Genomic DNA, 144,179 nt, shown 5'->3' with positions numbered 1-144,179 from the left:
GTGGAGTAAAAATGGAGAAAAAGTGGAGAAAAAGTGGAGAAAAAGTGGAGAAAAAATGGAGAAAAAGTGGATAAAAAGTGGAGAAAAAGTGGAGAAAAAGTGGAGAAAAAGTGGATAAAAAGTGGAGAAAAAGTGGAGAAAAAGTGGAGAAAAAAATGGAGAAAAAGTGGAGTAAAAGTGGAGAAAAAGTGGAGAAAAAGTGGAGAAAAAGTGGAGAAAAAGTGGAGAAAAAGTGGATAAAAAAATGGAGAAAAAGTGGAGAAAAAGTGGAGTAAAAATGTTGAAAAAGTGGAGAAAAAGTGGAGAAAAAGTGGAGAAAAAAATGTAGAAAAAGTGGAGAAAAAGTGGAGTAAAAATGGAGAAAAAGTGGAGAAAAAGTGGAGAAAAAGTGGAGGAAAAATGGAGAAAAAGTGGAGAAAAAAGTGGAGAAAAAGTGGAGAAAAAGTGAAGAAAAAGTGGAGAAAAAGTGGAGAAAAAATGTAGAAAAAAATGTAGAAAAAGTGGAGACAAAATGTAGAAAAAGTGGAGAAAAAGTGGAGAAAAAGTGGAGAAAAAGTGGAGCACCCTTTGGTGTCTTTCATGTGGCACTAAGGGGTGCTTAGCTTTGTATTTAGCCAAAAAAATGAAAAAAGAAATGACGTAGGGTTCCCCCTAGTTTTGTAGCCAGCTAGGGTAAAGCAGACGGCTGCAGCCTGCAGACCAAAGCTGGCAACCTCACCTTGGCTGGTAATCCAAAACTGAGGGCACCCCACGCTGTTATTTTAAATTAAATAAATAATTTAAAAAAGAAAACAGGGGTCCCCCAAAATTGGATCACCAGCCAAGGTAAAGCAGACAGCTGGGGCCTGATATTCTCAGACTAGGGAGGTCCATGGTTATTGGACTCTCCCCAGCCTAAAAATAGCAGGCCGCAGCCGCCCCAGAAGTGGCGCATCCATTAGATGCGCCAATCCTGGTGCTTCGCCCCAGCTCATCCCGCGCCCTGGTGCGGTGGCAAACGGGGTAATATATGGGGTTAATACCAGATGTGTAATGTCACCTGGCATCAAGCCCTGGGGTTGGTGAGGTCAGGAGTCTATCAGATACCCGACATCACCAACCCAGTCAGTAATAAAAAAAATAGACGACAAACACATTTTTATTTGAAAAAACACTCCCCAAAACATTCCCTCTTTAACCAATTTATTAGAATGAAAAACAAATCCAGGTCTTGTGTAATCCAAGGGGTTGCCATGACGATCCACACTGTCCCAGTCAATGAAGAGCAGGATGTTCACCATTGGCTGGGAGAGCAGTGCAGTGACCTGAGCTAACATCAATGGGTCAGCCCAGGTCACTGCAGGGGATGACAAGTGCTGCTGTCAGCAAGGTACATTACCTGCGCTGATCTCCAGCACACTGACAGCCCCTGTCACTGAGTTCAATGACCGGCGCCTTCACACCAAGTATCGCGAGAGGCCCGTGACGTCACCGCTAGTCAGTCTCGGGTCGGAAGTGAGAGGTGATGTGACAAGCGGCGGCCATGGAGGACAGTGACAGCGCTGAGGTCGGGACTTCATCACCGCAGGTAAGCCGAGCGGGACCATGTGTGTGTGTGTGTGTGTGTGTGTGTGTGTATGTATGTGTACATGCCGCGGGCAGGAGGGGGCGGAGCGAGCTGAGCGGGGAAGTGTGGGCTTCCTGCACGTAACTAGGATAAACATCGGGTTACTAACCAAAGCGCTTTGGTTGGATACCCGATGTTTATCTTGGTTACCAGCTTCTGGCAGGCTGCCAGCGATGGCTCCTGCACACTGTAGCTGTAAAAAGCCCTGCTTTTTGCTGCTAGAACCGTTCTCGAACGTATCTAGAACTATCGAGCTTTTGCAAAAAGCTCGAGTTCTAGTTCGATCTCGAACAGCCCCCAAAATCACTCGAGCCTAGAACTGGAGAACCACGAACCGCAAACCGCGCTCAACTCTACTCTTTACTCACAGTCCTGGTTTACCCGGGAGATGCCGGTCACCACCGTGATGGGCCCCAGCCGATCCCAAGCAATTTGAGGTCACTGCCGGTGTTCCCACTGTGAGTCCTTTCTGGTCGGAAACCCTCCAATCCCGGTGTAAGTGGAATATGGAACTGGCTGTGGGTGTTTCCTGCACTTGCCGCAGACCCTGGAATCCCATGTAGCTGTAGAGAACCCAGGCCAAGCTATTTGCTCCAAGCTGCGGGTCCTATGGCGCTCCCAGAAGTGTGAGGTAAAAAAAGATTGGACCGAGGTCTTAAGTGTGTCTCACCCCAAGCTGTGCTCGGGGCTAAGTAACTATGTGTGAAGATGCTCCTTCCCTTTTCCCAAGTGGTGCCCGCCCCCCAGGTGGTTGTCCCAGTGACCGGGAAAGTCCCATGCTTCCACCCCCCTGTCTACCACAGGCCACCCCCCCCGGTAGGAAAGCACCTAACTGTTTATGGTTTGTGAATGTGATAAACACCAGCATTTAACCTCTCCTTACCCAAGATGAGTACTACATCTTAAGGAGATGCAGTACCCTGTGGCGACTGAAGCCTCAGGGGTGTCACACATGTAAGTCGGTCCACTGCACTGACTGACAGCCCACTCATCATTAGACTGCTGTCAGTCAATGTAGGGGGCACAGTTGCAGATGCTGTTCTAAATATACATAGCGGTGACTAAACCCACTTTGTCACCACACTGCAACCCAAACACTGTAAGGGGAAGAAAAGATTTTTTTCCTTTAGGTAGCAGAGTTCAAATTGCAGACACCAGGGAGGTTCAGAACGCCATTAACCTTCAAAATTATCCCATATTACAGGTTAATAGCATTTTTTTCCAAGCGACAGGTTCCCTTTAAATAATAATGCTAACATGTAATTTTCGCAAAAAAAAATATTAAAAAAGATTGTACTCCTTGGAAAATATTATAGTGATATCACCTTAGTCAACTATCACTGATCTTTCTCCTTGAACATTTACTGTGTAATATTGGACTTACAAGACTTGTATCCTCAGTTTAGAAAAGAAAGCCATTTCCATAGTTCACAGTTACACTTTCCCATCATTTGGTGGTCTGTAAAATGCCAATTAAACAAATATCTGAGGATACGACTTCTATAAATTGTATTTTTCTTTTCATTTACTTGGCAGGGAAATAGACAAACCAGGAGATTTTATGTTCTGAGAAAATGTCAGTATTTTGGTTCACATGGATGACCTATTTCATTTTTTTTTTCTTAAAATCATCGGAGATTGTGTTTTTCCTTGTCCAGTAAAACACATGTAGTGAATCACCTTCTTAATTCTGAAACACTTAAAAAATCTGTATGTTAGTGATAATTAATACAGCATTTCCAAATTATATTTTCTCACATTCAATAGAACTGACAATTCGGAAAATAACTGACCCTATATAAACACTGCATTTGAAGCATTTTTAAACTACACTATTAGAGATCTGACTTAATTCCCACTCCCCCAGAAACACTCTCCTCCTCTCTCCCCTGAAGTTAAAGTTTTTAACTTTTAATGTATGACTTAAACTTTCTAATATAAAATAAATGACTTCCACGTGTTTCTTTAAGGTGTAATTTAATTACTGCATTTCACTGTCACGTACAGTAGGAGAACATTTTAATGACTTTGGTTCTTTACTTTCTCCCTGCTGTTCTCAACGGCATTAGCATTTACCTAGTAAAGATGAGTGAATCAATTGTAAAAGAATCAGTTTTGCTACAATGTTCTCTAAAATTCAGACCCTAATTATTTTCACTCATTTGTTTAAAAAATTGTGGGGAGCACCTGGTCGTGGCTTGTTTATAGTGAAATGATGTTCTTTACTCTTCTAGATTTTGATCCAAAAGTGCTCACTGGAACCTTAAGTAGTTAAGAAATTCTATAACCAATGCCATCATCAGTATATTTTGCAACAATAAGGTTGTGAAAATCTTCAGACAGCTCACTGGTTTTACCCATCATGAGATGTTTCTTGTGCAACACCTTGGTAATGAGACACCTTTTTATAGGCCATCAGTAGAGATGAGCAGACCCATCGATGTTCAGGTTTGCCGGATTCCGCCTGACTTTTGTTAAAAAGTTGGTTCAGAACTCGTACTGAAAACATCTACGGTCAGCTTTCCCTGTCCTGGTTATCGAAATAGAGTGCCTCCCATGCCCGTTTTATAAAAACAGCTTTTCCCTATTGTTCATAACCAGCCAAGGTAAAGCAGACAGATGGGTGCTAGTATTATCAGGGAAGTCACATGGTTATTTGACCCCTCCCATTAAATGTGCCAATTCTGTCGCTTGACCTGGCTCTTCCCAATTGCCCTGGTGCAGTGGTAATACTTCTAGGATTGATATCACCTCCATCAGACACACCCATTACTAACTAAATTCTCGACGCTCCAATATAATCCACTTGGTGAATGAAAACTCCCCCACACACCCTCGTTTACCCAGTTATTAATTTCAAAAAATCCTCAAAGTTCTGCCATAATCCAATGCAGCAATGTCTCATGATGCCTATCAATTTCTGTGGAGCTGCATTCTGAGAATGTTGGGGCAGCTGCGGACTGCTATTTGTTAACTGGGCCTTCCCAGCCTGGTCACACCAGACCCTTAGCTGTCCTCTTTACCTTGTCTGGTTATCAAAAATAGGGGAAAACCCAAGGGAGTTTTAAAGAAATATATATATTTATTTAAATATTAATTTTATAGTTTTTTAAAAACTGGGTAAGATCCCCTTTATTTTTGATAACCAACGAAGGTAAAGCAGGCAGCTAAAGTTTGCTTTACCTGCTGGTTATCAAAAATAAGCAGGAACGCATGTAATTTTTTTTTTTTTTTAATTCTTCACAGCAGCGTAGAGACAACGTTCGCTGAGCAATCGGGGTAATAAAGGGCTAATAACAGCTCACAGCTGCCACTAAGCCCTAGATTAGTAATGGGAGACACCTATGAGACCCCCTCATTATTAATCTATAAGTGAAAAGAAATAAACACAAACACTGAAAAAATCCTCAATTTGAAATTAAATACAAAAAACCCCACCCTATTTCACCACTTTATTAACACCCAAAACACCCAGGTCTGACAAAATCCACATGAGGTCCCAAGACTGCTCACTGTGAACTTCAGGCAAAAACTAAGCCTCGCAATGAGTGGTGACATCACTCAGGTTATTTATGGTCACAGGTCGTGGTTTCCATGGTCCTCCATCTGTGATCACAGGTAACCTGACCTCGGGTCACCTCATTGAACAGAGTGACCTCAGGTGAGGTTACCTGCAATCACAGGTGGAGAACAGTGGGAACCTCCAGCTGCGACTGCAAAAAACCACAGTGACGTTACCGCTCATTGTACGGTTCATTCTCTCCCTATAGCTCATAGTGGGCGATTATGTTATACTAGAAGGTGGCCCGATTCTACGCATCGGGTATTCTAGAATTTACGTATTGTGTAGTTCATGTATGATTTTTGTTATATATATATATATATATATATATATATATATAGATGTTGTTGTGTGTAGTTACCAAGTGTTTGTGTAGGGCGCTGTACATGTTCTGAGTGTCGCGGGGGGTGAGAGCGGTGTTGTATGTGTGTTGCGTGTGTTGCGTTGTTTGTGGAGCGCTGTGTGTCTGTAGCGTTGTGTGTGTGTGTGTGTGTTGTGCGGTTTGTGTGTGTGTGGTGTGTTTTGGGGGAGGTATGTTTTGAGCAATGTGTGTGTTGTGCGGTATGTGCGTATATTTGTGTGTGCAGCGTTGTCTGTGTGTGTGGGTGTCTGTGTAGGGCGTTGTTTGTGATTCCTAGTGTGTGTGTGTTGTGCAGTGCGCGTGTGTGTGTGTGTTGGGGGGAGGTGTGCACCTCTCATCGTGCTCCATCCCCCATGCTGCGCACCCCCCATCGTGCTGCATCCCCCATGCTGCGCACTCCCAAACGTGCTCCATCCGCCATGCTGCGCACTCCCAAACGTGGTCCATCCGCCATGCTGCGCACTCCCAAACGTGCTCCATCTGCCATACTGCGCACTCCCCATCGTGCTGCATCCCCTATGCTGCGCACTCCCAAACGTGCTCCATCCGCCATGCTGCGCACTCCCCATCGTGCTCTATCCGCCATGCTGCACACTACCAAACGTGCTCCATCCGCCATGCTGCGCACTCCCAAACGTGCTCCATCCGCCATGCTGCGCACCCCCTATCATGCTCCATCCGCCATGCTGCGCACTCCCAAACGTGCTCCACCCGCCATGCTGCGCACTCCCAAACGTGCTCCATCCACCATGCTGCGCACTCCCAAACGTGCTCCATCCGCCATGCTGCGCACTCCCAAACGTGGTCCATCCGCCATGCTGCGCACTCCCAAACATGCTCCATCCGCCATGCTGCGCACTCCCAAACGTGCTCCATCCGCCATACTGCGCACTCCCCATCGTGCACCATCCGGCATGCTGCGCACTCCCAAACGTGCTCCATCCGCCATGCTGCGCACTCCCAAACGTGCTCCATCCGCCATGCTGCGCACTCCCAAACATGCTCCATCCGCCATGCTGCGCACTCCCAAACGTGGTCCATCCGCCATGCTGCGCACTCCCAAACGTGGTCCATCCGCCATGCTGCGCACTCCCAAACGTGCTCCATCCGCCATACTGCGCACTCCCAAACGTGCTCCATCCGCCATACTGCGCACTCCCCATCGTGCACCATCCGGCATGCTGCGCACTCCCAAACGTGCTCCATCCGTCATGCTGCGCACTCCCAAACGTGCTCCATCCGTCATGCTGCGCACTCCCAAACGTGCTCCATCCGCCATGCTGCGCACTCCCAAACGTGCTCCATCCGCCATGCTGCGCACCCCCCATCATGCTCCATCCGCTTGGGAGTGCGCAGCATGCCGGATGGTGCACGATGGGGAGTGCGCAGTATGGCGGATGGAGCACGTTTGGGAGTGCGCAGTATGGCGGATGGAGCACGTTTGGGAGTGCGCAGCATGGCGGATGGAGCACGTTTGGGAGTGCGCAGCATGGCGGATGGACCACGTTTGGGAGTGCGCAGCATGGCGGATGGACCACGTTTGGGAGTGCGCAGCATGGCGGATGGACCACGTTTGGGAGTGCGCAGCATGGCGGATGGAGCACGTTTGGGAGTGCGCAGCATGGCGGATGGAGCATGATGGGGGGTGCGCAGCATGGCGGATGGAGCACGTTTGGGAGTGCGCAGCATGGCGGATGGAGCACTTTTGGGAGTGTGCAGCATGGCGGATAGAGCACGATGGGGAGTGCGCAGCATGGCGGATGGAGCACGTTTGGGAGTGCGCAGCATGGGGGATGCAGCACGATGGGGAGTGCGCAGTATGGCGGATGGAGCACGTTTGCTCAGCCTCTCTCCTTCCAGCCTCCCTCAGCATCAGCCTCCCCCTCCCAGCCTTCCCCAAGATCAGCCTCTCTGCTCCCAGCCTCCTCCAGCACGCCGTGCTCCTCTGCCGACACTCACCCACACCCGATCGCATCCACTCACCCACACCCGATCGCATCCACTCACCCACACAACCGATCGCATCCACTCACACACACCCGATCGCATACACTCACACACACCCGATCGCATACACTCACACACACCCGATCGCATACACTCACACACACCCGATCGCATACACTCACACACACCCGATCGCATACACTCACACACACCCGATCGCATACACTCACACACACCCGATCGCATACACTCACACACACAGACACTGACGAAATCGCACATACGCGCTGATACTCACAACATCCGGGAATATCACATGCTTCTGGCCATGTGATCCCCCGGCAGGTCCTGGAAGCTCACAACAGCACAGTATCGCTGCCGAGAAGCAAGCGATATTCCAGGATGTTGTGAGTATGTGGATGCGATGTGATGTGTGAGGTGTGTGTGAGTGTGATCTGATTTGTGTGTATGTGTGTGTGTGTGTGCTGTTATGTTATGTATGTTCCGCAGCTGCAGGACCTTGATGTGTGGATGCGATGTGATGTGTGTGTGAGGTGTGTGTGAGAGTGAGTGTGAGCCGGTGTACACTGGTAACTATGATACACATCGGGTAACTAAGGGACCTTAGTTACCCGATGTGTATAATGGTTACCAGCTTTCACGGCCTCCGTTAAGATGCCAGCATCGCAAGGTTATGTGTGGCGCTGCTGGGATCCTGACGGAGCCGGTGTAGAAGCAAGCGATATCCCAGCATGTTGTGATGTGTGAGGTGTGTGTGATCTGATGTGTGTGTGTACTCACCTGGGAATCGGGGCTCCGTGTCAGTTGGGCCAGAGCGAGCGTGCATTGCGTGAGGGGGGCGGGGTCTGCAGAGAGCCGGGGCGAGAGGCCAATCCGTGTGGGGGGGTGGGGCCATGGCGAACCCAGCGGCCAATCAGCTTTGTGTCACCGTAAGGACATGTCACGGTGACACAATTTTGGAGCATGACAGACAGACAGACAGAATAAGGCAATTATATATATAGATGGGCATGCGCTGTCAGTTCAGATGTAGCAGAGCTGGAATTGTCTTGGGACCTGGTGTGGAAAGCATAAGACCTGGGTGTTTTAGGGGTTTATAAAGGGGTGAAAGAGGGTGGGTTTTTTTTGGTAGTTTATTTCAAATTAAGGATTGTTTCAATGTTTGTGTTTATTCCTTTTCATTTACAGATTAGTAATGGGGGGTCTCATAGATGCCTCCCATTACAATATTTAGGGCTTAGTGACAGCTGTGAGCTGTTATTAGGCCCTTATTACCCCAATTGCCTCTGTACCAGGGCAATAGGAATAAATTAGGTAAAGATTTGGGATTATCGCATCTAATTGATGGGACAATCCTGGGCAGTCGCAGGCTGCTATTTTAATGCTGGGGGTCCTCCTCAGCCAGAGAATCCAAGCTCCAAGCTGTTGGCATTATCAAGGCTGGGTATCAAAAATGGGGGGACCCCACTCCATTTTTTAAAATTGTTTATGTAAATGTTTGGGGGTTTGTTTTTAAAAAAAATTTCCATGCGGTTCCTCTTATTTTGTTACACAGCCAAGATAAGCACACGGATGGGGGCTGCAGCCTGTAGCTGTATGCTTTAGGTGTTCTTGGTATCATAATACGGGGGGATGTAAGCCATTTTTTTAACTTATTTATTTATTTTTACAGCAATAGAGATGCACACACAGCACCTCTGATTGGTTGCAGTCAGACACGCTATCACACATGGAGGGGGCACGTCGTCTGACTGCAACCAATCAGAGATGCAAGAACCGCCAGTGGGCGGAGAAGCAGTGAATATGTATGAAGGATTATGAGCGTTTCCGGAAGTAACATTAGTAGAGACTCGGTAAGTATAATGCACCTGCTCCAATCCCCCTATCCCTTCTACGACCATTTTAAAGCACCTGATTCTGATCTCCATGGACATATATGGGGACCGGAGTCCAGCCAGATATCCAGGATCAATAAAGGGCCTGAACTGTGTTGTTGTTTTTTTAACCTAGTTGGACCAGGTATCTGTGAGTCCACCCTGAATTTGTTGAATTGGATGCCAAAAAGTTTATGAGGTTTTTCACCTCTGATTCTTTTTTTTTTTTCATTATGCATCAATTCAGTGCTACTTGCTTCATGATGTTGATGAAGAATGTTAGAGCACAAAGCGTATGTTTCTCTCCTCTAAAATAGGATCCAATTTTATTGGTACCCTGTTTATGCTGATGTGGCGCCCTGGACTAGCCAGGTAGCCACAGACAAAACACACACAAACCCCCATCCACCAGACAGTTACATTAGTCGGACAAAAAAAACCTTGTTGCCTCCCTCCAGGGTCTAATGTCCACACCAGGCGGGGCGGAGCCAGGTGGTTGGCCCCACCCACTGAGGAGTTCACAGGCCTGGAGGCGGGAAAAGCAGTAGTTCAGTTCAGGAGGTGAAAGTGAGAAGTCACGTACTGCGAGTGTCTGGGTTGGAGCCCAGGCACTGAGAGCAAGGTTGGCAGATGGTGGTGGCCGTCTGCAGGAGTTGGTGGAACTCCACAGAGCTGTAAGGACTGGGGCTGGGTGGTGGCCCATTGGTACCGGACCGGGGAACGAGGGAAGCTAAGCACACAGGCAGGGCCATCGGACCCGACCAGGCTTGGAGCCGCCGTCAATAGTCAAATCCGAATGTGACAGGAACCCCCGGGGTTCCCTAACAACCAAGTCCTGATTGAAGGCAACCGCTCACACTGTGAGCATATAAAGCCACCGGCTAGAAATCCGAGGGCCAGCGCCTGCGGGCAAAACGGGCTCCTCCGGTATCTATACATCGGGGAGCGGACTACACAGTACACAAAGGTGCAGGGAAAGACAGCCACCATCACCTGTCCAGGGAGAGACACTGCAGCCGGCTGCGGGACCCATCCATCCAGCCGTTTGGTTTACCGGAGACTTTGTGTATCTATTGTTGAGTGAGTACACCCGTGCCATCCAGCACTGCGCTGCGCTGTCCCTGCAACCCGGCACCTCACCAACCCTGCCTCCCCGTCACACCACCGGGTCCCGGGACCACCAACTCCTACCCACGGAGGGGAAAACAACATCCCAGCTGCTCCCTACCATCGCTCCCGGGATCCCCGTCACCAGCAGCGGTGGTGCCCATCTTCACCACAACCCGTCGGTGGCGTCACGGACTAAATCCCCAAACAAACCACCCCCTTTTCACTCACAGTCGAGGAGCGCCGCTCGAGTCCCTGGATCCGGCCCACCGCTCGAGCCACTGAGCAGCAGCCGCAGCGCCGGACCCGGGGGTTAGCAAGCGCAGCGCCCCGCCGCCCTTGACACTGACACAGTTGATAGTGGTGTTTGCCTAGAGGTCTGGGGCAACAGGCAAGAAGACTTTAGCATATGCCCTGGATGTTTGGTGATAGTTGTGATTTTGAGTCCTGTACATAAAAATATGCACAAATTTGCCCTTATAGACATACTCATGAGACAGATTTGGGGATCTTTTTTAGATCCAATGGTAACATCAGCACATCATATTATCACAGGGACCAGAACTACCCTAAACAAGGGAAATTTACACCCTTATTCATTGCCAAGTTCATTTTTTATCCCAGCGCTAAAGTCATTAATTACCAGGATCTGACATATTTTTTCATCCGACATGACATTACTGTACAATCATGATGCATCAATTGATGGTCACCCATGGTGGACAGCTTCGTCTTCGGTTAGCAAGCGGTTAAATATTTTGTTTTAGCTTTTTCTTTGTTAATCTTCTCTGGTACATTACATTATATTCTATTTTTTTCTTTTTAGTTTCTTCCCTCCAGACAAATCTCCTCATTAAGCAAAATTATATAAATTACGCTCATCATTTTCTGAAGCTGGTTGAAAATAACAATACTTTGCAAATAAAACTGAAACTCACAAAATCAAGTTGGATTTAATAGATTATTTTTTCTAATTAGAATTCCAAACCTATCGTCTTCAGCTCAAGTTTAACAACTTTGATTATTGATTTGCTTAATATTACTTTGTATATATACTGTATATGTGTGTATATATCTAATATATAAAGCTGAGTGTATGTGTGTGTGTTTATGTTTGTGTGTGTGTGTGTATGTCCGCTAAAGGAATCCACACCGTCGCATTTACAATCAAGAAATTTTGCACAGACACCCCATGTGACTCAGGGAACGTCATATACTATGTTTGGGCGGGAAACCAAAAATCCTGCCTCTATTAAACTGAATGGAGGTGGGAGCTACAGGCTATAACTAGCACCTGTCAGTGGTTGCTATAGGAGCAAAATAAACTATTAGTATAAGAAGCTTATGTGTGAGGTAATAAGATGTCGGTGGTGAGACGGATATAGAGAGACAGAAAAAGACAGACAGACACAGACAGAGATAGACGGGGAAAGAGACAGGCAGACGGGGAAAGAGACAGAGAGATAGACAGCCAAAGAGAGACCTGGAAAGAGACAGCCCTGGAAAGAGACAGCCCTGGAAAGAGACAGACCAGGCAAAGAGACAGACCGGGCAGAGAGACAGCCCGGGCAAAGAGACAGCCGGGCAAAGAGATAGCCGTGCAAAGAGACAGCCGGGCAAAGAGACAGAGGGGCAAAGAGACAGAGGGGCAAAGAGACAGAGGGGCAAAGAGAGAAACAGACAGACACACACATAGAGACAGACACAGAGATAGAAAGAGACAGACAGACAGACAAGGAAAGAGACAGACAGAGAGACAGTCAGACAGCGACACACAGACAGAGACTGGGAGAGAGACAAAGAGACAGTTACTATCCCGGGAAACGCAGAGTACTACAGCTAGTATATATAGATATAGATTTTTATATATATATATATATATATATATATATATATATATATATATATATATATAAAATATATATTTAAAAAAGAAAAAATAATAATAATTGCTGAAGTTCCTGAAGTTGGCGGAATAAACTCAAGTCTAAATTTGAAGAAATCATGGGATTTTATTTTCTTCAAATGAATTTTTGATCTGCCTCTGCTAATTCCCTGTACCATCCAATGCTGTTTTCTACAGATGGTGTTTTCAACCTTGATAAAAGTATGTAGGACTCTGGAGGCAACTAGCCTGATAAGTAATAATTAATAGCAGAGTAAAAATGAAGCGTGACTCCGACACGGAAAATGAGTTAAGAATAGGTAAAGCCGTGAAGCCAAGTGCAGCGCAAAGTGACAATTGGGCACAGGATCAAATGTGAATTTCTAATCAACAAGAATGTCCCACGGCCTTTCCAAGATGTAACTTACATAAAAATCAAGCATGTCAGATACTTTCACGGCTTAGAAGAAGGAATAAGAATGACAAAACAGGCACAAAATAAACAATCTGTAGAAAAAACAAAAACAATGATACTATCCTAACAATGGAAAAATTACAATGGTTTGTTGGAGAGCTGTTGATATATATTAATGATGGTTGATGGGCAGTTCTACTGCTTTATTTTATTAATATATTCACAAATAAATATAAGCGTGACAGCACAGTGCGGAATTTTGAGAAAAGGTCCTGGATGTTACCAGTTGGGTATTTGTACTGCCAGGGTCCCGGGCCGTTTAGTAGCCATGACGTGCCACAAGAGAGACCGTAACTGATCTGGATTACATTATTTCTGCTCAATATTAATATTAACACTTTAAGTAGAATATTTTCTTTTTATATTAATATTAATTGTATCACAAAATATTAAGAATAAATTATACTGATACCCCCTATATATAGAGTGAGCCCACATACAGCACGTTCTGTATACAGGATGAGCCCCCATAGCCCCTTTATACAGTATGATTCCCACACACAGCCCCCCAATATACAGTATATACAATATGAGCCACAAAAAAACCCCTATATACATTATGAGCCCCCACATAGCCCCTATATACAATATAGGCAGACAAACATCTCCCCTGTATACAGTATGAGCCCCCACATAGTCCCTATATATAGAATGAGCCCCCACATATCCCTTAAATACAGTATGACCAACTCACAAAGCCCTCTATGAGCCCCCATATTGCCTCCTATACACAGTATGAGCCCCCACATATCCCCTATATATTGTATGAGCCTCTGCATAGCCCGTATATACATTATGAACCCTCATATATACCCCTATATATTGCATAAACCACCACATAGTTCTTTATATAGAGTATGAGCCCCCACATAGCTCCCTATATACAGTATGAGCCTACACACAGCCCCCCACATACAGTTTGAGCTCCCACATAACCTCTATATATCGTTTGAGCCCCCATATAACTATTGTGCACAGCACAAGCCCACACATAACCTTGTATATAAAAGATGAGCGCCCACATAGCCCTTATATACAGCATAAGCCCCACATAGCCCTCTATATACAGCATGAACCCCATATAACCATATGTACATAGTATGAGTTCCATATAGCCCCTATAGAGTATGAGCCTTCTCATAGCCCCTATGTACAGTATGAGCCTCCACATAGCCACTATATACCAAATGAGCTCCCACATAGCCCCTATATACAGATCAAGCCCACACATAACCCTGTATATACAGCATGAGCCCCACATAGCATCTGTAAACAACAGAAGCCTAAACATAACCCTATATATACAGCATGAGCCTCCACGTAGCCTTTATATGCAGCATGCGCCTCCACATTGCTCTCTATATAAAGCATGAGCCACACAAAGCCCTTATATGTATTATGAGACCCCCATATAGCCCCTATATACATTATGAGACCACACAAAGCACTCCATATAGACAGTATGAGCCCATACACATGCTCCTATATTCAGTATGAACCCCCACATTGCCACTCATATACATTATGATCCCCCTCACAACACTCCCTATAAACAGTATGGGCCCCTACACAGCCCTCTACATACAGTATTAGCCCCCACATAACCCCTATAAACAGTAAGAGCCTGTACACAGAGCCTATATACAGTATGAGCCCCTACATAACCATTATAAACAGTAAGAGCCTGTACACAAACCCTATATACAGTATGAGCCCCTACATAGCAACTATAGTGTAAACCTCCACATAGCCCCCTGTATGAGTATAAGTCCCTACATAACACTCTATATACTGTATGAGCCACACATAGCCCCTATATATAATATGAGCCTTCACATAGCCCCTTATAGACAGTTTACAGCTGGTGCTGTATCATTGGAGCAAGACATGAAGGGGCCCATTTTTACTTCCAAAACATATGGAATTGTGCATTATGATGAGTTATTTCACTTCAAATATATTGTTCCTGCTGATCAGCCCTTTTCTGACTGTGTCCACCAGGGATATACACTATGAGCCCCAAAATATCCCCTATATACATTATGAACCTTCACATAACCACTATATACAGTATGCATCCATACACTGCCCCTTCTATTTAGTAAGATTCCAACAGATAGCCCCTATATAAATTATGATACCTCACACAACACTCCCTAAAACATTATGAACCCCCACATAGCCCCTCTATACAGTATAACCCACACACAGCCCCCTCTAGATAGTATGATCCCTATACATAGCCCCTATATAAAATAAAAACCCTCACACAGCACTACCTGTATATATATATTACAAGCCCACTTATAGATTCTACATACAATATGAGCACCCATCTTATACATCATGGAGGTCTATTTGAGGGACAATATATTGAAAGCAAGTAATTATACAGTATGATGGTTTGTGTGGGGTTTATCATCTGTTTTCTGGAGTTGTTGCAAGAGATGTACTGAATAATCCGAGCAAATCTTAAGGCCACTTCACACTTAACGAGATCGCTAACGACATCGTTGCTACGTCACAGTTTCTGTGACGAAACGAGGACTTCTCCAGCGATCTCGTTATGTTTGACACATACCAACAATCTGCCCCCTGCTGTGAGATCGTTGGTCGTTGCTGAATGTCCTGTGCCATTTTTGGCTCGTTGGAGTCCTGCTGGGCAGGATGGATCTGTATGCTTGACACCTACCAACGATCTCGTTAACGACCTAGATGAGAACTTAAAATTGTGACACGTAGGCTTGTAGTGGCGTCACCTTTTCCGCGCCCCCTCTGCACCGATTGGTTGGCACTGAGAACAGTACTGTGTTCTGATTGGGTATCACTTCATTCTTTGTTCCTTTTTGAGCCTTGCTTTGAGGATAGAGCCTGAGACTACACCCGGATTCATTCATTCTTTGTTCCCGATTGCTTGCTTGCAAAGGGACAAAGGATGAACTGATACAAAGTTGCCTTCTAGGCCGCCTGATGAGAATGCAATATTGGCCACCAATCAGAGCGGAGGGGTGTGAAAAAGGCGACGCATATGCACGCCTTTGTGGCTCACAGCGTCAAACACTTCACCCCTATTTGAGGTCGGAATCGTTACATAGCTGCTGTGTGACAGGGTCCCAACGACCAATGAGATTGTTATACAGGTTGCTGTATTGTTACTAAAGTCGTTGGGAAAATGACTGTGTGACATTCTCACCAACGATCTCACCAACGATTTAACAATGATTCGGAAACTGTGATGTAGTAACGATTTCGTTAACGACATCGTTATGTCTGACTGGACCATTACACTTCACATACTGTTTGCCATCCGCTATCACAGTATGTAGCATCAAAGACACAGAGAATACAGTGGCATGCAAAAGTTTGAGCACCCCTGGTCAAGTTTACTGATATTCTGCACAATTAAGAAAGTTGAAGATGCAATTATCTGTAAAAGCCATACAGTTAAGGATAACACATATCCTCTGCATTTTAGACAAAAAAAAAAAAAAAATATATATATATATATATATTTTTTTTTTTACATTTTTAAATTCACAACAAAAAATAAAGTTGGCCAATTCAAAATATTGGGTACCCTGCATGGTTAGTACCCTGCAGCACCCCCTTTGGCAAGTATTAAAGCTTGTAAATGTTTTTTGTAGCCAGCCAAGAGTCTTTCAATTATTGTTTGAGGGATTTTCATGCTTTGTTCCTTGGAAAAGTCTTCTTGTTCTGTAAGATTCCTGGGTCCTCTTGCATGCACTGCTCTTTTGTGGTCTAGCCACAGATTTTCAATGATGTTCACATCAGGGGACTGTGAGGGCCATTGTAAAACCTTCAGCTTGTACCTTTTGACATAGGCTAATGTGGATTTTGAATTGTGTTTAGGATCCTTATCCATTTGTAGAAGTCATCCTCTTTTCAACTTCAGCTTTTTTACAGATGGTGTTATGTTTGCTTGAAGAATTTGTTAAACTTTAATTGAATCCATTCTTCCCTCTACCCGTGAAATGTTCCCAGTGCCATTGGATGGAACACAACCCAAAGCATGATTAATCCACCCCCATGCTTAATGGTTGGCGAGATATTCTTGTCATGACTTTCTGTCTCCTTTTTTTCCCAAACATTTGGTTTGATCATTGTGGCCAAGGAGTTCTATTTTAACCTCATCAGTTAACACGACTTCTTTCCAAAATACATCAGTCTTGTTTAGATGTTATTTTGCATACTTCTGATGCAAACTTTTATGGTTAGGACGCAGGAGAGGTTTTCTTCAGATGACTCTTCCATGAAGGCCATTTTTCTGTAGGTGTCTCTGAACATTAGAACAATGTACCACAACTCCAGAGTCGGCTAAATCTTCCTGAAGGACTTTTGCAGTGAAGTGAAGGTTCTGATTTGCCACTCTAGCAATCCTACGAGCAGCTCTCACTGAAATTTTGCTTGGTTTTCCAGACCTTATCCTGGCCTCCACAGTTTCAGTAAGTGCCATTTCTGAATTACTTTTCAAACTGAGGAAAGGGCAACTTGAAAACGCTTTGCTATTTTCTTCTAGCTTTCTTCTGCTTTGTGGGCCTTCACCATTTTGATTTTCAGAGTGCTAGGCAGCTGCTTTGAAAAACCCATGGCTGATGTTTTATTTGCACAAGGTTAGAGGAAGTTGGGTTTTTATAAAGCTGTGAAATTTGCATCACCTGCCCTTTCCTAACTATGATAATGAACAAGCCACAAACCTAACAGGCTAATTAAGGTCTGAAATGATAGTCAAAGTTATCTGAGCACACAAATCTCCAAGGGTGTTCAAACTTTTGTATTGGCCCATTTTCATTTTTTGTAGTTTTTAAAATGTTAAAGAAGAAAATATTTTTTTTTGTTCTTACCTAAAATATAAAGGAAATGTGTTATCTTTAACTGTATGCCTTTTAGAGATCATTTCATTTTCAACTTGATTAACTGTTCACAATAACAGTAATTTTGACCAGTGGTGCTCAAACTTCTGCATAGCACTGTAACTGCAGCTGCATCTCCCTCCTCCCTTGCATTCTTTTTTATTGTTTTGTATGCCAAGTATTTGGGGACTAAAGAACTTTTGAAACACTCTTAAAGAGCCCTAGGGCAAAAAAGGGGAACTACAGGATGATAAAAGGTATAAAAGGTTCCAGTTTGACGTGTTGCTAAGTTTCATATTTTATTATGTGCTTCTAATTCACACAAAATAACAAGGTGTACCTTTTAGGTACTTTGCATGCAATGCTGCAATGCTGAAGACTAGATGTCAGATTAAAAGTTCTTCTAATGTTTTACCTTTCTTATTTTCTAGAAATACAAGGTTATAATCAGTAAAGAATATTTTGTAATTATGGGGGAAAAAGGCTTATTTTCCATTATCAGGATTCCAAAGCCATCCTTAAAGAGGTTTTCCCACAAATAAAGTTTGTTTAAATCAATAGATCTTAGAATAATTGATGATCCACATTTGCATGTATTTAAAAAAAAATAAATAAAATATGTTCCTTTGCTGAGATAAACATATGCATTTGTCCCTGCTGTGTACTGTGTAATGGCTGTAATGACCGTACACAAGGACATTGTCTGATCATACCACAGCTCCTGGGCAGGGGAGAAAGTAAAAAAGTATATAAACATTACAGTACAGGATTGCAAATAAGTCTTCCACTGAGGTAAAACATTTTTTTTTTAAAAAAACTGGCAGGGAAATGCTTTACCTCACAAAAAGAATCCGTAATCCTGTGCTGTGCTATCGGTATACTTTTTTGCATTCTCCCCTGCCCAGGAGCTGTGATGTGATCAGACCATGTCCCTGTACGGTCAGACACAGCCATTACACAGTGCACAGCAGGGGCACATTTATAAGATTTTATTAGCACAGGAACATCTTTTTTAAACACATACAATTGTGAAAATGTTTATTATTCCAAAATCTATTGATTAAAATTAACTTTAAAACTAACTTTTTTTTGTTGGGAAAAGCTCTTTAAATAAATTTTGTGTATGCCTAAGCAATCCCTTGTGTGTTACAATATATCACTAATCTGTCACTCATCATCATTTAAACCAAAAGGAGAGAAGGGGGTCCTCCGGGCTGTGCCCTGATCACAGCTGAGCCATGTGGTACTGTCCCTGGGAGAAGTGGTAAAAAAAAGACTTTGCAACAACTGCAAAAAAGCATCTGGGGGGCACCCATCATCTACTCTAGTCTTCACCTATCTGTCCAATCTCAACCTGAGGAGGAGAGCTTGATACATTTATTAATCCTAACACCACCATCATCAGTAAACCACCAGGAGCACCACCAACAGATGGCTACTAGGGGGATGCAAAATTGTCCTGCAAACATGAGGATGGGGAGTTGATTACCAGTGCATGTAAAGCTGACGGTTAGTGGTTGCAATTCTCAGCTGTTTTCTTTACCTTGGCTGATTATCAAAAATAGAAGGGACTCTCATGCATAGGATTTGATCTGGTAGGCTCCATTTCCCTATCCACTGAGCCACAGTCAGGTTCAGTTGCTGTCCTGGTTCTGAACATTTTGTTGTGTGTGCATTACCTTTCTGCCAACAAGTGTCTCCTATTATGTAATTTAGTCTGCCCTATCATCCGCCGGCTGTAAATATTTAAAGCCTCCCCAGGCCTCCATTTCCCACAGGTGATATTTCTGAAGTAGACCCTGCTTGGAACAATAGCCTGTTTGTTTGTGTTTCTCCTGGCATTTTATAACTTTAGTTTACTTCATTTTACTTTACACCCTCCCTCAGATTATTAAAGTCATACATGGAACCATTAACGGCTGCTTAGAAAGCAATAGCGGTCATTTGAGTCATTTAGTTAGGGTTGTGCAGGGACCATTAGGGATTGTGCAGCTGGCATCTCTAGTCTGTTAAAAAAAAACAGGCAGGTCAGGTGCAGTACTTTGAATCAAGACCTACTGTTACATTATTTACCATGTGTGCCTATTAGTGTGCATAACAGGGATCCCAGGCCATTTTTTTTAAATATTTATTTTTCCTAACCAGCCAAGGTAAAGCAAACAGCTGGGTGCTGGTATAATCTGGCTGTGGAGGCCCTTTTGTTATTTGGCCCTTACTAGCGTAAAAATAGAAGCCTGCAGCCATCCTGGAGTGGCACATCCTTTAGATATGCCACTTCTAGTGCTTTGCTCTGCTGTTCCTGATTGCCCTGGTGCATTGGCCTTTGAGCTAACATCTAACAGATACCTCCATTACTAATGCAGTAAGAATAGAGTTAAAAACCACAGACACTAAGAAAAAAGTATATTTGAACAAAGACTCTCTCATACCCCCTCATTCATCAATTTAAAATAAAACCTGGAAGTTTTGACGTAATCCAGTGGAATAAGGTCCCATGACGTCCATTGATTCCTATGAAGCTTCGGTATGAAAATGAGGCTCAAGAGGTCACTGCTGGTCAGTTGCAGGCCCAGAAATTCTCAGGCTCTTGAAAAACAGGGGAGACTCCACACTGTTGTGTTTTTTTTTCTTTAGTTAAATCAAGTCAAAAAATGGCGGTTTGCCTGCTCTACATTTAATAACCAGCCAAGGTAAAGCTGAGAGCTGAGGGTTGCGGCCAGCAGTTGTCTGCTTTACCTACGAAAATCATTATATATTTATTCCCTATATTTACAGGGCACTTGTTCTGCTCATACCACCATTTTGCTTACACTGCAAAAAAAAAACCTAAAATTTAAAATATTAATTTTGAACCAGCAGGTGGAGGTCCAAGTGGAGGATGAGGTGGACGTGGATATGGCACTGTAGGTAGAAGAGGAGGAGGTAGCTAACGCATTTTTTTGGTTCTCAAATTAAAAAACACAGAGACACTGGGAAAACATATATATTTGAGTAAAGACTGCCCCACATTTCCTCGTTCACCAATTTATTAATTTAAAATAAATCCTGAAAGTTCTGATGAAATCCAGTGGAGTAATGTCCCACAATGTCCATTGACTCCTATGTAGCTTTGTTCAGAGAATCAGGCTCCAGAAGTCACTGCCGGTGAGCAACAGGCCCAGAATTTCTCAAGATCTTGAAATAATTGGGATTCTGGACTTGGTTTTTTTTTATAAAAAAAAAATTAAATTATTTACAAAATGGCATTTTATCTCCTCTATTTTTGATAACCAGGCAAGATAAAGCAGACAGATGAGGGTTGCAGCCAGCAGTTGTCTGCTTTACCTGCACTGGTTATCAAAAATAGAAAAAAATAGGGGGGACCCCAAATCATTTTGCATTTATTTATTTATTTATTTATTCTCTATCCACATTTGTTTATAAGGCAATTGTCCTACTCATACCATCATTTTGCTTCCTTTTTCAAAAAAAAAAATAAAATAAAATGCAAAATATTAATTTGTGGAGGAGGAGGTGGACGTGGACGTGGACATGGCGGTGTAGGTAGAAGAGGAGGAGGTAGCCCACATATTTTTGTTGTTTTTCTTTTCTTTTTAATTTGGTGAGGCTCCAAAACATTGGAAATTACAGCGAGTAAAATGCGGTGAAGTATAACAATGGCTAGGGGCAGCTGGTATAGTTCTCTATTCATTCAAAGGTATGGACAAGTCCTGTGTGATGCTCACCTGGTTCATTTTAATAAAGTTCAGCTTGTCCATGTTACACCTGTCTGTGACCACAACCCCTACCATGCTAAACGCACATTCTGACAGTGCACTTGCCGTAGGGGAGACCATCACCTCTGGGACATAAAGAGCAAGATCTGGCCATGTGTCTAATTTGGAGACCAAGACGTTATATGGGGCAGACCCATTGCACAGTATGGTGAGATGTGTGGATACATATTCTTTCTTCAACTTGTTGAAACGCTGCCTTTTGCTGCTACAGACCGTATCACATGATGGTGCTGGATGTTGTGGCCTACTGAGGATATTTTTACACGTTCCGTCCATGTTAACCCTCCCTTCAAGGGGGTATCGGTGCTCCAACTACTTTTGCGGCATCATCCTTCTCCTCTGCCTTGTTCTTTCACTGAGCCCCGCTGTCAGGTGGGAATACCGTCAGTAGTGCATCTACCAGCGTGCCCTTGTATTCCTGCATATTCCAATCATGCTCCAGTGAAGAAGTAATGATAGTACATTCTCCTTGTAGCGGGAATCCAGCAGGGTGGCCAACTAGTAATCTGCAGTGGTAACAATCCTGGAAACTTGGTTTTCATTTTTCAGGTAATGCAGCACTTATTGGCTGATGTGTGCCGAGCTCCTCAGAGGCAATGACAAGCTGTGCTCGGTGGGAGATGTTTGGTCTGTGTCCTCTGTATCATCCCAACCATGCACCAGTTATGCCATTGAGCTACTTTGAGTTTCACCCTCTTGTGAACACGGTTCCTCCTCCTCCTCCTCTAAATGGTCCCCTGGCTGGTTGATTGTGTACCTAATAGTAGCTAGGTAACCCAGCAGTAACAACGCCTAAAATATAACTTTTAATGGGATAAGGTTAAAAATATTCCACAAACAGACAAACATGCGCATTAGCGCCTTAAAAGACGTCACTTTCTGTGTTGTCCTATCTAAACTGTAATAGGAGACAGTCATTTCACAGGGAGACAGTCATTATAAAGTAGCAGACAATCCCACATAACAAATGTTGCATAGGGAAATAAAAAAAGGAACATTCTCACCAGTCTTCAAAATACTGTGTGTATATGTTCCTCAGTCATCATCCAATGTCTAAGTGGGACCACAAAAATAGATCCCCCGGTTAAACCAGGTATTCAAAAGGATCCACTACATAGGTTCCAAAATATAGACATGCAAGGAATTCTCTCAACGCGTTTCATCTTATCCTCAGGAGAGTGTGAAATAAGTCCAAGAGATGACTAGTATCCATCAAAGGACCGGTATATCAGCCACTATATAAACAATGAAAAATTGACCAAGTCACCACTAAAAAGTGAAGCAGGTATTATGCCACATGGCACAGCTGCAGGCAGCGTACTCACCAGGGTCCGGACACATGGCACGCATGGATGCTGCGCAACCATGTCAATCGCCGGCGCTGCTCATTTTAAACGGCAGTTCTTGCCGCTCTGGCGTGTGACGTCACGTCCGCATCACGGGTGCCCGCCCACTTCCTGTGGGCCGCCCCGTGCTGAAGCGCACACATAGTATGTTGGACGGAGTCTTGGAGCGCCAGAGCGGCAAGAACTGCTGTTTAAAATGAGCAGCGCCGGCGATTGACATGGTTGCGCAGCATCCATGCGTGCCATGTGTCCGGACCCTGGTGAGTGGCTGATGATGACTGAGGAACATATACACACAGTATTTTGAAGACTGGTGAGATTGTTCCTTTTTTTATTTCCCTATGCAACATTTGTTATGTGGGATTGTCTGCTACTTTATAATGACTGTCTCCCTGTGAAATGACTGTCTCCTATTACAGTTTAGATAGGACAACACAGAAAGTGACGTCTTTTAAGGCGCTAATGCGCATGTTTGTCTGTTTGTGGAATATTTTTAACCTTATCCCATGAAAAGTTATATTTTAGGCGTTGTTACTGCTGGTTACCTAGCTACTATTACTTTACCTTTTGTATCCCTTATCCAGTGGCTTTTTTGTGTTGATTGTGTACCTGTCCGCTGTTGGGACAGTAACCTACTCTCCGAGCCCATGTTGGTCATGTTGATAAAAAAAAGCAACAAAAAGAGGGACAAAAATCTCTTCCAAAAATTCAGCAATTATTTACAGCAAATAGGGGGCAGCAGTTATAACCTGCCCAGGCCAAGGAACTAATGCACTACCAGGATGCAGCAAGACCCCCAATAAGGTGGAGGCATCACAGGTGCAAAAGAAGCAAATCACTCACACAATCTATGGAGGGGGCAATTGCTGGATGATAAAATTGCACACAGACGGCTTGTATAGGGAGCCATTCACACATGTAGGTGCACAGTATCTGGCTAGCAGCCTATTAGTTACACCCATACTATTTGACTAGGCGGGCTGCCCGATACTATCTAAGTACACCATACAGGGACGGGGATTCCAGTATACAAAGCCTACATTAAGGGGCCTGGCTGCATCCTGTATAAAATGTTATGTGCAAAAAAATATAGAAAATATATATGAGGTATTGGTTGGTATTATGGCCAGAATACGGTTGCCCACAACTCATGTCACGGGTCCTCATGCTTGTGGGTCCCTATACTGATATATCAATATAAAAAAGCAACAAAAAGAGGGATAAAATCTCCTCCAAAAATTCAGCAATTACTTACAGCAAATAGAGGGCAGCAGTTATAACCTGCCCAGGGCAAGGAACTAATGCTCTAGCAGGACGCAGCAAGACCCCCCAATAAGGTGGAACAGCGCAACACATCACACACATCCTGCATGGCAGCCCAGTGAATTTAAACAGAAAACTAGCAAGTTAAGAGATACTTTCCTATTAATTTACCAAATAATGTGTTTAGCATTGCTGGAAACATTGTATTTGAGGAATTTGCTTTCATAACTTTCCATTTTTTTTACTTCCTTATATAGCATACGAGGTGAGAATTTAGGAAATCATCTGTTTGACTTGGATTACTTGCGAATTTTGGGCAAAAAGAATCTTTTATCAATGCCTATTGTATCAAAGAACATAAGGTTTTGAATTCCAACTAAAGGAGTTTGTCAGGTAGGAAAAGCAATTTGCTTTTTTGTGTAGGTAGATAGGAAATTCTGCCCTTAATGAGTATCTGTTATATTTCATAATACAGTCTATCAAATCAAACTCTGTTTTTTGCTCAAAAGGTTATCACAAAAATATTTTTTTACCTGTCCACAGAACTAATCAAAGGGAAGCCCACAAATTATGAAAAGAAGGGTCTTTTGTGGAGGCAACGGTGACCTCCACCCAGTGGCGTAACTAGATTTCGATGTGCCTTGGTGCAAAATTTTGATATGGGAAATCCCCTCCACATGTTGATCGGATGTACAGGTGCTTGTCATGTTCTAAAAGCTATAAAGATATAAGTGTTCCCTCTTCATCCTGTACTAATGTCCCTCATCCTGGTATATATGTCCCCCATTCAGGGCCACTTCCTGGTAAATATGTCTCCCAACTTGGTGTATATATATCCCCCATCATGGGCCCCAACCATGTGTATATATATATATATATATATATATATATATGTCCCCCATCCGGGTATATATGTCGCCAACATGGACCGCTTCCTGGTATATAAGTCCCCTCATCCTGATATATATATATATATATATATATATATATATTTTTATATATATATATTTATATATATATATATATATATATATATATATATATATATTAGACTAGCTGTACTACCCGGCTTCGCCCGGGATAATAACTGCTGTTAACAAAATAGAATATATTAACAAAAATGTATTCTGCACACAAAAACCACAAAACAAATAGATAGAAATGTAATTATTAAATTGTTGCCTATATTAACCAATCAGAGCTCATATTAATTAACTGTAGCAAAATAGAAGTTAAGCTGTGATTGGTTGCTATTGGCAGCCTGATAATTCTCCAGGCAACAGAAAGCCCTCCCCCTGACAGTATATATTAGCTCACACATACACATATAGACAGGTCATGTGACTGACAGCTGCCGTATTTCCTATGTGGTACATTTGTTGTTCTTGTAGTTTGGCTGCTTATTAATCAGATTTTTATTTTTGAAGGATAATACCAGACTTGTGTGTGTTTTAGGGCGATTATGTGGCGAGGTTGGTGTATGTGTGAAATGTGTGCTGAGGGTGGTATATGTGTTCAAGTGCATGGTAGCGTGTGGTGCATTTTGTGTGTGTGTTCATATCCCCGGGTGTGGTGAGTATCCCATGTCGGGGCCCCATCTTAGCAACTGTACGGTATATACTCTTTGGCGCCATCGCCTCATTCTTTAAGTCCCCCTTGTTCACATCTGGCAGCTGTCAATTTGCTCCCAACACTTTTCGTTTCACTTTTCCCTCATTATGTAGATAGGGCAAAATTGATTGGTAAATTGGAACGCGCGAGGTTAAAATTTCGCCTCACAACATAGCACCCAGCACTGCCCGGGATAGTAACTGTCTCTCTGTTTCTCTCCCATTCTCTGTCTGTCTTCCCCTCTGTATATATCTCTCTGTCTCTCTCGCTATCTCTTTGTCTGTCTGTCTCTTTCCCTGTCTGCCACTTTCTCTTTCTCCGTCTGTCTCAATCTCTTTCCCTGTCTGTCTATCTATCTCTTTCCCTATCTGTCTATCTATCTCTGTCACTTTCCTTGTCTGTCTTTTTCCCTCTCTTTCCCTGTCTGTCTCTTTCCCTCTCTTTGCCTGTCTGTCTCTTTCCCTGTAAGTCTGTTTTTTTGTCTGTGTCTATCTCTTTGTGTCTGTCTCTTACCCTGTCTATGTCTGTTTCTTACCCTGTCTGTGTCTGCCTCTTTCCCTGTGTCTGTCTCTTTCCCTGGCTGAATTGTGACACGCCAGCATTCCATATAAGGGCGTGGCTGCGCATTCTTCTGAATTTCTGGCTGCATTGTGGCTCCCAGCTCCATTCACTCCTTTCACTTTGGAGGCAGGTTTTTTGGTGAATAACTGTAAAAAGCAGGGTTAAAATTTCCCCTCAAAACATAGCCTATGACGCTCTCGGGGTCCAGAAGTGTGAGTGTGCAAAATTTTGTGACTGTAGCTGCGACGGTGCAGATGCCAATCCCGGACATACACACATACATACATACATTCAGCTTTATATATCAAATATATATATATGTCCCCCATTCTGATATAAATGTTCCCCATCCCGGTATATATGTCCCCATCCTTGCATATATATCGTTATACTGGCCCCCACTCTAATATACACTGTGTGCAGAAATATTAAGCAAAAGAATATTTTGATCACATGATACTTTTTATACATGTTGTCCTACTCCAAGCTGTATAGGCTGAGAGCCAACTACCAATTAAGTAAATCAGGTGATGTGCACCTCTGTAATGAGGAGGGGTGTGATGTAATGACATCAACACCCTATATAAGGTGTGCTTAATTATTAGGCAACTTCCTTTCCTTTGGCAAAATGGGTCAGAAGAGAGATTTGACGGACTCTGAAAAGTCCAAAATTGTGAGATGTCTTGCAGAGGGATGCAGCAGTCTTGAAATTGCCAAACTTTTGAAGCGTGATCACCGAACAATCAAGCGTTTCATGGCAAATAGCCAACAGGGTCGCAAGAAGCGTGTTGGGCAAAAAAGGCGCAAAATAACTGCCCATGAATTGAGGAAAATCAAGCGTGAAGCTACCAAGATGCTATTTGCCACCAGTTTGGCCATATTTCAGAGCTGCAACGTTACTGGAGTATCAAAAAGCACAAGGTGTGCCATACTCAGGGACATGGCCAAGGTAAGGAAGGCTGAAAAACGACCACCTTTGAACAAGAAACATAAGATAAAATATCAAGACTGGGCCAAGAAATATCTTAAGACTGATTTTTCAAAGGTTTTATGGACTGATCAAATGAGAGTGGCTCTTGATGGGCCAGATGGATGGGCCAGAGGCTGGATCCGTAAAGGGCAGAGAGCTCCACTCCGACTCAGACGCCAGCAAGGTGGAGGTGGGGTACTGGTATGGGCTGGTATCATCAAAGATGAACTTGTGGGACCTTTTCGGGTTGAGGATGGAGTGAAGCTCAACTCTCAGACATACTGCCAGTTTCTGGAAGACAACTTCTTCAAGCAGTGGTACAGGAAGAAGTCAGTATCGTTCAAGAAGCACATGATTTTCATGCAGGACAATGATCTGAATCCCGTAAATAACCTGTGGTCCCTCATAAAATGTGAGATCTACAGGGAGGGAAAACAGTACACCTCTCGGAGCAGTGTCTGGAGGCTGTGGTGGCTGCTGCACGCAATGTTGATCGTAAACAGATCAATCAACTGACAGAATCTATGGATGGTAGGCTGCTGAGAGTCATCATAAAGAAAGGTGGCTATATTGGTCACTAAGTTTTTGGGGGTTTTGTTTTTGCATGTCAGAAATGCTTATTTTTAAATTTTGTGCCATTATATTTGGTTTACCTGGTGAAAATAAGCAAGTGAGATGGGAATAGATTTTGTTTTTTATTAAGTTGCCTAATAATTCTGCACCGTAATAGTTACCTGCACAAACAGATATCCTCCTAAGATAGCCAAATCTAAAAAAAAAAAACACTTCAACTTCCAAAAATATTAAGCTTTGATATTTATGAATCTTTTGGGTTGATTGAGAACATAGTTGTTGATCAATAATAAAAAAATCCTAAAATACAACTTGCCTAATAATTCTGCACAAGGTGTATGTGTGCATATAGATATATATATATATATATATATATATATATATATATATATATATATATATATATTTATATATATATATAAATTGTGGCAGATCCACTCACACAGTATGAGGAGGAATGCTTCTTGGTTTAAATTTCAGCTGGTTTATTAACTCCATGAACCAGCTTGAACAAAATAAAACAAAAACAGCCTTACCAGCATAAAAGAAAACAAAACCTCATGTACAGTATCAAGTCCATACACTGCGGGCTCAGCCCGCTAAAGTTTAGGGTTCCACGCCGTTCACAGAGAGGAGGAACTAGTTCCTCCAACACAGAAAAACACAGAACAGTGAGTGTATCTAGAGGCCTGGCTTTTACTTCTTGGACCACATCCTGAGGTGGAGATATGGTGAACAGCCGTCCCACCCATCTCTTTAGCTGTTCACAAAAACCCGGCCCAGTTAAAAGCAATTTAACCCTCTCAGCGCCTAGAATGCGGGAACATTACATCCGGGTTCACATTTTAGTAGTCTCAGCAACACATTCTTGCACTTTACCAGTGATCATACTGCATCACAGTGCTGCAACGGTTGCCTCCAGGACACTGCGGGGACTTCTCATTAATGACCCTTCTCTGGCAACAGGTATGTGGGGTTTATTTACATGGGAATCGTGACGCCACTCTAGGTGTGAGGTCAGGGTAGTGACCGCCACTGCAGTTTAACGAGCGTCTGGGGCTGATGGTGTCTGCAGTCTGGTGGTATGGCCTCCCGAGAGTGAGGCTGGCCTCAGGGGCTCGGGTGTAAGTTCGTGGAACTACAGGTTGCAGAATGACTCAGTCTCAGTCCAGAGTGTCTTTCAACTTGTTTACTCACTAGTTAGGAGTTTGCCTGAGAGTGTCCTGGTTCACTGCTGATAAGTCTCTGGTTATCTGGTGCAAGTTCCAGGCGGTTAATGGTGTCAGTGTAAATGTCCTGTTTGTCCTCGCTGTCAAGCGACTGGCAGAAGGAACCTGGGCTGAGCTCCTGCTCCCAAACCCCAGGCACCGTAACAGAAAGATAAGGTGTCTGAAGTCCCACCAGCACTGGTTCTCTCCTGCACCCAGTCTGGGCTCAGGGGACTTCCCTCCAGCAAAGCTCACTATGTGTCATGGCTACCTCCTCTTATACCCCATGTGGCACCCGCTCCCCCGGTGGTTGTCCTGGTGACCGGGAAGTCCCATACTACTGGATGGCTGACTTTCCCTGCCCACCCCAGTCCACTCCCCCCTGTGGGGAAGGCACCTAACTGCATGTGTAATGTGTATCTGTGGTGTGAGCACCGGTAAACCTCCTGTCACTTTCCCCAGATAGATACTGCTCCTTAATTCAGTTGCAGTACCCTGTAGTGACCAGAGCTTCAGGGGCGTTACAATATCACTATATTTATATATATATATATATATATATATATATATATATATATATATATATATATATATATATATTCTCTTTTTCCTGGGCCACAGCTTGGTATACATACTTCCCACTTTGCTTCTGCCTCTACTTTATTCACTCAATTCACTCTGTGCACTAATACTTCCATAGATATTGAATGGAGCAGTGGTCACATACAGTATATAAACCACTTTTCCACTCAGATTGATGACACAGAACTCCATATTAGGATAAAGAGCAAACTTACATTTACAATACAGTAAATCACAAAAGTGAGTACATCTCTCACATTTTTGTAAGTAGTTTGTTATATGTTTTCATGGGACAACACTGAAGATCTGACCCTTTGATACAATATAAAGTAGTCAGTGTGCAGCTTGTATAACAGAGTAAATTTGGTGTCCTCTAAATAACTCAAACACAGCCATTAATATGAAAAACTGCTGGCAACAAAATGAGTACACCCCTAAGTGAAAATACCCAAATTGTGCGCATTAAGCTATTTTCCCTTCCTGAGGTCATTTGACTCATTAGTATTTCAAGGTCTCAGGTGTGAATGGGAAGCAGGCGTGTTACATTTGGTGTTATCTCTCACACACTCTCCCATACTGGTCACTGGAAGTTCAACATGGCTCCTCATGGCAAAGAATTCTCTGAGGCCATCTTTGCTCTACATAAGATGGCCTAGGTTACAAGAAAACTGCCAATACCCTGAACCTGATCTGCAGTATGGTGGCAAAGACCTGAACAAAACAGAGTTAACTCATCACAGGCCTTGCCATAGTCGATCAGCGTCATATCCAGAGGTTGTCTATTCAAAATAGATGTATGAGTGCTGCCAGCATTGCTGCAGAGGTTACAGGAATGGGGTGTTAGCCTATCAGTGCTCAGACCATATGACACACACTGCCTCAAATTGATCTGCATGGCTGTCATCCCAGAAGGAAGCCTTTTCTAAAGTTGATACAAAAGAAAATACAAATTTTCTGAAGACAAGAAGACTGAGAGGACATAAATTACTAGAACCAACTCCTGTGGTATGATGAGACCAACATAAACTTATTTGGTTCAGATGGTGTCAAGCATGTGTGGCGGCACCATGTGAAGAGTACAAAAACTTGTCTTGCCGAGTCAAGCATGGAGGTGAGAGATCATGGTTTGGGGCTGGTACTTGTCAGGCCTCAAACTAAGTAACGTCTGTGATTGGACAAGGGCAGGCACAGATTGAGAGGCACAGTGTATTTAATTCATCCTTCCATTAGGGGAGGTGCCTGTGCAATGCCTCTAGCTAGTCAGTCAGTGTTTCATTTGACTACCTAGCTAGTTTTCAGGTCATAAGCGCCTGTCCTGCCATCCTTGTGTCCGTCTCCAATACCTGATTTCCCTTACCTGACTATCCCTGCCGTACCCACCATTCCTGTTAGTACCTGCCTGTTCAGCTTGCCTAAGTCACCCCACTTGTACATGTCTATTCCTGTGTCCGCCACCTGCCCTGGGAGTCAGATACTACAGTCCAAGTCACTGCCCTGTGAGTGGTATCTGGCGTCTTTCTTGCGGTGGGCTCTTAATTAAGCCCTTCCCCCTAAAGGCTATGCCTGGGTCCCCCCTGTGTTCCAATGGGTCCACTAGTCCCGTTTGCTGCCTCTACACTGGTCATGAGTGTTACAAATGCTTTCAATTGCAAACACAGCCTTAGTAATGTTAAAGTGACCTCACCATCAGGATGGATGGCAACTGAGTAGTAACAAGCAGCCCATTAAAGAATATTGTACACTGACACACTTTTCATACATTTTTTACTAAAAAATTAACCAAAATGTATTAATTCTAGTTATTTATGATCAGTCAGACTATTCTGTACTAAACACTGACTCAAACTGATGATGTCGCTATCAGAGGTAACATCATCTTCCTGTGACTGGGACAAGTGATTTGGCCCTTATTTTACAATGCCCTTTATTTCTTTCCAACTAATTTACTTTTCAAAAGTAGAGGAGTCAGTGGCTAACCTAACATTTGGGCTGCTCAGGGGTCAAGGAGGTAAGGGAGCACACAACCACCTCCAAAGAGGTAAATAGCTTCGTCACTGTCATAATATTGGACTGCAAAGGGCTCATATATTACCAGCAGTCTGTTCTGTCTATGTGTGCCCCTGAAAAAGGGCCAATTGTGGGCTACATCTGGAAGTACTATTGCCAGTGGTGGATGTGTTTCCACTGCTCTCCACATTCTCCGCCTTGGTATCTATATTTTTTTACACTATCTACTACATTTCCATTGCCGTTGCTTTGATCTTTTTTTGCTCAATGCTATAATTAAGGTGGTTGTGATCATTTGGAAAGGTGAAAAACACAACTCTATTAACTGCATAGTGGTCGGGGCGCAGCTGGGTATAGCAAATTTGTCTCTATTAAAATGAATATTGGGGAATCTGCAGTATCTATCTGCGGCTGCTATGCGGTTGACTTAGCTGTGCTGTTCCTCTCCATAACTAATTGAATTCTGCCATAAGGTATTGATGACTTATACTAAGGTTAGGCAATCAATGTTAAAGTATCGGACAACCCCTTTAAATTTTCACAATCTATTCAGACACAAATATTTATTTAGGTGGCTACATATACAGAAAACTAAATGTGTCAGCAGTAGAGTTGAGCGCGGTTCGTGGTTCGTGGTTCTCCAGTTCTAGGCTCGAGTGATTTTGGGGCATGTTCTAGATCGAACTAGAACTCGAGCTTTTTGCAAAAGCTCGATAGTTCTAGAAACGTTCGAGAACAGTTCTAGCAGCCAAAAAACAGCTAAATCTTAGCTTGGTTTCTGCTGTAATAGTGTAAGTCACTCTGTGAATCAAACTATTATCACATTTCAGTGTATAGTGTGCGTGAACAGCGCCTTCAGATCACTGCTGTTTCTATAATGGCGATCGCCATTTTTTTTTTTTTTCTTGTCTTCCTTCCCTAAGCGCGCGCGTCTTGTGGGGCGGGCCAGCATGTCAGCCAACCCCAGACACACACACAGCTAAGTGGACTTTGAGGCAGAGAAGCAACGGCATGTGTGATAGGATCTGCATGTCACATGTCCCTGCATTATAAAACCGGACATTTTCTTCACGATCGCCATTATCTGCCTTCTGCGTCTTTGGTGTCAGACATCACTGTCGCAGTTCCGTCCTTTGTCCTATCGCCGATACAGCTGTATGCGCTGCATACACAGCGTTAGACAGCTTAGGGAGAGCACATTCTAGCAGTCCTTTTAAGGGCTCGTACCGGCAGGGTCAGAGAGCCATAGGTGACAGGTCCTGCAAACAGCAACAGCGTCTGTGTAGCCAAGGTCAGGGATTTCCTCCCTGCATTTCACCATTAGGAGGGAATAGAAAGGCAGGCTTCCATTCCTCTACCCAGAGCACCACAATCCTGCCACTGTACCCTCTTGTCCTCTGCACACTCCAACTCATTCTAAGTAAGCCATTATACTAGCAAACACTCAGTGTACCTAGTGGCATCCTATCTGTGGCTATTGGACTTTGCTATAGTCCCACTAGTGCAAAGACATTAGCAGAGCACATCTGCCTGCATTGCACACTCCAAGTTTTTTAAACTCAGCCATTATACTAGCAAACACTCAGTGTACCTAGTGGCATCCTATACGTGGCTATTGGACTTTGCTATAGTCCCACTAGGGCCAAGACATTTGCAGAGCGCATCTGCCTGCGTTGCACACTCCAACAAATTATAACGAAGCCATTATACTAGCAAACACTCAGTGTACCTAGTGGCATCCTATACGTGGCTATTGGACTTTGCTATAGTCCCACTAGTGCCAAGACATTTGCAGCACGTCTGCCTGCGTTGCACACTCCAACGAATTATAACTAAGCCATTATACTAGCACACACTCAGTGTACCTAGTGGCATCCTATACGTGGCTATTGGACTTTGCTATAGTCCCACTAGTGCAAAGACATTAGCAGAGCACATCTGCCTGCATTGCACACTCCAAGTTTTTTAAACTCAGCCATTATACTAGCAAACACTCAGTGTACCTAGTGGCATCCTATACGTGGCTATTGGACTTTGCTATAGTCCCACTAGTGCCAAGACATTTGCAGAGCGCATCTGCCTGCGTTGCACACTCCAACTAATTATAACGAAGCCATTATACTAGCAAACACTCAGTGTACCTAGTGGCATCCTATACGTGGCTATTGGACTTTGCTATAGTCCCACTAGTGCCAAGACATTTGCAGAGCGCATCTGCCTGCGTTGCACACTCCAACTCATTATAACTAAGCCATTATACTAGCAAACACTCAGTGTACCTAGTGGCATCCTATACGTGGCTATTGGACTTTGCTATAGTCCCACTAGGGCCAAGACATTTGCAGAGCGCATCTGCCTGCGTTGCACACTCCAACTAATTATAACGAAGCCATTATACTAGCAAACACTCAGTGTACCTAGTGGCATCCTATACGTGGCTATTGGACTTTGCTATAGTCCCACTAGTGCCAAGACATTTGCAGAGCGCATCTGCCTGCGTTGCACACTCCAACTAATTATAACGAAGCCATTATACTAGCAAACACTCAGTGTACCTAGTGGCATCCTATACGTGGCTATTGGACTTTGCTATAGTCCCACTAGTGCCAAGACATTTGCAGAGCGCATCTGCCTGCGTTGCACACTCCAACAAATTATAACGAAGCCATTATACTAGCAAACACTCAGTGTACCTAGTGGCATCCTATACGTGGCTATTGGACTTTGCTATAGTCCCACTAGGGCCAAGACATTTGCAGAGCGCATCTGCCTGCGTTGCACACTCCAACTAATTATAACGAAGCCATTATACTAGCAAACACTCAGTGTACCTAGTGGCATCCTATACGTGGCTATTGGACTTTGCTATAGTCCCACTAGTGCTAAGACATTTGCAGAGCACATCTGCCTGCATTGCACACTCCAAGTTTTTTAAACTCAGCCATTATACTAGCAAACAGTCAGTGTACCTAGTGGCATCCTAAACGTGGCTATTGTACTTTTGTCAATTCACAGTATTGGAACGTTATTTGCAGCACGTCTGCCTGCATTGCACACTCTAACTTTTTTAAACTCAGCCATTATACTAGCAAACACTCACTGTACCTAGTTGTATCCTAAACGTGGCTATTGTACTTTTGTCAATTCACAGTATTGGAACGTTCTTTGCAGCACGTCTGCCTGCATTGCACACTCAAACTTTTTTAAACTCAGCCATTATACTACCAAACAGTCAGTGTACCTAGTGGCATCCTAAACGTGGCTATTGTACTTTTGTCAATTCACAGTATTGGAACGTTATTTGCAGCACGTCTGCCTGCATTGCACACTCTAACTTTTTTAAACTCAGCCATTATACTAGCAAACAGTCAGTGTACCTAGTGGCATCCTATACGTGGCTATTGGACTTTGCTATAGTCCCACTAGTGCAAAGACATTTGCAGAGCGCATCTGCCTGCGTTGCACACTCCAACAAATTATAACGAAGCCATTATACTAGCACACACTCAGTGTACCTAGTGGCATCCTATACGTGGCTATTGGACTTTGCTATAGTCCCACTAGTGCCAAGACATTTGCATAGCACGTCTGCCTGCATTGCACACTACAACTTTTTTAAACTAAGCAATTTTACTAGCAAACACTCACTGTACCTAGTTGTATCCTAAACGTGGCTATTGTACTTTTGTCAATTCACACTACTGCAAATCTATGTGCAGCACCTCTGCATGACAACCTCGTGCTCTGTTTTTAATAAGCTATAATGATAGCACAAAATACTGCCATTTTGTGGCATCATAGAACTGGCTGTTGTATTCCATTAGTGCCCCACTGGTGACAAGCTATTTCTAGCACCTCTACATCACACCCTCATGCACATTTTGCTACGCTAATGTTATAGCAAACTCATGGAATTCATTGCTGCATTTCATAATTCGGAGGGATAGAAAGTCAGGCTTCCTTTAGCTTTTCCTTCTGTTCATAGACAGCATCTCCAAGACAAATTTCCCCTCCACGTCTAAGTGTGGAGAGGCAGCTAGTGCGCATGCGTGTGCCGATGTACCCCAGCTGCAGCATAATTACAGTGTTTCGCCTAGTGAGTATGCTCAGCCTGACTGTGCCATTCCTGACGCTAAGTTTTCATTTCGGGATACAGCGCATGCTCCCACACTAAGTGTGAAAAGCCTCTTTGCACAGGTGCTTGCATTCCGTGCCGGGTCTAAGTCCTGTTTTGGGCATAGACACCATGCTAAAGCTGATAGTCTTTTTTCAGAGACTGTATTTCATGCTACTGAGCATGCTCAGGCACTTCCTGCATCAGAGACTAGGTCCGGTAATGAACTCTTTGGCCCTGGCCCTGATGTGGGGGTCCCATATAGACCACAGGGCATCAGGTGTCCTCCCAAATGGCTTGCAGAGGCCCACACCTATGACTTGTCACCGCATTATTGATGCTCAGACGATGACTGGTGAGGTGTTTGGGTCATGGCAGCCATGAGGTCATCATTGAAGTTGCGTTTCCAAATAGGACGCTAGTTATGCCACTCATGACGTGTCACTCTACTTTTGTCTCCAGGAGGTGCATTGTGGTTCACCCTGGTTTGGGGCGGACCCAGGTTATAAAAGGGGCTGGAGCCAACAAGGAGGTGCGCAGTCTTCTATTATGCTCCGAAAGAGCACACCTCCATGTGTTGAACCCATTGCGGCTTTAGGCCAGAGGTAGGCAGGGATCGGGTGGTGGATGCAGGCCACCACCACAGTTGGTAACGCAGAACGGTTAAGACCAGCTCCTGTCCTAACAGTCCTGCTTGTGCAGCCCAGTGGCATTAACAGGCCTGCTGCTGCTGATGCGCCTGCTGTCCACAGGTGTGGCCCCTACGCACACGGTCAGCGTACTCAATGGCCCCTGTGTTGTTAACAGGGAGTTCCTGGGCTGGGTGGGCATGTGGACCCTGTGACGCTAACAGGGCTCACAGTCTCCAGATCCGAATGGCGTCTAACTCGGTTCAGGCTACTATTAGTTTCATAGCCACAGAGATCTGTATCCTCCACCAAACCTTCAAGTTGCCAACCTCTCCTTTTCCAACTGGGAGCACGGTGGACACTGACTGCTGATGGGGATATATACCTTTCTCTTTCTTTTCTTATTAATTTTCGTTATATAGCGGTCACAGATTATATACCACTTTATCCAAATCTGCCAGTCCCACTGTAACAGATGTTGTTTCTTCAGCAAATGTTACAGTTGCTTAACCACCAAATCCACGGACCAAAACTTTTTTCCCCTTTCCAACACACCTGTTCCCCTTTCCAACAGCATCTGTCCTTTTTCAACTCATTTTGGGATATGACCAAAAGTGCAACTGTGCAGGGACACCGTACTCAACGCCATCTCAGCACAGCAGCCATCCCTCGGCCCCTCCGATGTGGACAAGTAAAAGACCATTTCCTCCTATCCATGACAAAGCGTTGAGATTCACTCTGTGCAGCACTGGTGTTTAGTGGACAAGTAGATCTAAGATTGCGTACCACATTCTGCAGATACTCCTGTATACGTGCGTCTATTTCTATGGCAGGAATTAGTTCGCCAAATTTTGTCTTGTACCGGGGATCTAACAGTGTGGCAACCCAGTATTCAGGATTAGTTCAAATTCATACAATCCGAGGGTCATGTAGGTAGTGCAGCAAGAAGGCGCTCATGTGTCTTGTGCATCCAGGAGGACCAAGTCCTTGGTGTGTTGGTGGCAGAGAGGTGAGAATCGTGCATCCTTCCTCTGCCCTCTCCCCCCAACCTCGCACAACCGAAATGTGAGCAAGCTCTCACTCATCTGCTGAGTCTTCCATGCCCATCGCCAGTTCGTCCTCCATTTCTTCATGGGCTCCTGCACTTTCATCAACACTTTTTGCTTATACTATGCGCCCTTGTTAATCCCTCTCCCTCACCATGAATGCCGCATAGGTGCCGCTGACCATCTGGACCTCGTAGATCTTGTTATCCCTTCCGCATATGACTCCTCCTGTACTTCCTCCCCTTCCTCTTGTCCCAACACCTGACTCAGAATAATAATTACAGTGTGCTCCATCATGTAGATGACCAGAATTGTCACGCTGAGAATGACATTGCCAGTGCTAAACATCTTCGTCGACATTTCAAAACTGTGTAGCAGGGTGCATAGGTCCTTGATCTGACACCACTCCAGCAGCGTGATCTGCACCACCTCTGGATCAAGTTATCCCAGGCTATATGTCTTACCGTATTTCAGCAGGGCTCTGCGGTGCTGCCACACACGCTGCAACATGTGCAGATTCCAATTCCTGTGTGTCGAAACATCGCATTTACGGCGTTTAACTGCCAGACCCTAAGACTTCCGGAGTGATGAAAGTTGTTGAGCTGCTGTGTGCGCACGATGGAAGTGAGCACATAGCGAGCGTGCCCGCTGCACAAGGCCATGTAGGCCGTGATGGTGTTTTAAAAATTGCTGGCGAATTCGGTTCAACACGTGAGCCCTAAAAGGCACGTGTGTCACATTGCCCTGAGGATGGCCCGCAGCCAGGTTTGCATCATTGCCGCACACGGCTGTTAAGTCACCAACGTAGTCCGCTCCGTCAATTTGTACTCCGGTTGCCAGGTGACAACGTGTTCCTTTCATGAATAGTGCTGATGATGTGAGAGTAGTCGATGCCAGCGGCGCAGGTGGACGCAGGTTATGCTCACCCACTGGGCTGCATTACCTTGACAGATGCAGAATCTCTGGCTGAATGTAGCTGGTGGGTATCTCACAGATGAAATACCATCATTCAGCTACAACCAATGGGAAGACACCACACCCTTTTTTATGCCCATCCTGTCTGCAGACCACTGCCAGACATAGCTATGAACCTCTGGTTAATTTTACCCCCAGTTCAGTTTTATGATTTTGTGTGCTTGTTACCTGACTACTTTTCCTGCTTGCTGTTTATGTACCTTGTTGGCCGATACGCATTTCAACTCTGCTTGTTTTCTGATTCTTTCCTGGCCGTCCCATTCTGTTCCTGTTCCTCAATTAATGTTTTGACCCTGCCTGACTACTATTCTCTGTAATAGCGGTGTGACTCACATTTCCCATACATTTCAAAGTAAAGCTTTGACCGCCTGATGGCATTGAGCTCTGCTGCCAGCATAGTAAGGAGGTGTGTGGTAGTCCTTGTGCGCAGTTGCAAGGAAGGGTGGCCTGACCACACAGGGTTTGCGCCAAGGTAGAGGACCCACACGAGGTTGAAGAGGCAGAAGCAGTGTATTAACTTCTACATACAGAACAAGGATTGAAACAACTCGTGGGGACGGCAAGACTTGTACAGCAGACCCTTCTCCATCTCTCACCATAGTTTGCCAGTGCCCAGTCAGTGACATGTAATGACCCTGTCTATGCTTACTGGTCCAAGTATCTGTGTTGAAATGCACCCTGTCGCACACAGATTTTCTCAAGGAAGTGGTGATGTTGTGTGCGACATGCTGGTGTAGCGCGGGCATGCTTTTCTTGGAGAAGCAGTGGTGATTGGGCATCTGGTACTGGGGCACAGCGACAGACATAAGGTCTGTAAAATCCTGTGTGTCCACTACGCGTAAAGGCAGCATTTCGGTAGCCAACAGCTTACAGAGGGATAGAGTCAACCACTTAGCTTTGTCATGGGTCGCAGTAAGTGGCCTTTTATTTGACCACATCTGAGGGAAAGAGATCTGGCTGCTGTCTGTAGACGGTGTTGAGTAGGGTGTCCCTGGAAAAATGCAGGTTTGTGAGAAAAGTGCAGGCGGAGACATGATGTTGCCTTCATCTTGCCTTCAGATCTGTTCATCTTGTATCATTTTTAAAAAACACATCAAGCAAGGGTTACTCCAAGCGGAGTCTACCTTTTTTCCCAACATTGGGCACACAGACACCCCATCAGTGGCAGCACTTGTGCCCTAGTTGCAAACAGGATGTTTTGATTTGCATCAAGCACATTCCAAATCCACAAGCATTTACTCTCCCCAGGCTGACACAGGGGTAGTAAATTCCTTCTGGATCCATGACTTGTTCATTTTGATGAACGTCAGTGTGTCCACATTGTCACTGGACAGACGCGTGCGCTTATCTGTCAGCACACACCCAGCAGCACTGAAGAAGACACGTTCAGAGACAACGCTGGCAGCTGCACACGACAAAATCTCCAAGGTGTAACTGGAGAGCTCTGTCAATTTTTCTAGATTTGAAGCCCAAAAGGAGCAAGGCTCCATTTGCAAAGTCATGGCATCGATGTTCATTTGGAGATTTTCCTGTATCATCCTCTCCATCCGTTGACTATGTGTCAGACTTGTTGTCTCTGGTGGCCTTGCAAAGGAGGGTCTAAAAAAATTATGAAAATATTCCATAAAATTGCTGTTACCAGCACCAGATACGGTCCTACTGGTACGGGTAGACTGTTGAAGATGACGATGCCGTCCCATGTTTGTCAAGTTACAACTGGGAGAATCACTCCCTTCACCTGCACGGTTGTTTGGTGTAAAAGCCGAGCTAAGATCGAGTAACAGCTTATGCTGATACTCCAGCATACGTGCGTCCCTTTCTATGGGTGGAATTATGTCACAAAATTTGGACTTGTCCCGGGGATCTAATAGTGTGGCAAGCCAGTAGTCATCATCACTTCTAATTTTGACAATCCGAGGGTCATGTTGGAGGTAGTGCAACAAGAAGGCACTCATGTGTCTTGCGCAGCCATGCGGACCAAGTCCACGCTGTGTTTGTGGCATAGAGGTGCTAACCGTTCTTTCTTCCTCTGACATCTCCCCCCAACCTCTTTCAACTGAATTTTGACCAAGGTCTCCCTCATCCGCTGAGTCTTCCATGTCCATGGACAGTTCGTCCTCCATATCTTCATGTCCTCCTGCACCTTCCTCAACATCTCGCCTGCTACCATGCGCCCTTGTTGATCCCTGTCCCCCATGGTCCCATGCCTGCCGCGTTGGTGATGATGAACGTCTGGACCTTGGTGATGTTGTTGTGTCTTGTGCATATGAATCCTCCTGTAGTTCCTCCCCTTCCTGTTGTCCCACCCCCTGACTCCGAATAGTGTTTAGCGTGTGCTCCAGCATGTAAATGACTGTAATCGTCATGCTGATAATGGCATTGTCAGCGCTAAACATATTCGTCGCCATGTCGAAACTGTGCAGAACGGTGCATAGGTCCTTGATCTGAGATCACTCCATCAGGGTGATCTGCCCCACTTCTGCATCTCGTTGGCCCAGGCTATACATCATGACGTATTGCACCAGGGCTCGCCGGTGCTGCCACAGTCGCTGTAACATGTGGAGAGTTGAATTCCAGCGTGTCGCCACATCGCATTTCAGGCGATGAACCGGCAGGCCGAAAGACTTCTGGAGCGATGCAAGTCGCTCAGCTGCGGCGGTTGAACGGCGGAAGTGAGCACTGCAGACAGTTTACGTGCCCTGGTCAGAAGGCCATCTAGGCCGGGATAGTGTGTTAAAAATTGCTGGACAACAAGGTTCAACACGTGAGCCATACAAGGCACGTGTGTCACCTTGCCCAGGCGAAGGGCCGCACCCAGGTTTGCAGCATTGTCGCACACGGCCTTACCAGGCTGCAGGTTGAGTGGAGACAACCATTTATTAAACTCGGACCGCAGAGCTGACCACAACTCCTCAGCTGTGTGACTCTTATTCCCAAGACATGTCAAGCTAAAGACCGCCTGATGCCGTTGCGCTCTGCTGCCAGCATAGTAATGAGGGGTGCGTGATTCCTTCTGCGCAGTGAGAACGCTGGTGGCCTGACCAGGCAGGCTTGGGGCGGAGGTGGAGGACCCAGATGAGGTGGAGGATGCAGAAGCAGTGGCGGAACTTGGACAGACAGAGGATTGACACACAAGTCGTGGGGACGGCAAGACTTGTGCAGCAGACCCTTCACCATCTATCAACATAGTTACCCAGTGCCCAGTCAGCGACATGTAACGTCCCTGTCCATGCTTACTGGTCCAAGTATCGGTGGTGAAATGCACCCGTTCACACACAGAGTTTCTCAAGGAAGCGGTGATGTTGTGTGCGACATGCTGGTGTAGCGCGGGCACACCTTTCTTAGAGAAGTAGTGGCGACTAGGCATCTGGTACTGGGGCACAGCGACAGACATAAGGTCTCTAAAATCCTGTGTGTCCACTAGGCGGAAAGGCAGCATTTCGGTAGCCAACAGCTTACAGAGGGATAGAGTCAACCTCTTAGCTTTGTCATGGGTCGGAGGAAGTGGCCTTTTATTTGACCACATCTGAGGGACAGAGATCTGGCTGCTGTGTGTAGACGGTGTTGAGTAGGGTGTCCCTGGAAAAATGCAGGTTTGTGAGGAAAGTGCAGGCGGAGACATGATGTTGCCTTCATCCAACGTAGGTGCTATCGATGTCTGAGAGAGCTGTACACACTCACTTGTTTCCCCTTCCAAACCAACTGACGACCTACCAAGCAAACTGCCTGTTGCGGTTACAGTGGTGGAAGTTTTGCGTGGAAAAACAGGTGTGACAGCTGTCCCCACAGTCCTAGAAGATGAAGAGCGCGCGGATGCACTGGAAGGGGCGGGCGGTGGATGGTTCGCTCCGCTAGGCCGCATTGCAGCACAGTGAGCTTCCCACCGGGACCTATGATATTTATTCATGTGACGATTCATGGAAGAAGTTGTCAAACTGCTGAGGTTTTGACCTCTACTAAGAGAATCATGACAAATTTTACATATCACATGATTTGGGCGATCTTTTTCTATGTCAAAAAAGGAACAGGCTAGGCAAGGCTTAGAGGCCATGCGACCTGTTGATGCACCCCGAATAATGCTCATAGGCAGAGTGGTGGCTGAGGATGCAGTTGTAGACGTGCTACCAGTGCTCCGACTCTGTCCAGGAAGGCGCAAGGTAATTTCGTCGTCGGTTGCATCCTCCTCCACCGCCTCTGTTGACCTCCTCGAGTGCCTGACTGGGGGTTGACAGTAGGTGGGATCTAGAACTTCATCATCAATTGTTGTGTTTGCACTCCCCTCCCCCTCAGACCGAGCCTCTTCTTGCCCTGACCGAATATTTAAGTTGTCATCCCAATCGTGTATCTGCGTCTCATCTTCATCAGTATGTTCCTCATTGCCTATAACCACAGTTGTTGGAAAGGCAGCATTTTGGTAGCCAACAGTTTGCATTTTATGAAAGTCAACCTCCAAGCCATGTCATGCCCTTCTAAAAGCATGTATAACACAGCGAGGGGACTCCAACCACAGTCTCCCTCGTTTCCACTCACTGGGCCACACACACCCCACTTGACTGGCATCGGTTGAGCTCCCTTTTGAAAAAGAAAAAGATGCTTTGCATGAAGCACTCTCAAAAATACGCGTGCCTTTCCCGTCCCCTGGCTGACCCAGGGGAAGAAAAGTCCTCTGAGAGCCATGACTTGTTCATCTTGGTTCTTTTAGAGACACAGCGAGGGGACTCCAACCACAGTCTCCCTGGTTGCCACTCACTGGGCCACACACACCCCACTTGACTGGCATCGGTTGAGCTCCCTTTTGAAAAAGAAAAAGATGCTTTGCATGAAGCACTCTCAAAAATACGCGTGCCTTTCCCGTCCCCTGGCTGACCCAGGGGAAGAAAAGTCCTCTGAGAGCCATGACTTGTTCATCTTGGTTCTTTTAGAGACACAGCGAGGGGACTCCAACCACAGTCTCCCTGGTTGCCACTCACTGGGCCACACACACCCCACTTGACTGGCATCGGTTGAGCTCCCTTTTGAAAAAGAAAAAGATGCTTTGCATGAAGCACTCTCAAAAATACGCGTGCCTTTCCCGTCCCCTGGCTGACCCAGGGGAAGAAAAGTCCTCTGAGAGCCATGACTTGTTCATCTTGGTTCTTTTAGAGACACAGCGAGGGGACTCCAACCACAGTCTCCCTCGTTTCCACTCACTGGGCCACACACACCCCACTTGACTGGCATCGGTTGAGCTCCCTTTTGAAAAAGAAAAAGATGCTTTGCATGAAGCACTCTCAAAAATACGCGTGCCTTTCCCGTCCCCTGGCTGACCCAGGGGAAGAAAAGTCCTCTGAGAGCCATGACTTGTTCATCTTGGTTCTTTTAGAGACACAGCGAGGGGACTCCAACCACAGTCTCCCTCGTTTCCACTAACTGGGCCACACACACCCCACTTGACTGGCATCGGTTGAGCCCCCTTTTGAAAAAGAAAAAGATGCTTTGCATGAAGCACTCTCAAAAATGCGCGTGCCTTTCCCGTCCCCTGGCTGACCCAGGGGAAGAAAAGTCCTCTGAGAGCCATGATTTGTTCATTTTGGGTCTTTTAGAAACACAGCGAGGGGACTCCAACCACAGTCTCCTTCGTTGCCACTCACTGGGCCACACACACCCCACTTGACTGGCATCGGTTGAGCTCCCTTTTGAAAAAGAAAAAGATGCTTTGCATGAAGCACTCTCAAAAATACGCGTGCCTTTCCCGTCCCCTGGCTGACCCAGGGGAAGAAAAGTCCTCTGAGAGCCATGACTTGTTCATCTTGGTTCTTTTAGAGACACAGCGAGGGGACTCCAACCACAGTCTCCCTGGTTGCCACTCACTGGGCCACACACACCCCACTTGACTGGCATCGGTTGAGCTCCCTTTTGAAAAAGAAAAAGATGCTTTGCATGAAGCACTCTCAAAAATACGCGTGCCTTTCCCGTCCCCTGGCTGACCCAGGGGAAGAAAAGTCCTCTGAGAGCCATGACTTGTTCATCTTGGTTCTTTTAGAGACACAGCGAGGGGACTCCAACCACAGTCTCCCTGGTTGCCACTCACTGGGCCACACACACCCCACTTGACTGGCATCGGTTGAGCTCCCTTTTGAAAAAGAAAAAGATGCTTTGCATGAAGCACTCTCAAAAATACGCGTGCCTTTCCCGTCCCCTGGCTGACCCAGGGGAAGAAAAGTCCTCTGAGAGCCATGACTTGTTCATCTTGGTTCTTTTAGAGACACAGCGAGGGGACTCCAACCACAGTCTCCCTCGTTTCCACTCACTGGGCCACACACACCCCACTTGACTGGCATCGGTTGAGCTCCCTTTTGAAAAAGAAAAAGATGCTTTGCATGAAGCACTCTCAAAAATACGCGTGCCTTTCCCGTCCCCTGTCTGACCCAGGGGAAGAAAAGTCCTCTGAGAGCCATGACTTGTTCATCTTGGTTCTTTTAGAGACACAGCGAGGGGACTCCAACCACAGTCTCCCTCGTTTCCACTCACTGGGCCACACACACCCCACTTGACTGGCATCGGTTGAGCTCCCTTTTGAAAAAGAAAAAGATGCTTTGCATGAAGCACTCTCAAAAATACGCGTGCCTTTCCCGTCCCCTGGCTGACCCAGGGGAAGAAAAGTCCTCTGAGAGCCATGACTTGTTCATCTTGGTTCTTTTAGAGACACAGCGAGGGGACTCCAACCACAGTCTCCCTGGTTGCCACTCACTGGGCCACACACACCCCACTTGACTGGCATCGGTTGAGCTCCCTTTTGAAAAAGAAAAAGATGCTTTGCATGAAGCACTCTCAAAAATACGCGTGCCTTTCCCGTCCCCTGGCTGACCCAGGGGAAGAAAAGTCCTCTGAGAGCCATGACTTGTTCATCTTGGTTCTTTTAGAGACACAGCGAGGGGACTCCAACCACAGTCTCCCTGGTTGCCACTCACTGGGCCACACACACCCCACTTGACTGGCATCGGTTGAGCTCCCTTTTGAAAAAGAAAAAGATGCTTTGCATGAAGCACTCTCAAAAATACGCGTGCCTTTCCCGTCCCCTGGCTGACCCAGGGGAAGAAAAGTCCTCTGAGAGCCATGACTTGTTCATCTTGGTTCTTTTAGAGACACAGCGAGGGGACTCCAACCACAGTCTCCCTGGTTGCCACTCACTGGGCCACACACACCCCACTTGACTGGCATCGGTTGAGCTCCCTTTTGAAAAAGAAAAAGATGCTTTGCATGAAGCACTCTCAAAAATACGCGTGCCTTTCCCGTCCCCTGGCTGACCCAGGGGAAGAAAAGTCCTCTGAGAGCCATGACTTGTTCATCTTGGTTCTTTTAGAGACACAGCGAGGGGACTCCAACCACAGTCTCCCTCGTTTCCACTCACTGGGCCACACACACCCCACTTGACTGGCATCGGTTGAGCTCCCTTTTGAAAAAGAAAAAGATGCTTTGCATGAAGCACTCTCAAAAATACGCGTGCCTTTCCCGTCCCCTGGCTGACCCAGGGGAAGAAAAGTCCTCTGAGAGCCATGACTTGTTCATCTTGGTTCTTTTAGAGACACAGCGAGGGGACTCCAACCACAGTCTCCCTCGTTTCCACTAACTGGGCCACACACACCCCACTTGACTGGCATCGGTTGAGCCCCCTTTTGAAAAAGAAAAAGATGCTTTGCATGAAGCACTCTCAAAAATACGCGTGCCTTTCCCGTCCCCTGGCTGACCCAGGGGAAGAAAAGTCCTCTGAGAGCCATGATTTGTTCATTTTGGGTCTTTTAGAAACACAGCGAGGGGACTCCAACCACAGTCTCCTTCGTTGCCACTCACTGGGCCACACACACCCCACTTGACTGGCATCGGTTGAGCTCCCTTTTGAAAAAGAAAAAGATGCTTTGCATGAAGCACTCTCAAAAATACGCGTGCCTTTCCCGTCCCCTGGCTGACCCAGGGGAAGAAAAGTCCTCTGAGAGCCATGACTTGTTCATCTTGGTTCTTTTAGAGACACAGCGAGGGGACTCCAACCACAGTCTCCCTGGTTGCCACTCACTGGGCCACACACACCCCACTTGACTGGCATCGGTTGAGCTCCCTTTTGAAAAAGAAAAAGATGCTTTGCATGAAGCACTCTCAAAAATACGCGTGCCTTTCCCGTCCCCTGGCTGACCCAGGGGAAGAAAAGTCCTCTGAGAGCCATGACTTGTTCATCTTGGTTCTTTTAGAGACACAGCGAGGGGACTCCAACCACAGTCTCCCTCGTTGCCACTCACTGGGCCACACACACCCCACTTGACTGGCATCGGTTGAGCTCCCTTTTGAAAAAGAAAAAGATGCTTTGCATGAAGCACTCTCAAAAAAACGCGTGCCTTTCCCGTCCCCTGGCTGACCCAGGGGAAGAAAAGTCCTCTGAGAGCCATGACTTGTTCATCTTGGTTCTTTTAGAGACACAGCGAGGGGACTCCAACCACAGTCTCCCTCGTTTCCACTCACTGGGCCACACACACCCCACTTGACTGGCATCGGTTGAGCTCCCTTTTGAAAAAGAAAAAGATGCTTTGCATGAAGCACTCTCAAAAATACGCGTGCCTTTCCCGTCCCCTGTCTGACCCAGGGGAAGAAAAGTCCTCTGAGAGCCATGACTTGTTCATCTTGGTTCTTTTAGAGACACAGCGAGGGGACTCCAACCACAGTCTCCCTCGTTTCCACTCACTGGGCCACACACACCCCACTTGACTGGCATCGGTTGAGCTCCCTTTTGAAAAAGAAAAAGATGCTTTGCATGAAGCACTTTCAAAAATACGCGTGCCTTTCCCGTCCCCTGGCTGACCCAGGGGAAGAAAAGTCCTCTGAGAGCCATGACTTGTTCATCTTGGTTCTTTTAGAGACACAGCGAGGGGACTCCAACCACAGTCTCCCTCGTTTCCACTCACTGGGCCACACACACCCCACTTGACTGGCATCGGTTGAGCTCCCTTTTGAAAAAGAAAAAGATGCTTTGCATGAAGCACTCTCAAAAATACGCGTGCCTTTCCCGTCCCCTGTCTGACCCAGGGGAAGAAAAGTCCTCTGAGAGCCATGACTTGTTCATCTTGGTTCTTTTAGAGACACAGCGAGGGGACTCCAACCACAGTCTCCCTCGTTTCCACTAACTGGGCCACACACACCCCACTTGACTGGCATCGGTTGAGCCCCCTTTTGAAAAAGAAAAAGATGCTTTGCATGAAGCACTCTCAAAAATACGCGTGCCTTTCCCGTCCCCTGGCTGACCCAGGGGAAGAAAAGTCCTCTGAGAGCCATGTCCACATTGTCAGTGGACAGACACGTGTGCTTATCTGCCAGCAGACCCACAGCAGCACTGAAGACAGGTTCCGAGAGAACGCTGGCTGCAGGACACGACAAGATCCCCAAGACGTACCTGGCGAGCTCAGGCAATTTATCAAGATTGGAAGCCAAGAATGAGCAGGGCTCAAGTTGCACATTAATGGAATCGATGTTTCCTTGCATATACTCATATATCTGTGTGTCCTCCTCTTTTTCCTTGTCCAGCTCTTTTGTTTTCGCATGAGTATATGTCCTTGTCACTTTCCCATGTGTTGTGAGTTGTTTGTGACCTTTTGGACACCTTTGAGGGTGTTTTCTAGGTGTTTTTCTGTGTTTGTGATTGCCTGCCATTGTTTCCTATGCAGTTCGAGTTCGGTTCGTCGAACGTTCGACGAACCGAACTCGAACGGGAGGTCCGTTCGGCGAACCAACCTCGAGCCGAACCGCGACCGGTTCGCTCATCTCTAGTCAGCAGGGAGCAGTCTTTATGTATTGCCAAATTGGACTAGTAAAACAAGTGTGCAAAAACAAACATGCACAGTTAAAGGTAAAAAATATATATATTTTTTCTCTCTTTTTTTTTTTTTTTTAACAAAATCCACTTTCCAAAAAATACCAAAATAATGCTAGATAGGTACAGTACATGATTAATGATAAAATACAGCACCCGCAATGAGGGGGGTGTAAAATTTAATTACTAGAACAGGCGTGTTTTCAGTGCTATACTTACACTTTGTGAGGTTAGACAACCACAATGTCTGGATTTAAGGGAATTTTTTTTTACGTTTTTTAAAAGCAATTATTCCCTCTGAGTCTGCACTGCTGCTGCTGACATGTCTGCTTTGTTTGTCTACCCCCTATTATTTGAATCTCTATATTATTCAAGGACTACTATGCTCCTCTTCTGCAAGTGCAATTTTTAGTAATACCATATATTTTTTCTATGCACCTTTGGATCACTTAATTCTAATTTTGTGCTTGTGTTTTGTTTTTTGTTTTTTAATGGCATTCATTATATGGGTTGTGATATGGTTTTATAGCTGGAATAATTACAGATGTTGCAATAACATGCACTTTTTTGTTTTTTTGTTGATACAGTCAGGTCCAGAAATATTTGGACAGTGACACAAGTTTTGTTATTTTAGCTGTTTACAAAAACATGTTCAGAAATACAATTATATATATAATATGGGCTGAAAGTGCACACTCCCAGCTGCAATATGAGAGTTTTCACATCCAAATCGGAGAAAGGGTTTAGGAATCATAGCTCTGTAATGCATAGCCTCCTCTTTTTAAAGGGACCAAAAGTAATTGGACAAGGGACTCTAAGGGCTGCAATTAACTCTGAAGGCGTCTCCCTCGTTAACCTGTAATCAAGGAAGTAGTTAAAAGGTCTGGGGTTGATTACAGGTGTGTGGTTTTGCATTTGGAAGCTGTTGCTGTGACCAGACAACATGCGGTCTAAGGAACTCTCAATTGAGGTGAAGCAGAACATCCTGAGGCTGAAAAAAAAGAAAAAATCCATCAGAGAGATAGCAGACATGCTTGGAGTAGCAAAATCAACAGTCAGGTACATTCTGAGAAAAAAGGAATTGACTGGTGAGCTTGGGAACTCAAAAAGGCCTGGGCGTCCACGGATGACAACAGTGGTGGATGATCGCCGCATACTTTCTTTGGTGAAGAAGAACCCGTTCACAACATCAACTGAAGTCCAGAACACTCTCAGTGAAGTAGGTGTATCTGTCTCTAAGTCAACAGTAAAGAGAAGACTCCATGAAAGTAAATACAAAGGGTTCACATCTAGATGCAAACCATTCATCAATTCCAAAAATAGACAGGCCAGAGTTAAATTTGCTGAAAAACACCTCATGAAGCCAGCTCAGTTCTGGAAAAGTATTCTATGGACAGATGAGACAAAGATCAACCTGTACCAGAATGATGGGAAGAAAAAAGTTTGGAGAAGAAAGGGAACGGCACATGATCCAAGGCACACCACATCCTCTGTAAAACATTGTGGAGGCAACGTGATGGCATGGGCATGCATGGCTTTCAATGGCACTGGGTCACTTGTGTTTATTGATGACATAACAGCAGACAAGAGTAGCCGGATGAATTCTGAAGTGTACCGGGATATACTTTCAGCCCAGATTCAGCCAAATGCCGCAAAGTTGATCGGACGGCGCTTCATAGTACAGATGGACAATGACCCCAAGCATACAGCCAAAGCTACCCAGGAGTTCATGAGTGCAAAAAAGTGGAACATTCTGCAATGGCAAAGTCAATCACCAGATCTTAACCCAATTGAGCATGCATTTCACTTGCTCAAATCCAGACTTAAGACGGAAAGACCCACAAACAAGCAAGACCTGAAGGCTGCGGCTGTAAAGGCCTGGCAAAGCATTAAGAAGGAGGAAACCCAGCGTTTGGTGATGTCCATGGGTTCCAGACTTAAGGCAGTGATTGCCTCCAAAGGATTCGCAACAAAATATTGAAAATAAAAATATTTTGTTTGGGTTTGGTTTATTTGTCCAATTACTTTTGACCTCCTAAAATGTGGAGTGTTTGTAAAGAAATGTGTACAATTCCTACAATTTCTATCAGATATTTTTGTTCAAACCTTCAAATTAAACGTTACAATCTGCACTTGAATTCTGTTGTAGAGGTTTCATTTCAAATCCAATGTGGTGGCATGCAGAGCCCAACTCGCGAAAATTGTGTCACTGTCCAAATATTTCTGGACCTAACTGTATATAAAAATGCATTTTTTAATGGTAAAAACATTAACATCCTTTAGTTAAAACTTTTTTTTTTTACATGTTATACCCATCCTGTAGTGATGTGCCCCATCCTGGTCCCCATCCTGTAGTAATGTTTCCATCTTGTTCCTCATCCTGTAGTAACATGTTCATCCTTGTCCCCTTCTTGTAGTAATTTGCCCCATGCTGCTCCCCTTCTTGTAGTAATGTGCCCATCCTTGTCCACATCCTGTTGAAATGTGTCTGATCCTTGTCACCTTTTAGTAATTTGCCCATCCTTGTCACCTTGTAGTAATTTGCCCATCCTTATCACCTTGTAGTAATGTGCCCCATCCTTGTCACCTTGTAGTAATGTGCCCCATCCTTGTCACCTTGTAGTAATGTGCACAACCTTGTCTCCATCCTGTAGTAATGTTCCCTTTCTTGTCCCCATCTTGTAGTAATGTGCCCATCCGGTCCCCTTGTAGTAATTTGCTGATCTTTGTCCCCATCTTATAGTAATCTCTCAATCTGTAGTAATTTCCCCTTATATGCCGTTCTTTATATACACATATTAAAAAAAAATCTCACCTGTCCTCCGTTCTCTCAGTGTCCTTCTTTTCTGCTTCTTGCGGCCCACAGGCCCGTAGGACCTCATGATGATCGCAGCTGGTGCCAGGGGCCACAGTAGTCAGTGCTTTATTTAATTTGAATAAACTGCAGGTGAAGTGCAGAGCTCTCTGCAGTACTAAACCAATTTCAGCTGCCGGCCAATCCGAGGCCAGCAGCTGACGTCATATGCCTACGTCAACTGCTGGTCTGTGATTGGCTAGTGGCTGCCTTAGGTATCGTTCTGCAGAGAGCTCTGTGTGGTGCCAGCAGTTTATTCAAATTAAATAAAGCACTGAATACTGTGGTCCCCGGCACTGGCTGCAATTGTCATGGGGTCTTCAGGCCTGTGAGCCGCAAGAAGAAGCCGTGGGCAGCATGTTTGGGACTCCTGCTTTGAGGCTTCCTTTTCTTATCTCTATTCCTGAGCTGTGAGTTCTGACATTCTCACAGTATCCTAAATCTGGGGTCCTCAACTCCAGTCCTCAAGACCCGCCAACAGTGCATGTTTTCAGGGTCTCCTTAGTATTGCACACGTGATAATTTAATACCTGCACAGGTGATGATTCCTGCACCTGGGCAATACTAAGGAAATCCTGAAAACATGCACTGTTGGTGGGCCTTGAGGACTGGAGTTGGGGACCCCTGTCCTAAATCACCCACAAATGGCTGTTGCAATCTCTGCCTTGGCTTTTATACAGGTCTGTGGTAGATCTTCCTGATTGGCTGCTCTATATCATGTGAGGCATTAAGGTGAAGTTTGCACGGCCTTGTGAGACTTCAGTGACGGATGCAATTTTCTGCAATGGACATTTTTTTTGGCAATTGGTGCGAATTAAATGGTCAATTTTTCAAAATTGCCGGATCTAATAATGTTAAACACTAATTAGACTTGCATCTAATCAATCAATCATCTCCAGTGGACATTTGTACTGTCATATGTAACTTCCACCATTCATTAGTATATTGTAATTCAAAAGGCTTTTAAACATTATGGCATAATTACAAATTAAATTATGGGATACCCTGTAGTGTAATAAAAAAGCTATAAGTAAGAAGAGGCAAGTACAGAATTCTATTTAGAGCATGCTGTATACCTCTTGCTAATAATTAGTTGAATGTGAAATACAACAGTTTTTAATACAAGATATTTCAAGTGAAAAACGAAGCTGCCGCTGTCAATTTCTTAAGGGAAAGACAATAGCGCCATCTATGCAGCTATCAGTGTAATTACATGACCCAAGTTATTTTTCTTCGGCAAAGCCTGGAGTTGTGACGGAAATATTCATTACACCGAGAAACATATCTCAGGATAAGTTGACAGTTTCATAATGTAGACGGTCTCATATCTCACGGACTATGAAAATATATTTGTTTGTTCACCTTCTCTCCTGTATTATATGGCAGATGAAAAAGTACATCTGAAGGCATCTACAGTGATTTTTCTTTTTAGGTTCGTCCAAGAATGGAGATTTAATGCAAACATCAGAACAATGCTGACTGTACGGCAATAAAATAACTTTTTAATCTTTTTACTACAAACTTTTGGTTAAAACTTTTATATACTTTTTTGTAACTATAGGCATATGGACAAAAGTATTGGGACACACCTTTTAATCATTGTTCTGTTACACCCAGTTTATAACATCCGGCCACTCATCATGTCATCTGCTTTTACTAAGGCGGGCTTTGCACACTACGACATCGCAGGTGCGATGTCGGTGGGGTCAAATTGAAAATGACGTACTTCCGGCATCGCATGCGACATCATAGTGTGTAAAGCCTAGATGATACGATTAACGAGCGCAAAAGCGTCGTAATCGTATCATCGGTGCAGCGTCGGCGTAATCCATAATTACGCTGACGCGACGGTCCGATGTTGTTCCTCGCTACTGCGGCAGCACACATCGCTGTGTGTGAAGCCGCAGGAGCGAGGAACATCTCCTACCGGCGTCACCGCGGCTTCCGTAGGTTATGCGGAAGGAAGGAGGTGGGCGGGATGTTTACATCCTGCTCATCTCCGCCCCTCCGCTCCTATTGGCTACCTGCCGTGTGACGTCGCAGTGACGCCGCACGACCTGCCCCCTTAATAAGGAGGCGGGTCGCCGGCCAGAGCGACGTCCCAGGACAGGCGAGTCCATGTGAAGCTGCCGTAGCGATAATGTTCGCTACGGCAGCTATCACAAGGATATCGCAGCTACGACGGGGGCGGGGACTATCGCGTGCGACATCGCAGCATCGGCTTGCGATGTCGCAACGTGCAAAGCCCGCCTAAATGTGACAGAATGGCTGGTGGTGCAGTGGTGGTGGTACCAGCGGGTTCCTGGAGTAGAAGCCACTTGTGTAAAAAGTCCATCCATGGCATGTCTTCCCTCTTAATTCTTCCCTCATCACCTTTGAGTGATATTGGGAAGTAAGAAAGAAATGCAGTGTCACGATTCCTCTGTGCAGAGCATCTTGCACACAGTTGATGCTCTGCTGCACTACAGAGCCAGCAGTGAAATTATTCCTTTGTGCAGGTTCTGGGAGGTGCTTATTACTCAGGTGTTCCACCTTCCTGGTAATTGCTGTTTCATTACTGAGCATGCTCTCCATGATCCTCGCCAGTCGTACTTTCTGGTTCTGCAGTTGTGCTCTTGGCTTGAGTTTACGCTTATGTTCTGATCTCAGTTTCTCAGACCAGCTAAAAGTAGGAATGTTTAGTTTGCAAATGAGAAGGCTGAGAGGAGATTTAATAGCAGTCTATAAATATCTGAAAGGAATTTCCAGTGCAGAGGGAACTACCCTATTCTCATTAGCACAAGGAAGTACAAGAAGCAATGGGATGAAATTAAAGGAACGAGATTCATATCAGACATTAGGAAAAACTTTCTGACAGTGAGGGCAGTCTGGAACAGACGACCAAGGGAGGTAGTGAGCTCTCCATAATTGGAAATCTTCAAGCAGAAGCTGGATAAACATATAGCTGGGATGTATTAGGTGAACCTGCACCGGGGGGTTGGACCTGATGGCTCTTGAAGTCCCTTCAAACTCTACCATTCTATGATTCTATGATTCTTGACCCTGGACCTTTATTTGACTCCTCTTTGCCCACTCCCTGTTTTTGTCATGACCTTCTGGCTTTGGACCTTGCACTGCTCCCTGACGACATCTCTGTCTGCTCCCTGAATCTATATGTACTCTCCTGGAATTCTGACCTTTGGCCTGTGACTTGACTGTGCTTCTGTTTACTCCCTGTGTGAGGTTTTTGGACTTTTTGCCTTGTTTTGTCATTTTGCTTTAATCTGTTTTTTCTTCATTGGCCATCTTGCTTCCTGTTCTGTTGCCCTCACCTTTGCCCTCAGTGAATATGGATTCCTTAGCTTCTATGTTCCCGCCCTGTTCCCTGCCAATTACCTGCTTAACACTAGAAGTCCCAGAAATTTCGAGCCCCCCCCTCCCCCATGAAGTTCCGAAAGAGGGTCAAATGACCCTTAGTCCAAACTGACAACTCTGATGGCTCCAATTAGCATCCTTTCATTTGTAAGTGTGGCCATTGCCTGAGGAATCTGCAAGGGTAAATTGTGTTGATCCACCTCAACAAAGGTCTTGTAAGAGAGTCTAAACAAAAGAATGTCATTCAACTCCTCTGGGTTCCAAAGGTAGAAATGTTAAATGACCCCTTTCTGGGACTTCTAGTGTTAAGTCATCTCAGCTGATGGACCAGTGTGTTACGGGGGGACCGGCAGATTAGGACCAGGGGTATATATCCCAATCGCCAGTCGGGGCCCACCGTGCTCCAGATGGTAATGGAGCTGCTGGCACCCTGTGGGTTAGGCGGAGACTATAGAGCTGGATGGCTCTGAGATAACTCAAGGAACCGGTCACGTGTGTAGGGACACGTCAGACCTGACGACAACCCAGTTAGCGTTTCGGTGGAGCGGACGCTACTCCGACCACGTGTGTAACAACATGTCAGGCCGGATGGTAACCAGTTAGCGTTGACCGAAAAGACCGCTGCGACAGCGCCCTGTCGGCCACGTGTGTAAGACACGTCAGGCTGAGCGGTCCTCCGATTAGCATTTCTGGCCACCACTCGACTGGCCACATGTGTAAGACACGTCAGGCCGAGCGGTCCTCCGATTAGCGTTTCTGGCCAACACTCGACTGGCCACGTGTGTAAAGGACACGTCAGACCAGGTAGTCACACCAGTAGCATTTGACTGGGAAGCCGAGGAGGATAATAGGGTTCACACACCCAATCCAGGAACACCCTGTTAACTTCACAGGGGTTCTGGGGTGCGCTGTCCGTGCGCGTAGAGGGCACAACCGGACTGGTGGCGCAGCAGGTACACTGTCCGTGTGCGTAGAGGGCACTCTCGGACAGGTGACGCAACAGGTATTCTGTCCGTGTGCGTAGGAGGCACAACTGAACGGGTGACGCAGCAGCCGCAGTCCAGTTAACGCCACTGGACTGCTCTAGCACAACAGGAACGGTAGCAAGGAAGCACGGCGCCTGACCCTATTGTGCTGAGCCACGAATCTTGGCGTGACAGGCACCGTTCGCCTAGCCCTACCTACTGCTTCCAACAAGGCTTATGCCACCAAGAATTCTAAATAAAGACTTCTCACTTCCATATTGTCTCCAGCCCCTTTTATAACCTGGATCCGCCCCAAACCCAGGGTGGAACCACCAAGGTCCAATAGCAGAGTGCCATGTCATCAGTGACATCACATGCGACCTATCCGGAACCGCCACGTCATTGATGACCTCATGACAGCCACGCCCCAAACACTTCACCAGTCATCGTTTGACGACCAATGGTGAAGTGCCAGATTATAGGGGCGGCCCTCTGTGAGCCAGTCCAGAGTTGCCACGTCATCAGGACACCTGACACCGTCTGCCCTATCAGGGCCTACCACCTCACGGACATGCTCAGTGAGGTCCTTACCGGACCTAGTGTCTGATGCACTACGTGCCTGAGCATGCTCAGTAGCCTGAGCAACAGGCTCAGAAAGCAGACTATCAGTTTCAGCATGCTCAGTAGGCACATCCCAGAACTTAGACACAGCACGAAGTCCAAGTACCTGTGCAAAGAGGCTGTTAGGGTTAATTGTGGGAGCATGCTCAGTAGCCTGAACTGAGGACTTAGTCTCAGACATAACACAATCAGGCTGAGCATGCTCACTAGGCAAAACACCGGGCTTAGACTCTGGCTGGGGTAAATCGGCGCACGCATGTGCACTAGCCGCCTCTCCACACTTAGACGTGGTGGAAGGAGCAGCCAACTGGATGGCCCGAGGCACAGCCAAGAATGGCAGCTAGGCGCAACAGGAACCGCAGCAGGCTGCTTGCGGCTATGGCGGTGCCGGTTCGTAACACAGTGCTTCTGAATCCTGTTTGCAGTCTGCCTGTAACCTGGTCTCCTGAAGTCTTTGGAAGAACTACTTTTCTGCCATCCTCTGTTTTGGATCCCTGGAACTCGTGTCCACACAGGACCCTTCTGCTCTGCCATGGACATTTACAAGTACAGTAAGAGAGACTGAATTATACTTTGACACTTATGCTGAACTTGGAGGATCCATTCTTGCTTAATTTGTTCCCAGCCTCTGCATCCTGCAACTGTTTAACCCTTCATGTTTTGTGCACTTGTATGAAGTAATACAAGAACTGTTTAGCAAACCTGTGTCTGCCTTGTACCCTTGCACTAGACTCTATACAAACAGTATTTAACACCTTACACCCTGTGTCCTGTCATGTCGTCCTGTTACCTGACTCCGGCTTGCCTGACTACTCTTCAATCTATACTAACCATAAGTGGAGACTAGCATCACATGCAGATATTCATTCATGAGGTTAAGACCACATAACGTTACAGAGCAAGGTCACCGAGTGATGAGGAGCAGAGGGCAGAAAAGTAACCAACACTCTGATGAGTTGGTCAACTGCAAAGTCCAGACCTCCACTGGTATTAACATCTACACAAACCCTTAGTGCACTTTACATGCTGCGATATCGCTAGCGAGTGTACCCGCCCCCATCGGCAAATCGCTGCCCGTGGCACACAACATAACTTACACCCGTCACACGGACTTACCTTCCCTGCGACGTCGCTGTGGCCGGCGAACCGCCTCCTTTCTAAGGGGGCGCTTCGTGCAGCGTCACAGCAATGTCACACGGCAGTCATCCAATAGAAGTGGAAAGGCGGAGATGAGCTGGCGGAATATCCCGCCCACCTCCTTCCTTCCTCATTGCTGATGGGAGCAGGTAAGGAGATGTTTGTTGTTCCTGCGGTGTCACACATAGCGATGTGTGATGGCAAAGGAACGACGAACAACCAGCGGCATGCACCACTAACGATATTATGAGAAGGAGCGACGTGTCAACGATCAACGATTTTTTACATTTTTGCGATCGTTGATCATCGCTCCTAGCTGTCACACAACTTGCTAATGACGCCAGATGTGCGTCACAAACACCGTGACCCCGACGATATATCGTTAGCGATGTCACAGCATGTAAAGCACCCTTTAGACTGCTGGGAGATTCATGGCCGAGCAACAGCAAACAGCAAACAGCCTTACATTACCATACATCGGATGGAGTGGTGTAAAGCCACCACTGGACTCTCGAGGAGACGTGTTCTGTGCAGTGGCAGATCACGCTTTTCTGCCACCTGATGGATGAGTCTGGGTTTTGTAAATGCCAGGAGAATGTTATCCACCTGATTACATTGCGCCATATTTGAAGACTGAAGAATAAATAATAATTCTATGGGCTCAATATTCAGAGGTTGATAAAGGGTCAATAGGTCGCAGTGAAGTGAAATTGTAATGCTTCTATCTACAAGATATTTTGGACAATTGTATGTGCCACGTTTTTGACAGTAGTGTGAAGAAGACCTTTTCTATTCCCCATGACAGAGTCCGGTTCTCAAGCATCATAAAGGCAAAATTGCGTGAGTTTGGTGTGGAGGAACATGCCCAGCTGCACAGAAACCCAGACTTCAGCACCATTCCACATCGTTTGATGAATTAATACAAAGATTGTAACACCGATCCTCTCCTTCAACATCAGTGTTTGACCACAAAAACATACTTTTAGATGATTTGTAAACATTTCCCACAGATTCCTCTAAAATCTTTACGAAATCTCTACCAGAAGAATGGAGGCTGTTGTTTCTGCAAGGTGAGGACCCACTCTGTATTGATGCCTGTGGATTTTGAACAGGATGTAATTTTTAGGTGTTCCAATATTTTTTCCATATAGACTACATTATATACACATTACAAGTGAAAAGTTTGGACATGCAATTGTTTTCTTGTCATTATTAGAAAGTGCATTTTGTATATTTAATCAGCTTTATAAGGTATTCACCTGGAATGACTTCCAATGATCTGATATGCCTCATCAAGTGCTTATTTCTTGAATCACTGGCCTTAAGAAACTGTTTGCCACCATTAGCTGTATTTTTTAGTGTGGGTACTCTGCTCCACACAGTGTTGAACCCTATTCCACAACTTTTCAATGCCAGAATATAGCAGGAACCAGTCAACTATGTAAAAGATGTAAAAGATGACAGTCCATTATTACCTTAAGACTAGAGATGAGCGAACCGGTCTCGAACTGCATAGGAAACGATGGCAGGCATTCACAAACACATAAAAACACCTAGAAAACACCCTCAAAGGTGTCCAAAAGGTGACAAACAACTCACAACACAACACAAACACATGGGAAAGTGACAAGGACATATACTCATGCGAAAACAAAACAGCTGGACAAGGAAAAAGAGGAGGAGACACAGATATATGAGTATATGCAAGGAAACGTCGATGCCATTACTGTGCAACTTGAGCCCTGCTCATTTTAGGCTTCCAATCTGGATAAATTGCCTGAGCTCGACACGTACGCCTTGGGGATCTTGTCGTGTCTTGCAGCCAGCGTTCTCTCGGAACCTGTCTTCAGTGCTGCTGTGGGTCTGCTGGCAGATAAGCACACGTGTCTGTCCACTGACAATGTGGACATGGCTCTCAGAGGACTTTTCTTCCCCTGGGTCAGCCAGGGGAGGCGAAAGGCACGCGTATTTTTGAGAGTGCTTCATGCAAAGCATCTTTGTAAGCTTGAAAATGGGGGTCAACTGATGCCAGTCAAGTGGGGTGTGTGTGGCCCAGTTAGTGGAAACGAGGGAGACTGTGGTTGGAGTCCCCTCGCTGTGTTTCTAAAATAACCAAGATGAACAAGTCATGGCTCTCAGAGGACTTTTCTTCCCCTTTGTCAGCCAGGGGACGGGAAAGGCACGCGTATTTTTGAGAGTGCTTCATGCAAAGCATCTTTTCCTTTTTCAAAAGGGGGGTCAACTGATGCCAGTCAAGTGGGGTGTGTGTGGCCCAGTTAGTGGAAACGAGGGAGACTGTGGTTGGAGTCCCCTCGCTTTTGAAAAAAGAACCAAGATGAACAAGTCATGGCTCTCAGAGGACTTTTCTTCCCCTGGGTCAGCCAGGGGAGGCGAAAGGCACGCGTATTTTTGAGAGTGCTTCATGCAAAGCATCTTTGTAAGCTTGAAAATGGGGGTCAACTGATGCCAGTCAAGTGTGGTGTGTGTGGCCCAGTTAGTGGAAACGAGGGAGACTGTGGTTGGAGTCCCCTCGCTTTTGAAAAAAGAACCAAGATGAACAAGTCATGGCTCTCAGAGGACTTTTCTTCCCCTGGGTCAGCCAGGGGACGGGAAAGGCACGCGTATTTTTGAGAGTGCTTCATGCAAAGCATCTTTTCCTTTTTCAAAAGGGGGGTCAACTGATGCCAGTCAAGTGGGGTGTGTGTGGCTCAGTTAGTGGAAACGAGGGAGACTGTGGTTGGAGTCCCCTCGCTGTGTTTCTAAAAGAACCAAGATGAACAAGTCATGGCTCTCAGAGGACTTTTCTTCCCCTGGGTCAGCCAGGGGACGGGAAAGGCACGCGTATTTTTGAGAGTGCTTCATGCAAAGCATCTTTTCCTTTTTCAAAAGGGGGGTCAACTGATGCCAGTCAAGTGGGGTGTGTGTGGCCCAGTTAGTGGAAACGAGGGAGACTGTGGTTGGAGTCCCCTCGCTTTTGAAAAAAGAACCAAGATGAACAAGTCATGGCTCTCAGAGGACTTTTCTTCCCCTGGGTCATCCAGGGGAGGCGAAAGGCACGCATATTTTTGAGAGTGCTTCATGCAAAGCATCTTTGTAAGCTTGAAAATGGGGGTCAACTGATGCCAGTCAAGTGGGGTGTGTGTGGCCCAGTTAGTGGAAACGAGGGAGACTGTGGTTGGAGTCCCCTCGCTTTTGAAAAAAGAACCAAGATGAACAAGTCATGGCTCTCAGAGGACTTTTCTTCCCCTGGGTCAGCCAGGGGACGGGAAAGGCACGCGTATTTTTGAGAGTGCTTCATGCAAAGCATCTTTTCCTTTTTCAAAAGGGGGGTCAACTGATGCCAGTCAAGTGGGGTGTGTGTGGCTCACTTAGTGGAAACGAGGGAGACTGTGGTTGGAGTCCCCTCGCTGTGTTTTACATGCTTTTACAAGGGCATGACATGGCTTAGAGGTTGACTTTCAGCATCTGGAAACTGTTGGCTACCAAAATACTGCCTTTCCAACCTTTTTAACCGAGGCTTTTCGAGACCTTATGCTCATCGCAGTGCCCCAAGAGCCGATGCCCAGGCGCCACTCCTTCTCCAACAAAGGCGTGCACGCGCTACACCAGCATGTCGCACTAAACATCACTGATTCCTTGAGAAACTCTGTATGACAGGGTGCATTTCACCACAGTTGGCCCAGTAAGCATGGACAGGGGCGTTACATGTCGCTGACTGGGCAATGGGTTACTGTGGGGAGAGATGGAGAAGGGTCTGCAGTACAAGTCTTGCCGTCCCCACGAGTTGTGTCAATCCTTCTGTATGTAGAAGTTAATACACTGCTTCTGCCTCTTCAACCTCGTGTGGGTCCTCCACCTTGGCCCAAACCCTGTGTGGTCAGGCCACTCTTCCTTGTAACTGCGCACAAGGAATACCACACACCTCCTTACTATGCTGGCAGCAGAGCTCACTGCCATCAGGCGGTCAAAGGTTTACTTTGAAATGTATGGGAAATGTGAGTCACACCGCTGAGAAGTTGTGGACGGTTAGCTCTGGAGACCGAGTTTCATCAATGGTTGTCTCCACTCAACCAGCAGCCAGGGAAGGCCGGGTGCGACAATGATGCAAACATGGGTGCGGCCCTTCGCTGTGACAATGTGACACACGTGCCTTGTGTGGCTCACATGTTGAACCTGGTTGTCCAGCAATTTTTAAAGCACTATCCTGGCCCACATGGCCTTCTGCAGAGAGCACGGTGTAACGCCTTCCTTGATCCACACACTCAGATGGGCTGTAAATGATAGGCTAGAGGGAAGCCACTCACCAAGCAGGACCCCTAGAACCCTGAAACCCTTTAACCCCTATACAGGGATTAGGAATTACACAGGGCCCAAGGTGATTAATACCTGTGGAAGGCTGCAGTTCCAGAGAATACTAGTCAGGCAGGGTCAAAACATTAATTGAGGAACAGGAACAGATTGGGACGGCCAGGACTTAATCAGAAAACAAGCAGAGGTGAAATGCGGATCGGCCAACAAGGTACATAAGCATCAAGCAGGAAAAGTAGTCAGGTAACAAGCACACAAAATCATAAAACTGAACTGGGGGTAAAAGTAACCAGAGGTTCATAGCTATGTCTGGCAGTGGTCTGCAGACAGGATGGGCATAAAAAACGGTGTGGTATCTTCCCATTGGTTGTAGCTGAATGATGGTACTTCATCTGTGAGATACCCACCAGCTACATTCAGCCAGAGATTCTGCATCTGTCAAGGTAATGCAGCCCAGTGGGTGAGCATAATCTGCGTCCACCTGTGCCGCTGGCATCGACTCCTCTCCCATCATCAGCACTATGCATGAAAGGAACACATTGTCACCTGGCGACCGGAGTACAAATTGACGGAGCAGACTCCGTTGGTGACTTAACAGCCGTGTGTGGCAATGATGCAAACCTGGCTGCGGGCCATCGTCAGGGCAATGTGACACACGTGCCTTGTATGGCTCACGTGTTGAACCTAATTCAGCAATTTTTAAAACACCATCCCGGCCTACATGGCCTTGTGCAGCGGGCACACTGCTATGTGCTCACTTCCATCGTGCGCACACAGCAGCTCAACAACTTTCGTCGCTACAGAAGTCTTTAGGTCTGGTGGTTAAACGCCTGAAATGCGATGTGCCGACACGCAGGAATTTGAATCTGCACATGTTGCAGCGTTTGTGGCAGCACCGCCGAACCCTGCTGCAATACGTTATGACATATAGCCTGGGATAACTTGATCCAGAGGTGGTGCAGATCACGCTGCTGGAGTGGTGTCAGATCAAGGACCTATGCACCCTTCTACACAGTTTACAAATGTCGACGAAGATGTTTAGCACTGGCGATGCCATTCTCAGCGTGACAATTCTGGTCATCTACATGATGGAGCACACTGTAATTATTATTCGGAGTCAGGTGTTGGGACAAGAGGAAGGGGAGGAAGTACAGGAGGAGTCATATGCGGAAGTGATAACAAGATCTACGAGGTCCAGATGGTCAGCGGCACCTAGGCGGCAGTCATGGTGAGGGAGAGGGATTAACAATGGCGCATAGTATCAGCAAAAAGTGTTGAGGAAGGTGCAGGAGCCCATGAAGAAATGGAGGACAAACTGGCGATGGGCATGGAAGACTCAGCAGATGAGTGGAGATTGCTCACATTTCGGTTGTGCGAGGTTGTGGGGAGAGGGCAGAGGAAGGAGGCACGATTCTCACCTCTCTGCCACCAACACACCAAGGACTTTGTCCTCCTGGATGCACAAGACACATGAGCGCCTTCTTGCTGCACTACCTACAACATGACCCTCGGATTGTACGAATTCAAAGTAATCCTGACTACTGGGTTGCCACACTGTTAGATCCCCGGTACAAGACAAAATTTGGCAAAATAATTCCTGCCATAGAAATGGACGCACGTATACAGGAGTATCTGCAGAATGTGGTACGCAATCTTAGATCTGCTTTTCCACTAAACACCAGTGCTGCACAGAGTGAATCTCAACGCTTTGTCATGGATAGGAGGAAATGGTCTTTTACTTGTCCACATCTGAGGGACCGAAGGCTGGCTGCTGGGCTGAGATGGCGTTGAGTACGGTGTCCCTGCAGAGTTGCACTTTTGGTCATATACAAAATGAGTTGAAAAAGGACAGATGCTGGTGGAAAGGGGAACAGGTGTGTTGGAAAGGGGAAAAAAGTTTTTGTCCGTGGATTTGGTGGTTAAGCAACAGTAACATTTGCTGAAGAAACACCATCTGTTACAGTGGGACTGGCAAATTTGGATAAGGTGGTATATACTATGTTACCGCTATATACTGAAAATTATTAAGAAAAGAAAGAGAAAGGTATATATCCCCATCAGCAGTCAATGTCCACCGTGCTCCCAGATGGAAAATGAGAGGTTGGCAACTGGAAGGTTTGGTGGAGGATACAGAGCTGTGTGGCTATGAAACTAATAGTAGCCTGAACCGAGTTAGACGCCATTCGGATCTGGAGACTGGGAGCCCTGTTAGCGTCACAGGGTCCACATGCCCACCCAGCCCAGGAACTCCCTGTTAACAACACAGGGGCCATTGAGTACGCTGACCGTGTGCGTAGGGGCCACACCTGTGGACAGCAGGTGCATCAGCAGCAGCAGGCCTGTTAATGCCACTGGGCTGCACAAGCAGGACTGGTAGGACAGGAGCTGGTCTTAACCATTCTGCGTTACCAACTGTGGTGGTGGCCTGCATCGACGCCCTATCCCTGCCTATCTCTGGCCAAAAGCCGCAATGGGTTCAACACATGGAGGTGTGCTCTTTCGGAGCATAATAGAAGACTGCGCACCTCCTTGTTGGCTCCAGCCCCTTTTATAACCTGGGTCCGCCCCAAACCAGGGTGAACCACAATGCACCTCCTGGAGACAAAAGCAGAGGGACACGTCATGAGTGGCATAACTAGCGTCCTATTTGGAACCGCAACTTCAATGATGACCTCATGGCTGCCATGACCCAAACACCTCACCAGTCATCGTCTGACCATCAATAATGCGGTGACAAGTCATAGGGGCGGGCCTCTGCAAGCCATTTGGGAGTGGCCTGGCCACATTGTCAGGACACCTGATGCCCTGTGGTCTATATGGGACCCCCACATCAGGGGCAGGGCCAAAGAGTTCATTACCGGACATAGTCTCTGATGCAGTAAGTGCCTGAGCATGCTCAGTAGCATGAAATACAGTGTATGAAAAAAGACTATCAGCTTTATGGTGTCTAGGCACAACACAGGACCTAGACCCGGCACGGAGTGCAAGTACCTGTGCAAAGAGGCTTTTCGCACTAAGTGTGGGAACATGCGCTGTATCCCAAAATGAAGACTTAGCCTCAGCAATGGCACAGTCAGGCTGAGCAAAATCACTAGGCGAAACACTGTAGTTAGGCTGCGGCTGGGGTAAATCGGCACACGCATGCACACTAGCTGCCTCTCCACACTTAGACGTGGAGGAGAAAGCAGCCAGCTGGACAACCCAAGGCACAGCCCTAAATGGCAGCTGACGCCTGGGCGCAAATGAAACCACAGCAGGCTTCAGGTTACAGGTTTTGTAGCAACAAATACTATCCAAAAGAACAGGTGTACTTCTTCCCATGGATAATCTGATATGATCCTTTTTTTCACGGACACAACCATCGCTAACAAATGTAGATGAGGCCAAAACAGCAGCTGCTTCAATGGATCTGAAGTGCTCCATAAAGTGGCCTCTCCTCCACCCCAATTTCAAGATCCCAAATACTCCATTCCTCTGTGGTGTCAATCCAATCGCACTTGCTTCCTAACAGCTCTCAAGTTTCCACCAGCCCTGTTGAGTATGGGGTAACAGAGATGGTTGAGTTTGCATAGCTGTTCAGTCGCACTATAGCCTGGGAATCAGAGGTCTGCTCCAAAGCTGCAATGAGTACAGACAAGGAAGTTATTATTATTTTTATTATTATTGATTTATAGAGCACCATTGATTCCATGGTGCTGTACATGAGAAGGGGGTTACATACAGAATACATATACAAGTAACTATAGACAGACTGGTACAGAGGGAAGAGGGACCTGCCCTTGCGGGATTACATTCTAAAGGATTTTTGGGAGGAGACAGTAGGAGTGGTGTAGGTTGAGCGTCAAGTATGTATGGTGGTGGTGTCATTGAAGGTTATAGTCATTTCTGAACAGATGAGTTTTCAGATTCAGTTTGAAGCTTGCGGGTGTAGCAGATAATCTGACGTGTTGAGGTAGCGAGTTCCATGAGACAGGGGAAACGATCTGCGCAGATGGCCAGAAGCTTTGTGAGTGGGATCCAGGCCCCGATGAAGAAGGTGCTGAGCCTAATCTACACCCTCATTTCCAAAAAGTCAATCCTCCTGGTGGAGACAATGGGGAACATGATGAGGAGCACAGATACCTGATTGGAATGACAACTTTACTATTCGGTCAGGGCAGGAAGAGGTTTTCTCGGAGGACTCAGGACGAGGGGAATGAAAACACACAGGGTTATTGATGAGGTTGGAGACCACACTTACTGTCAAACCAAAGTCAGCCAGTCGATGAGGTCAGCAGAGGAGGTGGAGGAGGATGCTACTGACGACGAGGTTACGTTGCGTCTTCCTGGCCAGAGACAAAGTACTGGAAGCACGTCAACAACTGAATCCTGGACCACAACTTTGACTCTGAGCAGAAGTCGTGTTGGCTATGCAGGTCGCATGGGCTGTAAGCCTTGCCTAGCCTGTGAATTTTTGGACATCGCAAAGGATCACCCAAGTCATGGAATCTGTAAGATTTGTCAACAATCTGTAAGTAGAAGGCAAAAACTCACACCTTTGAGTAGTTCCTCCTTGAAGTGTCACATGGATATGAATTGATAGCGTGAAGGTGTATTGCTCAGCTTTAGCCACTGTCAATGCAACATGCTTATTTACCATTGCATGCATTGTTGCAGACTACACACAAGGGGCTGCTGTTTTTTTGGATCTGCCTTGGTTTGGTCACTATAGCAATATCAAATTGCTCTTCGGATGTGGACTTGGAGATGCTGTCTATGAACAGAAGGAAAAGCTAAAGGTGTGTGTTACAGCAAGGAGCCACCGCGGAAACACTTCGTTCAATTGTGAGGGGAGTCATGTTGTACTTTGATGATGAGCCCCGTAATGCCAGTGAGCAACATCCTGTGCCACAGACCAACATTCTTACAGTGCTGTCTATACTGTTTACCGTGAGAGGAGCGTAAAGTCTGTATTTCTGGAAACTGGACATCACAGTACCCGGGTACGGTAGGCTGTGCCCAGACAATAATGCGGGCACACAACACTTTGTTTTATTAGCAAAACACATATCTGTTCTGGGAAGGCCGACTATTTATAGACAATAAGACTTGCTGCCTCTGCACTGTCAAATTGTCACGTACAGTTTAAATCATAGAGGGACAGCAACACATGTTTGCATTGACTGTTGCTTTTCAAGATTTCCATGACTGTGTTGCAGAGCTGTGTGGTTTGCATTCACACTGTTATCATCTGCATTATCTGTGAGGCTTCAGCTAACAAGGGTATTCAGGGGGGGTAATGTGTTTTGACTATGTTTAGGTAGATAACTTGGAAGGTCTTGTGATGCGCCACTGGTAAGTCGTGTTTGCGCACACAATCACACACACACACGCACAAACACACAATTACTGCTACGCAGAGGGATTAGCAGGTAGTAGGCAACAGAATAGATTGTTCAATTATTTAAATTGTATGCATGGTTCTAATTGTTTGTTTTGGTAAAGTTAAACAATCATTTATCAACCCAACTGCCTAGAGTCCTTTTCCTGTTGCCTGGTTTTGCTGCATACTGGGGAGCCCACCCTGTACACGACTTAAAATGAAGCATAAGTCGCAATGTGAATTTCACTGTGCTACAATGCAGCCTAGCGTGCCTGTGCAATCACCGCCTGCCCCATCAAGTGCATCTGCGTGCTCTTCATCCTCTGTGACTGTGGGGACAGCAGTCACACATGGTTTTTCACACTGAACTTCCACTCCTTTACCCGCAACAGGGAGTGTGATTGGCAGGTCATCACTTGTTTTGGAAGTGGTAACAGAAGGTATTGTTGAGCTGTCAGACATCGAGAGAACCATCATTGGATGCAGGCTACATTATATCCACACCTGCACCTTCGTCACAGATTGCCTGGACTACCTGCAGTTAATAATTGCATTCCAGAAATGGAAAGGAGTGTAGAATGCACATGTGTTGTACCTTGCTTGGCAGCAAAGGAACACTAACTTAGTATTCCAGACAATTTTAGGATGGCAGAAAAAGAGTCAGCTATTTGGGCAAATTAAATAGCGTGGCTAAAGTGGACAGATGGGTACAGTGGCCGTGTTCTGTGGGTACCAGGACAGTAAAAGAAGCCTCACTTTCTATCCCTCCTAATGATCAAATGCAGCAAGGAATTCCCTGAGTTTGCTATAAAATTAGCATAGCTAAATGTGCATGAGGGTAGAATGCAGAGGTGCTTGAGATTGCTTGGCACAAGTGGCACAATAAAGGAGTCCAACAGCCACTTTTTGTATGCCACTAAATGGCAGTATTTTTTGCTATCATTATAGCTTATTAAAAACAGAGCAGGAGGGTGTCATGCAGAAGTGCTAGAAATAGCTTGGCACCAGTGGGGCACTAATGGAATACAACAGCCAGTTCTATGATGCCACTAAGTTTACTCAATTTTTGGTATTATAACGTCTTAGTAAGTAACAATGAGTTTGAGTGTGCAATGCAGGCAGACGTGCTGCAAATATCTTTGCACTACTGGGACTATACAGAAGTCCAACAGCCACGTTTAGGATGCCACTAGGTACACTCAGTGTTTGCTAGTATAATGGCTTAGTTATAATGAGTTTGAGTGTGCAATGCAGGCAGACGTGCTGCAAATATCTTTGCACTAGTGGGACTATACAGAAGTCCAACAGCCACGTTTAGGATGCCACTAGGTACACTCAGTGTTTGCTAGTTTAATGGCTTAGTAACAATGAGTTTGAGTGTGCAATGCAGGCAGACGTGCTGCAAATATCTTTGCACTAGTGGGACTATACAGAAGTCCAACAGCCACGTTTAGGATGACACTAAGTTCACTCAGTGTTTGCTAGTATAATGGCTTAGTAACAATGAGTTTGAGTATGCAATGCAGGCAGACGTGCTGCAAATATCTGTGCACTACTGGGACTATACAGAAGTCCAACAGCCACGTTTAGGATGCCACTAGGTACACTGAGTGTTTGCTAGTATAATGGCTTAGTTATAAAGAGTTTGAGTGTGCAATGCAGGCAGACGTGCTGCAAATATCTTTGCACTAGTGGGACTATACAGAAGTCCAATAGCCACGTTTAGGATGCCACTAGGTACACTCAGTGTTTGCTAGTATAACGGCTTAGTTATAATGAGTTGGAGTGTGCAGAGGACAGGAGGGTACAGTGCCAGGATTGTGGGGCTCTGGGTAGAGGAATGGAAGCCTGCTTTTCTATTCCCTCCTAATGGGGAAATGCAGCGAGGAAATCCCTGACCTTAGCTACACAGACGCTGTCTCTGTTTTCAGGACCTGTCACCTATGGCTCTGACCCTGCCGGTACGAGCCCTTAAAAGGACTGATAGAAAGTGCTCTCCCTAAGCTGTCCAGCGCTGTGTATGGAGCGCATACAGCTGTATCGGCGATAGGACTCAGGACGGAGCTGCGCCAGTGATGTCTGACACCAAGGACGCAGAAGGCAGATAATGGCATGCTGGAGGAAAATGTCCGTTTTTATAATGCAGGGACATGTGACATGGACATCCTATCACAAATGCCGTTGCTTCTCTGGCTAAAAGTCCACTTAGCTGTGTGTGTGTCTGGGATTGGCTGCCATAATGGCCCTCCCCACTACACGCGCGCGCTTAGGGAAGGAAGTCAAGGAAAAAAAAAATATACAAACATTATACAAACAGCAGTGATCTGAAGGCGCTGTTCCCGCACACTATACACTGAAATTTCATAATAGTGTGAGTCACAGAGTGACTTACACTATTACAGCAGAAAGCCAGCTAGGAATTAGCTGTTTTTTTGCTGCTAGAACCGTTCTCGAACGTTTCTAGAACTATCGAGCTTTTGCAAAAAGCTCGAGTTCTAGTTCGATCTAGAACAGGCCCCAAAATCACTCGAGCCTAGAACTGGAGAACCTCGAACCGCGAACCGCGCTCAACTCTACTTAAGACATGAAAGTCAGTCAGTCTGGAAAATATTTTGAAGGTATCCTCAAGTGCAGCCTGACAACCATCAATCACTATGATGACACTGGCTCTCATGAGAACCGTACTAGGTCAAGAAAACCAATAATTCCTTCTGCTGCAAAGGATAAGTGCATCATAATTACCAGATTCAGAAAGCAATACCTCAGATAACAAAACTCATAAATAATGTACAGAAGTCAAATATTATACACTTCTTAACATATACTGCGATAAGCAGACCTTTATGGTTGAATTCTGCAAAGAAGCAACTACTGAGGACCACAGACAGCAAAAAAAAGGAAATCCGTACTGTTGTCTGATGAGTCAAAATGACAGATTAATGGAAAAGATGGTTATGCCTTTAGCCCTTAAAAGGTATCAACCATTGAGGACTCTCAATTTTTAAGATTTTTCTATTTACTGACCAAGACGGTAAAAATATATATTTTGCCTGTAACAGGCTTTTGGACTTTTGGTACCAACCACCATGTCTTTGTGACACAATGAAAAGTTGAGCGGATGGTTTGGGAAGATACTTTTGGTAATTTATTCTAAATTCAAGACACATGTATTCAGCATGGCTACCACGGCATTTTGCAATGACATGCTGACTGGAAGTAATGGTTCAGTTGGATGCTACACCAAAACAGATGTTTCTCAGTCTCTGGTTCTCAAAGACCTCTTCTAGTGACAGTGTTTGGGTTTTCAGGTTCCTTTGGAGATGATATTCGGTCTTCGGGTTCCTCAGGTGACAGTATGCAGGATTCAGGTTCATCTAGACTCAGTGCTCTTCTAGATGATTCCTCTGCAGAAGTCACGCAACCTTAGATCCTCACAAGATCTCCTTCTCTGCTCCTCTCTTATCTCCTCTTCCCACAATCGTGTACAAGATTTCTCCCGTGCATCCCCCATACTCTGGAACGCTCTACCTCAGCACATCAGACTCTCCCCTACCGTGGAAAGCTTCAAGAGGAACCTCAAGACCCACCTCTTCCAACAAGCCTACAACCTACAATAGCCCTCAGCCCAGTAGACCACTGCGCAACCAGCTCTGTCCTCACCTATTGTACCATCACCCATTCCCTGTAGACTGTGAGCCCTCGCGGGCAGGGTCCTCTCTCCTCCTATACCAGTCTGTCTTGTACTGTTAATGATTGTTGTACGTATACCCTCTTTCACTTGTAAAGCGCCATGGAATAAATGGCGCTATAATAATAAATAATAATAATAATAATAATACTATGCTGTGCACACGTCTGTTTCCTTGATGATAATGGCAACAACTCTGCCTTCCAAGGGCCATCGCAGCCATTTATATTTGGTAAGTTTGTCATAGTTGTCACCTGACTCGGCGATTCCTTCTAACGTTTCCCTTAAGGAAACACATTCCTCATAAACTGGTTCCTAGTGACACTGATTCCTCGAGAGATATTGATGTTCGTGCACAAATACCATGGAGCACTGAACCTGAGTATCTTTGTCTGGTCAACCTCTTAAAGCTACAGATGAGCAAATCTCATGCAATTTGTTTTGGTCAGATTCACTTGATTCAGAAAGATAGAATAAATTCAATGATTAATGAAATTGCCCCAAAAAGACATTTATTATGAGATTTCTTCAGACTCCAATATTTAGGGGAATAAAAGGATTAAAAAGTAATAAAATATACTTACCTGTCGTTGACCTGCCTCTCACCAAACTTGCTGCCACAGTTCTCTACCTAGTGTTTTGCTTGTTTCGTCCAGTTTTAGTATTTTCCAAAGCTAAGTAGTATCTCTGCAGTCTAAATGTATGCAGCACATGTCAAGTGGTATGTTGCCCCCCCATGTGACTGTTTGAAGCCTAGTCAGCACTAAAAAATCTAGACACCAGAGGGAGCAAGCAGAAGATGAATAGAAAAGCTTTATCAAAAGGGCAGGTGCCGCACTGGACAGGCAAGTATAAACATATTGTCATGACTGTATCTTGACTCTGACGGGGTTAAGTCAGGTGGGAGGGTGTTGTGAATGTCATGCGAGTGGGTGCTGGTATGGAGCTCCCTCTGGTGGCCAGGAATGGTAATGAAGCTGAGTCTGACTCTGTGACTCAAACAGGTGATGGAATTAATTAGGAATTCAGGAAGTGCTATTGTAGATCAGCCTAGTGTATTTAGGAGAGCATTTTCTGCCTGGCGGCTGCCGATGTTAAATGTTTCCTGCTGTTTCTGATGAATGCTGGGAGTTTTTCCTTCAGTTTCTCCCATTTATTCTGTGCCTGAATCTACTCCAGATAAGTCTACTAGTTTCTGTGCATAACTACTGGAATTGCACTTAAGGGTGTTTCTGCTTATTCCGTTTTGGTCTGTGTTTTGGTTCTTGTTTGTGAGGATCTGTCTCTCTGCTTTTGTGAGCAGGGCAGTTCCTCCAGCAAGAACGGGAGCTTGCTCCCTGTTCATGTTTGGATTATTTTCACTTTACAATATTATTTGGTCTGTGATTTTGTTTCTTACCATTATATCTGCAGTTTTGTTTAAAGTGTTTGTTACAATAGTACCTGATATAGTGGGGGAGAGACCGTGTAGTCTCAAATCTTTTTTCTATCAGGAGTTTGGTATTTTTTTCAGGGTTTTTTGCTGGCTGCAATCAGTTATCTTCCCTGACCTGTCGTATCTAGTAAGTCGGGCCTCACCTTTGCCTCACATATATTTTCTGTGTATTGTGTTTTCTTACATCACCGTCATTGCATGTTGGGGGCTTGCTATTTCTTTGGGTACTGCTCTAAGGCAAGTTAGGATTCCTCATTTCTGTCTTTAAGGTGTACCAAGTTTCTCTGGCAGTGACGAGGTGTCTATGTATGTTAGGAACATCCCACAGCTACTTCTAGTGTTGTCCAATAGATAGGGGATTGCGATCAGGTGACTTTCCAACTACTCTTGTGGTTTTGTTTTTTCTTGATTGATGGGATTTTTTGTGATCATCCACAGTTACCAGTTCATAACAGGAGGGGTCTGTTCTGTGGTGCTTCGTTCTGGGGCACACGCCACTTTATTATGGTGTGGAGACCTCTGGAACGCCGCCAGTAATAGTTCCTGCTCTGCAGCGTGCACAACTGGTTCTTGTGAGTTAGCCCTGATCCATCCAGCTTCCCAGCTTACCTCTCCCTGACCTCCATCTCCATTGTACTGCTTGTCTTCCCTGTCTCCCAGACCCAGGCCCCGTTCTGTGTCTTGGTCCCCTCCCCCCTTTGTAATTACTTGCTCTCCCGGTCTCTGACCTTGGTAGCGTTTTCCTGACCACGACTCTGCTTCCCCTTTTGGCTTTTGACGTGACTTCTTGGCTCCTGACCCTTGTGCTTCCACCTGTATACGGCATGCTCACTCTCCAGTTCAGACATGACTTACTGGTTTGACTTTAACTTGTCTGACTACTGTTAAGGAGGCTTTACACGGTAGTGATATCGGTACCGATATCGCTAGTCTGACGCCCTGGACTAGCCAGGTAGTCACAGATAGGTCCCGCACAACACCTGTCCCCTAAAAAGGTAACAGCAGTCAACCACATTAAAAACCTAGTCACCTCCCTCAGAGCTTAATGATCACACCAGGGGGCGAAGCCAGGCGGTTTGCCACGCCCACCAAGGCGTCCAGAAGGCCTGAGGCAGGAGAAACAGTAGTTGTTAGTTGACAGTGGTCAGTTGGAGTTGGAAAGGAGAGTGCAGCAGGCCTGTGGTGACAGGTCTGCAGCGGAAACTGACAGATATGAGGGTCGTAGCCCGCACACCTTGGCTAGGAGGTAGGCGGTGGCCTTAGCCTGCAGGAGCCGGGAAGATGGCCAGGTGGAACCGTAAGGGACCGGGACAGGGTAGTGGCCCGCCGGTACCGAACCCTGAAACCGACTGGAAACTGGAGCACCAGGGGGGTACTCAGACCCGGAACGAGGCCCAGAAGCCACTGTACCACGTCGAATTTACTGATTGAGGTCTGGACTTTAGGTCAATTCCCATCCCAAGTCCCGACTGAGAACAACAGCCCACCGAGGGGAATAGAAAGCCACCGCACAGGCAGAGAGATCCCACGGGCCAGCGTCTGCGGGCAAACGGACTCCACCGACACATACATAGCCGGGGAGCGGACTCCCGTTGCTGAAGCATAGGCAGTCTACACAACACGGTGCTGGGGAAAGGCCAAGACCACCAACCCGGGTGGGGGACCAGACGCAGCCGTCTGTGGGCACCGACCACCATCAACTTTGTTTACCAGAGACTTGCGTGTGTCAATAATTGTGAGTACAACAGTGCCATCCGGCTGCGCGCCGCCCTGCACCCCCCAGCCACTACTCTGCCCAAACAGGTCCCGGGGCCATCATCCCTGCCCACGGAGGGGTTAACATCTTGCTGCACGACCAACTCCCCCGGGTGCCCCAGTAACTGCAGCGGTGGTGTCTACACCTTCACCACGTCCCGTGGGTGGCGTCACGAACTCAAACACGGCTCCGGCCGTACACCTACCTAACCACCCTCCATCGAGATCGCCAGCAACCCCCATGCAGAGCAACGTGACCCCCGGGTCCCGAGGTGCTCGAGCCACCCACCAAACGAGCCCGGATCCTAGCGGCTCGGCTGCAGTCGAGCGCGGGGCGGTACACTAGCGTGTGTACCTGCCCCCATCGTTTGTGCAACATGGGCATATCGCTGCCCGTCGCGCACAAAATCGTGCTTCCCCGTCACACGGCTTACCTGCCCTGCGACGTCGCTATGGCCGGCGATCCGCCTCCTTTCTAAGGGGGCGGGTCATGCAGCGTCACAGCGACGTCACACAGCAGGCGGCCAATAGAAGCGGAGGGTCCGGAGATGAGTGGGACGTAAACATCCCGCCCACTTCCTCCTTCCGCATTGCCGATGGAGGCAGGTAAAGAGATGTTCCTTGCTTCTGCGGTGTCACACATAGCAATGTGTGCTGCCGCAGGAAAGAGTAACAACATCGCTAATGAGAGGTAAACGATTTTTTGTTTTAGGACGACCTCTCCGCGAAAAACGATTTTGGCCGCTTTTGAGATCGTTTTAGGTCGCACATAAGTGTCACTCACTGCGTTATCATTAATGACGCTGGATGTGCGTCACTAACGACGTGACCCCTACGATAAAACATTAACGATATCGTAGCGTGTAAAGCCCCCTTTACTGTTGTACTAGCGACCTCTGGTGGGCTTTTTGTGTTACTACACTTAGAAGTTCAATCTCTACTATGTCCCTGCACCCCCTAGTGGAAGCTTGACACTTATAATGTTTATTCAAATATGCTTGAGCAGGTTTCTAGTCTGGTCCTCCATCACAATCGTAATAGGGCAATCTTCACATCTGATGGCATCACCATATATGCAGGAATTTACTAGAGGCGCCCAAAATGCCGGCTGCAAAAGTGAAGACTACATTAGTCCGGCTGTCACAGAGGAGTGGACTGGATGCCATACTAGGGAAGAACAAGTCTTTTTTTCTCAACTCTAATTTTAATCTTTAACAAAATTTTATAATGAAGTTTACAAATCGATGTATTTAACTGTAGTCCAAACATCCACAAAAAAGGGGACAATATGTTTGCCTTGGCTTTGATGGGTTTAAAAGAATTAAATGGATGGCACCAAGAAACTTTATTCTTGTAGGACCATACTAAACTTCATTACAGAGACCAGAATAATGGAGCGTCTATATTACAGATGAGACAATTCATTGTGAAATTAATATATGAATCGTTCTTGGTAATTGTATACCGGTGACAAATTTCTCTTTGAACTTTGACTATTAACAATGATTTCTGGCAAAAGCTTCTTATTTTGTGACAACATAATGAACATATAAATAATTCCATTTACCATTCTACAGAATCAATGCTATCTACAGAGAGATGCCAGGGCTGCTGGACGTTCAATAGGAGATTTCTTTATCTATTCCTGGCAGTTACTTGAACTGGCATAATGCCACAGCTGGGATTGTCTGGATGTCTGGTCAGAGCTGCAGAGGAGACATATATTGGATATATTTTCTTATATTTGCAGCAGATTTTAATAAAAGTAATCTTGGCAGCAGCTGTGGGCTCCAGGGCTTCATGAAAATTAACCGTGATTATATATTACCCTTGCTAAGCTTTCTATCTTTAATATTTTCCGCATAGGAACCTTGCATAACAGTCACCTTGAGGTCCATTTACACTGGAAAAATTGTCGTGAATGAAGGTTTTTAAGAACACTCTTTAAGAGTGAACAAGCAAAATTCTCATTCATTGTGTGAAATGATCTTTTGATTTGAACAAAAAAAATCATCATTCTTAGCAGCACATCTGTCACGATGATTAAGGAAAAAGCAGGGGAAAGGGGTTCCTAGACTGGCTCTGAGGCTAGGGGACCCTAGCAATCCCTGAACTCAGAGATACTTCTGAAGGTGAGGATGTCTGAGCTGCCTCCCTGACCCTGCTCCTGACCAGCCCTGATTTTAAACCTCCTCCCCTAACCCCAGGGGAGGGGCAGGGCATGAGTGATTAAGCCAACAGAAATAGACAAATGGGAAACCAAAAACAAAACTCTATTGCCTTGACATGCTCACACAGATGTATAAGACAGTAAGAGCTTAGAAGGAAAATAAGTGCAGGGAGGAAACAACATGATAACTGCAAGCACAAAGCAATACAATTACCAGCAGAACTGAGACACAATAGCACACAGACCAACATAGCAATAAACTATAGTCGGCATTAGAGGACAGATTCCACCTCTTTAAATAGGAAGGGAACCAATGTGATACAACAACATGGGACCCCAGAAGTAACAAGCTAGCTAGAAGAGATTAACTTCCGCTAGCCTGATCATGAATGGGCGCACAGCAAGTCAATGCCTGAACTTGCCTGTGTAGCTCTGAAGCACGAGAGAAACCATAGGGTGAAATGTCAGGATCTGTAATGGGAACTGTGTCTGATGCCGACATGACAATTGGTGAGTTTTGTGCAAAACTCCTAGTGACAATATCATACTGTCTAAACAAGACACACTGCCGCAAACAATGACAGCCTATACACACTAAGCAATCTATTACAGATCATTAAGTGCCCATTGTCAAACATAGCCGCTTCTGTAAATAATCTATTAAAGTAATTATTTGCAGATCAAGATTGTTTCATACTACAAAATCAGGTATGGTGAATTCACATTTAAACATCACCAAAACATACACTGATTAAGCAGCTTTGACCAAGACATATCATTGTAGATCCAAGTAGCCCGAACATCTACCACTGGTAAAAAAAAGTATTGAACATGTCACCAATTTTCAAATAAACATTTTTCTAAAGGTGCTATGGATAAGAATTTATCACCAGATGTTGGTAACAACCCATCCAATCCCCACAGGCAAAGAAATCAAACCATAGAAGTCCATTATTTTAATGATGTGTAATAAAGAAAAATAACACAGGGAAAAAGTATTGAACACATCATGATAGAGAAGTGCAAAAGGATATAGAAAGTCATGACACCAGCTAAAATCTGTCAGTAACTGGAAAGCAATCCTGCCAGTTAAGGCCCTGTCACACACACAGATAAATCTGTGGCAGATCTGTGGTTGCAGTGAAATTGTGGACAATCAGTGCCAGGTTTGTGGCTGTGTACAAATGAAACAATATGTCCATGATTTTACTGCAACCACAGACCTGCCAAAGATTTATCTCTGTGTGTAAAGTGGCCTTTAGTGAAAAATAACATCACCTGATTCAACTAATGGTCTCTTAAAAAGTTTCTCATTACTGAGGTGCCACAAAAGAAACATCTCATGATGGGTAAAACCAGTGAGCTGTCGCTAGACCTTTGCAATTCTATTGTTGCAAAACTAAGCTAATGGCATTGATTACAAAAGAATTTCTAAACTACTTAACGTTCCAGTGAGCACTGTTGGGGCCATAATTTGGAAGAGGAAAAAACACAATTTCACTATAAACCCCGCCACGACCACGTGCTCCCCAAAAGATTTCGGACAGGCGAATGCAAAGAATTATAAAGAATTATCAAAAATTATGTCCAAGAGTAAGTACAGTTGTTTAATTGTTTCAAAGAAAGCAAAGTACTGTACTCAAACTTCATGGCCTGTCTGCACACTCACCCACAAGACTCCATTGATGAATAAAAAGCATACTCAAGCTCGATTAATTAAAATGTTCAACAACATTAAGACAAGCCTGTGAAATACTGGGAGAAAGTAGTCTGGCCAGATGAGACCAAAATTCAAATCTTTGTATGCTATAATACATTCCATGTTCGGAAGTCATAAGCACTACATAGTCCCTCCAAAACACCATACCTGTCATGCCAGGTATGCAAGGAAAGGGAAGGTAAGGGAAACCCTGTTTACAGGGAAAGGGGAAATGTTGACCAACCATGTCTACCGCTGGGCCCAGGGGTCCCTGACCTCTCTAGATAGCTTCCGCACATATGCGCCGAGCCAGATACTTGACCCTAGACTGACCCTGATCTGGGCCCTAGGTAGGAAATGGATGGGATGAGCTCTTCATCAACCCCACTAGGCACTAAAGGACACACAGGGATAACAAATAAGAGAAAGCAACAAACAACGTATTTTTAGTTGTTTCAGGGAGAAAAGGTGCAACCAACAACCACCAAGATTCACCTGATCTATGCAAGCCACCTGCACCCTCTCGGATTTAAATAGGCCATTGCATGACCTTTAAGTTACCCTTTGCTGACTTTGAGCTCTCCACAAAAAGAAGCTTTAGAATCTTGGTTAGACCTATAATGTAATGCACATTGTGTCAGCCATTGATTCATCAGTGAATTACCATATGTGGAAAAGACTTGTATGAGTGTGGTCATGTACAAATCCAACAAAGGTTATCTTCATCTGGATTACTCAACACAATGATATCACAGCATAAAACCTGTAATTTGACTCTTAACTTGACATCAGTTAATGGCTTGAGAAATATTAAATTGTCTTAGGGACACTTTGCACACTACGACATCGCAGGTGCGATGTCGGTGGGATCAAATTGAAAGTGACGCACATCCGACGTCGCAGGCGATATCGTAATGTGTAAAGCCTTTTTGATACGATTATCGAGCACAAAATCGTCGTAATCGTATCATCGGTGTAGTGTCATTCATTTCCATAATTTGGAAATGACCGATGTTACGATGTTGTTCCTCATTCCAGCGGCATCACACATCGCTGTGTGTGAAGCCGCAGGAGCGAGGAACATCTCCTACCTGCGTCCTGCGGCTCACGCCAGCTATGCAGAAGGAAGGAGGTGGGCGGGATGTTTACGTCCCGCTCATCTCCGCCCCTCCGCTTCTATTGGCCGCCTGCCGTGTGACGTCGCTATGACGCCGCACGACCCGCCCCCTTAATAAGGAGGCGGGTCGCCGGCCAGAGCGACGTCGCAGGGCAGTTGAGTGCATGGGAAGCTGCCGTAGCGATAATGTTCACTACGCCAACTATCACCATGATATCGCAGCTGCGATGGGGGCGGGGACTATCGCGCTCGGCATCGCAAGCATCGGCTTGCGATGTCGTAGTGTGCAAAGTGCCCCTTAGTCCTCTTAAGTTAGATAACCTTCTCTGACAAATTATCAAAATTATGTCTTTATACGTTAATGTTTAGTAGATCTGTTGCTGTTTGCGGGCAAATGATTGTGTGTCTCTATGGTGAGAGTATACTTATGAGTGAGCAAATTTATGCTGTGAAATGGCAAATTAATATATTCATAAGTGTGTCCACACTTAAAGGGTTTCTTCAATTATGAAATAAAATGGTATCCTAGTTTACTGTCAGTACAGGCTGAAGGTGATAGACTTAAAGCTCCCGAGACCTGGGTTTCAACTGACAGAAGCTGTATCACACATACCTAAGGTATAGGGTGGGAGCAGAGGCTGATGTATAAAGAAATATGTTTTATTCCACATTGTGCTTAAGAAGGGGATCTTCAACTGCACCCTCTTCTCATCATTCTCACTGTACGTAAATTAGTAAACAGTAATAGTACATATACAGTTAGGTCCAGAAATATTTGGACAGTGACACAAGTTTTGTTATTTTAGCTGTTTACAAAAACATGTTCAGAAATACAATTATATATATAATATGGGCTGAAAGTGCACACTCCCAGCTGCAATATGAGAGTTTTCACATCCAAATCAGAGAAAGGGTTTAGGAATCATAGCTCTGTAATGCATAGCCTCCTCTTTTTCAAAGGACCAAAAGTAATTGGACAAGGGACTCTAAGGGCTGCAATTAACTCTGAAGGCGTCTCCCTCGTTAACCTGTAATCAATTAAGTAGTTAAAAGGTCTGGGGTTGATTACAGGTGTGTGGTTTTGCATTTGGAAGCTGTTGCTGTGACCAGACAACATGCGGTCTAAGGAACTCTCAATTGAGGTGAAGCAGAACATCCTGAGGCTGAAAAAAAGAAAAAATCCATCAGAGAGATAGCAGACATGCTTGGAGTAGCAAAATCAACAGTCGGGTACATTCTGAGAAAAAAGGAATTGACTGGTGAGCTTGGGAACTCAAAAAGGCCTGGGCGTCCACGGATGACAACAGTGGTGGATGATCGCCGCATACTTTCTTTGGTGAAGAAGAACCCGTTCACAACATCAACTGAAGTCCAGAACACTCTCAGTGAAGTAGGTGTATCTGTCTCTAAGTCAACAGTAAAGAGAAGACTTCATGAAAGTAAATACAAAGGGTTCACATCTAGATGCAAACCATTCATCAATTCCAAAGATAGACAAGCCAGAGTTAAATTTGCTGAAAAACACCTCATGAAGCCAGCTCAGTTCTGGAAAAGTATTCTATGGACAGATGAGACCAAGATCAACCTGTACCAGAATGATGGGAAGAAAAAAGGTTGGAGAAGAAAGGGAATGGCACATGATCCAAGGCACACCACATCCTCTGTAAAACATGGTGGAGGCAACGTGATGGCATGGGCATGCATGGCTTTCAATGGCACTGGGTCACTTGTGTTTATTGATGACATAACAGCAGACAAGAGTAGCCAGATGAATTCTGAAGTGTACCGGGATATACTTTCAGCCCAGATTCAGCCAAATGCCGCAAAGTTGATCGGACGGCGCTTCATAGTACAGATGGACAATGACCCCAAGCATACAGCCAAAGCTACACAGGAGTTCATGAGTGCAAAAAAGTGGAACATTCTGCAATGGCCAAGTCAATCACCAGATCTTAACCCAATTGAGCATGCATTTCACTTGCTCAAATCCAGACTTAAGACGGAAAGACCCACAAACAAGCAAGACCTGAAGGCTGCGGCTGTAAAGGCCTGGCAAAGCATTAAGAAGGAGGAAACCCAGCGTTTGGTGATGTCCATGGGTTCCAGACTTAAGGCAGTGATTGCCTCCAAAGGATTCGCAACAAAATATTGAAAATAAAAAATTTTTTTTTGGGTTTGGTTTATTTGTCCAATTACTTTTGACCTCCTAAAATGTGGAGTGTTTGTAAAGAAATGTGTACAATTCCTACAATTTCTATCAGATATTTTTGTTCAAACCTTCAAATTAAACGTTACAATCTGCACTTGAATTCTGTTGTAGAGGTTTCATTTCAAATCCAATGTGGTGGCATGCAGAGCCCAACTCGCGAAAATTGTGTCACTGTCCAAATATTTCTGGACCTAACTGTAAATAAAATAGGGCACTTAGTTGACACTATTTTGATTATAAAATGCCTATTGAGACTTGTTGGCACTGAGAGACGTGAATCATTAAAGATAGGACCATCTTGATTAGGTACACCTTGTCACAGTGGGATGGCTTTTACACTTTCTTTTTAATGAAAACAGTGTCAACTAAGTCTCCTAAGTTATTTCTGTGTACATTTAATACATACTCATTTACTTACTTCAGGGTATGTGCTTACTTTGCTTTTATCCTAAGTTATGTTTGTTAATGGCCACAGTATGAGCATACACCAACACATTGTTCTTATACTAATATGTGCTCCAGCTCATGTCTTTGGTTATTATTTAGTGTTTTTGTACTTTGTACTTACTGGGATGTGCCACAGCCATACTCTTTTTAGGCTTGCTTTCCAAGGGAAGGTGTCTAAACAATCAGGGCTGGGTTCTGCTTTGTTTTTGTTTATTGAGGCCTCCTAGCACTTAGGTGAATCATTAGAGATAGATCCATCCTGACTGGGTACACCTAGTTGCGGTGGGATGGCTTTTACACTTTATTGATCACAACTGTGTCAAATACGTACCCTATGTTATTTACATGTACTATCACTATTTACTCATTTATTTACCGCTCAGTTTGTTTTTATTATGTTATGTTTGTCAATGGACACAGTGTGAACATGAGCCAATGTGACACCCTGGCAAAACCAGGTAGTCACACAAATTAGGCCCCCGCATAACACTGCTCCCACACAGAGTTAAAGCAGCCAACCTGAAACCCTATATATAAGAGAATAAGGCTGCACATCAACTTAGATAATGGTATAATGCCTCAAGCATATGGGAAAATATTGGAATATACAATGAAAAATGCTACTTGCTAATTTGAACATGTGAATAATGAATTGCATACCTGCTATGAATATTAGGAAAAAGGAGATATTTAGCAATCGCATTGATCAATGTAACTGAGCCCCAAAACCTCGTCAAGGTATATCTCTATATTGGGGTCCCTAGCTCTGTGACCCTAACTGTGTGTCATCTCATTGCAATTAAAAACTGCTATGGGTGGAGAGGGGTAACTAAGGACTTTCTTATATAGGAGATGGAAAAAACATGGCCGAAAGGGGCGGAGCTGTGTTCACATTCAGAAAAAAAACTACATATAACTGAATAGGATAACTGAAGTGAGCACTAATATATATATATGAGTGCAAGCCAAAAATACATACTATATATAAGAGAATAAGGCTGCACATCAACTTAGATAATGGTATAATGCCTCAAGCATATGGGAAAATATTGGAATATACAATGAAAAATGCTACTTGCTAATTTGAACATGTGAATAATGAATTGCATACCTGCTATGAATATTAGGAAAAAGGAGATATTTAGCAATCGCATTGATCAATGTAACTGAGCCCCAAAACCTCGTCAAGGTATATCTCTATATTGGGGTCCCTAGCTCTGTGACCCTAACTGTGTGTCATCTCATTGCAATTAAAAACTGCTATGGGTGGAGAGGGGTAACTAAGGACTTTCTTATATAGGAGATGGAAAAAACATGGCCGAAAGGGGCGGAGCTGTGTTCACATTCAGAAAAAAAAAACTACATATAACTGAATAGGATAACTGAAGTGAGCACTAATATATATATATGAGTGCAAGCCAAAAATACATACTATATATAAGAGAATAAGGCTGCACATCAACTTAGATAATGGTATAATGCCTCAAGCATATGGGAAAATATTGGAATATACAATGAAAAATGCTACTTGCTAATTTGAACATGTGAATAATGAATTGCATACCTGCTATGAATATTAGGAAAAAGGAGATATTTAGCAATCGCATTGATCAATGTAACTGAGCCCCAAAACCTCGTCAAGGTATATCTCTATATTGGGGTCCCTAGCTCTGTGACCCTAACTGTGTGTCATCTCATTGCAATTAAAAACTGCTATGGGTGGAGAGGGGTAACTAAGGACTTTCTTATATAGGAGATGGAAAAAACATGGCCGAAAGGGGCGGAGCTGTGTTCACATTCAGAAAAAAAAAAACTACATATAACTGAATAGGATAACTGAAGTGAGCACTAATATATATATATGAGTGCAAGCCAAAAATACATACTATATATAAGAGAATAAGGCTGCACATCAACTTAGATAATGGTATAATGCCTCAAGCATATGGGAAAATATTGGAATATACAATGAAAAATGCTACTTGCTAATTTGAACATGTGAATAATGAATTGCATACCTGCTATGAATATTAGGAAAAAGGAGATATTTAGCAATCGCATTGATCAATGTAACTGAGCCCCAAAACCTCGTCAAGGTATATCTCTATATTGGGGTCCCTAGCTCTGTGACCCTAACTGTGTGTCATCTCATTGCAATTAAAAACTGCTATGGGTGGAGAGGGGTAACTAAGGACTTTCTTATATAGGAGATGGAAAAAACATGGCCGAAAGGGGCGGAGCTGTGTTCACATTCAGAAAAAAAAAAAAAAACTACATATAACTGAATAGGATAACTGAAGTGAGCACTAATATATATATATGAGTGCAAGCCAAAAATACATACTATATATAAGAGAATAAGGCTGCACATCAACTTAGATAATGGTATAATGCCTCAAGCATATGGGAAAATATTGGAATATACAATGAAAAATGCTACTTGCTAATTTGAACATGTGAATAATGAATTGCATACCTGCTATGAATATTAGGAAAAAGGAGATATTTAGCAATCGCATTGATCAATGTAACTGAGCCCCAAAACCTCGTCAAGGTATATCTCTATATTGGGGTCCCTAGCTCTGTGACCCTAACTGTGTGTCATCTCATTGCAATTAAAAACTGCTATGGGTGGAGAGGGGTAACTAAGGACTTTCTTATATAGGAGATGGAAAAAACATGGCCGAAAGGGGCGGAGCTGTGTTCACATTCAGAAAAAAAAAAAACTACATATAACTGAATAGGATAACTGAAGTGAGCACTAATATATATATATGAGTGCAAGCCAAAAATACATACTATATATAAGAGAATAAGGCTGCACATCAACTTAGATAATGGTATAATGCCTCAAGCATATGGGAAAATATTGGAATATACAATGAAAAATGCTACTTGCTAATTTGAACATGTGAATAATGAATTGCATACCTGCTATGAATATTAGGAAAAAGGAGATATTTAGCAATCGCATTGATCAATGTAACTGAGCCCCAAAACCTCGTCAAGGTATATCTCTATATTGGGGTCCCTAGCTCTGTGACCCTAACTGTGTGTCATCTCATTGCAATTAAAAACTGCTATGGGTGGAGAGGGGTAACTAAGGACTTTCTTATATAGGAGATGGAAAAAACATGGCCGAAAGGGGCGGAGCTGTGTTCACATTCAGAAAAAAAAAAAAAAACTACATATAACTGAATAGGATAACTGAAGTGAGCACTAATATATATATATGAGTGCAAGCCAAAAATACATACTATATATAAGAGAATAAGGCTGCACATCAACTTAGATAATGGTATAATGCCTCAAGCATATGGGAAAATATTGGAATATACAATGAAAAATGCTACTTGCTAATTTGAACATGTGAATAATGAATTGCATACCTGCTATGAATATTAGGAAAAAGGAGATATTTAGCAATCGCATTGATCAATGTAACTGAGCCCCAAAACCTCGTCAAGGTATATCTCTATATTGGGGTCCCTAGCTCTGTGACCCTAACTGTGTGTCATCTCATTGCAATTAAAAACTGCTATGGGTGGAGAGGGGTAACTAAGGACTTTCTTATATAGGAGATGGAAAAAACATGGCCGAAAGGGGCGGAGCTGTGTTCACATTCAGAAAAAAAAAAACTACATATAACTGAATAGGATAACTGAAGTGAGCACTAATATATATATATGAGTGCAAGCCAAAAATACATACTATATATAAGAGAATAAGGCTGCACATCAACTTAGATAATGGTATAATGCCTCAAGCATATGGGAAAATATTGGAATATACAATGAAAAATGCTACTTGCTAATTTGAACATGTGAATAATGAATTGCATACCTGCTATGAATATTAGGAAAAAGGAGATATTTAGCAATCGCATTGATCAATGTAACTGAGCCCCAAAACCTCGTCAAGGTATATCTCTATATTGGGGTCCCTAGCTCTGTGACCCTAACTGTGTGTCATCTCATTGCAATTAAAAACTGCTATGGGTGGAGAGGGGTAACTAAGGACTTTCTTATATAGGAGATGGAAAAAACATGGCCGAAAGGGGCGGAGCTGTGTTCACATTCAGAAAAAACTACATATAACTGAATTTTTCTGAATGTGAACACAGCTCCGCCCCTTTCGGCCATGTTTTTTCCATCTCCTATATAAGAAAGTCCTTAGTTACCCCTCTCCACCCATAGCAGTTTTTAATTGCAATGAGATGACACACAGTTAGGGTCACAGAGCTAGGGACCCCAATATAGAGATATACCTTGACGAGGTTTTGGGGCTCAGTTACATTGATCAATGCGATTGCTAAATATCTCCTTTTTCCTAATATTCATAGCAGGTATGCAATTCATTATTCACATGTTCAAATTAGCAAGTAGCATTTTTCATTGTATATTCCAATATTTTCCCATATGCTTGAGGCATTATACCATTATCTAAGTTGATGTGCAGCCTTATTCTCTTATATATAGTATGTATTTTTGGCTTGCACTCATATATATATATTAGTGCTCACTTCAGTTATCCTATTCAGTTATATGTAGTTTTTTTTTTTTTTTTCTGAATGTGAACACAGCTCCGCCCCTTTCGGCCATGTTTTTTCCATCTCCTATATAAGAAAGTCCTTAGTTACCCCTCTCCACCCATAGCAGTTTTTAATTGCAATGAGATGACACACAGTTAGGGTCACAGAGCTAGGGACCCCAATATAGAGATATACCTTGACGAGGTTTTGGGGCTCAGTTACATTGATCAATGCGATTGCTAAATATCTCCTTTTTCCTAATATTCATAGCAGGTATGCAATTCATTATTCACATGTTCAAATTAGCAAGTAGCATTTTTCATTGTATATTCCAATATTTTCCCATATGCTTGAGGCATTATACCATTATCTAAGTTGATGTGCAGCCTTATTCTCTTATATATAGTATGTATTTTTGGCTTGCACTCATATATATATATTAGTGCTCACTTCAGTTATCCTATTCAGTTATATGTAGTTTTTTTTTTTTCTGAATGTGAACACAGCTCCGCCCCTTTCGGCCATGTTTTTTCCATCTCCTATATAAGAAAGTCCTTAGTTACCCCTCTCCACCCATAGCAGTTTTTAATTGCAATGAGATGACACACAGTTAGGGTCACAGAGCTAGGGACCCCAATATAGAGATATACCTTGACGAGGTTTTGGGGCTCAGTTACATTGATCAATGCGATTGCTAAATATCTCCTTTTTCCTAATATTCATAGCAGGTATGCAATTCATTATTCACATGTTCAAATTAGCAAGTAGCATTTTTCATTGTATATTCCAATATTTTCCCATATGCTTGAGGCATTATACCATTATCTAAGTTGATGTGCAGCCTTATTCTCTTATATATAGTATGTATTTTTGGCTTGCACTCATATATATATATTAGTGCTCACTTCAGTTATCCTATTCAGTTATATGTAGTTTTTTTTTTTTTTTCTGAATGTGAACACAGCTCCGCCCCTTTCGGCCATGTTTTTTCCATCTCCTATATAAGAAAGTCCTTAGTTACCCCTCTCCACCCATAGCAGTTTTTAATTGCAATGAGATGACACACAGTTAGGGTCACAGAGCTAGGGACCCCAATATAGAGATATACCTTGACGAGGTTTTGGGGCTCAGTTACATTGATCAATGCGATTGCTAAATATCTCCTTTTTCCTAATATTCATAGCAGGTATGCAATTCATTATTCACATGTTCAAATTAGCAAGTAGCATTTTTCATTGTATATTCCAATATTTTCCCATATGCTTGAGGCATTATACCATTATCTAAGTTGATGTGCAGCCTTATTCTCTTATATATAGTATGTATTTTTGGCTTGCACTCATATATATATATTAGTGCTCACTTCAGTTATCCTATTCAGTAACCTGAAACCCTAGTCACCCCCTCAGGGAAGGACAGACACACCAGTGGGCAGGACCAGGCGAAAAGGAAACACCCACCTAGGGGTCTGGAGAGCCTGGGGCGGGAAAAACAGTGGTTGAGTTTGGAGGTTCAAGTGGAGAGGAGTGAGGAGGAGAAGCTGACAGGTGTCAGGGCCGGAGCCCTGACACATTGTCTAGGTGGCAGACGGTGGTCACCGCCAGCAGGAGACGGGAAGACGGCTGGGCAGATCCGAGATGGACCGGGGCAGGGTTGTAGCCCGCCGGTACCGACACCGGAGAACTGACCCGGAAACCGTGCACACAAGGGGGTACTCGGACCCTGAAGCCAGGACCGGCACCGATGGCCTAGCTAATTAACTGATTGAGGGCAGGATTTTAGGTCCTGTCCCAACCTAAGTCCTGAAAAGTAGACAACCACCCACAGAGAAGGATAGGGCATCCGCCAGGGCCACGGAGATCCCACGGGTCAGCGTCTGACGGGCACGGATCCCAACCAGAGGACCTGGAGCGGACTCCTGTGTTACACACCGGGAAGTCTACATAAGAAAACACCAAGTGCAGTGGAAAGGGGTAGTGACCATCAGCCCGGGTGTGGGACCAGATACATCCGTCTGCGGCAGCCGGCCACCATCACCTTGGTTTACCAAAAGACTCGTGTGATTGATTCAACAGTGAGTAACTTTCCCGGCCTGACCGGGTGCGCCGGCCCCTGCCGTTATCATCCCCTGTACAGAGACACTGGGCCCCAGGGCATCTATCCCTGCCCACGGAGGGGTTAACATCCAGCTGCCAGCCCATCGCCCCTGGGAGCCCCATGACAGCAGCGGTGGTGCAACATCTCACCACACACCATGGGTGGCGTCACAGACAGTTTTAACAACCCCCGTACAAATACGTCCCCCTTTTTGTATTCGAAGTGTCCGTGTGACCCCCTGGTCCAGTAGAGTCCCTCGAGCCATACCGCAGATCCGGATCCGAGCAGCTTGGCTGCTGACAAGGGGGCGGCACATCAACACGTTGCACTTACATAAATATGTCCTTCAGATCATCTCCTTGTTTTTGTATTGTTCTGTTTTTATTGTAGCTTTATATCAATGCAGAGACTGACTGTGCCCAATTGGAAAACAATTAAACATTAAGGAAGATGAACCTGGAGATAACAACCCCACCACCCCTCTCAATGTATTAAATGAGAAAGAGATATATGTCTCCACATATGACAGCCTTACCGACTGAAGTATGTGTGATACAGCTCTTGTGAGTTTAAACACAGGTCTCGGGAGCTATATATACTCAGTCTTCAACCAATACTGACACGTGACTAGGAATGGCTGCTAAATTATAACAAGGATGTTATTTTATCTAATTTTCAGAAATTTTCTTTAAATTTCCACACAATTACAATGAATGATAGCAAATTAATAGAAAGAAACCTTGACAGAGAGCTGTTTTCATCACGATCTCTTGGTGGCTATGTGACGCCCTGGCCTATGAGGTCGTCACAGGGTATTGTGCAATCTGCCCTTTAGCACAGTATCCAAGTCCTCCTTGGTTATGGATCACTGTTCTTTGGTGTTGCTAAGATCAGAGGCAGTCAAAACCCTATGAACACTTTGCACCACACCCACCAGACACACCATTGGGGGGCCTGAATAGGGCCATCAATTTGGGGGGTAGGTTGGGGAAAGTGAAAAGTGAGAGGAGAAGTGAAAAGGAGTGGAAGGAGTAGGAGGTAGAGTGCGACTCTCTGAGAGGCAGAGGTTACCGGTTCGGAGCAGGGCTCCTGAAGTCTACTAGGTGGCAGACGTTGGTCTGGGCCCGGTAGGAGCTGGAACGCCGGTCACAGGGTATCGTGTCAAGGGGCACAGATTGCCAAGGAGGGCAGCCAGCCACCTTGAGCCGTCTCTGGGCAGGGGCCAGGGCACGATGGGGTACGCGGAGCCTAGGCCGGGAAGTAGCTTCAAGCGTCCTGGTAATTTATCCGACGGGGGTGAAGTCTTCAAGATTCATCCCTCACCCGCTCCAAAATTGGGGTACTAGCGCACCGATGGGATAAGACTTTCCCCACAAACACAGTCCATCAAATCCCAAGCGTGAACCCTGAGAGCAAGCTCACTCAGTTAGCCATACAGGTGAGCGGGACCCGATTAGTTCCACACTATAGGGTCCAAACAGTGAACAAGGTGCCACGGAAAAGATCGCAGGCTAACACGCAACACCAAAGGCACAGATCCAAGCGTGCTCCCTCCTTGCTGCAGCGGTGCTCAGAATTCTGGTTTACAAGCTGTCGGTGTCAGTATTCTTGGACTGAGTGAGTACTCAGAAACCCTTTCCTTTCCCAACAACACCCCTCCACTGCCATCACTGGGACCGGGGGCAGAACCCCCTACCCACGGAGGGGTTAAACACCTTGCTGTCATACCACCACCACCGGGCTCATCAACAGCAGCGGTGGTACTCCACCTTACCACGCACCGTGGGTGGCATCACGAACTTCCTAATCCCCTGTACATAATCCCCCTTTTTAAATTCGTGTGTCCGCAGAAATCCCTGAGTCCGGATACCCCTCGAGCCACCGCGGTTCCGGATCCGAGCGGCTCGGCCGCTGACACGAGGGCGGTACACCTCCATAGAGAAATTTATAGCATAAACATCTTCTGACAGAATATCATAAAATTGATTTTATTTTTAAATCTGCTCACCTTTTGCCACTTATTCCCATGAAATGCTGAATCAATAGGAAAGGTAAAAAAAGGGCACATTTGTATATAAATTTAAAGGGGCACTCTAACCATAAAGGAAAACCAGTCCTCTTTGGTCACATCCTTATTGCTTGGTGATGGAAATCAAAGGTTGTAGAAATGGCATAGAAATAGAGCCACAAACACAAAAATGGGGGCAGATTTTAAAATTTTCTGTTTTGAGAATTTCACGGCAAATTTACTGATTCAGTTAATTTGTTTATGTCATATCACTCATTGTGTCATGAAGAATGTTATATTCAGCCTTTGGATGCACTTAACACAAACAAGGTTTTTGAGCAGTTTTTTATATTAATGTATATTAGATATTTTTATGGTTCATTATGTTACCCAACATGTCATCAGAAATGTTAAAGTAAATGGACACCTTCTTGCACATTTTTTTGTCTTTAAATGTATGTGTTTTGGCCTAAAAAGTTATTCTTGCAATTGGGTTTTAGAAAATTTTTTTACACTATTTCTCCTCTATGGGTTATTTATTTGTGGGTACATTGCTGACTGCAGAAAGAGTTAACCTAGAATTCTTCAGTGAGCTCTTTCTGCTCTGGAGTTTTTAACTCTGTTCTGTCTGAACTATGACCTCAGACCACATCAAAGTTGAGCTGAAATTTAATGTGGTCATGAATCAGTTGTCATGCTAGTGACAATGGAAGTATGACGTACAATGTGATACACAATACAAGAAAGGATACACAGGGGACCTTACAACAATCGTGGGCCCTTGCACTAATGAGCGGTAAGATGGGACACTTCCTTCACTCACCTGCAGCTGTACCCTGCACTCCTGACCAGTCCCTATACAGGTTCCACACCTGTCGTCAAACAGGATACTGAGACCCTGGCAGAATATGTAATAGCCCTGGCTAGTGAGCTGGCAGATGAGGGATGCTAGCCCCACTGCTGCACTAATACGCACCAGGGGAAGAAAGACAGACAGGGCGAAAACAACAACAGATAGCGGCAGTTAGAACCAGCACTGCAGCCTAAACAGCAATGTGCAATCATTGCTCCACCAGCTCCTTCCACCTCCAGGCCAAGCATCCAAATAAATGAGAATAACTGGCACCCTCTACTGGGAGCAGAGGGTATATATAGGGACTGAGAGTGGTCCCAAATTGGAAACACCTGAGTCCAAGAGTCTGATGCTACTGGAACGCAAAACTGACGTTAACCCTTAGACCGCTGAAAGAAAGGAAACAACATTTAAATTTGAGAGTCTTGCATGGAAATGACTCTTTAGTAGAGTTGAGCGCGGTTCGAGGTTCGAGGTTCTCCAGTTCGCGGCTCGAGTGATTTTGGGGGCTGTTCTAGATCGAACTAGAACGCGAGCTTTTTTGCTAAAGCTCGATAGTTCTAGATACGTTCGAGAACGATTCTAGCAGCAAAAAAACAGGTAATTCCTAGCTGGCTTTCCGCTGTAATAGTGTAAGTCACTCTGTGACTCACACTATTATGACATTTCAGTGTATAGTGTGCGGGAACAGCGCATTCAGATCACTGCTGTATGTATAATGGCGATCGCAATTTTCTTTTTTTCCTTGTCTTCCTTCCCTAAGCGAGCGCGTGTAGTGGGGCAGGCCAGCATGTCAGCCAATCCCAGACACACACACAGCTAAGTGGACTTTTAGCCAGAGAAGCAACGGCATGTGTGATAGGATGTCCATGTCACATGTCCCTGCATTATAAAACCGGACATTTTCCTCCAGCACACCATTATCTGCATTCTGCGTCCTTGGTGTCAGACATCACTGGCGCAGCTCCTATCACCGATACTGCTGTGTAGGCTCCATACACAGCGCTGTACAGCTTAGGGATAGCACTTTCTATCAGTCCTTTTAAGGGCTGATATCGGCAGGGTCAGAGCCATAGGTGACAGGTCCTGAAAACAGAGTTTAACATCTACACAAGATGACAGCGTCTGTGTAGCTAAGGTCAGGGATTTCCTTGCTGCATTTCCCGATTAGGAGGGATAGAAAGGCAGGTTTCCTTTCCTCTACCCAGAGCCCCACAACTCTGCCACTGTACCCTCCTGGCCTTTGCACACTCCAACTCATTGTTACTAAGCCATTATACTAGCAAACACTGAGTGAACTTAGTGGCATCCTATACGTGGCTATTGGACTTCTGTATAGTCCCACTAGTGCAAAGATATTTGCAGCACGTCTGCCTGCATTGTACACTCCAACTCATTGTTACTAAGCCATTATACTAGCAAACACTGAGTGAACTTAGTGGCATCCTAAACGTTGCTGTTAGACTGCTGTATTGCCCCAGTAGTGCAAAGATATTTGCAGCACGTCTGCCTGCATTGCACACTCAAACTGATAGTTACTAAGCCATTATACTAGCAAACACTGAGTGAACTTAGTGGCATCCTAAACGTGGCTGTTGGACTGCTGTATAGTCCCACTAGTGCAAAGATATTTGCAGCACGTCTGCCTGCATTGCACACTAAAACTCATTGTTACTAAGCCATTATGACTCGCCCACCCCAGGGCTATGGGACTCCCAGTGCCGGGCTAGACTAGTCCGGGGGTAGTCAGTGGTGGCTGGGCCCGGCTCCGTGGCCCTGGTGGGTGTCAGTAGAATATGTGGCTTGCTTGTTAATGGTTGTGTTTGTGACGCCACCTGTGGTCTGCGGCTATTGAGCCGCCGCTGCTGTGTAAGGCCTCCGGGGTGATGAAGTGGCAGTGATGGTGGTACTGCTCCCCACAGGTGGAGCGGTGCCCCGGGACACAGTTGGTGCTCGTGGAAGTCTATGGTGTTGTGTGACTAACACGGTGCAGGGCCGACAAGCAATGAAAGAAACAGGCACAAACGGTAGTCTCTTTACCTTCTCCTCTTTTACTCGGCAGAAGTTTAGTCCAGGGAGACCGTCACAGATGGTACAGATGATCCGGCCGGCCTGGAGGTGCCTGGGGTGATCTTTGGCCAGTTGAGTATGAGGCCTACTCCTTAATCTTTCTTTGTTGTTTTAGGACACTGCACTTTGGGTTTGCAATTGCCCTCCTGCTGCTGGGACTGGTGGTTCGTCCCTTTTTCTGTGGGGTAGACTGCGCAGGCCCTCTCTGGTGCTTCTCTGCTGGAGTCCACACCGGGCCCTTGGGATGCAGCTGTACCCTCAGTTTACTTTTTGGGCCAGGGGGCTTGCAGCTCTCCTGCCCTCCGGATTCAGCTACCAGGGATGGATTTTATGCCCTGGCAACTACAGACTCCGATGTCCGAGTCTCTGCTGTGCCTCGCTGCTCCCCTTGCTTCACTGGGCCAAGCTATCCCAGCTCTAGGCCCCAGTTTCACAAGGCAGCACTACTCTGCGTCTGTCCTCTTTCACTCCTGTCTCCAGACTAACTACCACTTCCTCCCTTCAGCCAGACTTAAGGAATGCTCCCTGAAGTTCCAGGTTCAGAGCTCCCTCTGCTGGCCGGAGGGAGAACTGTGTTGGGTGTTAACTTACTGGCCAATAGATCTCCCAATTACCTCCAGGCTCAGCATTAACCCTTTGGGAGGGCAATGCTGTTGTGGCGACCAGGTCCTGGGGCGCCACACTCCCCCTTAGTTAAATTCAGTACTCCCGGACTGTAGAAACAAACATGACATGTTAGAACATTTCATCCCATTATGGGAGGCGCAAATACTTTAACGTTACAAACTTAAACATTACTATAAGAGTCCAGTGTGGCTCCCTGCCGGGTGTCCATTACACTGCTCCATGGGGGACCCGCCGCGATCAAACCCCCAACGTAGGCTCTGGGCGTGCGTCAGAGCATTGATGACCCCACTCTATGCACGCCGGACGGGTTTTTCTTCAGGGGTGTTGAGCACACTGGTGCTAACTATGAACAATTTAGGTGTTGGCCACCCATAGTCCAGTGGCCCAATTGTCCATTTTCGCAATTAAAGGAAAAGAAAAACATTTTGTACTCAACATTACAGACATTTTGCATAACTATGTACATTCTAATAAGTACTCCTTCTTTTTCCCTTATACAGTTGACTCTCTATACCTTGGAGGGGGTTGTCCCCAAGTGCTGCGTTGGGACCTGCGTAGCTCTGATGTTTGCCCCTGACTACTTGGTGTGTCTTCTACCTCAGCACTACAGGTGGGCCTAACCCCGATAGGTAAGCGTGATGGTTGCCTATGTGGTCTAAGAGTCGCCAAGGGTATGACAGGTTCACCACTGACAGGGGGTTGATCCTCCTGTTCCACTGCTGGCGTGTCATCTCGTGTGGGAGCGGACGGTTCTTTAGGTGGATCCGGAATCTTTTCTGTTTCTGGCTCGACCAACTGCGGAAACGTCAAAACTGGTACCACTATGGCATTGTTTATTCGGGTCCAAGTTTTGGGGAATTTTCCAAGGATGGTTTGGATCATCTCTTCCTTTTTCTCTTGACTTTGGGGACTTCCTTGTACTTTTTCCATTTCTCTTTGGATTCTGCACCGTTCAGGGCACGCTTTCAGGCGGTCTCGAGAAATTGCTTGATAGGTCTTGCCTTCATCCTTGCTTATGAGGCATACCTTACTATTGTCAAAGTTGGAGGGGATAATGGTGTAGGGCTCGTTTTCCCACTGATCATCCAATTTATGCGTCCTCCGCTTCTTCTTGAGGACTTGTTCTCTAGGTGCTAAGGGAGTTGCTGGGGCTGTTTGATTGTAATGCTGCTCTTGTCTCGTTCTTGCTTGAGACAGGCTCCTCTCTACGCATTCCTGGACCTTACGGTACCGCTGCTGTCGTTCTGTATCCCAATCCTCTATTTCTTGAACCGCCTCAGGCGACACAGTCCCCATCTCAAAGTCTACAGGCAACTTGCCAGGTCTGGCTCGCATCAGGTAAGCGGGGCTGCAGTTGGTCGAATTTACTGGGATATGGTTGTACAGGTCTACCAGATCTGGCAACTTCTCCGGCCATTGGTTCCTTTCTTCCAGAGGTAGGGTCTTCAGCATATCAATAACCACATGGTTCATTTTCTCGCACAGTCCATTGGTTTGGGGGTGGTACGGTGTGGTTCGGATTTTCTTACAGCCGTACATGTTACAGAACTCCTGGAACACTTCGGCCTCGAATGCAGGACCTTGATCAGTCAGTACCCTTTCCGGATAACCGTGAGGTCGACAAAAGGATGCCTGGAACGCTCTAGCTGCTGTTCTGGCTGTCTGGTCCTTCACAGGCACTACTACCAGGAAACGAGAGTAATGGTCCACAATGGTGAGGGCGTACACATAGCCTGACCGGCTTGGTGTTAACTTCACGTGGTCCAGGGCCACCAACTCCAGGGGCTGCTTCGTGACAATTGGCTGTAGGGGAGACCTTTGGCTGGCATCATCCTTCCGCCTCAGGTTACACGGGCCACAGTCTCTGCACCACTTCTCGATCATCTTTCTCATGTGCACCCAATAGAACCGATCACGGAGTAGGGCCTCCAACTTCTTCCACCCGAAGTGTCCTGCGTTATCATGATAAGCTGCTAGGACCATTGGAGCATCCCTCTGCGGAACCACTATCTGCCAGACAAGTTCATTTGTTCGCCAGTTGACATATCTCTTGCAGAGCTTGCCTTGGTAGGTGAACAGTCGTCCCCTCTCTGTCCACAACTGCTGGGCTTCTTCTGGAGCATCTGGGCCAAGATGAGTCTCAGCTTGTGCTAGCTTTTCTTTGACCAATCGCACAGCCGGGTCACCGTTCTGTGTCTCTTCCCAATTATGGTGGAGTAATGGGTTAACCGAGACCTCGTGTTGGCTCGAGCGCTTCACTCCCACAGCATGCTCACACTGGGAAACACCCTGATGATGGAAAGCCGGTAACTCTATCTCTTCGAGTTCATCCAGGTCTTCTCCAGATTCGGGTAAGTGAGGCATTCTGGACAGCGCATCAGCATTGTTATTCTTCTTGCCAGCCCGATACTTGATGGTAAAGTCAAAGTTAGACAGCCGGGCCATCCATCGCTGTTCCAACGCACCTAACTTGGCTGTTGCCAGGTGTGTCAACGGATTGTTGTCCGTGAAGATGGTGAACTTGGCCGACGCCAGATAGTGCTTGAAGCGTTCAGTCACTGCCCAAACAATAGCGAGGAACTCCAGCTTGAAGGAACTGTAGTTTTCTGGATTCCTTTCTGTGGGCCGAAGCTTCCTACTGGCGTATGCTATCACCCTCTCTCTGCCTCCCTGTACCTGGGACAGAACTGCTCCCAGTCCCATGTTGCTGGCATCTGTGTACAGTACAAACGGCTGGCTGTAGTCAGGGTAGGCCAGAATCTCTTCTCCCGTGAGAGCCCCTTTCAGCCGGACAAAGGATGTTTCTAGTTGGCTGCTCCATTCAAATGGAGGGCTCTGCTTCTTAGCCTGCTTTGGCTGGCCCACCAGGAGATCTTGAAGGGGTGCTGCTACCTTGGTGAAACCATCAATGAACCTTCGGTAGTAGCCCACCAGCCCAAGGAACTGCCGCACCTCCTTTACCGTGGTGGGTCTTGGCCAGTCCTTGATTACGGTGACTTTCTCCGGATCAGGTGCCACACCTTCTGCGCTGACCACATGACCCAGGTACTGTACCTTTGGCTTCAAGAGGTGACACTTGGACGGCTTTATCTTCAGGCCATATTTCGACAAGGACTCAAACACTTCTGCTAAGTGCCTCAGGTGGTCTTCATAAGTCTTGGAGTAGACTATGACGTCATCCAGGTACAATAGCACGGTTTCAAAGTTGTGGTGGCCCAAGCAGCACTCCATCAACCTTTGGAATGTCCCTGGGGCGTTGCAGAGCCCGAATGGCATACAGTTGAACTCACAGAGGCCCATTGGTGTCGTGAATGCAGTCTTCTCCTTGTCCGCCTCTGCCTCGGGAACCTGCCAATACCCACTGGTGAGATCCAAGGTGGAGAAATAGTTAGCTGACTTTAAGGCTGTTAGTGACTCCTCTATTCTGGGCAGTGGATAAGCATCTTTATGTGTAATGCGGTTAATTTGCCTGTAATCTACGCACATTCTCATTGTACCATCTTTTTTCTTTACGAGCACTAGGGGAGCTGCCCAGGGCCTACAACTATCTCTGATAACCCCAGCCTCCTTCATTTCCCGCAACATTTCTTTGGCACGCTGATACTGTGCGGGGGGCACAGGACGGTATCTCTCTTTAATGGGATGATGATCACCCGTGGGGATTTGATGTTTAACCCCTTTCACTTGCCCAAAATCTAGGGGGTGTTTGCTGAAGACCCGCTCGTACTCCTGTACCACCCGGTAAACCCCATGCTTTTGGTGTGAGGGGGTGGAGTCGGTGCCCACATGTAATTTTTGACACCAGTCTTCCAGCTGCCCCTTGGAGCCATTGTCTTCCGCCTGGTCGGACGGGATCAAGGGTTCCACTGCTTTGATGGTATTGTTGCTGACAGTGTACAGTTTTGCTACAGTGGCGTACCGGGGCAATTTGGCCTCCTCCTCCCCACAATTCAGGACACGGACGGGCACTCTCCCCTTGCGGACGTCTGCTACCCCTCTGGCTACCAGGACTCCAGGCCTACTGTCTGAATACACCGGTTCTACCAAGGCATGGTAATCCTGACCCTTGAGGCCTATTGCTGCCCGACACCATATCAACATTTCACTTCTTGGGGGTATTGCAATGGGGAGGGGGTCACTTACCCTCACACTGCCAATTTCTCCTCCGGCCAGCTCTACCTGCTGCCTCCTCATCAGGGCTCTGATCTCCCTCTGTAGGGCACGCTGCTGCCCGGAGCTGGCGGTTTCAGACGCCTGTTGCAACAAAATTATCACTTCGGCAATACAATTTTCTATCACATTTGTACCAATGGTTAGCAGTGGTTCAGATTCTTTGCGATCAATATCTACAATTATCATCCCCTGACATGGCAATTCTACCCGCCCCACTTTAATGGTTACTTCTTTGTACCCAATTTGGGGTAAGGGCTGACCATTACTGGCCACAATTGTTAAATCATCATCTGGGCCATGGTCAATGTCTGAATCAGCCCAATATCTTTTGTACAGTTTGTAGGGGATGGTTGTTACCTGGGACCCCATATCCAGGAGGGCATTCAAAGGGATCCCATCCAGCACAATAGGAAGGACCGGGCGTCCTCCCACATACTTGCTGCGGCTGGGGGTCGAGCCGGGCTTCCTCACACCTGGGGGTTGGCTCCTGGCCCCAGGCTCGGCCCATTTAAAGGACAGCGTCGTGCAATGTGGCCCGCCTGGCTGCAGCGGCGGCAGATCGGTTGTCCCGTTGAATCATACCGGTCTGTGTCTCTGCCTCGGGTCGGCGGAATCCTCCTCTGTCACATCCAGGGGACGTCATCTGGGCTGGAGGCCAACTCGAGTCTTGCAGGCGATGGGGTCACTTGTAGAGACTGCACGGTCTTGGCCAGGGCAGCTACAGTCTTGGTCAGCTCCTGGACCTGCTGTCTGAGCTCTGCAGTGGGGTCCTTATCCAGGGACTGCGCCTCAGCCCCTGCAGCGGCTCGGGTTGCAGGCACCACCCCGGGGTACGTGATAGCAAGAGGCCGGAGGGGTACTGGGTCACTCGGTGTAGATTCTCTCAGTACCCGGATGGCCTGGTCCTTAAACTTTGCAAAGTCCAGAGCAGGGTTCTGCAGGACCATGATACGCAGCTGGGTCCTGTGGGCATCTGACAGGAGACCCTCTATGAACTGCTCAGTTAGGAGTTTGTGTTCCTCACGTACACTCTCTGGGTCCACCTGTTTAACTGCTTTCAGGGCCTCCTGCAAGTTTAAGGCATAGTCCCTTATGCTGTCTGTGGCCCGTTGCTTGCACCCAAAGAATCTCATCTTTATCTCTGCTGCGGTGCGGGTGTCAAAAGTACTCTTTAGCTTGGCCAATATCTGGGTTACTGTCCCTTTATCTGTATCAGGCCAGGACTTCACTTCACGCTGGGCTGCGCCGGCTAGCTGTCCCATTAATATGCCCACCTTCTGGCTCTCAGTCAGAGGATACACCCGGAACAAGCTGTGCAGGCTTTCCCTGAAGTCACTCAAGGTATGGGACTCCCCGGAGTACTGCGGTAGCCATTCTGCTCCCGGGATGTACGGCATTGTGATCGGCATTACCGGCGCTGCAGCGGGGGCTGGGGCGACGGCGACTGGGATTGCTTCGGCTGGTGCTGCGGCGTCTCGGGCTATGGCAGCCACCTGCTCTCCCTCTGAGTCGGACATCTTCTTCCCCCTTAGTGAACCTTACCAGGCTCCGTTCACGTTTCAAATTTCCTTCTGGGTCGCGCGGGGTTAACAGCGCTCTGCTCTGATGGCGCGCTCCCTTCGCGCTCTTTGTCAGGCACGCCCCCCTTCTTCCTGCGCTCAGCGAGGCTAATGGCGGCGGCAGTTTTCAAACAATGAAACACGTAGTAACACAGTCTTTTAAGTGCAATTCTTCAGGCGCACAGTACCCGGTGGGACCAGGCACGAAATCCTGTTCGTGACGCCAAAGTTGACTCGCCCACCCCAGGGCTATGGGACACCCAGTGCCGGGCTGGACTAGTCCGGTGGTAGTCAGTGGTGGCTGGGCCCCGCTCCGTGGCCCTGGTGGGTGTCAGTAGAATATGTGGCTTGCTTGTTAATGATTGTGTTTGTGACGCCACCTGTGGTCTGCGGCTATTGAGCCGCCGCTGCTGTGTAAGGCCTCCGGGGTGATGAAGTGGCAGCGATGGTGGTACTGCTCCCCACAGGTGGAGCGGTGCCCCGGGACACAGTTGGTGCTCGTGGAAGTCTATGGTGTTGTGTGACTAACACGGTGCAGGGCCGACAAGCAATGAAAGAAACAGGCACAAACGGTAGTCTCTTTACCTTCTCCTCTTTTACTCGGCAGAAGTTTAGTCCAGGGAGACCGTCACAGATGGTACAGATGATCCGGCCGGCCTGGAGGTGCCTGGGGTGATCTTTGGCCAGTTGAGTATGAGGCCTACTCCTTAATCTTTCTTTGTTGTTTTAGGACACTGCACTTTGGGTTTGCAATTGCCCTCCTGCTGCTGGGACTGGTGGTTCGTCCCTTTTTCTGTGGGGTAGACTGCGCAGGCCCTCTCTGGTGCTTCTCTGCTGGAGTCCACACCGGGCCCTTGGGATGCAGCTGTACCCTCAGTTTACTTTCTGGGCCAGGGGGCTTGCAGCTCTCCTGCCCTCCGGATTCAGCTACCAGGGATGGATTTTATGCCCTGGCAACTACAGACTCCGATGTCCGAGTCTCTGCTGTGCCTCGCTGCTCCCCTTGCTTCACTGGGCCAAGCTATCCCAGCTCTAGGCCCCAGTTTCACAAGGCAGCACTACTCTGCGTCTGTCCTCTTTCACTCCTGTCTCCAGACTAACTACCACTTCCTCCCTTCAGCCAGACTTAAGGAACGCTCCCTGAAGTTCCAGGTTCAGAGCTCCCTCTGCTGGCCGGAGGGAGAACTGTGTTGGGTGTTAACTTACTGGCCAATAGATCTCCCAATTACCTCCAGGCTCAGCATTAACCCTTTGGGAGGGCAATGCTGTTGTGGCGACCAGGTCCTGGGGCGCCACAATTATACTAGCAAACACTGAGTTAACTTAGTGGCATCCTAAACGTGGCTGTTGGACTTCTGTATTGCCCCAGTAGTGCAAAGATATTTGCAGCACGTCTGCCTGCATTGCACACTCCAACTCATTGTTACTAAGCCATTATACTAGCAAACACTGAGTGAACTTAGTGGCATCCTAAACGTGGCTGTTGGACTGCTGTATTGCCCCAGTAGTGCAAAGATATTTGCAGCACATCTGCCTGCATTGCACACTAAAACTCATTGTTACTAAGCCATTATACTAGCAAACACGGAGTGAACTTAGTGGCATCCTAAACGTGGCTGTTGGACTGCTGTATAGTCCCACTAGTGCAAAGATATTTGCAGCACGTCTGCCTGCATTGCACACTCCAACTCATTGTTACTAAGCCATTATACTAGCAAACACTGAGAGAACTTAGTGGCATCCTAAACGTGGCTATTGGACTTCTGTATAGTCCCACTAGTGCAAAGATATTTGCAGCACGTCTGCCTGCATTGCACACTAAAACTCATTGTTACTAAGCCATTATACTAGCAATTTATGCTGCCAGTTTTAGGGCCGTAGTTGCATTGTCAGGGATAATTATTCTTTATTTTTCTGCTGTTAATAAAGCTAGACCACCGCTGCAATATACACCACCTCTCAATTTTTACTACCACATTTTAAGTGCACAATCTTGTCGCAATCAACATGAGTGGCAAAATGACAGATGCTGGTGGAAAGGGGAAGAGGCATGTTGGAAAAGGAAAAAAAGGGTTTGTCCGTGGGGAAGGTGGCAAAGCTCCATTATCATCTGCTGAAGATAGACCATCTACCAGCAAAAGTAAGATGTCTACTACATACCGTAGACAATCCGATGTGCTCCCTTTTTTACGGACACGAACAACAGGAACAAAGGTAGATGATGGCCAAAAAAGGAAAATGCTTGAATGGATCTCAAGTGGTCCAACAAGTGCCATCTCAGCCACCTCAACTACCGCATCCAAAAAACACCAGTCCTCTGAGTTGTCATCCCAATCAAACTTGCTTTCTCCCAGCTCTGAAGTCTCCATCCGCCCTGCACAGTATGGTGGAACTGAGGTGGCTGAGTCTGCAGAGCTGTTCAGTCACACTATAGCCTGGGAATCAGAGGTCTGCTCCCAAGCTACAGTGAGTACAGAACAGGAAATGGTCTGCAGTGATGCCCAGAACCTTTGTGACTCTGATTCAGGCCGTGAGGACCAAGTTTCAGAGCATAATGTTGACCCTTTGTCACAAACTGTAACACCTGTGGTTATAGACAATGAGGAACATACTGATGACGATGAGACACAGATACCAGATTGTGATGACAACTTAAATATTCGGTCAGGGCAAGAAGAGGCTCGGTCTGAGGGTGAGGGGAGTGCAAACACAACAATTGATGAGGAAGTTCTAGATCCCACCTACTGTCAACCCACAGTCAGGCACTCGAGGAGGTCAACAGAGGCGGTGGAGGAGGATGCAACCGACGACGAAGTTACCTTGCGCCTTCCTGGATAGAGTCGGAGCACTGGTAGCACATCTACAACTGCATCATCAGCCACCACTCTGGCTCTGAGCTTTAGTCGGGGGGGTTCAGCAGGTCGCATGCCCTCTAAGCCTTGCCTAGCCTGGTCCTTTTTTGACATAGAAAAAGATCGCCCAAATTATGCGATGTGTAAAATTTGTCGTGATTCTGTTAGTAGAGGTCAAAACCTCAGCAGTTTGACAACTTCTTCCATGAATCGTCACATGAATAAATATCATAGGTCCCAGTGGGAAGCTCACCGTGCTGCAATGCGGCCTAGCGGAGCGAACCATCCACGGCCTTCCCCTTCCAGTGCATCCGCGCGCTCTTCATCTTCTAGGACTGTGGGGACAGCTGTCACACCTGGTTTTCCACGCACAACTTCCACCACTGTAACCGCAACAGGCAGTTTGTTTGGTAGGTCGTCAGTTGGTTTGGAAGGGGAAACAAGTGCGTGTGTACAGCTCACTCAGACATCGATAGCACCAACGTTGGATGAAGGCAACATCATGTCTCCGACTGCACTTTCCTCACAAACCTGCATTTTTCCAGGGACACCCTACTCAACACCGTCTACACACAGCAGCCAGATCTCTGTCCCTCAGATGTGGACAAATAAAAGGCCATTTCCTGCGACCCATGACAAAGCTAAGAGGTTGACTTTATCCCTCTGTAAGCTCTTGGCTACCGAAATGCTGCCTTTCTGCCTGGTGGACACACAGGATTTTAGGGACCTTATGTCTGTCGCTGTGCCCCAGTACCAGATGCCCAGTCGCCACTACTTCTCTAAGAAAGGTGTGCCCGCGCTACACCAGCATGTCGCACACAACATCACCGCTTCCTTGAGAAACTCTGTGTGTGAACGGGTGCATTTTACCACCGATACTTGGACCAGTAAGCATGGACAGGGACGTTACATGTCGCTGACTGGGCACTGGGTAACTATGGTGATAGATGGTGAAGGGTCTGCTGCACAAGTCTTGCCGTCCCCACGACTTGTGTGTCAATCCTCTGTCTGTCCAGGTTCCGCCACTGCTTCTGCCTCCTCCACCTCATCTGTGTCCTCCACCTCCGCCCCAAGCCTGCCTGGTCAGGCCACCAGCATTCTCACTGCGCAGAAGGAATCACGCACCCCTCATTACTATGCTGGCAGCAGAGCGCAACGTCATCAGGCGGTCTTTAGCTTGACATGTCTTGGGAATAAGAGTCACACAGCTGAGGAGTTGTGGTCAGCTCTGCGCTCCGACTTTAATAAATGGTTGTCTGCACTCAACCTGTAGCCTGGTAAGGCCGTGTGCGACAATGCTGCAAACCTGGGTGCGGCCCTTCGCCTGGGCAAGGTGACACACGTACCTTGTATGGCTCACGTGTTGAACCTTGTTGTCCAGCAATTTTTAACACACTATCCCGGCCTAGATGGCCTTCTGACCAGGGCATGAAAACTGTCTGCTCACTTCTGCCGTTCAAGCGCCGCAGCTGAGCAACTTGCATCGCTCCAGAAGTCTTTCGGCCTGCCGGTTCATCGCCTGAAATGTGATGTGGCGACACGCTGGAATTCGACTCTCCACATGTTACAGCGACTGTGACAGCACCGCCGAGCCCTGGTGCAATACGTCATGATGTATAGCCTGGGCCAACGAGATGCAGAGGTGGGGAAGATCACCCTGATGGAGTGGTCTCAGATCAAGGACCTATGCACCCTTCTGCACAGTTTCGACATGGCGACGAATATGTTTAGCGCTGACAATGCCATTATCAGCATGACAAATCCAGTCATTTTCATGCTGGAGCACACGCTAAACACTATTCGGAGTCAGGGGGTGGGACAACAGGAAGGGGAGGCACTACAGGAGGATTCATATGCGCAAGACATAACAACATCTCCAAGGTCCAGACGTTCATCATCACCAATGGGGCAGGCATGGGACCATGGGGGACAGGGATCAACAAGGGCGCATGGTAGCAGGCGAAATGTTGAGGAAGGGGCAGGAGAACATGAAGAAATGGAGGACGAACTGTCCATGGACATGGAAGACTCAGCGGATGAGGGAGACCTTGGTCAAATTTCAGTTGAAAGAGGTTGGGGGGAGATATCAGAGGAAGAAAGAACGGTTAGCACCTCTATGCCACAAACACAGCGTGGACTTGGTCCGCATGGCTGCGCAAGACACATGAGTGCTTTCTTGCTGCACTACCTCCAACATGACCCTCGTATTGTCAAAATTAGAAGTGATGATGACTACTGGCTTGCCACACTATTAGATCCCCGGTATAAGTCCAAATTTTGTGACATAATTCCAGCCATAGAAAGGGACGCACATATGCAGGAGTATCAGCAGAAGCTGTTACTCGATCTTAGCTCGGCTTTTCCACCAAACAACCGTGCAGGTGCAGATAGTGATTCTCCCAGTTGTAACTTGACAAACATGGGACGGTCTCGTCATCTTCAACAGTCTACCCGTACCAGTAGCACCGTATCTGGTGCTGGTAACAGCAATTTTATGGAATCTTTTCATAATTTTTTTAGACCCTCCTTTGCAAGGCCAACAGAGACAATAAGTCTAACACATAGTCAACGGCTGGAGAGGATGATACAGGAGTATCTTCAAATGAACATCGATGCCATGACTTTGCAAATGGAGCCTTGCTCATTTTGGGCTTCAAATCTTGAAAAATGACCAGAGCTATCCAGTTACGCCTTGGAGATTTTGTCGTGTCCAGCTGCCAGCGTTGTCTCTGAACGTGTCTTCAGTGCTGCTGGATGTGTCCTGACAGATAAGCGCACGCGTCTGTCCAGTGACAATGTGGACAGACTAACGTTCATCAAAATGAACAAGTCATGGATCCACAAGGAATTTACTACCCCTGTGTCATCTTGGGGAGAGTAAATGCTTGTGGATTTGGAATGTGCTTGATGCAAATCAAAACATCCTGTTTGCAACTAGGGCACAAGTGCTGCCACTGAATGGGTGTGTGTGTGTGGGGCACAATTTTTGGAAAAAAAGGGAGACTTCGCTTGGAGTAACCCTTGCTTGCTGTGTTTTTTAAAAATGATCCAAGATGAACAGAGCTGGGATCAGGAAAGACTTTGCTACCTACCCCGGTGTCATCCTGGGGACGGTTAATTATGGCGTATTTTTGAATGTGCTTGATGCAAATCTAGCTGTGAAGTGTACAACTAGGGCGAAAGTGCTGCCACTAAATGGGTGGGTGTGTGTGGGGCACAATTTTTGGAAAAAAAGGGAGACTTCGCTTTGAGTAACCCTTGCTTGCTGTGTTTTTTAAAAATCATCCAAGATGAACAGAGCTGGGATCAGGAAAGACTTTGCTATCTACCCCAGTGTCATCCTGGGGACAGTTAATTATGGCGTATTTTTGAATGTGCTTGATGCAAATCAAAACATCCTGTTTGCAACTAGGGCACAAGTGCTGCCACTGATGGGGTGTCTGTGTGGCCCAATTTTTGGAAAAAAGGGAGACTCCGCTTGGAGTAACCCTTGCCTACATTGTTTTTTAAAAGGAGCCAAGATGAACAAGTCATGGTTCAGCAAAGACTTTGCTACCTACCCCGGTGTCATCCTGGGGACAGTTAAGAATGGCGTATTTTTGAATGTGCTTGATGCAAATCTAGCTGTGAAGTGTACAACTAGGGCACAAGTGCTGCCACTGAATGGGTGGGTGTGTGTGGGGCCCAATTTTTGGAAAAAAGGGAGACTCCGCTTGGAGTCACCTTGCGGTGTTTTACATGATTTTAGAAGGGCGTGTCATGCCTATATCTGTGTCTCCTCCTCTTTTTCCTTGTCCAGCTCTTTTGTTTTCGCATGAGAATTTGTTCTTGTCACTTTCCCATGTGTTTGTGTTGTGTTGTGAGTTGTTTGTCACCTTTTGGACACCTTTGAGGGTGTTTTCTAGGTGTTTTTATGTGTTTGTGAATGCCTGCTATTGTTTCCTATGCGGTTCGAGTTCGGTTCGTCGAACATTCGACGAACCAAACTCGAACGGGACCTCCGTTCGGCGAACCGACCTCGAGCCGAACCGCGACCAGTTCGCTCATCTCTACTCTTTAGCCCTGAATCTGTCATTTGTCTCATAATGCAGAGAGACAGCTGTGACATTACTTGGGAGTGCTCAGAGAAATAACGAGCTCACTGATTGATTCTTAAGTAACTCATTCTGCAGCCAGCAATGTGCAGGGAAACAAATGGCATGAACAAAAGCCAATCGGTGCAAAAAAAAAATTGAACAAAAGGTAATTGCAAAAATTACTTAGCCCAAAATGCATGCATTTAAATTATAAAAATGTTCTCAAAGGTGTCACCATTCTTTACGGTTCCCAATTTTTCATTACAAAAAAGCCCTGCTGTATATATAGACTTTTTCGTAGTAGTGGAAACATTCTGGATTCAACCTTTATGATGAAGCATCGGCTTAGTTTCACATTTCCTCTCGGATTAAGCTTCATCTATGAGAACTTTGCTCTATGTTTGCTAACGACTTTAATAGGAAAACACATAAATCTCGATCCTACATAATATAAGGTTCTGAATTAGTATAAACAGCTGTAGAGGCAACTTCTTAAGGCAAAGCATCAAATAACATCCAATGTCCCAGCTGCTGCCGCTGACCCGTGCATGCACATGGCTGGATCTATCAGTAAGTGGGGTTGGCCGATTCTCCCAATTCTGCAGATGTATTTGTGTATATTTTCTGTATAACTAACAGATGAGTTTAATGTTTGGATAATAACAACTAAAACATACCATACACCAATAAATAAACGATTGGAGAAGCCAATGAATGGGGCATGAAGAATGTTGGCTTAAAGAACCAAGATATTTTAATACGTATTTTCCTTCCATTGTTATCTGTCATTCATAGAATTGAAAACATATTTTTTACAGGTTGAGTCATCATTGTTTAGGGCATTATTTTCGGGCACATATACTACAGCATGTAATTTGTATTATTTTTATCCTGTATAAGCAAAATGTGTAATTAAGGAAATTCTTTTTCAATTTACAATTAAGAACAAGTGTTGAAACTTTTTTTTAAGATCATAGAATCATACAACAGTGGAGTTGGAAGGGACTTCAAGGACCATCTGCTCCAACCCCCTGCGAGTGCAGGTTTTCCTAAATCATTCCAGCTATATGTTTAACCAGTTTCCGCTTGAAGATTTCTATTGATGGAGAGGACTCTACCTCCCGTGGTCGCCTATTCCACTCTCTGACTACCCTCATTACCTCCTGTGTCAGCTTGTTCCACTCTCTGATTACCCGCACTACCCCCCGTGGTAACCTATTCCCCTCTCTGACTGCCTTCACTACCTCCCGTGGTTGCCTGTTCCACTCTGTGACTGCCCTCACTACCCCCCGTGGTTGCCTGTTCCACTCTCTGACTGCCCTTACTACCTCCCATGGTCACCTATTCCCCTCTGTGACTGCCCTCACAACCTCCCGTGGTCTCCTGTTGCACTCCCTGACTGCCCTCACTGTCAGAAAGTTGTTCCTAATGTCTAATCTGAATCTCCTTCCTTTTAGTTTCATCCCATTGCTTCTTGTACTTCCTTGTGCTAATGAGAATAGGGTAGATCCCTCTGCACTGTGACTACCTTTCAGATATTTGTAGACCGCTATTAAGTCTCCTCTCAGCCTTCTCTTTTGCAAACTAAACATTCCTAGTTCTTTTGGCCATTCATATGAAGACATGGTTTGCAAACCTTCTACCATCTTGGGTTATGGCCCAAAGGCCTCAGTTAAAACCAGTGCAAAATCTTGATCATTGTTTTGTTGATAGCAATGGACCAAAAAGGAATATTTCATCTTCATAGCAAACTTCTTAATAGCAAGTTGTTTTTGCCATCCTGTCATTAAAAATTTGAACTTAACCACTTCGGAACCACCAACTGTAAGGGGTACTTTGCACGCTGCGACATCGCTAGTGATTTCGTTACAAGTGCAATCTTTCGAGATCGCACATAGGTCATTTTACGTATGTGCGATCTCGAAAGATCGCACTTGCGATCTAGCATTTCACATCGCTAACGAGATCTCTAGCGATGTCACAGCGTGCAAAGTACCCCTAAATATATGTTCACATTTCCATTTTAAACATCTGATGTATATATACAATATATCCATTATTCTGCTACTGATTGTGTCCCAACACTCGAATTCTAATCTTACTAACAAGCTCTGTACAGACTACAGTGACATAACCTGATTGGTTTTGCTCCCAAATTATTTGATCTTTAAGAGAACCAATCAAATTTTAGAGACTGCTGTAAAAAAGTCCTTTCTCTCCTTATGTTTTCATTTTTTGTGTAAATACTATAAATTAAACCAAATGAAAGAAATATATAAATATAATAGAAAAATAATGATAATTAAAAAAATGGCCATACATTTAGTAGTGTAAAAATGAGACATGACGCAATGAAAAAGTATTGAACACATGAAGAAAGGTGCAACGAGACATGGAAAATCATGACACCAGCTGAAATCTATCAGTAACTAGCTGTAGCACCCAGCGTTGCCCGGGATAGTAACTGTCTCTCTGTTTCTCTCCCAGTCTCTGTCTGTCTCCCTCTCTGTCTCCCTCTCTGTTTCTATCTATCTCTTTGTTTGTCTGTCTGTCTCTTTCCCTGTCTGTCTCTCTCTCTCTGTCTTTGTCTGTCTTTTTCCCTGTCTGTCTCTGTTTGCCTCTGTCTGTCTCTCTTTCTTTTTCCCTGTGTCTCTCTATCTCTTTCCCTGTCTGCCTATCTCTTTCCATGTCTGTCTCTGTCACTGTCTGTCTCCTTCCCTGTGTCTCTCTTTGTCTGTGTCTGTCTCTTTGTCTGTGTCTGTCTCTCTGTGTGTCGGTCTCTATCTTTCCCTGTCTGTCTCTTTCCCTGTCTGTCTCTCCCTGTCTGTCTCTTTCCCTGTCTGTCCCTTTCCCTGTCACTTTGTCGGTCTGTGTCTGTCTGTCTCTGTCTCTTTCCCTGGCTGCATTGTGACATGCCAACCTTCCATTCAAGGGCATGGCTGCACATTCTTCTGAAGTTCTGGCTGCATTGTGGCCATTTACTTTAATAGAGGCAGTTTTTTTGGTGAATAATTGTAAAGCACAGAGTTAAAATGTCCCCTCAAAACATAGTCAATGACGTTCTCCATGTCAAATGGGTTGTCTGTCCAAAATTTTGTGATTGTACATGTGACGGTGCAGATTCATTAGCGGACATACTTACAACACTCAGACAAACACACACACATACATACATAAATACATACATACATACATACATACACTCAGCTTCATATATTGGATTACAAAGCAATTCTGCCACTTAGTGAAAAATAACATTACCTGATTTAACTGATGGCCTATAAAAAGGTGTCTCATTACCAAGGTGCTACACAAGAAACATCTCATGATGGGTAAAATCAGTGCACAATCTCTAGACCTTTGCAACCTTATTATTACAAAACATACTGATGGCATTGATTACAGAAGAATTTCTAAACTACTGAATGTTCCAGTGATCATTGTTGAGGGAATAATGCAGAAGTGGAAAGAGCATCATTTCACGATAAATCGACCATGACTAGGTGCACCCCACAAGACTTCAGACAGATGAGTGCAAAGAATTATCAGAAGAGTTTTCCAAGAGCCAAAGACCACCCGTGGAGAGCTACAGAAAGACCTGGAATCAGCAGGTATAATTATTTCAAAGAAAACAATAAGTATGCACGCTCACCATGCAAGACTCCATTGCTGAACAAAAAGCATGTTTAAGCGCATTTAAAGTATGCTCAGTTACTTTTAGACAAGCCTGTGAAATAGTGGGAGACTGTAGTATGGTCAGATGAGTCCAAAATTGAACTCTTTTGATGCTATAATACCCACCATAATTGGATGCCAAAAGGCACTGCATGTCAACCAAAAAGCACCATACAACAGTGAAGTTTTGAAGTGAGAACATCATGGTGTAGGGCTATTTTTCAGCACTGGCAAATGTCTTGTAATTAAAAGAAGAATGAATGGACAAATTGTCACGGTCAAGTCTCATTCCTATCTGGGGCTCTACACTTAAATGTTGTATCATTTCTTTTGGTGCTTAAAAAGTTAATGTCAGTTTTGCTGCTAGCAGCTTCCCAGCAGTGCATGTCAGCTGCAGCTGCTCTGTAGCCACGCCCCTTTGTGTTTAAGTAGTAGAGTTTCCCAGCAAGTTTTGCTGATTGTACAAAACCAATTTGTATTCTGGCCGCAGGTTACAGTCACCAAATCTGGTGATAGTATCCCTTTAAATGTAGTCATCCCTCACAACTTATCAAATGTCATGTCAAGCCCCGAGCAAAAAATCTAAGTAACATTGCCATCTCCTATCTCAGTAATGTGAAAGTCTTCACTGAATACAGATTTTATCTCAGAATTGAGAATTTTGGTAATGACTGATCAATGATCAATTCTTGTAGAGAAAGAAGCAGATTTGTCTGATAAGATACATTATAAAGTTTCTTATTTTCATGTGTACTATTGATTTATGAAATAAAAAAATTAAACAATGTTTAACCTTTTAAATTCTTCTATTTTCGTGATTCTAGAATGCATTTTTTCTTTCAATTTGTCATAATGTTAAAAATTTCTACGGTATCATGTCATCAAAATAAAAAACACATGGCAACTGGATAGGTTCCTTCATTTTGTCCCTTCTTATCAACTGTTTTTTTGGAGAAGTGTATCATTTCTTAGAAGAACTTATTCTCCCGCTCGCATTAAACCATCTACGTATTCAAGCATCCATCCAAAACTGCAGCTGAGAAGATACAAAATGTACAAATGTAGACAGCTCTCGTGATTTAATGCCTTCTGTCCATAAACTTGTATTTAAATGTTGCAACAGAGTTGCAGTAAATGATAAACACATATGGTTTATTGGACAAATAGTCTTAGTACATTACTGTGCTGAACTCAAGCAAACTATTGTTATTATTAAACGTAATCATGCGAACGTAACAAGGGGCATTTTTACAAAGGTCCTATCAGGGTATTATAACTTAACAAAAAATGGAGAAATTCAGCTCACCCCTCTTCACTCCTGATCTTACCTCCGGTGCATGGAAACACCCTGACCCGGGTGGAAATCACGTGAAGGAATGGAAGAATTTTCCAGCAACTCCAGGAGAATAATGGAATAAAATTGATTTCTTTATTTAATGATTAAAATCTTCCATCAGTACAAAGGCAAAAATATATGGAGGCAAATAAGACAGAGGAGCAATTTTCTACGCGTTTCAACCTATGAAGGTCTTAATCATGGAATGCCAATGATTAAGACCTTCATAGGTCGAAACGCGTAGGAAATTGCTCCTCTGTCTTATTTGCCTCCATATATTTTTGCCTTTGTACTGATGGAAGATTTTAATCATTAAATAAAGAAATTGATTTTATTCCATTATTCTCCTGGAGTTGCTGGAAAATTCTTTCATTCTTATTATAACTTAAGGCCGCTTTACACGCAACGACATCGCTAACGAGATATCGCTGGGGTCGTGGAATTCGTAACGCACATCCGGCCTTATCGTTGCGTGTGACACCTACGAGCGACCGCTAACGAGCAAAAATACTCACCTAATCGTTGATCGTTGACACGTCGTTCCTTTCCCAAATATTATTTCCGGTGCTGGACGCAGGTTGTTCGTCGTTCCTGCGACAGCACACATCGCTAAATGTGACACCGCAGGAACGACAAACAGCACCGTACCTGCATCCTCCGGCAACGAGGTGGGAGTGACGTGAATGCGGCTGGTCTTCGCCCCTCCGCTTCTATTGGCGGGCCGCTGTGTGACATTGCTGTGACGGCGCATAAACCTCCCCCTTAAAAAAGAGGTTGTTCGCCGCCCACAGCGATGTCGCTAGGAAGGTAAGTATGTGTGATGCGTCCAACCGATATTGTGCGCCACGGGCAGCGATTTGCCCATGACGCACAAACGAAGGGGGAGGGTGCTTTCACGAGCGACATTGCTGGCGATGTCGTTGCATGTAAAGTAGCCTTTAGTCTTGAGGTTGCGGTCCATTTTGGGGTTCTTGTGTATCAACCACTGTGGTGTGTTACTCTATCACAACAGTTTAACGAAAAAGAACCCATGAATTACACAAATGACTTTAAAGGGGTAGCGCTTTACATTTATTTATTAATCCTAGAACGCGCAACCATATAAATCTACACTTTCACATACCTGGGGCCTTTTAGGCCTGTGTGCAAATAACATGGAGTAACTCAAATAGAAATACTTTTCAAAGTTTGTTTGAGATGTGAATATTTCAAAACATTATAATTATGTGCATAACACAAAAAAAAAGTAATTACACTGGCTTAAAATGCCCAATGTATGCATTCTATATAAATCTTATATATATATATATATATATATATATATATATATATATAACTAATTTTTTTTATATAAAAGTTGTAGTAAACATGGTGCAAGAATATTTCTTTTCAAAAACTTTCCTTTTCAACATTACTGATTACCCCAACAATTTTCACTTATTTTTTTTTCGGAAGACATTTTGTCCACAAGTAGTACCAAAAACGCTCAGATTTCCTTTCCTTCTTTGCTGGACAAATATAGCAGCGCTTTCTTTTTTTTTCTCTTGGCTCTGGATGTTCCTGAAAATGTATACCACATCGGATCATGGCTTCCGTAATTTGCCTTGGCAAGCATTTCGTGTTGCTTTGCTCCATCATGGTAGGCATCAAACGTTCAAAGACAAAGTAAGACAAGATAAAGACAAAGTCTTCCCCAGCAATAGTACAGAAAAAAAGACTGAGGATCACATGTAGCATCCCCCGTAAATATACGGCCCGGGACCAAGTACCCCATAGCCCTGGGCAACACATATACCCAGCCACCAGCCACCCCGCTATTGTCATCTTGGAAGGTCTCTGCTAAAGTCCTTCCTTCCAGGACCAGAAGGTGGGTAAAAAGTACCCCGGCCCGGTGTACGGTGATGTGACAGCTAGCGTAACGTGTGTTGGCATGCTGTGTTTGCTGGCCTGCAGTCTGATGATCCCATCACTATCCTTACATTACAGCTGGGAAAGGTTTTTTTTTTATATCTGCAGTAGTTCACCCAAAGCTCATGCTGATCAGCACTGGTTTGGTTAACTGATCTGATGGCAAACAACTCAAGCTATCAAAGAGAGAAAACAACTAAAGGGGTTTCCTACGATCTCCAAGACTAAACTTTGACCCATTCTTCTCTCAAAGGGTTTGCATAGGATTAGAATCCTTAAAGAAGGCATGATGTCCACTGTGATGAATATGGTAGCCAATTCAAATGTGTCTATGGAAGATATGTTGGCAATGATTCACTGCTATAGTTGTGCCGAATACGCAACACAAATTGTGTTGGGCGTCAGGTGGATGGGAAAGAGAGCAGAATTAATATACAAAAATAGATGTTTACAGCTTCATTAAATATTTTATCTAAATGTATGCACACAGTGTAAAAAACTATAAATCTAAAAATGTCTAAAAAGGCCAAAAGACAATTTGCATTTTTTAATTGCAGCCAAGGAATTACAAACACCCAATAAGTCTATAATATTTTTCATTTCGAAACTGTAGGCGTTATTAATTGAACTCTAGTGAACATTAGTCACACTAGCGCTAAGGTATTTCGAATGCAAACAAAGAAAGTATATTTCCATAAAGATTCAATTAGTTTTCAAAGTAAATTATGTAATTAAGATTTCCCTGGGTAAGCCAAACATGATTCTCTTACGTTTCATTCATTCAATTTGTTTGGCTAATTAGACACATCCCGGGCTCAACTATAATGTCCCATAGATAGTTACTGGAGCAACTAATTCAATTAATGCCCCTGAGAATGCATTTAGTATGTTTTGTAATTTTAAACAATCTCCAGAAGCTCAATGGTGAATGTGTCCTTCATTATGAGGAATACAAAAAGAAGTAATGTTAAACTTATACTGTTTTCAAGAAAAAGTATAATACGTAAAGTAACTATTTTCAGTCTTTAAAGGGAACCTGTCAGGTGCAATATACACCCAGAACCACGAGCAGTTCTGGGTGCATAATGCTAATCCCTGCCTTAGGCTAAGGACACATGACACATAACCGGAGCTTGACGCGCAGCCACTGTACTTTATACACTGTACGGGAGTGCGCCGGATCTGACAAATTGAAGAAAAGATGGATTTGTGACCGGAGCATGTGACCAGGAGGTTGCAGCGCAGCCACTGTACTATATACACTGTACGGGAGCGTGCCGGATCCGACAAACGGGAGAAAAGCCGGATGTGTGTCCTTAGCCTTAAGGGTGCTTTACACACTGCGACATCGCTAGCGATGTCGTGAGCGATAGCACCCACCCCCGTCGTTGTTACGATATGTGGTGATCGCTGCCATAGCAAACATTATCGCTACGGCAGCATCACACGCACATACCTTTTCTGCGACGTCGCTGTTGCTGCCGAACAAACCCTCCTTCAAGGGGGAGGTGCATTCGGCATCACAGCGACGTCACAAAACGGATGTCCAATAGAAGAGGAGGGGCGGAGATGCCGCCCACCTCCTTCCTTCCTCATTGCTGGTGGACGCAGGTAAGGAGATGTTCGTCGCTCCTGCGGTGTCACACATAGCGATGTGTCATGCCGCAGGAACGACGAACAACCAGCGACATGCACAATCACCAATATTATGAAAAGGAGCGACGTGTCGATGATCAAAGATTTTTGCCGTTTTTGCGATCGTCGCTCCTAGCTGCCACACGCTGCGATGTCGCTAACGATGCCAGATGTGCGTCACAAACACCGTGACCCCGACGATATATCGTTAGCGATGTCGCAGCGTGTAAAGCACCCTTAAGTGTCCCTGTATCTTGTAGCATAGAAAAATAGATCTTTAGAAAAAGTATTTCTAAAGATCCTTTATGATATGCTAACGAGGCCAGGGACTAGTCGCAAGGGCATTAGTTTCCTTGACTAGTTAGCCCCCTTAGTCTGTAAGCACGTCCCTGTGGGCATGGTAACATGTTAATTAATGCACCGCGTCAGAGGATGGCCGTGCTTACCTCTCTGCTGCCACTGCGTACGACGCTGGACTTCGGATTCATGCGCATGATCCCAGACTTTCGGTCATGTGACTGTCTATGATAGCCCCATTACTTACTATGTAAGTGTAAAGTATAAAAAAAAAACACACAGACACAGGAAAAAAATAGTTTATTTTAATAAAGACTCACCCACACTTTCTCTTGTTCACCAATTTATAAAAAAAAAAATGTTCCCATTAGTTTCGACAGAATCCATGATCCAGGACTCCAACTCAGGAGTCGGTGGTTAGCAGTAAAGCATGAGAAAAAAATGTTTTTAGCTAACCTGCCACAGGCGTGCTCCAGGACTTCAGGTGCAAAGTGTCCACCAGACAGGCTAAGTCTGGAAAGATGCAGGCAGTAGGAAGAAGAATGGGTTGGGTTGGACACAGAACCAACAAATTGTAAAAAGTCAAGTATTTATTGAACTACATTAAAAGAGAAATTACAAAAACAAAATTTAAATTGTGTGCATTATTAGGGCACTAACGCGTTTTGGGCCACAAACATAACATTAAAAACAGTCCTTACTGACTAAGGACTGTTTTTAATATTTTTTTTGTGGTCCGAAACGCTGTAGATGCCCTAATGCACATGATTTAAATTTTTTTTGTAATTTCCCTTTTAATGTAGTTCAATAAATACTTGATTTTTTACTATTTGTTGGTGATGTGTACAACCCAACTCATTCTTTTTCTTACTGTTAGCAGTGTAGTACAGCTATTCACAGAAACTCAGTATGATGACAACGCTCATGATCAGAGCTTCCGGCTCGATGCTGCGCTCAGTGAGACCCAGCATCTCTGATGAGTATTGAAGTAACTCTGTACCTGTGAATAGCTGTAAATTAATGCTATTCACAGTCGCCGGAGTTGGAGTCCTGAATTGTAGATTTTTTTTTTAATAAATTGGTGAATGAGTGAACGTGTTGGGGAGTCTTTACTAAAATAAAATATTGTTTCCCCTGTTGTTTGTGTTTTTTTTACTTTACATATACATGGTTAGTAATGGTGGTGTCTGATAGATGCCTATCCATTATGTACACCTGGGTTTGATGTCATCTAACATTACACAGCTGACATCAAATCCATTAACCTATTACCCCTATTGCCAATGCATGAGATCAATCGGAAATTCGGGCAAAGCGCCAGAATTGGTGTAGCTCATGTAATGCACCAATTCTGGGATGGCTGCGGGCTGCAATTTTTAGGCTGGGAAGTGCCCAATCACTTTGTAGCTTATCAGCTGATAATAATAGCCCACAACTGTCTACTTTATCTTGGTTCATTATTCAAAATAGGGAACCCCACTCTTTTTTAATTATATATAATTTTTTACTTCCCATCAGAGAACTGGGAGTGAGAGATGCATTCAGTCATCTTCCCCATGCATTTTTCTGGCCTCCCCTGCCCTCTAGCAGGGTCTGCTAGACAAATGCTCCAGTTCCACCATAGACTTCCATTATACTCGTTACTTGAATCAAGTGGGTCCAAGCGTTGGGCCCGTTCAAGTCAAGTAATGAGAACTTGAGCATTTTAGTGCTCGCTCATGACTAAATAAATAAAATATGACATGACTACATATCAAGGTTCAAAGGGCACCTTAATTACAATGATGCAAGACATAATATAGACTTCAATAATTCGATTGGTATCTTCAGGGAAAGGAGCACGACATTAACCAGTCCACCTCCTTACACTGCAGCACATATGGTCATTCTTTTTAAGCATTTATTTAGTGCTTTTTAGGTGGATTATGGAGCATGACCTCCTGAAAAAGATGTATGTACATGCAGTTTAAGTTAATTCTGTACCAAGTCGCTGTGTGCCTCTGTAAGATAGTGGTCAAGTTCCTACCCCTTAAGACACCAAAAGGATTCTCAAATGTATATATTTTATAAGATTCTGTATAATGTAATGTTATGAAGGAAAGTAATGTAAAGTATAGGAATGCATAAGACGTAGTGCAATACTTAGCTGTTGCGGTGGTGGGGCAATGTGGGTGAAAGGTCTAATATGCCTAGCAACAGCCAGTGGATGGTTGAAAAGCGCCTAAGGGGGTGGAGCTACAGCAGAGGAAAAGAAAAAGTGCATTTCAGATAGGGAACAGCTACTGAGTGGGACAGACATACAGTCTGTCAAGTCGTGTTTTGATTGCATTCCGTGAGTGACTTGTGGAGGCTGCAATGTTGAGCAGGAACAAGAGAAGCGTGAGAGAACAAATAGACACACGGAGGGTGGTTGTAACCTGAAACAGAGAACACCAACTAAATCTGAAACTGGTATAGAAGCAAAACGCGACCCTTGCTAGTAAGATCTAGTGACGAGCGCTCAGTAGCAGGTCCCAACAAGTTATCAGCTGAGCATTAAGGGACTGGAATGGTGCTGGACGTAAAATGAGTGTGCAGTCCTGTGCGGCAGATCCGAGAGCATCGATACTCCCTGTGGCTGGGAGGATGGCGAACCGAGGGTGGACAAGAAGGACTTTCACGTGCCGCTCTGCTATGCTAAGCTGGGTTGTGGCAGAATTAGAAGTGTATCTGCTATGTCAAGATTACAAGTATACAAGTTTTCTCCCGTGCCTCCCCCATACTCTGGAATGCTCTACTCCAGCATATTAGACTCGCGCCTACTGTAAAAAGCTTCAAAAAGAACCTGAAGACTCGCCTTTTCTGACAGGCCTACAATCTACAATAACCCTCAGTCCAGTACACCATTGCACAACCAGCTCTGTCCTCACCTACTATTCCCTCACCCATTCCCTGTAGACTGTGAGCCCTCGTGGGCAGGGTCCTCTCTCCTCCTGTAAACTGTGAGCCCTCGCGGGCAGGGTCCTCTCTCCTCCTGTAAACTGTGAGCCCTCGCGGGCAGGGTTCTCTCTCCTCCTGTACCTGTCTGTCTTTGTAATATTCATCATTGTTGTACTTGTTTGTTATGTATACCCCTTTTAGGCTATGTGTCCATGTTGCTTTTTACCTGCTTTTTTGCTTCTTTTTCAACTGCAGCGTTTAATGCCAAAATGGACGTGTTCTGCTTTTCAAGCATAGTCTATGGAAATTTGGGTTTCTTGTGCGCACTATGCTGTTCAAAATGCTGCCTTTTTGTGGCAGAAATTTGGGCAAAAGCTCTGCTTTGCAGTTCAAAACGCAAATGGCAAATACAATTGACATGTTGTTTCTTTGAAAAGCAGAGTTTTTGCCCAAATTTCTGCCACAAAAAGGCAGCATTTTGAACAGCATAGTGTGCACAAGAAACCCAAATTTCCATAGACTATGCTTGAAAAGCAGAACACATCCATTTTGTCATTAAACGCTGCAGTTGAAAAAGCAGCAAAAAAGCAGGTAAAAAGCAACATGGACACATAGCCTTAAAGCGCTATGGAATAAATGGCACTATAATAATAAATAACAAATCTTGTGTACAATTGTCAAGCAAAGACTGCATAGTAAAGAACTGTTGTTTACTAAGAACTATAAGCCTCAATCTCTGTTGCCTCCATGACCCAGTTCTAGCCTGCCCAAAACAGTGGCATCACCTATCCACATGCCCAGCCTTGACCACAACACTTTTCCTGTGAAGTGGGGCCAGGACGCCTCCCGGAGTGAATCCCACGCATGCGACTACCACCCCGTGCTCCCGCTTTACACCTCTGCTACATTACAGCTAAGTGCAAATGATTGAACAAGATGGCTCAACAAAAAAGATAGAACCATGTGGACATTTGACAATTTCTTTTATGTACAACCTGCTTGTCAAAGTCATGGCACCTTGAGGGTTGCAATGTCAGTTGTCGTCAAGATCATTTGAACTACGCTGCAATGTATCAGTGGCATAGAACAATATATATCTGTATGGAAGTTGGGTGGGGGGGACATATTTCTTGCTCTGAGGCCCCCTGCCATCTGTATCCGATCTTGGACAGTAATGTCTTTGAAGGGCTATGGAATAAAAGGCCGCTATATGAGCAAACCTAATTAATAAATAAAATAGGCACTTTGCATATTTTCTTAGGTGGATAAATGGCATCTTAGGTGGATGGATGACTTAAACTCATAGTTAGCACATTTTGATCTTTTTCTTTTGAGCGTCTATCTCCCTGGTGGTCAGTTTCTGCAAATGCAGAATATAAATCTATGTAATGATTTTGTATAGTATAAAATATTTATACATATTACATCTTATATGTGTTAATTACCATCCAATTGTATTCCATTAAACAATTTTCACTAGTAAAATGATTTAGAAATAGAACTAAATGATATTAAAATTGCTTCCTTGTTATCCAAGTTTTCTTCAACTTCAATTGTCGACACCTGTCTCCATCACTTCATTATATTCATTTTCAGTGACAAGGACATAAAACAATTTTCAGGCCTTCTTTTCAATAAATAATACGGCAGGAATGGAGAAGTGGGCGTCTGATCATTGCTCAAGTGATAGTTGAAAGTCTAATTGAGACATCATCAAGAGCTTTGCTTTATTGCACCTATTATTACCAAGATAACTATCTGGTGCCTGCTTAATATTCTAGACATCATTGAAACATAGCTGTCAAACTTCAAATAAGTCATGGAATCATTTCCTTGAGATAAAGCATGAATTTCTAAAAATGCAAAAGTAAAAATTTAAACTCGTATTATAAAATAAGATATTTTTTATGCAGTTTACCATGTCACACCATAAAACTTTATGGTGGTTTGATTTTTTTGTGACAAAGCTCGAAATCCTTTACAAAGAAATAGGTAAACTATAATCATTTTGCTGTATGCAGCTGGCACTAGAGGGAGCTGAGGAGCTGATTACATACCTATTGATCTTAATAAATACACTAAGGGGTACTTTGCACACTACGACATCGCAAGCCGATGGTAGCGATGCCGAGCACGATAGTCCCCGCCCCTGTCGCAGCTGTGATATCTTGTGATAGCTGCCGTAGCGCAAGTTATCGCTACGGCAGCTTCACATGCACTTACCTGCTCTGCGACGTCGCTCTGGCCGGTGAACCGCCTCCTTCCTAAGGGGGCGGGTCGTGCGGTGTCACAGCGACGTCACACGGCAGGCGGCCAATAGAAGCAGGGGGGCAGAGATGAGCTTCCTTCCTCATTGCAGCCGGGACGCTGTTAAGGAGATGTTCCTCGCTCCTGCGGCTTCACACACAGCGATGTGTGCTGCCGCAGGAACGAGGAACAAGATCGTAACATCGGTCCTTCCGAAATTATGGAAATAACCGACGCTACACCGATCATACTATTTCGACACTTTTGCGCTCGTTAATCGTAGTAAAATGGATTCACATACTTCGATATTGACAGAAACGCCGGATGTGCGTCACTTTCAATTTGACCCCACCGACATCGCACCTGCGATGTCGTAGTGTGCAAAGTATCCCTAAGTGTCACAGTTTCACTGTGTGGAACATCTTGCCCACTAGTGATGATCTGCCATGCTCTCCTGAACTACAGATCAGGCAGTTACATGTTTCCTTTGTGCAGAGCATTTTGCATTTGGAGATCATCTGCTGTGTTGCTTTGAGAACTCACTGGCAGATTGTTTGACAGCACAGCATAGCTTCTGGGATGTGCTGATTACTCAGGTGTTCCACCTTCCTGGTAATTACACTGTTTCATTACTAAACATGCTGTCCCAGAACTTCGCCAGTCGTACTCTCTAGTTCTGCAGTTGTGCTCTTGGCTCCTGTTCATGCTTGTGTTCTGATCTAGGCTTCTTGACCTTGGGCTGTTTATTGACCCTTGCACCCTGTTCTTGTCGATACCTCCTGGCTTCTGACCTTGGGCCACTACCTGACTACCTCTCTGTCAACTCCCTAGATTCTAATACGTACTTTCCTGGAATTCTGACCCTTGGTTTGTTACTTGACTGCATCTCTGCTTACTCCTTGAGTCCTCCTGATTTCTGATCCCGGCTTGTCTGACTACCCTTCCGTCTATATTGTCCGTAAGTAGTGACTATCATCACACTAAGCTCCTAAGCTCCCTCTAATGGTCGTTGTGGGTAGATTGAATGTTCTTACTTAACTTTTTGTGGGAAATTTATCAAGATCATCTGTCATTTTTAAGGAATGAAAAAGTCACATTTTTATTCAAAAAGGAGTGTCATTTTACAAATAGCACAGGGTTTACCGGTCACTCGTGGACTGATTGATTTACTAAAAACTATTCCATCAGATTATTTCTAAATTTGTAAATACTTATTCTCATTTTTGTCTTTGAAAACAAAGATTTTGGGAAAGAAGAAATTCATATACCATATTTGAAAGCGTCAAATACCAAGAGTTAATCCCTTTGTCTACTGTAGCAAGTAAAGCAAGATTGAATGATCACTGATGCAGTCAGCTAGCAATTCCTTTTCATTCTGGAGTGGATGTATATAATACTACATTTTGTTGTATTACAAATAAAGCAGACAGACTCTTCATGGTCAGATAACCACCATAGAAATTCATATAGACACATACATTTTCGATATGCAATATCAATTTTACGTCAACTTGTCTTCGAGTTTGGCTCCAATGTATAGGAAAAACTAAAATGTAAGAGAGAATATAAAAAAGTTTGGTTGTTGATGTTATGGGGAGACATACAAACTGTCATGATTTTTGCATGGCTCTAACTCTGCAGAGAAAGTGCATGTATATTGTCTCCGATGCGAGGGGCTTGTTTGGTCGTGCTTTGTTAAGGCGGTTGTGCTGCCATTTCATGGTGTTGTTACCTCTGGGACACCACCAGTAATAGTTCCTGCTCTGCATTGTGCAAATGGTTTCTGTGAGTGTACTGTGATCAAATCCCGCTACCTAGTACCGTTCTCCCTGACCTCTGTTCCTCCTGCCCGGTCTGACCTCCGTCCCTCCTGTCTGACCTTAACTTCCTAGCCACCTGACCCTCGTCCCATTCCGTGTCCTCACCTCCACTCCCTCCTCCATGCATATCTGTTCTCCCTGAACTCCATACCTCATTCCCGGTCTGAATTCTCTGTCCTCCTGACCTTTGTCCCATTCTGTGTCCTGACCTCCGCTCCCTCCCCTCTGCTTAGTTGTTCTCCCGGCATCCAACCTTGGTTTTGTTCTTGGACTTTTGGCTTGCTTACTACTCGGGACAGATGTGACATCCCGGCTGAGACCTTGTCTGACTGACTATCCCTGCGCTTGTGTTTAGGGACCTCTTGTGGGCCTCTGTATTCCTGCACTCAGGAGTTTTTCCTCCACCTCAGTTACAGTGCCCCCTGGTGGTGGCTTTACGCAAACTAAGGTCATGAGGAGGAACACAGTTATAAAATATTCTTTGTACCAACGTCATTGATTTGAAGAGGTTGAATACCTACCGCAACAGCTTTGTGTGATACTATAGTGAGATGTACTCCAGGCTCCTTCAGCAATGCATCATTGGATGCCCAGAAATCATGTTTATTAATAGATTGCATACTATGAAGAAAAAGACATGGATCGGACATCCCAAAAATACAATGATCTAAAGCCGCTAGGCAAAAAATTAAATAGAACATGAGGTTCTTTTGTTACCATTCTGATCAGATTGTATTAAGCCCACTGCCACGTCACGGCAAACCTCTTGAGTGGGTCCCTAACCTGACCTTTTTGTGTGGCACCGTGCACTGACCACCGCTGCAGCGACAAAGCGCCTGCAGGGCGGGCGACCTGGTGCCTCACAGCACCCATGCTGCAAGGCAAAGCCCCCAAGGCTCCAGGCCGCGCCGCCCCACCGACACCACACCACCACAACAGCAGCCACCACACAGCACCAGCACACAGTGAGAGGAGCTGTGCACTCACCTCCCACTGGCTCCCATATGTGAACTGGGAGCAAAAAGAAGGCTGACCCCTCTTGCAGTCTCCTGCTGATTAAAATCACCTGTGCCAAATGGGGAGAGTGCAGATCCAAGCAAAAAAAGAGGGGGATAGACTGATATAAATACCATACTATGAAGAAAAAGACATGGATCGCACATCCCAAAAATACAATGATCTAAAGCCGCTAGGCAAAAAATTAAATAGAACATGAGGTTCTTTTGTTACCATTCTGATCAGATTGTATTAAGCCCACTGCCACGTCACGGCAAACCTCTTGAGTGGGTCCCTAACCTGACCTTTTTGTGCGGCACCGTGCACTGACCACCGTTGCAGCGACAAAGCGCCAGCAGGGCGGGCGACCTGGTGCCTCACAGCACCCATGCTTCAAGGCAAAGCCCCCAAGGCTCCAGGCCGCGCCGCCCCACCGACACCACACCACCACAACAGCAGCCACCACACAGCACCAGCACACAGTGAGAGGAGCTGTGCACTCACCTCCCACTGGCTCCCATATGTGAACTGGGAGCAAAAAGAAGGCTGACCCCTCTTGCAGTCTCCTGCTGATTAAAATCACCTGTGCCAAATGGGGAGAGTGCAGATCCAAGCAAAAAAAAATGCCTTGCAGCATGGGTGCTGTGAGGCACCAGGTCGCCCGCCCTGCTGGCGCTTTGTCGCTGCGGCGGTGGTCTGTGCACGGTGCCGCACAAAAAGGTCAGGTTAGGGACCCACTCAAGAGGTTTGCCGTGACGTGGCAGTGGGCTTAATACAATCTGATCAGAATGGTAACAAAAGAACCTCATGTTCTATTTAATTTTTTGCCTAGCGGCTTTAGATCATTGTATTTTTGGGATGTGCGATCCATGTCTTTTTCTTCATAGTATGGTATTTATATCATTCTATCCCCCTCTTTTTTTGCTTGGATCTGCACGCTCCCCATTTGGCACAGGTGATTTTAATCAGCAGGAGACTGCAAGAGGGATCAGCCTTCTTTTTGCTCCCAGTTCACATATGGGAGCCAGTGGGAGGTGAGTGTACAGCTCCTCTCACTGTGTGCTGGTGCTGTGTGGTGGCTGCTGTTGTGGTGGTGTGGTGTCAGTGGGGCGGCGCGGCCTGGAGCCTTGGGGGCTTTGCCTTGCAGCATGGGTGCTGTGAGGCACCAGGTCGCCCGCCTTGCTGGCGCTTTGTCGCTGCGGCGGTGGTCTGTGCACGGTGCCGCACAAAAAGGTCAGGTTAGGGACCCACTCAAGAGGTTTGCCGTGACGTGGCAGTGGGCTTAATACAATCTGATCAGAATGGTAACAAAAGAACCTCATGTTCTATTTAATTTTTTGCCTAGCGGCTTTAGATCATTGTATTTTTGGGATGTGCGATCCATGTCTTTTTCTTCATAGTATGTTATTAATAGATGGGGAAGAGTAGCTTTACTCTCAATATTGATTGGCTAGAAAAAGGGAGAACCTCCCAGGTGCATTTTGATCTTGATTACTCATATTATGTTAAACTACTAATGCAACTCACCACTAATTAACCCTCTGACTCCTGATGAAGCCGCCGAGAGCGGCGACATGCGTAGGGTCCTCTCACCACTACTCGCAGGTTATTCATGGTCCTTCCTGTGCTTGCCCTGCCTTCTGTTCACTCCCACGGAGTAATTAGGTCTTTTATGTCTGTGACTGGAGCCATTACTTTAGGCGCTGCCTAACTTATCCCAGGTTTATTCCTATATCTACCACACCATACTGCAGACCCGCCAATGATGTTTTTGGTGAGCTATGCGAATCTGCTATGTATGTTCTATCTTGATATGCTCAGGGGCTCTATTATTTTGTTGCTTTTTCATGTTTATTTAGCCCGTGTTTCTGTCCTTGCTCTTTGTTCCTTCAAGTTAATAGTGGTTATATTTCCTGGGCACTTTATAGTATTTTAGTCTCTATTAGGCATTATTAGAGGTTATTCAGCCTCACCATTACTAAGTACCACAGGTCTCCTCGTGATATATATTTATTGTTATTTATTGTTACAGCTTATCTCGTGGATTGTGGTCCTTATAGGGTGTGGTGTCTATGTTTGTTATTTTTAAATGTTTTTAATTTGTTTGTTGTTAGCATTTATTAAAATAGATCGATCATTTATGTCATTATTAATTGCATCCTTTTTTCCGGTGTGCACATGCAGAGCTTTTTCTCCTTTTCCTTGTCCATGTTTCTGCATGATGTGGCACCAATGATATACATTTTTTTTAATTTGCCTCATTTGTATTCAGAAAATTGCCAGCCAATAACCAAAAGCTGTTAAAAAAATCAAATAAAAAACGTTATACTCATCTCTACAGCCTTATCACTTTTCACCACCACCACATTGCATCTCTGGATCGATGCTGGCAGTGCTGAAATCCCCAGGGCCTCTTTCACTAGACTCAAGTTTCCTAGGCCCAGGAGGGTTCTTCATATACGCCTGTCACAGAGTGACGTCATGTGCCGTGACCTTTACAGGCACAAGCACAGAATCCTCCCGAGCTTAGCAATCCTGGAAGACTTAGCCTAGAGATCAAGGCCCTGGGAATTTCAGGGCTACCAACACCGATCTGTAGATGCAATGAGGATCAGTAAGGAGTGGAGGGGTTGTAGACATGAAGCGTTACATGAGTATAAAAATTGTTATTTATTTTTTACAATTTATGTTTATTATGCTCTAGAGTCTGGACTCTGGAGAGACATAAGGGTCTAAACAGGAGACAGAGGATAGAAGGAACACGCCCAACAATGTGAGTCACCATGCATCCATGGAGTGCTGCGACGGAAAGTCCACCAGGAGAAGTCCACAAGCTGGACTAGAATACAGCAAAAAGAGGATCGGTACATCCAAAAATGTGTTTAAAAATGTCTTCTTTATTTTCACGAGTTAAAAGTCAATCCAAAACATGGGAGCCCTTACCATGTCTTGGATTGACTTTTATACAGAAATAAAGAAGACATTTTTTAACATATTTTTGTATGTCCCGATTCTCTTTTTCCTATGTAATAAGGGACAGGAAATTGTTGTGAATATCGTCTGTGTGGGTGCTGTTTTGAAGCTCCCTCTGGTGGCCAGGAATGGTAGTGGAGCTGAATCTGAGCCTGTAACTCAGACAGGTGTCGGTGTTAATTGGGAATTAGGGAAGTCCTATTGCAGAAAAGTCTGGTCTATATAGAAGAGCAGTTTTTGCTTTGCTGGCGCCGGTTATAATTGTATATTCCTCAGTCTCTGTTCCTAGCTTGGATGTCTGTCTGTCCCTATTTCCCTGAGCAAGACTTCTGCAGATAAGTTCTCAGTTTTTTTCCTTGCTTCCTGTTTTACACCTTAGGGTGGTTGTTTTCCTTGTTTTGCTTTGAATCTGTTTTCTTGCAGGTGAAGTTTGGTTTCTTTTGTATTGTGAGCATGGGGGTTCCCCCTTTGCTAGCTCTCCAGCAGGAAAAGGGATTTTCTCCCTGTGTAACTTGATTATTTGCTCTTCTGTATTTTTGTGTGTTTTTTGGTATTTTGTTCTCCTATTATTTACAGGAGTACCTGATATAGCGGGGGTGAGGTCGTTCGACCTCGAGGGCCATTTTTGCCATCAGGAATTTGGTATTTTTCTATAGGGATTTTGCACTGACCACAATCAGTTTCCTTTCCTTTTCTTTGTATCAAGTTAGTCGGGCCTCGCCTTTGCGAAATCTATTTTTCCTATCTGTGTATTGTGTTTTCCTACAGCACTGTAATCTTTATATGTGGGGGGCTATCTACTTCATTGGGGACTTCTCTGAGGCCAGGTAGATTTCCTCATTTCTCTCTGTAAGGCATAGCTAGTTTCTTCAGCTGTGACGAGGTGTCTAGGTTTTTAGGAACGCTCCACGGCTACTTCTAGTGTGTTCTGATTAGGGGATTGCGGTCAGCCCTGGTTCCAACTGCTCCTGTTTTCTTGGTGTTTTTTCACCAATGGGAGTTTTTTGTAATCTTTCACGGTTATCAGATCATAACAGGAAATAATAAGAGATGGTAAATAATAAGGGATGGTAAATACTTGGAGAATAGCTTCTCCGCAAATCAAATTTCCAGAGAAAAACTGTTTATATTTTGCCTGATTCGCTCACCTCTAGCATCAACTATGATGTGGTATTACTTAGTACCACCCGTGATCACAAATACTGTATGCTGAGCATTTTAGACAGATGAAAATTCACTTTCCAGTCCCAGTATTTTGCCATAACATCATACATCCTTATGAGAATATTTAACATTCTGCCAAATAAAGTCCAACCGTGCCCACAGCGTGTTATGCAGAACTTATTGTTGCATAAATTACCTTAATTATAATAATAATAATAATGTAAACATGATGTTTGCAAATTCACAGTGCAAACTATTTTCCAAATGTGCAATACCTTGCTTAAAGAGTATCAAATGCTTAATATCCTAACCAAAAAACAGTACCCATATTTCACATCGTTTGCTAAGTAATTAAAAAAAGGAACCATACCTTTCCCACATAGAGCCTTTGTCATGGTTGTCTCTCTGCTTTAATAGTTTAGTGACAGGTTTTGGATCACTTTCCCCTGTGAGACTCTGCTATTTAAACATGTTTTCCTTCACAGCAAGCAGGCCAATATCTATCCCAGGTGTTTCCGGTTTGGACCACTTCCGGTTCCTTTATATCCCCTCTGCTACTACCAGAGGGTGCTGGTTATTCTTGATTCATTTAGACTCTGATCTTGGATGTAGAATGAGCTTATGAAACCCTCTCTTGGAGTTGCTGGTGTGGCTATAGTCTTGGTGCTGACTGCAGCAGTCTGTTGTAGTGTTTTACCGCTGTCTGTCTTCCTTCTCTGGTGTGTTGTTTCAGTGCAGTGGTGGCACTAGCGTCCTTGACCTGCCTACTCCCTAGCCAGGGACTATTAAAGGCTGTTTTCAAGGCTTTAGGTTCCTGTTTGGTGACAGGTGAGGAACCTATATAGGGACTGGCTTGGAGTGCAGGGTACAGCTGGAGGTCAGTGGAGGAGGTGTCCATCTTCCCTCTCACTAGTGCTAAGGCCAACCAATGTTAAAGTGTCCCTAATGTACCCCCTTTTTTGTCATTGTGTTACCTCTGTTTACTTGTGTATTTGGTCTCCCACTGAACCTTCCCTAGTCTGCCTTGTGACAGCCTTATAGTGGCCATATGTGGAAAGCTGAGCCAAGAAAGTGGCCTGTTTTTCAGTATTACAATACAGGGCGCCCATTTATTATTTTGCAGTGTTACATAACCGATTAGAAATATTTTAATTATATGAAATTAATATTTTCTTTTGGCATTATTTGCTCAGCTGTACTTTTTGTTGTTCAGAGAATAAATATAATAAGTTGTAAAGAAAAAAGTATGTAGAGCTATAGCTGTGCCAAGAGTACACTTAATGCTTGCCAACATTTAATTGGCATTTCATAATGTAATATGGAATCGAAAATATTTGTGAGAGGCAGGTTGCTTTTCATGTAGCAGCCAACAGATGGTGCCATACTGATATAGACCATGGAAGAGGTGATCTGGATGTACTTCATTAAATAACTAATATCGAGAGTTCTTCTGAAATAAGCTTTATGGACTTTATTAAATATTTTTATATAAGTGGAATTATGGTCTGAGGAAAAGAGTAAAGAGGTTAAAGTGGTTAAGGGGCTTGTTCCTATATTAAGATGGACATCAATTCAAGCAGCATCTACTTCGTATTCCCCTTTTCTGTGTTTGAATTGGCTGACACCACTGGATACAATGTCAATGTCTCCTACTCTGTTGGGTTAAGCATAACATTTGTGTCAAGAGGTGTTCTCTAATACTCAGTGGTCCAATGCAATCAATTAAGGGTGTTTTTTATTTGATTTAAAGGGGTTCTCCACATTCAGGCACATGGTGGAAAAAACTCAATAAAGTTATTCAGTTGTTATAATATAATGGTCCTGCTATCATGAATGTGTCCCTCTCTGGAGAGACCTCTGGCAAGTCTGGGACACAGGTCACATCTTCTTAATGTTTGCAGGTCTACAACTGGTATTTGAATGAAGAAGTGATGCCACGAAACATGCGTCGGAGCACGAGGGGGTCAGCCTTTGTGAATGTGTGACATCCTTAGATTATCAGGTCGTCACAGGGTACTGCACAAACTGTCCTTTCGTGCAGTATTTCAAGCCCCTCATGGTTCTAGGTCCCTATCTTATAGTGTTGCCCCCTACAGCAAATCAAATCCTAGATACACACTGCACCACATCCACCAGGAACACCAGTGGACGGCTTGAGTGGAATAGAGTCGCCCACATTGGGGGTTCAGAAAGGGGAGGTGTAGAGTGTAGTCAGTCAGGAATCAGTCAGTAGTGAGTGAGGAAGTAGCCCTCGATCTGTGAGGAGCTCAGAGGAGGTTGGGAGTGCTGGCTCCCAAGTAAAGCTGTCTAGGTTGCAGACTGTGGTCTGGGCCTAGAGGAGTCAGACCCCGGTCGCAGGGGATTGCAGCTAGGTACCTGGACCTGTCAAGGAGGACGGTAGGCAGCCTGGCACCTTCACCAGTCCGGGACCGAAGGCACGGAGGGGTACACGGACCCTAGGTCGGGAAGAAGCTTCATGCAATCCGGCACTTTACTTGAGGAGAACGGATCCTTTATAATCTGTTCCCATCTGCTCCAGAATTGGGGCACTAGCGCAATGAGGGGGATAGGGCCTTCCAACCAAACGGTCCAGAAAATCCCAAGCGTGAGCCCTGAGAGCAAGCTCCCACACTTATCCACAGTGAGGAGCAAGGCCCGGCAAGTTCAGACTACTGGGCCACCACGTTGAAGTTAAACTTAGTGCTAAGAAGCAGGTCAACGATCACCAGGCAACACTATAGGAGACGGGACCTGGACAAACTCCCCTCAAGCGGCAGCGATACCCCGAGATTTGGTTTACACGGTTGTCAGCATCTACTTATGGACTGAGTGAGTACTTGAGTGATACCTGCATCCGACGGCATCCTACCGAGTCCCGAGGCCTTCCCCTACCCGTGGAGGTCAACGACACCTTGCTGCCCCACTCTATCACCCCAGGTACTCCCAACAGCAGCGGAGGTATCCCTTCATTACCGTACACCACGGGTGGTGTCACGAACTATAACTCCCCTGTAAACAATCCCCATCATATTTAGAGCGGCCCCAAGCCCCTGGGTCCGGAGACCCTCGAGCCACAAGTAGCCACCCGGATCCGAGCGGTTTGATCCGCTGTCGGGGCGGTACAAATGTCCTTGCCAGGTATGCCTGTCTTTGCATCGCTGCATTATTTCAGAGAAAACGTAATTTAAATAGCCAAAAAGAAAGTAAAGGGAGAGGTCTGACTAGTGCGTATTGTACCTTGGCTGACTTCCACCTGCCCTGCTCCAGTTGATTGACAGGTCTCTTTCTTGTGTGTACATAAGGAGAGACCTGTCAATCAATTGGAGCAGGGAGGGAAGAAGACAGCAGGGATTTCATCAGACCAGACTTGTCACTTCTCTCCCCAAGTTTTCTCTGAGAAAACATACCAGATGGCAAGTACACTGCCAGGCTCTGATTCCTGCTGCACATGCTGCGGGCAGCATAATTCTAATGACAGGTATCCTTTACAGCATTCCTGTTTATGGAAAAGTAGAATGTTTTTTTTTTTTCATTTTTGTAATCCTGGTAGTGGTGCATGACTTTTCCTAGTCTGACAGCTTCTGTGTTGATGTGTGTGCCTGTTTTTATTTCCTAATTCTATATATATTTAGTGTTTAAAATCTGTTAAAATTCTAGTGTTTCTGTGGAAGGCTGGGGCCACACAGGGAACTAGTGCGATCCTCACATGACACTCGGCTCACGCTGGCAGCACAGCAGGAGCCGAGTGTCATGTGAGTGTTACTGCGACTGAGGTCTGATCATGCGATAGGACCTAAGCTGCGGGGGGGGCGGGCCGGCTCTGAGGAGGGGAGGGCCAGCGCTGCAGAGTGGAGGGAGGGATTTATCTTCTTCTCTCCTCCGTAGCTGGCTATTGCCATTCTCTCCCTGCATTCGCGGTACACCAGTGTAATGCGAGTGTAGTGCGATTTTTTTTCTTGCCCCATACACTTGAATAGGTGCGAGAGAAACCAGGAACGCATTACAGTCGCAGCATGCTGCAATTGTTTTCTTGGTCCGATTGGGGCTGAGAAAATAATTGCTCATGGGTGCTGACACATAGGCTAATATTGGTCCGAGTGGAATGCGATGTTTTATCGCATTCCCCTCGCACCAATTTTCATGCTGTGTGGCTTAGGCCTAACAAGTTCACTTGCCTGCGTGGTCCAGTTGCTGACCGGTCTGCTCTGACCTCATAAGAGACCAGCTAGGAGCCCTCTAGTCTTATATAGGGTATACTACAAAGGATTATGGGCCTATCCATGCCTATAAAAGGTGGACAATCAGGGTGGGTATCTGTGAGAATGTGAGATCTTGTTTTGTGATAATTTTATTTTGAACTGCAACAGCTCGAAGGACAAGGTTTATGTTTGAGCAAAATATAGACTTTTTACCTAGTGTTATTTCCTTTTCCTGAGGAACAGGATTCCTTATATACGTCTTTGAAAATTATTTGCATCTATCAAAGGCTCATACTGAAATCCCATGCTTCACACTGTCTTTTCATATTACTTTTCAGAGTAAGCTGCCATTTGTGTACATGAAGAATAATGTTCTGACCATTACTGTATATTTTTATATATGTATAATTTTCTAGTTTTCTGTTTTTCTGAGCTAGTAGTTTGAGGCAAGCTACTATAATGGGGGACATATAGGTAGCACACACAGACATAAGGGACTCCTGCTCTACTGTCTCTATGAACTTTATGTGCAGAAACACCAGCAGCATGGAGGACATTATGCATCAGCATGGAGGACATTATACAGCAGCATGGAGGACATTATACAGCAGCATGGAGGACATTATACAGCAGCATGGAGGACATTATACAGCAGTACTGAGCAGTGCAGCTGGGAATCCAGTGCTGAGATAACACTTATTAGAAAGCATCATGGGTCGCAGTGCCTCTCTCTTTTACTCTGTTATTCATTCGGTTCCTCCTTTCTTCTCCCCATCCTATAGACCTCAGTAAATAAGCAGCCATAATCGGTTGCTTTGACTGAGGTGGAATTTAGTCATTTTTTTTAATTAATAATGGAATTAGGAGTTAAAATAAAAGATGAATAATAAAAAATGTTTGGAAATGACCATGAGAACATCTTTTGTTTAGAGATGGGCTAGCACTAAAATGCTCGGGTGTTTGGTCCTCGAGTCGAGCAGGTTGGAATCTCTAAAAGGGCTCAAGTCAAGTAATGAGTATAATGGAAGTCAATGATTGGGCGGTTCAGCTCTCCACCCACATACAGACGCCATAAACAGAGCATTTACGGGGACAAGGAGGGCGTACTTTTTATTATGACACACTACATCTGAAAATGTTGCGTTACCCCAGTGAGAGCCATTCAGAGACTGTGACTGGCTCTCCCTGGGATGCCTGCATACGTCATCCAGTGAAACAAGCCTTGCTATTACGATTCCTCTGTGCAGAACATCTTGCACATTAGAAGATGCTCTGCTGCGTTTTCCTAATTACTGAGCTGGCAGTGACACAATTCCTCTGTGCAGAGCATCTTGCACATTAGAAGATGCTCTGCTGTGTTTTCCTGAGTTACAGAACTAGCAGGTTGACAGCACAGGATTCCATGCTTGTTTTGGGAGGTGCTGATTGCTCAGGTGTTTCAGCGTCCTGGTAATTGCTCTGCTTCTTTACTGAGCATGCTCTCTCAGAATCTTGCAAGTTGTACATTCTGGTTCTGTAGTTGTGCTGTTGACCTGTGTTTCTGCATGTGTTCTGATCCTTATTTTCTGACCTTGGACTCTTGATTGACTCCTCTCTGCCCGCTCCATGTTACTGTTGTGACCTCCTGGCCTTTGACCTTGGACCGTTCCCTGACCACAGCTCAGATTTCTCCCGGAATCTACTACGTGCCTTCCTGGAATTCTGACCCTCGGATTGGGACCTGAATACGCCTCTGTGTACTCTCTCTCTGAACCCATAAGTGTCCTCCTGTTACCTGACCCTGGCTTTCCTGACTACTCTTCCATCTGTACTATCCGTAAGCAGTGACTTGCATTATACTTGCTTTGTGGTTGTTGCTTCACGGACAAAATATCCGAGCAACTGCCATGCTTGGCCGATCACCGTGAGTACCTGAGCATCCCGAACAGTGCCGACAAGGCTCGCTCATCACCACTTTGGATCACCAATTAATAAGTCACTCTATATGAGAGAATCTGAGGCAAAGGAGGGTGACAGGTTCAAGAGTACATCCACCTTGGAATGTAACATGGGAGTCCAAGAACATATTCCTAGTATTAGTGGGATTTTTACCAACAATAGAATCAAAATCTGCTAGAACAACATCTGTAAATAGTATAAATGTCCATTTAAGACAGACCATAAACAGTCAAGGGCCAAAATAAATGTTATATCTTATGAATATCAAATTCTGTATCATTGCAACTTTTGCTCCCCGCATGATCAAGGTGTCGGCAAAATACGCAGACAACGATGGCAACATTACAAAAATATGCTGTATGCGGAATATGGGAAAAATTTGGGATTTTCCTATAATACTTAAGACATCACTTAATCCAGCTGTGTGTGAACGGATGTAATTGGAGGGTGTAGGAAGAATTACACCGATTCTCTGTACATTGCTCAGCCAGGTGATGACTCACGCTTGGTTTTGTAAGAAATAATAAGAGTGGGAAATAGCAATTATAAGAACAGTAGCTTCATTATTTCCCAATTGTTCTGCAACTGATTTCCAGTATGAAGAAGCTTTTTTTTTCCATAGACTGATGACTTTATATCTCGGGTAAACACAAATTACCTGCAGTATACATTGATTATCTTTGATGCATGATGGATAGAGGTTCTTATAATTATATATTTCATAAGGCAGAACTAATGGTAGATTTTGTCGAAGTAAATATGTACCAGATGAATTCACAGTTGAGCAGAGAACATAGCGTCTATGGATTACGTTAGTGTTGGTAATTGTGACCCTTTTATTTGTCCCAGCCATTTTGTTGAGAAATAAATATTGGGCATGTTATATTTCGACATGTCCAATCCTGATTGCTAAGTCACTGCTTACTATCTTCTCACAAATAAGAACACATGCATGCTCAGCCAGCCTGAATTCAGACAAAATAACAGTCAACCACATGGTATATTTAGTTTTATTAATGAATCAATCATAAAAACACCAAGAACATATATAATGAAAACACAAATTGCTGGTGAGGATACAAAAAAGAGGAGGGCACCAAAACGCGGACAATACTGTAATAGGGAGGTGGGTATAAAGTGCCTATGCAGGTTAGCAGCCTCAGTGTTTACATATAATGGGGGGTGGCGGGTCCACAAAGAAAGTGCTCATCTGCAAAAATAGCAAGGTTGAAAGTAGCACAAAGTATAGGGCTACCAGTACCTGCCCCTCATAAAGTGCAAATGCATTATAAGCAACCTAAAAATCCACTCAAAGTGGAGAGATGCTTACCCATGATACCTCCTAGTCAGCGAAGGGATGCACCTCCAAGACCCCAACGCGCGTTTCATGTGGGCTTCGCAAGTATGGATGTGCTCTCTAGGGTATATATACCTTCATTCCCAATTTTCTCCCCTGAATGGCGTCCAGCATGGCGCATGCGCAGTTGGCCGCAGCACCGGCCACAAGCCACATCACCGGCCACAAGCCGCGTCCGCACTACAGCGGCCTAGCCCGAGGAGGGAAAACCCCTTCAGACGTCATTCTCGGCCCATCACTAGGAGGAGGCATCATCGGCAACCAGCCTCCACAGGCAGACTGCGCATGCACACTACATCATCAAAGGAGGAAAAACGGATGTATATACAGTTGTGCTCAAAAGGTTACATACTCCAGCAAATTTTTAGCTTTATTGACCTTTTTTTCAGAGAATATGAATGATAACAAAAAATATTTTTCTTTCCACTCATGGTTAGTGGTTGGCTGAAGCCATTTATTGTTTATTTTTTACTTTTCCCATGACTCAAAATCCAGGAACGTTAGTGGCTGGATGAAAGACGCAAGAGTCTGTCTGGATCCCAGAAACTCACTCAGCTTTTATGCACACACACTGATTACAAGCAAACAGGTCACAGGTGAGGATGTTACCTTTATTGGCGTTCAAACCCATTTGTTTTAAACTCTGTGCATGTTATCACCAGGGTATGTGAACTTTTGATCAGGGTCATTTAAATATTTTTGGTTGTCATTATGATTTAAAAGAGAAAACACAGTAGTTTGACAATAAATGGCTTCACCCAACCACTAACCATGAGTGGAAAAGAAGGTTTTTTGTTATATTTTTCATATTCTCTGAAAAAAGGTCCCAAGAAAGCAAAAGAGCTGTTGGGGTATGTAAACTTTTGAGCACAACTGTATACATCCTTAGTCATGTTTGGCCTTTTAATGCAGGCTCACCGCCTGACCCGACATTATTCCAAAAACATCTGCTGATCTGATCAGCAGTCTTGTGTAGCCAACAGATCCACCCGCAAATGTTAACCCCTTAGATCACACTGACAAACTCTGAGAAGATGATCTAACACTCCGGCGGGGATCGCGCTGTTCCCCGCCTTCTTCAGCGCCTAAGAGGTGCCAATAGCTTGCCATGAAAGTGAGGGGTCAGCTGATGACTCCTGTCACACTACCTGTGAATCATATTCTAAGAGTGATCCATTGATTCTAAAAAAAAATGAAATGTATCTTCTGATCTTTGTCATAAATTGTTATGAAAAAGATGGCTATAATCGATTTCAAATCATTCCATTCTTGTATTAATAAAATTTTACAGAACAATCCAACTTTTTGTAGAATTGGGTGTCACGCTACTTACGAGGGAGTACCAAGCCAATGGCGAAGGGGAAGGGAAACCCTGTGTCTGGGCAAGATGGTGACCTCTGACCATACCTACTGATGGCTCCTGGGGTCCCACACCACCCTAGATAAGTTCTGCACCTATGCGCCGACCCTAGGATGACCTAGAGCTGAGTCCTAGATAGGTAACAAGTGGGATGAGCTCTTTGTCAACCCCACTAAACACTAAAGAAGACAAAGGGAGCACACACACATGGGGAAAATGCATGAACTATCTCCAGATGCCTCAGGAAGAAGTTCAGCAAAGCGCAGCAAAGATCCTACAGATGAGTGCAAGCCGCCCGCTGGCATCCAGAGCTTTTGAAGAAACTGAATATTACCAGCACCAGTCCAGGAAAAAAGGGAGTATTTAAACCCAAGGGGTAATACAGATGATTAGCAGGTTGAAGGTTGAACTAGATGGACCTAGGTCTTTTTCAACCTAAGTAACTATGTAACTAAAGGCTACTTTACACACTGCGATATCGGTCCCGATATCGCTAGTGTGGGTACCCGACCCCATCTGTTGCGCGACACGGGTATATCGCTGCCCGTGCCGCACAACATCGCCCAGAGCCGTCACACATACTTACCTGTCCGGCGACGTCGCTGTGACCGGCAAACCGCCTCCTTTCTAAGGGGGCGGTCCGTGCGGCGTCACAGCGACGTCACTGAAACGTCACTGAACCGCCGCCCAATAGCAGCGGAGGGGCGGAGATGAGCGGGACGTAACATCCCGCCCACCTCCTTCCTTCCGCATAGCAGCCGGGAGGCAGGTAAGGGGAGCTTCCTCGTTCCTGCGGCGTCACACGCAGCGATGTGTGCTGCCGCAGGAACAAGGAACAACTTCGTTACTGCTGCAGTAACGATTTTTAAGAATGGACCCCCATGTCGCCGATTAGCGATTTTGCACGTTTTTGCAATGATGCAAAATCGCTTATCGGTGTCACACGCAACGGCATCGCTAATGCGGCCGGATGTGCGTCACAAATTCCGTGACCCCAACGACTCCGCATTAGCGATGTCGCAGCGTGTAAAGCCCGCTTAAGTGTAGCAGCTGAAGGGAAGAAGAGATTTTCAGGGTCCTAAAGGGAAAAGGATGAAAACGCAGAGGAGATACCTAGTACACTGAATACTAAGAACAGGAATAATGGAAAGTCAGGGAGCATTTTACGCAGCCACATGTTGTGACCTTCTATTTCCGGACACCACAGGCTGTCTGGCACCCATGACATACCCGTGACATTGGGGGGTTGTAGAGGTTGTAGATGGGTGTGACAGTTGCCTTTGATGAATGCTCTTTTTGGCTGTCTATCACCCATACTTTGCCACATTATATATTTTAACATTCACGTTTAACATATACATTTTACTACTGGATATAGTGGGATTGTTTTCAATTGGGATTGTATTACAATAAATTATGTAACTTATCGCAATTCAGAAAGGGTTAATGCGGTGACACACCTATATTTTATTTCATTATACCATCCGGCTCAACATACTGGCTGATAACTGAGTATTCTCCGCACATCCACATCATATTTTTTTTCTTGTTTGGAAATTCAGTCTGTGCTCAAGCAAACGGTAAGCCAAAAAGACTAGATTTATGAAATAATTTGATGTGTTTGTCGTGCTTGAGCAGAAATAGCAAAGCATGATTGATGAAAAATGCAATCACAACCCAAATATTTTTTTCCTCCTGACTGTCTCTCCGGGGAGTTTCAAACTATTGAAATCGATGCAAAATGACTTTGTGATTCTGAACGTTCATTTTTCAAGAAAGTATTATTTAGAATTCGTAGATTTTTGTCATTAAAAGTCTACTTGTAAGACAAATTTTATTTTCCCGTGTTATAAAATTATTTTTTCAATATTAACAGCACAGATGTACAATATAGGGGTTGTTACATTTAGACATCCTCTTGGAGGTTCCATTTATGAGCATCCAATCAGTGATGAGCTTTCACCCGAATTTAGCAAAATGATGGCTTCTGGCTGCCATTTTTCTGAACCATAAAAGGCCAACAAAATGTTAAAAAAAGTAAAAAATAACCTTATTCTAGTCCCGTGGCCCCTCAATTACTCAACGCCATGAGGCTGATCCTCGTTGCATCTTCAGATCGGTTTCCTAGGCCTGGAAGGGTTAGCTCATGTGCCTATGATGCCAACACATGTACCGCGACCTTTGCCGATGCATGTGCAGAACAATCTTGGGCCTAGCAAACCCACAAGCCTTTACCTAGAGACATTTTTCCCAAGAATTTCATTGTTGCAGATCTAAAGATGCAACGAGGACCAGACGGGTGTCGGTGAGAAGCTGAGGGGCGGGAGTGGTGAGTGGCAGAGTGAGTTAAAAGATTTTCATTATTTTTTTAAACATTACGAATATTATGCTCCGAGGTCTGGAGAGACTATAGAGCATAATAAGAGACATTAAAGGGAACCAATAATCAGGATTTTAGTATATAAGGTAAAACCAGTGCTATACTGGCACTATCAGGCTGATTCTATACATACCTTTAGTGGTCAACTCGGATGTTTAGGTTTTCAAATCCAACAAAGTAAAGTTATAAAAATCGGCAGCTGCAATGGAGCAGATAATATCTGGGTGGGTATTCATATGGATTCCCGCCCCCCCCCCCCCCCGCCTGTTGTTCCACCCTCTCTCTGTTCTCTATGCTAATTTTACTATTCACTAATTTCTTCACTAAGATGGCGTCATAGTTGGCGCCTGCGCATAGCGCTTATCTCCGGCACCATCTTTGTGAAGATCATGTTACCCCTTGCTATTCTATACTTGTGGCTGAGAGAGCCGCACATGCGCCCTCGTATCTTCTGCTCTCATTGTGACCGCACGAGCTTGCATGATCTTAATAGAAGTGGAGAACAGCTGATTGGAGGATTCAATTAGCTGCAGAAGAGGACACCATGCTAGCACAGCAGCCTGCCAGGACACCATGCCAACACAGAGACACTGACATCACGTGGTTAGGTGAGTCCATTGTGAACTTACCTCACCTGACCCTGTGCCGTGCAATCTGGTGCCGATGTCACTGGCACGCTGCTCTCGGCTTGTTCCTCCTGTCTGTCGCATCCTCCGATCAGCTGTTTCAGGGAGCAGTATCCACTTCTGCTGTGACCGTGCACGCTCCCGCGGTCACAACGAGAGAAGAAGCGACGGTGCATGCACTGCCCTCTCAGCCGCAAGCATAGAATAGCAGGGGGTAACACGATCTTCACAGAAATAGAGATAAGCGCTATTCCAAGGCGCCTAGTTTGAGACCATGGGTGGGGGGTGGGGATCCATATGAATACCCATCCAGATATTATCTGCTCCATTGCAACTGCCACTCAAGCAGCTGCCGATTTTTTAAACTTTACTTTGTTGGATTTGAAAACCTATACATCCGAGCTGACCTATAATGGTATGTAGATAAGCAGCCTGATAGAGCCAGTATAGCACTGGCTTTAGGTTATATCCGAAAATCCTGATGATTGGTTCCCTGTAAATTTGCAGAGAAAAACTTCACCAAAAATCAAATTTCCCTGGAAAATCTGCGCAAATAGATAAATTAGAAATTGTGCCTAATCTGCTCCTCTCTACAGCAAACCTTGAAATCCTTCTTCTGAGACATCGCACTCTCCACAAAGCTTGTGTGGCTGTCTGTATTTTACAATCCCACTAAAATTAACATGTCATCCATTAAAGACTTCTCTGGTCTGTACTATTCTCTTTGTGTTGGCTAGTGTGCCGCCCCCACGCCAGCAGCCGGTGCTGCTCAAATCCAGATCTGCGGTATGGCTCGAGGGACTCTACCGGACCCGGGGGTCGCGCGGACATTCCGAATAAATGGAAACGTATTTGTACGAGTGTTGCTGAAAACTGTCTGTGACGCCACCCACGGTGTGTGGTGAGGTGTAGCACCACCGCTGCTGCTGTGGGACTCCCGGGGGCGATGGGCTCGCAGCTGGATGTTAACCCCTCCGTGGGTAGGGATGGATGCTCCGGGGCCCAATGTCTCTCTGCAGGGGATGGTAACGGCAGGGGCCGGCGCACCTGGTCAGAGTGGGGATGTTACTCACGGTTGAATAAATCACACAAGCAAGTCCTTTGGTAAACCAAGGTGATGGTGGCCGGCTGCCGCAGCCGGGGGTGTATTTCTGGTCCCACACCCGGGCCGGTGGTCAATGTCCCTTTCCTCTGCACTTTGCGTTTTCTGTGATGGACTTCCCGGTGTGTAACTCAGTAACGCAGGAGTCCACTCCCGGTCCTTTGGTTGCGAGCCGTGCCCGTCAGACGCTGACCCGTGGGATCTACCGGGCCCTGGCGGATGCCCTATCCCTCTCGGTGGGTGGTTGTCTACTTTTCGGGACTTAGGTTGCGACAGGACCTAAAATCCTGCCCTCAATTGGTTAATTAGCTAGGCCGTTGGTGCCGGTCCTGGCTTCAGGGTCCAAGTACCCTCTTTTGTGCACGGTTTCCGGGTCGGTTCTCCGGTGTCGGTACCGGTGGGTTACAACCCTGCCCCGGTCCTCCTCGGATCTCCGGCAGCCATCTTCCCGTCTCCTGCTGGCACTGACCACTGTCTGCCACCTAGCCAGTACGCCGGGGCTCCAACCCCGACGCCTGTCAACTTGAGCTTTTCCTTCAGCTCACTGAGCTCAAGTTTCTCACTCCTCCTCCACTACTCCTCCAAACTTCACTACTTGTTTTCCCGCCCCAGGTTCTCCAGACCCCTAGGTGGGCGTTTTTCTTCCGCCTGGTCCCGCCCACTGGTGTCTGTCCTTTTCTGAGGGGGTGACTAGGATTTTGTTGGCTGATTTAACCCTGTGTGGGAGAGGTGTTATGCAGGGCCCTAACTAAGTGACAACCTGGTTTTGCCAGGGCGTCACATTCCCAATTGGTTTAATACAGACCGTCCGCGGGCTGTCTGACCACCACCATTAATTTAACTGGAACTAGAAAAAGTAGATAAACAGAATTACAAGTAAACTAACATTTTTTTTACAATTTCTTCCCTTTACAGGAGGCACATCTTGAACGTTACTTAACAAAATGGAACGGGACGGACCGGACCACCTTCTTGCTGCGCCCCCACCCAAAACAACCTGTTCCCTTGTGCTACCGCTAAGCACTGGTGCACACCCCTTTACCCAAGTCCAGGAACGGGTCCGGATGATGCCCACACTGGCCAGGTAAAAAGTTCGTTACCCGGCAGTCTTTGTCACGGGCCCCAAGTCTGGGGGCCCCTGGCCTGGAGGGTAGTCACCGGTTTCAGTAGTGACTGGGCCTCGGCCTACTCTACCACAGGCCCTTCCTCCAATCAGCCTCTCCAGAGACTGGACGGTGAGACAAGAAGGGGTGACCGGGGTTTATTTACAACATTAAAACGCCGCTGCCGGGACAGCCTCCTTCTGCAGCTTTCCCACAAGACCACCACTGGACAGCACGGGTCCCCAATGCCACCTTCACTCAGGGGCGGCACTGTCCAAAAGACTCCGTCTTCTTGTTGCTTGCGGTGTGGGTACGGCTGCTCCTCTGGACCTGGCTCCATCCTTCACCAGGGGCTCCAACCTCTGATGGCCTCTTCACTTTCAACTTGCAGGGGTGAAGACGTTCAACAAGAACGGAGCTCTGTACAGTCAACCTCTTCAACTGGCCTGCCACCCTCCCCCTGTTGTGCAGATGGCCTCCTCCGGAAACATGAGGACGTTCAACAAGGGTGACAGGTTCTTTAAACAATTAACTTTTAGCTTGTAACTTTAAACTTGTAACTTGTCGCGGACTCCGATCTCTTTAAGGCTGGGCACCTCCGGGGTACGCACTAGCAAAGTGCCCAGGCAGTTCACAGTGCCGGCAGACTGGCACTATCACACCCCCAATAGCAGACGGGGCTTCATCTTGGGAGGTGGACTCTGCCTCCATCTCGTATTCCTCCAATGCATGGTATGTCTGGGACGATAAAGCCATCCGGTATCCGTTCCCACCATTTCGCGGAATGTACTCAGCGGTCGGGGTGTGGGTGCCGGAGCTACTTTCATCCGTCTCCTCCGATTCCAATTCCACGGCCAAAGGGCTCCCTGGGCTGGGTGTCATCCCCGTCATAGCCGGGCGGACTGCCGGAGCCGACATCATCACTGCTGGGTTTGCAGGCTCCACTGCTCGTGCGACCAGAGCTGGAACTGCCGCTTCGTTTGCGGGCACCACCGCTCCGGCGGCGGGCGCTGCCCCGCCATCTGCATTTGCGCGGACTCGCTTCTCCTCCTTTGTTTATCGGGAGCAGTCTCTAGACGTGGCTTGCTAGTTTCGATCTCGGCCTCCGGGTCTTCCTTTCGGCCGTGTTCCCAGGGGGCGGGGCTTCAACTTCGTGCCCTTTCTTGAGGAAGAAGACGCTGGGTTGTCGTTTTTTGTGCCCAAAAATGGCGGCAAAAATGGCGTTTTTTTCAAAATTTTGCAGCGGAGCACCACTGACGGTCCCGAACAAGGTGCACTTCCACCAGGTAAGTGGATGGGTAAGTATCCTGTTCATGACGCCAGGTTTTGAGGTGTGCTGCCCCCACGCCAGCAGCCGGTGCTTTTTGGATCTGGATCTGCGGATAGGGACGTATTTGTACAGGTGTTGTTGAAAACTGTCTGTGACGTCACCCACGGTGTGTGGTGAGGTGTAGCACCACCGCTGCAGCTGTGGGACTCCTGGGGGCGATGGGCTGGCAGCTGAATGTTAACCCCTCCGTGGGTAGGGATGGATACTCCGGGCCCAATGTCTCTGTGCAGGGCATGGTAACGGCAGGGGCCGGCGCACCCGGTCAGAGTGGGGATGTTACTCACGGTTGAATAAATCACACAAGTCCCGCCCCGGGTTCTCCAGACCCCTAGGTGGGCGTTTTCCTTCTGCCTGGTCCCGCCTACTGGTGTGTCTGTCCTTCCCTGAAGGGGTGACTAGGATTTTGTTGGCTGATTTAACCCTGTGTGGGAGAGGTGTTATGTGGGGGCCTAACTGTGTGACTACCTGGTTTTGCCAGGGCGTCACACTAGCTTCTCTAACTTATATCGGCGGTCTCTGATTATGGAATATCTATCCCTGCAAACGTTTATTTGGACTTTCTATTTCAGACATTGGTTATTTATCAAGCACAATTTTTTTCCTCTATTATCTATAAAATTCAGATGTCATTGATCTTCACTGCCTTCCACCAGTGGCTGCAAGTATGCTTCCGTGCCTGTAGGACATTCTGTGAACTTGAAGGAAAACTATGAGAATTTAGACTTTATACTAAAGACACTTAACTATGAGGATCAAGGATGGTCAATATATGGTGATTTGAAAGTTTACTCTTTGCTCCTTGGGCAGCAAGGAATATACAGAAAGTACCCATTATTTTTCTGTTAATGGGATAGCTGGTATAGGACTCATCACCGGAGCCTAAAAAGTTGGCCAACGAGAACATCTTTGCAACCAGGACTCAAGAACATAGTTTTGGAAAGTTTAGTTGATTCCACTAAAGTTCTCCTGCCACCACTCCACATTAAGATTGGAGTGATGAAGAAGTTTGTGAAAGCTCAACCAAAAGGAGACACTTAAGTACCTGTGCACAAAGTTACAGGGACTGACAGAAGCAGAACTGACGGAAAGAATTTTTGTGGGTCCGGATATTCGGAAACTAATGAAGGACAATGTATTTGAATAAAAAAATGAAAGCTTTTGAGAAAAGGTCTTGGGATTCTTTGAAAGAAGTCATGAAGAAATGTATAGGTTAGAACGAAAATTTAAGTTCATTGTGGGGAACATGCTGAAACATTTCAAAGCCTTGGGTTGTCTGATGAATTTGAAGGGACATTTTTTACATTCCCATTTGGATGCCTTTCCTGAAAACCTTGGTGCTGATAGTGAAGAGCAAGAAGAAAGATTTCATCAGGATATCAAAGAGATGGAACAACAATATCAACATGGATGGAACATGAACATGCTGGGGGACGACTGCTGGAGGCTTCACAGAGAAGATCCGCAGCCTTCTATAAGGAAGGGAAAAGGAAAAGGCGCAATTATTAATTTCCAATAAAGTTGCAGAATAAATGTTCAATAAATTTTTATTTATAATATTGTGTACATTTTTGGCTACAATAAATAATTTTCTTTTTCATCTCAGTTGTCCGTAATTATATGCAAATTTTGTGCAAAATCCATATGT

Source organism: Anomaloglossus baeobatrachus, chromosome 2 (assembly GCF_048569485.1).
Source record: "Anomaloglossus baeobatrachus isolate aAnoBae1 chromosome 2, aAnoBae1.hap1, whole genome shotgun sequence".
Lineage (NCBI taxonomy): Eukaryota > Metazoa > Chordata > Amphibia > Anura > Aromobatidae > Anomaloglossus > Anomaloglossus baeobatrachus.
The sequence above is the reverse complement of the archived record's forward strand: the minus strand, read 5'-3'. Positions refer to the sequence as shown.